Source organism: Paroedura picta, chromosome 16 (assembly GCF_049243985.1).
Source record: "Paroedura picta isolate Pp20150507F chromosome 16, Ppicta_v3.0, whole genome shotgun sequence".
NCBI classification, from domain to species: domain Eukaryota; kingdom Metazoa; phylum Chordata; class Lepidosauria; order Squamata; family Gekkonidae; genus Paroedura; species Paroedura picta.
In genome coordinates this window covers 2,426,646-2,553,026 of record NC_135384.1, presented here as the reverse complement: position 1 = coordinate 2,553,026, position 126,381 = coordinate 2,426,646, and the positions used below count along the sequence as shown (strand labels likewise).

The 126,381-nt window shown below is 54.3% G+C and overlaps 9 protein-coding genes across 13 annotated transcripts; 5 read left to right on the top strand and 4 right to left on the bottom strand.

Annotated features, from left to right (window-relative positions):
• The first annotated feature begins 5,615 nt into the window (after nucleotides 1-5,615).
• PABPN1 (poly(A) binding protein nuclear 1) lies at nucleotides 5,616-11,611 on the top strand. Of its 2 annotated transcripts, none has more exons than XM_077314057.1 (7): nucleotides 5,616-5,782; nucleotides 6,931-7,045; nucleotides 8,491-8,558; nucleotides 8,687-8,793; nucleotides 9,104-9,191; nucleotides 9,392-9,546; nucleotides 10,432-11,611. In XM_077314057.1, exons 1-7 carry the CDS (start codon nucleotides 5,681-5,683, stop codon nucleotides 10,469-10,471), a joined length of 675 nt encoding a protein of 224 aa, XP_077170172.1. In that variant the 5' UTR covers nucleotides 5,616-5,680; the 3' UTR covers nucleotides 10,472-11,611. The 2 variants fall into 2 exon arrangements, with proteins under 2 accessions (XP_077170172.1, XP_077170171.1); XM_077314056.1 differs by lacking the exon at nucleotides 5,616-5,782 and adding an exon at nucleotides 5,826-6,351.
• Nucleotides 11,612-12,975: 1,364 nt separating this feature from the next.
• SLC22A17 (solute carrier family 22 member 17) lies at nucleotides 12,976-20,563 on the bottom strand. Its single transcript, XM_077314262.1, has 9 exons — nucleotides 19,568-20,563; nucleotides 18,691-18,794; nucleotides 17,806-17,960; nucleotides 17,350-17,515; nucleotides 16,954-17,087; nucleotides 16,418-16,523; nucleotides 15,607-15,833; nucleotides 15,321-15,432; nucleotides 12,976-14,716 (listed from the first exon to the last, which is right to left on the bottom strand). The coding sequence occupies exons 1-9, from the start codon at nucleotides 19,916-19,918 to the stop codon at nucleotides 14,401-14,403; spliced, it is 1,671 nt and encodes a 556-aa protein (XP_077170377.1). The 5' UTR covers nucleotides 19,919-20,563; the 3' UTR covers nucleotides 12,976-14,400.
• A 1,544-nt stretch (nucleotides 20,564-22,107) lies between these two features.
• EFS (embryonal Fyn-associated substrate) lies at nucleotides 22,108-32,859 on the bottom strand. The gene is made up of 6 exons (XM_077315214.1): nucleotides 32,399-32,859; nucleotides 28,554-28,889; nucleotides 27,862-27,960; nucleotides 25,004-25,699; nucleotides 24,572-24,661; nucleotides 22,108-23,908 (listed from the first exon to the last, which is right to left on the bottom strand). The coding sequence occupies exons 1-6, from the start codon at nucleotides 32,402-32,404 to the stop codon at nucleotides 23,495-23,497; spliced, it is 1,641 nt and encodes a 546-aa protein (XP_077171329.1). The 5' UTR covers nucleotides 32,405-32,859; the 3' UTR covers nucleotides 22,108-23,494.
• Nucleotides 32,860-32,919: 60 nt separating this feature from the next.
• IL25 (interleukin 25) lies at nucleotides 32,920-40,367 on the top strand. 4 transcript variants are annotated; one of them, XM_077315217.1, is made up of 4 exons: nucleotides 32,920-33,048; nucleotides 37,302-37,512; nucleotides 38,488-38,696; nucleotides 39,351-40,367. In XM_077315217.1, exons 2-4 carry the CDS (start codon nucleotides 37,495-37,497, stop codon nucleotides 39,607-39,609), a joined length of 486 nt encoding a protein of 161 aa, XP_077171332.1. In that variant the 5' UTR covers nucleotides 32,920-33,048; nucleotides 37,302-37,494; the 3' UTR covers nucleotides 39,610-40,367. The 4 variants fall into 4 exon arrangements, with proteins under 4 accessions (XP_077171332.1, XP_077171331.1, XP_077171330.1 ...); XM_077315216.1 differs by lacking the exon at nucleotides 32,920-33,048 and adding an exon at nucleotides 33,165-33,302; XM_077315215.1 differs by lacking the exon at nucleotides 32,920-33,048 and adding an exon at nucleotides 33,890-34,470.
• A 158-nt stretch (nucleotides 40,368-40,525) lies between these two features.
• CMTM5 (CKLF like MARVEL transmembrane domain containing 5) lies at nucleotides 40,526-44,581 on the top strand. The gene is made up of 5 exons (XM_077315213.1): nucleotides 40,526-40,925; nucleotides 42,762-42,914; nucleotides 43,336-43,431; nucleotides 43,744-43,822; nucleotides 44,250-44,581. The coding sequence occupies exons 1-5, from the start codon at nucleotides 40,827-40,829 to the stop codon at nucleotides 44,264-44,266; spliced, it is 444 nt and encodes a 147-aa protein (XP_077171328.1). The 5' UTR covers nucleotides 40,526-40,826; the 3' UTR covers nucleotides 44,267-44,581.
• A 913-nt stretch (nucleotides 44,582-45,494) lies between these two features.
• LOC143826421 (uncharacterized) lies at nucleotides 45,495-49,742 on the top strand. Its single transcript, XM_077315212.1, has 2 exons — nucleotides 45,495-45,586; nucleotides 46,858-49,742. The coding sequence occupies exon 2, from the start codon at nucleotides 46,909-46,911 to the stop codon at nucleotides 47,833-47,835; it is 927 nt and encodes a 308-aa protein (XP_077171327.1). The 5' UTR covers nucleotides 45,495-45,586; nucleotides 46,858-46,908; the 3' UTR covers nucleotides 47,836-49,742.
• A 133-nt stretch (nucleotides 49,743-49,875) lies between these two features.
• On the bottom strand, nucleotides 49,876-77,594 carry LOC143826420 (myosin-6). Its single transcript, XM_077315211.1, has 41 exons — nucleotides 77,550-77,594; nucleotides 76,255-76,294; nucleotides 75,832-76,033; nucleotides 75,242-75,385; nucleotides 74,182-74,338; nucleotides 74,017-74,044; nucleotides 73,165-73,273; nucleotides 71,758-71,850; nucleotides 71,108-71,171; nucleotides 70,329-70,427; nucleotides 69,774-69,877; nucleotides 68,746-68,884; nucleotides 68,285-68,403; nucleotides 67,235-67,384; nucleotides 66,625-66,795; nucleotides 65,611-65,920; nucleotides 65,250-65,323; nucleotides 64,530-64,617; nucleotides 63,787-63,904; nucleotides 63,237-63,360; nucleotides 62,515-62,651; nucleotides 61,588-61,714; nucleotides 60,998-61,126; nucleotides 60,170-60,412; nucleotides 59,508-59,684; nucleotides 59,189-59,334; nucleotides 58,835-58,925; nucleotides 58,103-58,492; nucleotides 57,267-57,393; nucleotides 57,053-57,171; nucleotides 56,740-56,936; nucleotides 55,680-55,863; nucleotides 55,395-55,560; nucleotides 55,162-55,286; nucleotides 54,697-55,005; nucleotides 54,356-54,559; nucleotides 53,578-53,703; nucleotides 52,408-52,683; nucleotides 51,373-51,468; nucleotides 50,702-50,836; nucleotides 49,876-49,998 (listed from the first exon to the last, which is right to left on the bottom strand). The coding sequence occupies exons 3-41, from the start codon at nucleotides 76,030-76,032 to the stop codon at nucleotides 49,978-49,980; spliced, it is 5,817 nt and encodes a 1,938-aa protein (XP_077171326.1). The 5' UTR covers nucleotide 76,033; nucleotides 76,255-76,294; nucleotides 77,550-77,594; the 3' UTR covers nucleotides 49,876-49,977.
• A 9,747-nt stretch (nucleotides 77,595-87,341) lies between these two features.
• Nucleotides 87,342-116,969, bottom strand: LOC143826419 (myosin-7). Its single transcript, XM_077315210.1, has 41 exons — nucleotides 116,824-116,969; nucleotides 115,331-115,435; nucleotides 108,682-108,739; nucleotides 107,784-107,999; nucleotides 107,291-107,434; nucleotides 106,887-107,043; nucleotides 106,399-106,426; nucleotides 105,666-105,777; nucleotides 105,378-105,470; nucleotides 105,202-105,265; nucleotides 104,981-105,079; nucleotides 103,890-103,993; nucleotides 103,125-103,263; nucleotides 102,352-102,470; nucleotides 102,024-102,173; nucleotides 101,113-101,283; nucleotides 100,398-100,707; nucleotides 99,937-100,010; nucleotides 99,383-99,470; nucleotides 99,124-99,241; nucleotides 98,075-98,198; nucleotides 97,566-97,702; nucleotides 96,754-97,009; nucleotides 96,337-96,579; nucleotides 95,815-95,991; nucleotides 95,548-95,693; nucleotides 95,349-95,439; nucleotides 94,238-94,627; nucleotides 94,022-94,148; nucleotides 93,186-93,304; nucleotides 92,738-92,934; nucleotides 91,962-92,145; nucleotides 91,528-91,693; nucleotides 91,261-91,385; nucleotides 90,463-90,771; nucleotides 90,107-90,310; nucleotides 89,855-89,980; nucleotides 89,155-89,430; nucleotides 88,900-88,995; nucleotides 87,972-88,106; nucleotides 87,342-87,506 (listed from the first exon to the last, which is right to left on the bottom strand). The coding sequence occupies exons 4-41, from the start codon at nucleotides 107,982-107,984 to the stop codon at nucleotides 87,486-87,488; spliced, it is 5,820 nt and encodes a 1,939-aa protein (XP_077171325.1). The 5' UTR covers nucleotides 107,985-107,999; nucleotides 108,682-108,739; nucleotides 115,331-115,435; nucleotides 116,824-116,969; the 3' UTR covers nucleotides 87,342-87,485.
• Nucleotides 116,970-117,361: 392 nt separating this feature from the next.
• NGDN (neuroguidin) lies at nucleotides 117,362-123,035 on the top strand. The gene is made up of 11 exons (XM_077315062.1): nucleotides 117,362-117,505; nucleotides 118,066-118,125; nucleotides 118,209-118,280; nucleotides 118,814-118,951; nucleotides 119,547-119,631; nucleotides 119,720-119,772; nucleotides 120,247-120,364; nucleotides 120,495-120,663; nucleotides 120,851-121,007; nucleotides 122,292-122,355; nucleotides 122,885-123,035. Exons 1-11 carry the CDS (start codon nucleotides 117,458-117,460, stop codon nucleotides 122,902-122,904), a joined length of 984 nt encoding a protein of 327 aa, XP_077171177.1. The 5' UTR covers nucleotides 117,362-117,457; the 3' UTR covers nucleotides 122,905-123,035.
• Nucleotides 123,036-126,381: the final 3,346 nt, after the last annotated feature.

Here is a 126,381-nt window from a genome sequence, read left to right as displayed (position 1 = left end):
GCGGGCGTGCAGCGTGTAAAGGGTTAAGTGAGGGCTTGCCACGCTGTTCTGAACGGAAGTGCATCCCACCCACCCCTATTCCTCTGCAGGTGCAGGGGCCTGCCTGATTCACCAAGCCTCACACACCTCAAGCAGGGGTCTCCACTGGGGAATGGAGGGGTACGGTTGCTAGATTTGGAGATTTGGGGATGGGGCATGGGGAAGACAGGGACCTCAGTGGGCTGCAAGGTCATAGCATCCACCCTCCAAGGTATTTTCTCTGGAGGAATTGTTCCCTGCAGTCCGGAGATGATTGGTCATTCCAGGGGAAGCTCCCCCTCCCCAGGTCCCACCTGGAGGCTAGCATCTCTAGGCAGAGCTTGCCACACGACCCAAAGATCTTTCTTGGGTGGCTCACGGTAAGCTACAGCAGTCATTTTGTGGCGGGCTCCGCCTCTTTCGGCAGCCATTTTGTGTCAGAATGCTGCGCCAGTTCAAACAGGTCGGGGAGTCCTGATCTAAAACATCTCAGCTCCACGAAGCCCCAAACGAAGACTGTCGGAAGCCCCACCCTGAAATCCTCTTGCCCCTAAAAAGATCTGTAGATGAATCTTTAGCGTTCTCGTCTTCTCACAAGCCTACAAAGTTCCTGGAAATGTGTGGAGTCCATGAAAATTCTCTGTGTCAAGTGATTTTGGCCTATACCTAAAGGAGGGACTTGGAGCAGAGGGAGACAACACTGAAGTTTTAATAAAACATAAAGCATCAAGAGGAAATGGAGCCTGGGGGGGTGGGTCAGGGTTTGGGGAAGAACCTCAGTGGGGCAGAAGACCGTATAGTCTGTCTTTCCAAGCAGCCATTTTGTACAGGGATGGATTGCTGAAGCTCGGAGATCAATTGTGGTCCTGGGAGATCTCCCCAGCAACCACGAAACGATGGGATCTTGTCCAGGGGCACAGGCATTGAACAGCACATAAAAACAAGGAGGATGCGTGCAGGAGAAGCGTATTCAAGTGAAAAAGAGGCAGGCTGCTTGTGGAGTGGGAATTCTGTGCCAGACGTGTCCGGAGGAGATCTGCAGACGGGAATGGTTCTAGGAGAAAAGGCATTAAGAGGAGCACATGGTCCATTCTAGTGATTCAGAGATCCTCCAGTAAAAACTTCCAGAGCTCCCAGGAAATAATCAGCAGGTAGAATGAAGGAGAAGAGGCCAGTTTCAGGATCTGATACACTAACATACAAAGCCAAAGAAATTCTCGATGCAAGGAGTTCTGCTGGGTGAATGCAGGATGGATCTCTCTGGATTTCCTGCCACTGATTGAATTAAGGGTGGGAGGATTGTCTCTGGGTGGGGTGGGGGGGGACTCTTGAGTGGACAAGAGAGAGCTTGTGTGTTGGGGGGGGGGGCGGGGGGAGTTTGAAGCAAGCTAGTAAATTTTCCATTCTGGAAAGTCCATCAATTAATCAAGCCCACCTGCCAGCTGGGTGGTAATTAGATTTCACACTCAGGGGGATTTGCATTTGCCGGCAGAATGGGGTGGACGGTGACTCAGCGGCATGCGGCCCCAAATTTTGGCTGCTCATTAGCATAGCCGAAGGGGGGCCATGACTTCACCTTTTCCGAAGTGAGCTCCTGAAAGGGCTGCCAAGACAAATTTAAGATGGAGGAGTCTAAGCGGAGGGGGGGGAAAGTGGGTGGGGGGAGGACATGGGACCACTGCAACCAGACAGAGTTTGAGGCGGGGACCTGGAGATCCGAAATCTAAGACCCAAGATGCCCCCATTTCTTTCAAGCTCCTTCTCCCTGTTCCTTTTTAGTGCCCCCCCCACTCATTACTTTTTAGGATTCTTGTTGTGTCCCTCCCCCACACCATTGGATTATTAAGGTGCTAAGAAAACGAATGCTCTTGACAGGATTCTGTGCCAGACGCCTGCCCGTTTTTAACAACCACCCTGCAAGCATCAAAGTTCAACTGAGTGGAAAAAAAGAAAATGCACAAAAATCAAGGGAGGGAATGCTCCATCTCTTCCTTTATGCAGTTCTGAAAAGACATGGGGGCCACACCCAAAACAAGAAGAAGGTGGCAGCCCTGAGAAATCACTACGGTAGCTGCAGCCGGGCTCTTATCCCGAGCGAGATGGAGCATACATCTTACGTCCATCTTGTGGCCACTTTGCCGGCTGCTCATCAATTACTGGCTCAATTTAAGGTATTAGCTATCACATACATTTCTGCAAGGCCATTTCTCCCCCAACGCTCTACGAAGGCAGCTTAACTCATGAGAGCGCGGTTTTCTTCCACAGGTGCCGCCCTGCAAATGGGCAAAATTAACTGCCCGGACGTGTTCCTTCTCTGTTGTGACCCACACCTTCCTGCCCGCGGAGGCCAGCAAGCCTCCAAATCTCCAGGCTTTCTGCAAAGGGTACCAAACCGAATTGTTGAAGAAGAGCTTTCCATACAGGTAATAGAAGAAGAGCTGGGCTTTATACCCCACTTTTCCCTGGCTGAAGAAGTAGCTTACAGTCGCCTTCCCTTCCTCTCCCTGCAATAGACAACCTGTGAGGTACGTGGGGCTGGGAGAGCTCTGACAGAAGTGTCTCAGTGAGAACATCTCTATCATGACTGTGACAAGCCCAAGGTCACCCAGCTGGTTGCCTGTGGAGGAGCGGGGAATGAGACACAGCTTGCCAGATTAGAAGCCACTGCTCTTAACCACGACACCACGCCAGCTCCAATAGTCGCACCATACGAAACAATTCCTAAATGTTCTTACATCCATGATTAGGGCCTGTGGTTTACACTACAGTGTATAGCTTGCTGAAACAATGAAATGTGTTATTTTAGGTTTGCTTCAGTTGTTTTTTAGGCCTCTTGTTAGTTCTATGACCCAGGTCTTATTTCACTGTTTATCGAATGTTTCATCTTGTTGCTTGTTTCCACTCACTCCAAGCAAGAAAGGTACTACAGATAACATCAAACAAAAATACAAATAGTGATTTTGACATGATCAGCTGTTGCGTTTTGGGATGGTGCAGGAAATGCCAGGACACATTTTGTGTGGTGTCACACCGTTAAGAGAAGCTTGGATCATGGGTAAAGTGCAGAATAAGGATCCAATGTCCTCGTATAGTTTTGACTATGGAGCATGAGATAGATTATTATGTATGTTTCTCTCCCTTCTCTCAGCCTTGCCCAAAATATTAACTAACATCCCTGAACGGAAGGGAACTGATTTCATGGCCACGGTGTGGCGACTCTTTTATCTCTCTTCTAAACTGTAGGATTGATTTCGGTTGATGCCCTTCCCAGGAATTTGAAATGTTCTGTCAACAGGCAGTAGAGCAAATTATGTCTAGGTCCCATATCCAGCCTGTGCTGCGTCATCGGCACTGGTTACCGATCTGTTTCCGGATCAAGTTCAAGGTTTTGGTTTTAACCTTTAAGGCTATACGCGGCCTGGGTCCTGCCTATCTGAGGGACCGCTATGCCCCTGCAGGGAGCTCCACTCTGCAGATATGAATCTCCTGGTTGCTCAGGCCCCTGGGATGTCCACCTGGGCTTGACCACGGACAGGGCCTTTTTGGTCCTGGCCCTCGCCTGGTGGAACGAGCTCCCGGAAGAGCTGAGGGCCCTGCTGGAGCTATCAATGTTCTGCAGGGCCTGCAAGACGGAGCTCTTCCGCCAGGCTTCCGCCCTATGACATCTGACTGCCTGTTCTTCCATCATATGCCGTTAATGGCATGATGTGATTGGCAGCATGGGAACTGGGGAGTGGGTTTTGGGGTTTTCTCCGCCATCTGCCTTGCTTGTTCATGGGGTTTGATTGCTATGTTTTAATTGGGGGGGGGAAGGGTGTTTTAGTGTTTTTATTATATTTATTATTGTAAAGGCCGTTTGCCTTATTTGTAAGCGGCCCCCCGAGCCGACTTGTCGAGAGGGGCGGGGTATAAGTTTAATAATAAATAAATTAAATTAACAGGGGATGGGACTATTTAATTGCTGTAGCTTGTCCTTTTGCATTTTCCTATGAAGGATAAACTCCACGTCCGTTCAGGATGTCAGTTTGTTGTGGAACGGACGGGTGTTGGCCAATGCAGCAGGGGCTCATGGTCATTATAGTCCATGGATGTCTGGGGAGCTACAGTTTGGCCGTCCCTGGCGCTTTCGAGACAAGAGGCAGACAGCACTAAAGCACAACCGTTCCTCGCCTATGTCGGCCCTCCTTTGCAAAACTAGGCCTTGAAAAGCGCACAGACCAATTAACTGTTCTTAGAAGCAGCCCAGGGCTGCTCCCCAGCCAATTCCCTTCCACAAATGGAGCCTGGCCTGCAGGGCCCTTGGCAGTTAAACCGTCTCCTCCTCCGCCCCTTGGGATTGGTTCCTGGAAATGGAACCCAGCCATCCGTCAAGCATTTGAAAGGCCCAATCAGGAGAAAGGAGCCCAGCCTGGGCCAAAGAGATATAAACAAAGGAAAATGATACACACTCCAGGCACCGTTCACTCGTGGATCTTATTTGGAGATGCAGGGTGGGATGCATGCGGGGTGGAAATGGATGAGAATGAATGTGGAAATGCAAGAGGAGGGGACTCAAGGCCCCTTCCCAGGGCCCTTTTGGGAAGAATTCGGCTCTCTGGTGCAAAGCTGTTACTATTATTATTAATTATTATAATTAATAATTTGATTTGGCCCTTGTGGCACTTGGTCCTGGCACCCTTTTGGGAATTATTACTATTGCTGTTATTGCTATTATTGTTATAACCACAACATAAATAATTTCATGTGGCCCTTCTGGATAAGCCCTGGCACTTTTTTTGGGGGTGGTGGGGGTCATGAAAATTAAGGCGCACTAGGCTGCTGGTGGAACTGAATTGGCGCCTTGTGCCAACTTATTGTGCTCTGCTGAGTCAGGTGCACCAGTTGAACTGCTGCCTGTCTCTGTCTTTTGGCGGCATCCCAGCCTGCTGCCACTTGTGGTTTGCCTTCTGCTTCGGGGGAGTAAAGGGGAGGTGGTGCTTCCAATGCAGTGGGAGGCTCTGGTTCTGCAGGGTGGACCATGATAGATGCATCCACTCCTGTTGCCCCGCACATGGAGGATGCTCCGGACTGCGACTGGGAACCGGACGTGTGTGGCCGTTACCCTCCTTTGGCCTGCCGCGCGGTTGCAGCTGCGGAACAAGTCAGGAATCGGGGCTTGAGTTCAAACGTTTCCAAAAAAGAGGGCAAAACCGGGTCCCGCCAAGTTCGCGCCCTGCAGGGGGCGTTGAAGGAGGGCAGCCAATCAAATGGCAGGAATCTACAAGACTGGCATCCACCTGCGTGACGTCACGCCCTGACCCTCTTCGGCCCAAGAAAACCCCTGCCGGCCTCCTTTGAAAGAACGTCCTTGCCAGCCAATCACCTCCCTCCTCCTGTTTGACTGACGGGTGCAGATGCAAGGGAAAGGCGGGCCAAACGTCAATCTGACCAATAGCCGCCTTCCCTCCCGCCTCTCCCCGCGACGGCCAACCCGCTCCAAGATCCCCCCCCCTAATCGAATCACAGGCGGCCTATTTAGTTCCGCTCCGCGGCGCCTCCCAGGCCGCACATCCTCCGCGCCGCCCAATCAGCCCGCAGCTCCCGCCTCCCCGCCATGGTCAAGCAGCTCGCCCGGCGACCAACCGCCGCGGTGCCCCCTTTGAGCGACGGGAAGCCTCCGCCAATGGCCGTGGTGGGGCGGGCGCGGCGAGGAGAGGCAGCCAATGCGGCGCGCGGGAGCGCCGTCGGAACGTGGCGGGAGCCAATGGGAGCGCAGAGCCCGGAGGTAGCCAGTGGGAGCGCGGGAGCGGCCGCCTAGTGCGGCGGGCGGCGGCGGCGGCGACGGAGGGGTCGATGGCGTCTCTGCGCGGCTCGGGCGGCGTGGGCCTGGGCCTGGGCCTGGGGCGCGGGGCGGCCGCGGCCTTGGGCGGCGACGGGGAGGCGGGCGGCCTCGGGGCGGGCGCGCTCGGGGCGGGCGGCGGCGGCCTGGCGGCCTCCCAGTACGGGAACGGGCTGGGCGGCGGCGCGGGCGGCGAGGCGGGCGGGGGGCTGCGCGAGGAGGACGAGGAGGACGAGGAGGAGGAAGGCGAGCTCCTGCTGGACGCCGCCGGGGGGCCGGGGGGCGGCGGCGGGGCCGGGGCGGCGGGGGGCCGCGGGGGAGGAGCAGGAGCAGGACCGCCCGGGCCCAGGGGCGCCCTCTCCGCCTCCTCCGCTGCCGCCGCCGCCGCCTCCCACCAGCCCCGCCAGGCCGGCGCGGGGGTCGGGGCCGCACACCACCACCCGCACTCCGAGGAGCTGGAAGAGGAGGCCGGCCTGGTCGAGAGTGACCCCGGGGACTCCGCCATCGAGGACCCTGTGAGTAGTCCCGGAACGAGCGGGAGGGTTTCCAGGCCGCGCCGGGAGCTCTCCCGGGATGGCCTCCCGCCCCCGCTGATCCGTTCTCCTTTGCTTGGGTGGGCTCCAGGGCGTCGTGACACGCTGGGCTTGGCTCAGGGATGCCGGCTGCAATTACAGCTGATCTCCAGGCTGCAGAGGAAATGGGGTCTTTTCTATACCTCGCTCTGAGTTGGCTAGTGGAGGAAGGGTGGGCGGGGGGGGGAGTGAGACTGGTATTAAACTGTGTGATTTGTATGTTTTATTGTTGGGAACTGCCCTGAGCCCACTTGTGGGGAGGGGTGATGTAAAACAGCATATTCAGCAGGTACAAATATTGAATGGGGTCAGGAGCTGTGGCCGTGTGCTTGAAAGGAGAGGTTTTTGGTGGGTGGGTATGAGATTATTATAATTCTTACCTAAAGGGCCTGTCGATGCATTTGTGCGGTAGATAAAACTGGAGTAAAGGTGAGACTGGCAAGAGAATGGTATCGTAATATCAAAAACATTTGAGAGTTTGCATTTCTTCTCTCCCCTCTCCCCCCCATCTCTCCCTGCCAGGAGCTGGAAGCCATTAAAGCCCGTGTCCGCGAGATGGAGGAAGAAGCAGAGAAGCTGAAAGAATTGCAGAATGAAGTTGAGAAACAAATGAACATGAGCCCTCCACCGGGCAACGGTGAGCATCCTTTTTAAAACAAAACCAAACCTCTCCTCTAGATCAGTGTGGCTGTTGTTGACAGCTGTTCAGTCCAGTCGATCCCATGGCACAGTACAGATCAGTACACACGTGTGTAAATTCAAGGCCTTGGGTGGGTAGCTGTGGTCAGGGAATGTGTGATGAACTCGGGATGCACCTCTCTCTGGCCCCGATTGAATTAAGGGTGGGGGAGTATCCAGAGGAGTGCTTGCCCATTAAAACTTTTAATAAAACTTCATAGGTCTTAAAGGTGCCACTGGACTCACACTTTTTCCTTACCCTTTTTTCGGAATGCAGTTCTGTTTCTTGTGTGGGCATCTTTTAGCATGTTGAGGTTTCTGGCCTTTGAACTCTGTGTTGGAATACCCAAACATTTGCCATTTATTTATTTTAAAAAGGGAGGATTAATTGCAGGTGAGGGTTTGAGAATATAGTAAGGAAATGTGCAAGCAGTTTTTTACCCCAAATATCTGGCAGCTTTGTGAGTACGGGGTGTTTGTAGGTTTTTTCGGAAGCGGTATAGCCCTTTTAAAATTGCCTCTTTGAAATAATGCCCTAGGAGGTTGGCGTTCACATTCAATTTTGAGATCAAATGGTGACTATGAATCAGCTTTACAATGAACTGAATGTTAGCTGGTGATGGGGGGGGGGGGGGGGAGTTGTCCTGAATTTTCTGTCCTGTGTAGGGGATTAAACTAGATAAGGATTGAGGTTTCCTCCCAGCTCTAGATCTCTATTTTTGTGCTCCCTTTCACATTAACAGCTGATAGCAACTGATAACTGCTTCCGTTCCTCTTTAGAGATGCTTGCAGTTATATCACAGGGCCAGAAAGAGTTAGGCTTTGAACATGGTCATGTTAATAGATGACCGGTTGACAATATTTCTGCCGCTCAGTTCACCTGCATGCCAACCCTACTGTGATGTGCTTTAGAAATCCTTAAAATTATCTGCAAAATAAACTATAGAATTCCAGAAGTATAATAACTGTAACTGTACAGAAGGCTAGTTGTGGCAGTGGAACAGAAGAGGTTTTAAACAACCATCTACGGCGATTAGAATAACCAGCGGCGACACACAGAGCTTTCTCAGATTTTCTGTTCTTAAAATATTTTCTTATCTCTGGACATTAAAATATGGGAATTTTCACATGGTTGCCCACCTCACTGCTTAAGATAAAACTGGGAGCAGCCCTGATCTCTCAGCACCTTCAGAAACATGTCCTTGGGAACGGTACCCGGGCCTGTTTTCCATTCTTGAAACACAGAGGTGTTAACAAACTTCAGTAGTAATTGGCAACAAAGAATTCCTCACTGATGCTTTAGAGGGATGGCTGGACAATAGTCTCAGTTAGATGCTGCTTCCTTGGCATCAGGAAGAATTCTTGGGATTATTACAGCGGATACTCGTGCTTTCCCCCCCACAGCTGGCCCGGTCATTATGTCTTTAGAAGAAAAGATGGAAGCCGATGCCCGGTCCATATACGTAGGCAATGTAAGTTCCCTTCACCCCCTGCATTGGGGACAGCAAAAGAGGCTAGTCTCTTTCTTTCCTCTGCATTCGAGAGGACAAAAGAGGCTAGTTTCCCCCCCCCCCCCCCACTTCCCCTCCCTTTGTTTCAGGTGGATTACGGAGCAACAGCAGAAGAGCTGGAAGCCCACTTTCACGGTTGCGGCTCTGTCAATCGCGTGACCATCCTTTGTGACAAGTACACTGGTCACCCCAAAGGGTGAGCGAATCTAGAAGAAAGGACAGAAGCTAAATTCCCAGAAATTCTGAACCCTTGGCGGGAAATTTGGGTGGATGGGGATTGCTGATGAGGTTAGCATTTTCACTCCTGCCAAGAGGATTATTTCATAGGATTTCTTTAGTGCTCTCCCAAGTCCCCCCTGGGAAAATTGAGTCATAGGGTGACACCAGCCTCCCACAGAATGCTGTCCTGTTTGCCCCCCCCCAACTTTCATGTCTCCAGATAGGAGAAATTAGCACTTTATTTTTCCCATGTGGGTGCGTAATCATTACCATTCTGTTCCGTGCAGGTTTGCGTACATTGAGTTTTCGGACAAGGTGTCAGTGCGGACTTCCTTAGCGCTAGACGAGTCCCTCTTCCGGGGAAGACAGATAAAGGTATGCAGGCTGGCCTCCCTCCCAACTCCTGTCCCCTGTTGGGCATGCAGAAGGTCCCCAGCACCTTCAGCTAAAAGCAAGGATCAGGAAGTAGGGGAGCCACTGCTGCTGAAGTGTGTATGCACACAAAGCTTATACCGTGAAAACAACATCGTCAGACTTAAAAGATGCCATTGTACTTGAAACCTTTTCTGCCGCAGGTGACCCCCAAACGGACCAACCGCCCCGGGATCAGCACCACAGACCGGGGGTTCCCCCGGACCCGGTACCGAGGGAGAGGATCCGGCTACAGCAGCTCCCGGGCCCGATTCTACAGTGGCTTCAGTAGCAGGCCGCCCCGAGGGCGCGCATACAGGTCTGTCGAAGCCACGGTGGTGGGGTGGAGGGTGGGCAGATCTAGTGCAGTGGGTGAGGCTCAAACCAGGGAGCGGGGGGGGGGGGGGCTTGGGAGACTAGGAAGTGCAGTAGGACCTAGGAGATGGTTGCTCCCAGTTTTGGTAAGGAGCAGTGCCATCTGTTAGAGCTGAAATCACGTGTTTTGACAGGGGGAGACTGACCAACTGAGAGCTTCAAGTGGGTAGCCGTGTTGGTCTGAAATAGCACAAAAAATTTTTGAGTCCAGCGGCACCTTTATGACCAACAAAGATTTATTCAAGGCGTGAGCTTTCGTGTGCAGGCATACATACTCAAGACAAGTTTGCATGCCTGAGGAAAGCTCCCGCCTTGAATAAATCTTTGTTGGTCTTAAAGGGGCCATTGGACTCAAATTTTGTTGGCCCAGCTGATAGTCATTCAGATATTCCCAGTTGGATTTTTTAGCTCTTCGGTTTTAGAGAAGCAAACGAGTGTGCCCAATTTAATGCTGCTGTTGCCGGAACTCCACCTCAAAGCTGCTTTGAAATCGGATGAAAAAGATGACGCTTAAAATGGATGATAATTGCAGGGCTTTGAATTTCGGCTTCAGAGTGCCACCGGGTTCTTAATTTTCTTTCAACACCTGGTTTTGTGCAGGAGGCCAAAAGTGTCTGCAGATGTCACGGGTGGGTTGTCATATATCCTGGTTAGGCCTGCTTTACCCCTAAAACAAATTTCCAGGCTCCGTCCTACTGCTCTTGAGAGGGCCCAGGCCTTCCCCCACCTCTCCCTTTGGGTATTCCTCGCTTTAGGGGGCAATGTCTTTTTATTCGTGGTGCCTCCTTCAATCGCTTTCCATTTACACCTTCCCTTTTTCTCTTCACAGGGGCCGGGCCAGATCGACCTCATGGTATTCCCCTTACTAAAAACAAAAAAAAGTGGTTGTTTTAGGAAGGAGGAAAAAAAAAAAGAAAAAAAATGAAGATTGTTACCATGATGGAAAAAAAAATACTGTGGGGGGAGGATAAAGCTGTGCAGCGAATGGGGGACACTTTCCTTGGGTGGGCGGGAGACCTAAGGGGGGGAGGCATGCTGTTAATCGGCTTTCACCTACTAGTCTTGGTGGTCCACACGGCCACGCCCTGCCGTCCCTCTGCCCCGCTTCCTCCTTTTCTGCCTGCAGCTCTTGTCAAGCGTTAACAGAACCACATTTTCATTCTGCCATAGCCTGGCATTTCTGGGCTGGGGGGGCAGTTATGAGAAGGGCTGCCGGTTCCACCCCCCTCCCCAAACAAAACAACAATTCTTGTTCTCTTTTTTTTGTTGCAGCCGTTGTGGTTCTTTTTGCTCTCTGTATTTTACTTTTGTTTTCCTCCCTCCTTATTGGGTTCTTGTGTGTCTGTGTGCATGCCTGTGCGTTCCAGCTCCCGATTGGTTTTGTGTGGGTTGTGAGGAAGGGTCATGTGGGTGCCTCCCACAATCATGTTGCTCCCCACACTACCCCCACCACAAGAGTTCACCTTAATGCTTCAGTTGCTTGTTTTGGCAGGAGTTTGACAAGCTCTGCCTTTGGCATTCCCGAGTGTGTGTTTGTGCGTATGAGAGAGAAAAACACGGAGTTACTACGTTACCTCTTTCCCCGTGTGGCCTCTTGTCTGTACCATTGAATTCGGGTTTTGCACCCTGACCCTTTGTTCTAAAACGAGGTAGGGTGCTGCTTCCTGCAGAAAAAGGTAATCCTGCTAAACTGCAGGATATGCTCCTTTCTCTTCCGATCACCTCTTTTCTTCTCTCCCCCTCGCTGCTTCCCTGTCGTGTTTCCCCCCACCCTCCCCTGGGGTATGTTATATTGCCTTGTTTGAGTGTCTTTATCTTTACAGGTTCCTTTATTTTTTTAGCCTGAAGAAAATATCACCGAAACCTGAAGTTCTAGAGACCCAGGGGCAGGGAGAAGATTCCCCTTGGGGGCTCGGGGGTGGGTGGGGAAGGACCCTGAGGCCCGTATTTCTTTGTAGGAGAGCATGACTTTGAAAAAAAAAAGAGAGAGAGAGAGAGAAAAAGTGAGAGACAGAGAGAACATTCAGGTTGGGGGGGGTGGGGGTTTTAATGAGGAAGAAATAGATAAACTGTTATGCGGGTGGAAAAAAAATAAAGATGTTTTTGGAAGAAAGAAAAGCGTATGTAGTTTTCTTGGGAAGATCGTTGGGATTCTTTCCACGAGCCAAAGGAGCTGCGTGTTTTATTTTTAACATGAACGGCTGTCCTGGGTTTTACAGGTCTGTATTGATTTACTCAATTCCTCACCCAGCTCCCCACCTCCTTAGGCAGCCTATTCCACTGCTGAACTACTCTGACTGTGAAAAACTTTTTCCTGATATCTAGCCTATATCGTTGTACTTGAAGTTTAAACCCATTACTGCGTGTCCTCTCCTCTGCAGCCAGCAGAAACAGCATCCTGCCCTCCTCCAAGTGACAACCTTTCAAATACTTAAAGAGGGCTATCATGTCCCCTCTCAACCTCCTTTTCTCCAGGCTGAACATTCCCAAGTCCCTCAACCTATCTTCATCTCAAGAGCTAACATTTATTCTAGCGTATAAGTAATTCTAGTGTATATCCTAGCATTTATTCTAGTGTATAACAAGCATTGTTCCCTCCCACACCCCCTTTTCTGAACCTTCACATTGGTCCAGCCTGTTTATCCCTGGGGTTGGGGGAGGTACCTTCATGCCACAATCCAGGGATGTAGGCCTGGTTGAATGTTGGCCAGTGAGAAAGTCAACAAGGAGCCTTTGTTGGAGCAGGCTTGGCTGTGAACAAAGACAGCGGAGGTATCCAAGCCAGCTGCATCCTTCTGGAACTTGCCAGTGAGCTCTGGTCTTCAGGGAGCGCTCCGTGGCCGACCTGAGCGCTTTCCCCGGCAGGAAGCTGCCGCCTTCAAAGGAATCAATAAGTCCCGGCCCTGTGGGTGACGAATTGCTGATTGTGCCTGAATTTATCAGCACCCATTGCATCTGTGGCGAACAAACTGACCTTGGCAGCATGGCTTCTGCATTTCCAAGAAAAAGGACGCAACAGGTTTTTACAGCCAATGTTCACCTTGCCTTACATCTGAGCAAACTCCAGCTGCAGGAGCTTGGCCACCAAAATGCAGCTAAAGTTAACCCTGGAATTTGCTGCTTACCTTCAGAGTCTGCGCCAACGGAGTGGTTTCCACAGAGGCAGGAAATGCAGGATATATATATATATATATATATATATATACATATATAGTGGTGTTTCTCTTGTGTGTGCAAACTTTGGCTTTATGGAATGCTTCTGCAGGCATAAATGGCATCTTGGGTGCAGCCTCCGCCCCAGACAAAATTGCGTCTTGGCCTGGCGTGGGAGGGCTGTGCGCCTTTCTAAAAAATACCGTCAGGAGAAACAACATCTTGAGAAGGTTTCCTTTTAATCTATATTTAGCTTGTAACAGTCTGTAGTACAATTCCCTTTGAAGTCAAAAGCAGCCAAAAGTCTGAATTTTGGGAGGGTCAGGGGTTACATTTTGAAGTCCTTCGGGATGCAGAGGAGTCCTTAACCACACTTCCGGTCATGTCCCCACCCTCCTGGGTGGTGGGGAAGCCTCCGTTTGGTGACCTAAAAGGTGCAGAAGTTCCTGACAAAATTGGGGAAGGATTTAACCAGGTGCGACTGGCCTGTTAACCATGCCGCCAGGAAGGGTGCTGTGTAACACTTAACATGCTGTTAATACTGGATGCCTGCTAAAAATGGACCTCCCTTTCTCCCCTCTCTTGGTCCCTGTGGTGCATGAAGGCAGAAATTCAACAGGAATGGCTTTTTTTGGGGCTGAGGAAATTCATACTTGCGTAATTTCTGCCTGCTGCACAGCTGAGAGGGGAATGGGCTCATTTTATCTAGTGGCTGGGGGGAACAACAGAGCAATAAGACTGAAGTCAACGGTTTGGGGGGTGTCCCATAACTAACAGATGCAAACTTCTGTGGGCTACAGAGAAAGACAGTACTTTGAGGCAGCCTAGAGTCCTCTGCCTGAGCCCAGCTTCAGCTCTGGCTAGAAAAGAGACCCTTAATAACGGGCACAAAATGCAGAGGTTGATGGCTTGACCCTGGGTCGAGCTGGCTGGCAGAAAGCCACCTCTCTCTCTCAGCCTCAGTTTCCTGCTCTATAAAACGGGAAGAAATGCAATTGGTCCAACTTCTTGGTTATCCACCCCTCAGGTGTGAGGTGCAGGATGTCTCCTGCAGGGGGGAGAACAAGCTAAAGTAGGCGAACGGAACGTCAAGCCGCTTTAGGAAAATTAAAAGGTGGTCTGATTACTCCAGAGAGGATACAACATATCCCCCCCCCCCCAAAATGGGGTGCCTTTGCCTTTCGGTTTTTTACTAGGCAAAAATGCAGAGAGTGAAGCAAGGCCTTGGTTTCTGCCTCTCCTAAATGGAAAGCCAGGTGTGAGGAATTGGGAGAAAACACTAAGCAGAAACTGGGGGGGGGGGCTGCCTTCCTGATCTCCACCTTTAGCCAGAATGGTCCCCTAGTTTCAGGCTGAGCTTTCTGCAGCAAATGGAAAAGTGTGCCGTTAAATCTCTGGCACTCGAGCTGAGTAGGGCAGGGAAAGCTCCTTCGTGTATTTCCCTCCTGGTTTCTGCCTCTGGCGGGATGCAAAAAATGGCTTCTGCAGCGGGAGATCTCCCCGGAGGAAGAGCAGCGGACGGGCATTCCGCCTGCAACACCAGAACCCGAAAAGGGAAGCGGGGCTCCCACAAGCCTCGTCCACCGGGCCACAAGCCTGGCTCGGGCAGGCCCGGCCGAAATCGGTCCCGGAGGGTGGGGAGGTGTCAACTGGCAGGGTTTGGCGTAGAGAGCAACGGCACGTCGTCACGGCGGGCGGCCTCCTCGGTCCCCCGGCCCTCGCCTCCCCCGGCCCGACGGAGCAGCGAGGGTCTCCGGTAAAGTTCTCCGTCCCGCAAGCTTTCGGGCAAGGCCTTGCGTTTGCTCTCCGGCAGCAGCATCAGGCAAAGGAGGGCCAAGATGTTCAGGGACGCCAACACGATGTGCTGGAGGAAGGAGCCGTGCTGTTCGCGCAGCCAGAGCAGAGGTGCGCTCAGGCCCCCCAGGGAAGCCAGCGAGAGGATGACGCCGAGGCCCTTCCCTCTGGGGAGAAAGGAGAGTCTTCGTGTCACAATCCAGAATGAGGTTTTTTTCCTTAATGCGCACCAAAGTTCTCACAATGTTATGATCAGTTCCTGAACCCAGACTGGAATGCCAGGAAAAACCACGTGTGTGTTTGTGGTTTTCCCCTCACACTCCCTCGGTCCATTTTACTCCTCAAGAGTGTGGCCTTGAGTCAACTGGAGCGAGGAAGTGCGAGGAAAGACCAAAAAGTGAGAGAGCACACTAGCGGGAGAAGGATGACCACGAGGGAGTCAATAGTCGGGGAGCTTTGTGGCCAACAAGGGAGTTTATTTATTTACTCCGTTGTGCCCTGCCCTTCTCCCCCACGGGGACCCAAAACAGCTCAACTCCGTTCTCTTCTCCTCCGTTTTATTCTCTCACAACAACCCTGTGAGGTAGGCTAGAAAGCAAAATGGAAAGGCATTCTCAGCAGACGAGCTTTTTGCCGAGTGTCAAGAAAAAGGGCTGCACGGGAAAGGGAGGGAGAACGTGAGCTAGAGAATTTGAGGGGGTGTTGCTGATTCCTTCGACTTTTTACCTAGGTGTGGGAGAGCAGATCCCCCTCCCCTTTCCCCCACCTTACCTGATAATGGTGGGGATGACTTCAGAGGCAAAGAAGATGCTGAGGGACCCAGCGGCGTGAGAGGAGAACAGGCCGAGGATGGAGAACGTGACCGTGGCGGCGTGGTTGAGGTCTGAAACGCAGAGGGAGTTCAGGTAAATTTGCCGAGCGGTTTCACGCGTGAGGCGGCTGGCCCCTCCGCCCCAAACCTTTCCCAGCTTGAAGCAGAAAAGGCATCTCTTCCAGCTAAATGCACACCGCCCTCCTGAGAAACCACAATGCCCGTGCAACAAACACGCTCTCTTACACTCTTCCAAGCCCAGCAAGATGAGGGAAGCGATGCCCGTCAGCGTGGTGGTGAGCAGCAGGATCCCACGACGGCCGTACCGGTCCACGCTTAGGCATAGGAAGAGGCAGGCCAGCCCCGCACTGCCGGTCGACAGCAGGTACGAGAGGTAGAACTCGGTGCGAGGCCCCTGCTGCGAGGAGCCCCAGGCCACTTGGTAACAGTGGCGGATGGCGTGGGCGATAAATCTGCAGGGACACCACATCCCATCAGGGCTCTGTGCTTTCCAGCAGGCTTCCTGCAACGTGCTCAGATCCTCTGGGCCTGGGACTACTTTACGAGCCTGGATTGTCAGCGTGTGCAGAAGCCCTCTGCGCATAACTACAACTCTGAGATAGGCCCAAGGTCCTCCAGTGAATTCCTGAGCTAGAAGTGGAAATTCAAATGCGGGTCACCCCAAGGACCAAGTCTGTCGCCCCAGCCACTAGGCCACACTGTCTCTCTCCCTGACTCAAAAACGAAAAAATCCACATTTATGGACAGACTCGAATTTAGGAAAGGAGGAGAGGAGAGAAGGAGAAACGATCCGTTTAATATGTTTTAACTCAGGGGTAGTCAAACTGCGGCCCTCCAGATGTCCATGGACTAAAATTCCCAGGAGCCCCTGCCAGCGTTTGCTGGCAGGGGCTCCTGGGAATTGTAGTCCATGGACATCTGGAGGGCCCCAGTTTGACTACCCCTGTACTCTTGGATTATCCTTATTGGCCTTCCCTCTCTCTGGTGTCCCGCAGTTCTCGTACGGGGTGGGGGGATAAGCAGGGGGTGGACTTACGTGGTGAATCCGAGAATGAGGATATTTTTCCAGATGTTTCTGCAGCCCAGCAGGGCACGGAGCGAAATCTGGGCCACGGCAGGGAGGTGGCAGGCGTTGTCAAGTTCTGAAGAAGCAGACGGAAGAATTGGCAAAGTCGAAACAGCAGGAAATTGTGGGAGCAGGAGAGAAAGGGAGTTTCTGCCCGTAAGGGGCAGCTATTAGCTGCCAAATTCTTGACACAGAACGAGTGAAGAATAAAAAACGACAGCCGCATCGGCTTTACTTTTCAACCAGAAGTTGTTTTGAGTCTGTAAAGTTTCCCAGTTGAATACTGTAGACCAGGGGTAGTCAGCCTGTGGTCCTCCAGATGTCCACGGACTACAATTCCCACTTGCTGGCAGGGGCTCATGGGAATTGTAGTCCGTGGACATCTGGAGGACCACAGGCTGACTACCCCTGCTGTAGACCAGAGGTCTCCCAAAGTTTTGAGCCTGCGGTCACCTTTGGCACAGGGCAGGGGGTGCAATCAGATCTCCAGGGAGGGGGAGACTCACCATCTAGGGCCTCCTGGGTCTCAGATTCCGGGGTGCTGCTGTCCTGGGCAAGGGTGACCAAAATCTCCCGGGCTTGAGTCGTTCGGCGAGTGGCCAAGAGCCAACGGGGCGAATCAGGAAACACTCCGGGGCACCTAAACCGGAATGGCGAACGGATTATCGGGCGGTGCCCCGTGGACTCCGTGATGAATAAACAGAACCTCCATGTTTGGAGGCAGTTCGACTTCTAATCCCACCGGTGTGTGGGGACACACACAACACAACACAACACAAGTGGCATTCTTGGTCTCAGGCTTCTATGTCACCACCGGTTTTCCACTGGCGATGCCAAGGATTGAACCGGGGACTTTCTGAATGCACAGCAGAAAGTGGTTGTGGGTTGACCCTTCACCTTACCCGTAGAGCAGGCAGAGGCCCATTCCCGCCGACATCACCCCCTGCAGGACTCGCCAGCTCCCACAGGCTAAAGCCAGCCCCAGGAGTAAGAAATGGCCTCCGACCAAGAGCAGGTCCCCTGCCATGGCTACAGGCAGCCGCTGGGGAGGGCAGCAGAGCTCCAGGCCTAAGAAAATGGGGGGCGGGGTGGGGGTGGGGGGAGAGCAGGACAGGAGCAGTGATCAGAATGAGAATAGCAGTTCCCTCAAAATTGGCAATCAGGTGTGTCTGTTTGTTTATATAAAGCCTTGAAAACACACAAATATATTATTTAATAATAAAAACATGCAAACACAGCACAGTGATAAACTAGGGACAACAGTTATTTGGGAGTAACCACGCATGGGGTCATCGCTGGAATGGCTCCCAGGCCCCCACGGATCCCGCCCCGATCAAACGAAAGATCAGGTTACTCACGGATAAGGTAGAGGGCGAGGTGCATGCCCCCCAGCAACGCCCCCCAGAGGCACCGGCCCAGCATGAAGACCGAAGGCGAAGAAGCAAAGGCAGCCAAGATCCCTGCTGGGCAACCCAAAGCCAGGGCTAAGAGAAGAGTTCCACGCCGTCCCACGCTGGAAAAGAAAGGGCGATTATTCCAGACCCACTTCCGGCCTCCACAGCCCTCCCGAGCCTGAGAGCTTGTGGGCTTCTGTTCAGGCAGCCTTGCCCAAGCAGGAAGGAGTTAAGAGCATCAGGAGAGCCCTGCTGGGTCAGACCAGTGAAGGTCCCTCCAGTCCAGCCTCCCGTCTCACCCAGGGGCCAGCCAGTTCCTCTGCAGGGCCAGCAACAGGGCAGAGAGGCTGAGGCCTTCCTAACGACATCAGAAGAGTCCTGCTGGATCAGACCAGGGGTCCGTCTAGTTTATACATGACTATCCCCTTCATTATCCCCAACAAGATTTAGGATTGAACTCTTTCCCCCTTCCTCCTCTTTTAAGGAGTCACATTCCACATGAAATCCAGAGGTGTGCAAAGCTCAAAAAGCGTTTGAAGAAAGATGTAAGCCTTGCGAAAAATATGTCCCTCAGTAACATTTTAAAAATGCAAGCAAGATTTAGGATTCTCAGCCAAGGTCACAAAGAGAACATGAAGCCACTCGGAACCCGAACACAGCAGCTCCAGGTGACCAGAGTGTTTACCTCCTGCCATTTTAAGAGGCACAAAGAATTCATATTGCAGCAAATTATTGCACAATCAGTCTCCAGGAAAGTTAAAATGAAGTTTGCATGTCTCTCCTCCAGCGTTTCGACATCTCCTCCGTGCTGCTGCCCTCTCTTGGCAAGTGCCCCGCCCTCCAACTCACCTGTCGGCCAGGTAGCCAAGTACGAGGGCCCCGGCCACAAAGCCCAGGAGAAGGCAAAGCTGTTCCAAAGGGACGGCCCAGCCTCGGCTACACACCAGGGACCACTGCGGAGACAGAAAGGACAGGACGGTAGAAGGTTATGGCATTTTTACTACATTCCTACCTTGTCTGAGATGGCTCATGTCCTCTCTTCTCCATTCTGTCCTCACAAGAACCTTGTAAGGTAGGTATCTGGCCCTGGGACAGCCAGCCGGCTTCCATGGCATGAGTCAGAATTCGAACCTGGCTCTCCCAGATCCCAGTCTGACATTGTACCAATAACTTAGCATTTAAGGTTGAGTGCTGAAGGACAGGGAGATGCCCTGGAATGGTGGGGTGCAAGGGGTCACTAGCTGGGAGGTTGGCATGAATTGTAAAGTTGGAGAGGGGAAGGTGGAACACCCCTCTCCCCATCGAGATGCCAGTTACTGCATTACAGGTGAACGTTCTCTGCACACACCCAGAGGCACTCTTCCCAGCATTACTATTCATAGGTTTCAAAGCTATAAAATCAAGCCCTGGGTCACAAATCCCATTAAGCCAGACGTCAAAGGGGAGAGTGGTTTTGGCAAAGGCGTAGAAACAAACGTCAGATAACAGGGGAGGGGCGGAGGTAGAGTTCAGATCCGTCAGCAAGCCACAGATGACCACGTCAGAGCCTGTTCCGCACACGGCACACTCTGTACATGCTCAGAAGACGGTGGCCTCTGGCGGTGCACTGCTTGTTCAAGGACCTGGCGGGGAAGACGTGTTTGAGCTTGGAACAGAACGTCCCTTTGTGTTGCGATGCCAAGGTGGACGTTCACGGGAGGGAAGGGCGGCGGGGAGAGCGGCTCACCTCGGTCACGGGGTTGCTGGCGAGGGCCGGGAGAGGCCCGTAGTCCCACCCTTGGCACCGCGGGTCCCGGCACACGTCGGCGCTGTCGTTGGCGGCCAGGCGGCTCCCGTTGGCCTCTCGGCAGCGCAGGGGGGGCGTGAGGGTGAGCAGGGCCTCCGAGCCCAGGCCCAGCCCCAGCAGCAGGCACGGCAGGCAGCCCAGGGCCAGCAGGAGCCTCTGCCGCCGCCCGCCCGCCCCCAGCCGCCCCAGCAGCCAGTCGAACGCGGGCGGCCCCGACGCCTCCGGGCCCGACGCCGACAAGTCCCTGCACACGCCCCCCGGGTCCGGCGGCGGCGGCGGGCTGCTCGCCATGCGCGGCCTCTGCGGACACCAGACCAGACGGGAGGAGGGGAGGGGAGAGGGAGAGAGGGCGAGCAGCGCAGCCCAAAGTTTGGGGCGCCACCGGGGCGGGGGAGGGATGCGCGGGGAGGGAGGGAGGGAGGGGGGAGTCCCGGGGGGGGGGCGCTGCGGGCGGCCAGGAACAAAAGAGGGGCGGGGAGGCGTCCCGGGCAGGCGCACCCTGCGGCCTCGGGGGCTCACCAGGCGGCGGCGCCGGCGCCGGCGGCGGTCTCGGGGCGCGCCATGGGCGAGGGCGAGGGCGAGGGCGAGGGCCGGCCGGGCAGCTCCTCCGTGGGCAGGGAAGGCAGCCGGGGCGAGTCCGGCGGCTGGAGACGCAGGCCGGGGCGGAGCGCAGCTGTCTCCGCCCCGCGGCCGCCGCCTCCTCCTCCTTCGCCACCGCCGCCGCCGTCCGATGCGCACTGGCCGGGGAGCGCTGCCTTGGGCGCACGGCGGTTGCCAACAACCCGGGGGGGAGGGCTCGTCCCCTCGGCCGGGACCCACCCTGGGGCTCCTTCCAGCCGCCCCCCGGCCCCGCTGCACCCCCCACCCCCCACCCGGGTTTTGATTTTGGCGTAACGGCGGCTGCAGCCCTGAGCCCGCTGACGGTGATGGAGAAGAGCTGGCTCAGGCGATCCCGCTTTTCAGGCTCGTGGGGTTGCAGAGGTCATCCAGTCCGGCCCCCTGCGCCAGCCCCGCCCCCCGCAGGGACCCCGCTTTCAGGCCCAGGTGAGGCCCGCCCCGCCCAAGAGAGCCCCCAAGAGAGCGACTTAGAAACGCCTTTGCTTTCCTCTCCCCAGAACAAGCACCCTGGGAAGGGGGTGGGGCTGAGAGTTCCGAGAGAGCTGCCCTGCAAGAATAGCTGTGTGCCTGGCCCAAGGTCACCCAACCGGCTGCCTGTGGAGGAGGGGTGGGGAATCAAACCTGGTTCTCCAGATTCGAGGCCGCCACTCCTAACCGCTCTCCGTGGGATTTTTCTGAGTTTGCATGCCTGGGATGAACCATAACGTAGCAGTTAGAATGCTGGCTCTGGGAGACCTGCGTTCGAATCCAGCTTGCCAAATGTGCCCGAATGACCAAAAATTAGCCAAAGCTGGAGGCCAGTTAATACTGTATGTCACTGTGGAGCGACTGGTCTTTGTTGGGGGGGGGGGAGAAAGTCATTCTTAAATGTCCTGCTGGTTGCATTGCTGAGCCAAAGAATAAAGACTCTGACCCTCTGACCTCTGATCTTGTGGTTTATACTTTGTATATTTGCCACTGGCTCTGGATTGTTTGATTCAATTTGCATCACGCCGTACCTTCCTACTCTCTTGGCAGTATCAATCTTGGGCCACACATAGATTCGGACTAACCTACCTTACAAGGTTGTTGTGAGGTGGTATCTATCACAGGGGCTCAGGCAGAGGAATGTTTCAGCCACAATAAATGTGCTTATAGGACATGACTGTTCCATGTGGCCACATTAACAGTGTGGCCTTGGGCACATGACTGGCTTTATTTCATTTCCCCTAGTTTATTTCTGTTGCTCCAAGGTTATTTTAACGTTCCACACACGTTTCTCTCCCTCTAGTGGTCAATTCGGTATTGCATTTTATGTCTATTTAAATCTGGAGAGAGCTGATGGGCATACAGGTGATGTGATATCAAATTGAAGGGCAGACCAAGCAAAATGTGAGTGTAACAGGAACCACAACAACAACAAAAAACACAGAGAAGGAATGCAGAAAAGCGCAGTCTCTCACTCAGATGCTTCTAGAGTCTTCAAGCTTCTAGACCTCATGGTGGTTGGACTAAAATGCATTAAGCATCATGATACCATGAAACAGATACCAAATTTTGCCATTTCAAAACCCAGTCCATGATCTATCTCCTTTGAATTCGGACACTGAAATTATGTTTCCCCAAAAATGTGCTTCCCAAACCTTCCACCCCCATCAAGGCATTCTGTGGGGCAGGCTATTTAATCAATTTTAAAACCTAGGAAGTCTAATTAATGTTGATGGTTATATCTGTTATACTGACTGTTTCCAATTTTGGTTGTTACCCACCCTGAGCTTACCAGGGAAGGGCGCGTTGTAATAAAATGATTTTGGCATTAAATTAGGGGAGAGGGCGAAGGGGAAACGTATTAGGATCCGAGAGGAAGTTCAACACACACGCCGTTTGTTTTTCTTACCAATTTTATTGTGACCAGACTGAGAAAATAACTTGGCAACTATTTCCTGAGAGAGATGCTTTGACCCCCGTTGGTTTCCTGCAGCGGAAATGAGATGAGGAGGGTCCCCGGGGGGGCGGGGGTTTGTATGGAGCTGTGAATCAAGGTTGGCCACCATCCAAGACAAATGCTAAACCAGAGGGGGGCTGTTCAGTGGGAAAGAGCCAAGGGATCCACCGGCCAGGCTGAAGGACTTTGTGTCATGTTTTCCTGACCCTAGCAATCCTCGTGATCTTTGACCTGGCCATTCCCTACTCCCCCCCCCCATGCCACTGGTGCCCCTGGCCCATGCTTCTGGTACTTTTTCTGCAAAGGTGAACCTGGGTGCGCTGTCCTCATCTTGCTTGGTATAAAATCCACGCTGGCCATTTCCTCTCTCTCATCCCTGTTTTGCAGTTTCCTCCTCACCTGTACTTCTTCCCTCCTATCCCAGAATTCTTTGCTTCCTTGGACCTTTGGCCATTTCCCCTCCCCTCATCCATTTGTTTCCTTTCACCCCCTTTGAAATGATTCCTTCCCCTCCTCTTCTCTTCTGTGGCAGAGTCTACCCCTCTCCTATCTGTGCATCTTCCAGACACCCTAGAATCCCTCCCTGGTGGAAAAAGGGCTGTTTCTCAGCAATTCTCTTCTGGTGCATTCCCTTCAGGGTTGGGGTGGGTGGGCGTGTCGAGCCCCTGACCACCACAACCCTGTCTACAGGGAGGCTGTCGACCCATCTCCTAGTCCCATTCAAGTCTTTGGTCTACAACTCCTTGCCGTAACCGTAACTGGGATTTTGGGGAACGCAGCGTAGAAATACTAACACGGCAACTTGGATGATCAGTAGGTGTTTGCCACTCTAGCAGAAGCCAACCTGGAAGAGGAGTGAACCCAGCCCTTGATGTGTGACACCGAGGCAGAGGTGGAGGGGCTCTTTGGTTAGGAGAACGCTTGAAAGTTAAGGATGCAAAGCTCAGCTGAAAACCTTGAGGACTAGCCAAGGCAGAAGTGACACGGATGGTTGTAAGGTAGCGTGGCTGAGGTTCAGACCGGATGATGTATTTCAGCTGGGAAAGAGGTCGAGAACAGGCTAAAAGCCAGGGCAAGGTCACCTCCGCTTGACCGTCCCAAGAGTCAGCTCCACCGAATGCTGCCTCACGGTGCAGGTGCTGGGTTGTCGGCCCCAGCTTTGAAGGAGACATGTAACCGGAGAGACCTCGTTACTGACACAAGGGCCAGCATCGATCATGAGCACCACCGGCGCCACTGTGTTCAGAAGTCCGGCGCATCAGGGGAGTTATTGCTGAAGTGTGTAGTCTTTATCACAGCTCAGGGGACTGACTGGGGACGCATCGTCAAGACGGTGCCAAGGTGGCCAGCAAAGAGGTGAAGGCCAGCGCCTGCCGGGAGAGCTCTGCCACGCATTCGTGCATCTCGCGGGCGGCGGGAAGGGACGGGTAGCGTAGGGCGGCCCCCTTAACGGAGAGCACGGTTTCTTTTAGGGCCTGGCAGAGGGCACCGCTGGCCGCCCCTACTCTGGCTCGCACGGTGGCGGAGGACGCTAGCCGGGACACCGTGTCCCCCACGAACACCAGTTTGTGCGCTGTGACGATGACGAACTTGCCGTGGGGCACGAAGACCCGAGGGGGCTGGTTAGCGCCGGCGCTGGCCAGGAGGGCCTCGATGGCCGACAGCAAGGTGGAGTAGTGGGTCTGGCACTGCCCCGTGTAGAACTGCAGCAGCTGGCTGTCCTCCGGGGACGGTGGCGTCTGGGAAGGAGAGGGAGAGGAGAGGAAGAGGCTGATGGGATTTTGCATTTCATGGAATCATAGACTCACAGAGCTCGAAGGGGCCTCCAGGGTCATCTAGTCCAACCCGCTGTAGAATGCAGGAAATTTACAAGTTCTGAGAGAGCTGCCACAAACAAAATGTTTGGCTTGGAAGAAATTGACCTCCTGACCCCAAAGTGGCATTTGGCACTTTCCTGGGCATGCAAGGAAGGGTCACGAGAGCCAAGCACCGACACAGCCCCTTCTGCCCACCCACTCACCCTCCGCCTAAGTTCACAGGATCAGTATTTCGGCTAGAGGGCTAGCTAGCCTCTGCTTCAAAACTTCCAGAGAAGGTGAACCCGCCACCTCGGTCCCGGACGTTTTGTGGTTGGCTCCACCTCCGGTGACTGCACCCCCTTGCCCCAGGCCCAAATCCCAAAAGCACCCCAGGCTCAAAAGGTTGGGGACTCTGAATGGGTGAATCCATCTTCGATATCCCGAGAGAGCCCTGGCGTGATTCAGTACGGAACGGGGGAAGCCTGGGCCTAAACCCTGCCTCCTTCCCAAACCCTACTCTCCGTTTTGAACCGGAGGAGCCTGCCCCGGGGGGAGGGGGGTTCCCGCCCACAACGAGGGGTGTATAGAAGTCAAAACGGACACCTGTTCTTCGGTCTGAGCGGGGTCAGCAGGGAGCACCGGTCCGGGGGTCCCTTCCGGCGTTGAGGGCTTGGCCTGGCTTTTATCGGCCCCCTAGGAAGGCAACAGCATACAGGGGATCAGTGGTTTGGCGCCAGGTAAATCCCACAGGACAAGGAAAAGGTGCAAAGTGAGCGTGAAGGTTTAGCAGATACAGGGAAAGAAGATCTTCTTATGCAGCTCCAGAACAGGCACGAGTCATGCAAATTATTTGCAGATGGCCCTGGCTTAAACAGGATATAGAAACTGAGTTGTTTTTCTTTAAGTATAGTACAGGGGTGGCCAAGCCGTAGCTCTCCAGGCCTCCGTGGACTACAATGACCATGAGCCCCTGCCATCTTGATTCCCGAGCGAAGGCCTGGAGCGCCAATTTCGGCACGAGGCCGCGTCCCCTACCTTGAGATGAACGTAGTCGTATTCTTCCGCCAGGCGGATCCCCTCGTACTCGTTGTACCCCTCGTCCCGGACGGGCTCCAGCGGCTCCCCTGCCCCGAGGCCCCCCAGCCGGGGTGGGGGTGGGGGCAGCGGGCGGTCCTGGATGCTCCCCTTCCGGACGATGCTTGGCGACGGTTGTGGTGGCTCTCCGGAGAGCCGCTCTTCGCTAGGCAGGGCAGGCAGCGGCCGACGCGAGAGACTCTCGGCGGAAGGCAGACGTGGGCGGGAAGGGGGGCCGGGTTCCCGCAAGCTGAGTTCTTGGAGTGCCCCCTCGAGGGGCGGCGAGCCGGGGGGCAGCAGCGGGACGTCGTAGATGCCCCCGTCTTCCTCCTCCTCCTCCTCTTGCTGCTCTTCCTGGCCGCCTCCCAGCACTTCCTCGGGTGACTCGTACAAATTGAGCAGTGCTGAGGCTCTCCGTAAGTTGGACGGGGTGGCGTAGACCAGGGGCCGCTCTGGGGAGCCCTCCTCCTCCTCCCCCTCCTCCTCCTCCTGTCCCGAGGACTTCTTGAAGGCCAGCGGCACGTCGTAGGGGTCATCCACGGGTGGGGGCAGCATGGGCTGCGGGGCCACGCGGGCCACTTTCTTGGGGCACGGAGAGGGCGAGTCGTAGGTGTCTGCCGGAGGGTCCCGGAGCAGGGATGAGGGGACGTCGTACACCTGCGAGTGGGCCAAAACAACGAATGGAGTCAGAAGGCTGTCAGAGGGAAGTCTGTGGAGGTTGGCACCAAGCTACATAGCTAATTTCATATTACACGTAAATTGTCCGATTGTTCTGACCACGCATGCAGAAAGCTAACTAATTGGGGTTCTTCCTGCTGTGCTAGATTTCTGCATGCGGGCTGTGTTTTCTTTTTAGCACGCAAGTCTGATGAAAGCTTCTAACCCCCATTTTTAGTCTGAAACGGTGCAATGCCGTGAGGTTTATTTGCCGGTTGTCTCAAAGAGAAAGCATCGCAAACAAAGAAACTATATCCAGCAGACAAGGAGGGAATGAAAGGATCGTTTCAACCCAATGCCCTGAGGTTGATTTATAAACCAAAAGACTTTTCCAGCTGAAAGGCCGTTCATCTCTGTTTTGTGTGCACACAATTCTTTGTCGTTATTACTGGTTCATGCAGAGTGTGTGGCATCCTACAGGAAGCAATGTGGCTCCAAGCAGGTTACGGATTTGGAAAAGATACTGCAGCCAAGGAAAGGGAGGACCAGAGTAAGCCAAGTGACATGTACTAAAGCTCTGAATGCATTTGGGAGCGAGGATGTAAACAAAGGGCTGGTTCATGCATGCACATCCCTTGATGTCTCCCAGATTAATTTAAACGAATGGTCCTGGGGGGACAAACGGTCTGTCTGAAGTAACACAGAAATCCTTGCTAGGACAGAATCTCCCCAGGAATTGCTTATCTACCCCTACAAGTCAGTCCTGCAGCCACGCATGCGTGAATCAGCCCAAAATAGAGTTGGGATATTCCCCACCGCCTCCTTTCCCTTCAATATGATTGGCTTCCAGCATTCTCGTGCAGGCCTCTCTTCAAGAACCAAAGATGCAGGAGTCTGTGTAGACGTTAAATAAAATGTTCGGATCCAGCCTTCCTTGTGCCGCGAGCCTCAAGGAGACCCAGAGATTCCGCATGCGGCTAGTTCCCCGGAGCTGCCGCTCTCTGAGCCCCATAGATCAGACATCCCAAACTTCCCAGAATCCCTCGGTTTAAATCCTAGCCTGACAGCTGGCCTGCCCCACCCACTCCCCATCCAGCTGTCACCCGTCTAGGGCAGGACTTTTGTCTCAGCTGCAGAATCGAGCAAAGATCTGGTCCGGAGCCGGCTGTCTCCCCATTTGGGGTTGGATCCAGTTTCCCTCGGAGACCAGGGTGGCCCCAGCTGTTTCCCACGACAGACAGCCCCAGCTGTCTGCTCCCTAGGAGGGGCGCCCCAGGAAGGAGCTGCCTCGCTGCGATCTGAACCTCACGTCTCCTGTTTGGCTGGGGACCCGCACGCAGGGCTCATACGAAACAGGGCTGCGATTTTAAAGCGGCGCTGAAGCAAGCAGGTTGAGCAGCACTGGCAGTTCTGGCAGAGCCTTGCCGATGGGCCGGGGGGCAGCCATTAGGGTTGCTGATGGCCCCGCCCTGAGGTGGGCACCCCAGGGCATCCAGTTGACTCAGGTGGCTCTTCAGCAGCCCTTAAGCGCACTGGGATACCTGGGATCTTTCTCAGCAACAGAAAGGTCCAGCCCACCCTTGCAGGGACACCCAGGAGACAGAACTGAACCGATCTGGAAGGCTACACTGCATGCCCGTCAGGATGGGGCCCGTCAGGATGGGGCCCTTGGCATGCACACGGCCCCAGATTCAAATCCCTCGCCTCTCCAGTTTTAAAAGAAGCAGCGGGCAGCGAGTGGCGTGAAAGACCTTCCTTGCCTGGAGACGGACCCAGCGTCTGACTCGGTAGAAGCAGCTTCACCGGGGAGGGGCCACGGCTCAGCGGCAGAACACCTGCCTGGCCCGCAGAAAGCCCCAGGTTCAATCCCCGGCATCTCCAGTTGAGAGGACCAGGTAGCCAGTTATGGGGAAGACAGAGCGGACAGATCAGCTGTCTGATTCAGGAGAAGGCAGCTTCTAGAGTCCGGTGGACACCATCACCAGGGATAAAGGGGGGTGACTCTGCAGAAATTCCCTTGACCCACCCCCAAACATCAAATTTTGAAGCCTTTCTTTCCGGCTCCCTTTGACCATTTCCCCACGGTTCCAGCCTCTGCCGTGACAAGGAATGGCCTGTTGCCACCTGAAGTTTGACCCCACAATCTCGAAATAAGCACTAACCTCGGTAGGGTCTCCATCTCTCCTGACGCCACGGGGGACCCTGTAGATCCCCTCCGGGGGCAGGGGGCAAGGCCGAGCGGGTGGGGGCACCTCATAGACCTGTGCAAGGGAGAAGAGAGGCATCAAGGCCAGGGTGGAGGCATCCCCCCCCACCCCCGAGGAAGTGGTACAGGCAAGACGATAAGGTGTTTTTAGCAGCGGTACAGGCAGGGCGTCAAAAGCAACCATTAGTAAGTTTAACAGATTAGGGGGCTGTTTTCAAAATTCTCTCAATGTTTTGCTTTTCCCCCTATGCTGTGGTTCAGTTATGATTGCCTGTCCCAGGCGGGGAAATTCGCGGAGATTTAGGGATAAAGTCTAGGGAGGGTGGGATTTGGGGAGGGGAGGGATCTCAGGGAGGCTTACAGCCACAAGAGTCTGCTTGGGGTCATGAATCAATTTGTGCATTTTCATACTATATAATATGTGTTTCTTTAAAGGATGGGCGTTCCCAAGTATGGGAGGGCTGGTCCAAAAGGGGTGTGGCTAAAGCAAGTAGGGCGGGGCTAGAAGACCAGAGTTGAATGCTAGAGATTCTTTGCAGCCAGTCGAAATTTGTTAGCAAGCTCCAAAGTTCTCAATGTGGTATTTGGGAATCCCGGGCAGGGAACCGGGCCGGGAGGGGGATGCACAGTCAGAAGTCTTTTCCTCACTTCCTGCTCATCTTGCCGCAGTCCCCTTCTTCGGAGCTCGTCCTGGGGCGCTTCGTACGCCTTTCCTCCTAGAGCCGCAACCTCCTTCCTCGGAATTTGGTAGACGTCGGCAGGAGTGGGCTTCTTCCGAGGGGCTGGCCCCGGGGATCCTGGCTCGGGCAGGACTTTGACCCGGTTGGCCGGCACGATCCCCTGCTGGCCGTGCAGGGAACAGAGGTGCCACCCCTCCAAGCCCGGAGCCTCTGGCTGCAGCAGAACCATCAGGTCCCCTTTGCGGAAGGACAGTTCGTCCAGGCATTCGGCGGTGTTGTCGTAAAGCGCCCTGCACAGCTGAGCCTGAGGGAGAAGAGGCAGGCGGGAGGTTAGGAAGCTGGTCCTCCAGGTCAGGGGTCCCCAAACCTTTGGGCCCTTTTGGACACAGGCTGGTGGGGCCCCACCGCAACATGGCTGCAACAGGAGATGGCGAAAGCCACAAAATGGCTGCCAAGAGAGGCAGCACCGACTGCAAATTCACAAGCTAGGCCGAAAGGCAATGAATGACCTTTCCAGAAATTTGTTTTTTTTCTCCAGCATCTGGCACTCCAAAGTACGCTACCTCTGAAGTGTAGGAGCCCCAGCGCAGCCATCCCACTGAATAACCACCTCTCTGGATGCCAAGGGGCCCCCACAGGTAACACAAGTGACTTCCCACAATTCCTGACCACAAGTGAGCATCAAGATGAGGCAGAAGGTGCCCAAGTAGCAATCAACCCACCACAGGAAGTGAAAACCACCGTCTGCTTAGACTGTCCCCCCCCCCCCAAACACACACACTCAAGAGTGGAGACAGGATAATGTCCTGATTGTTCCAGATATTGTTCCTGCCGGATCAGACCTGTCCGGTCCATTATCCTGTCTCGTACAGTTGCTCTCGACCCCCAACAACAGGGCATAGGGGCTGGGGGCTTTATTGAAAAGAGGATCAGAAGAGCCCAGCTGGTTCAGACGAGTGGTCCATCTAGTCCAGCCTCCTGTCTCCAACAGAGGCCAACCAATTCCTCTGAATGGCCAACATCAAGGCAGAGAGGCCGAGGCCTTCCTAAGAACATCAGAAGAGCCCAGCTGGATCAGACCAGGGGTCCATCTAGTCTGAAATCCTGTCTCAGACTGTGGCCAAGCGATTGCTTTGGATCGCCACAGCAGGGCATAGAGGCTGATGTTCATAAGAACATAAGAGAGGATGTTAATAAGAGCATCAGAAGAGCCCTGCTGGATCAGACCAGGGGTCCATCCAGTGCAGCCTCCTGCCTCACACAGGGGCCAGCCAGTTCCTTACTATGTCCTCTGGCAGCAAATTTCACATTTTGGCCCCTCGCTGTGGAAAGAAATATTTCCTTTTGCCCATCCTAAATCTACTGTCCACCAGCCTCATTGGATGTCCTCAATGGATACCCCTCCACATGCAGCCAGCTGGCTGGCCTCCGGCTAGTCACGGTTCTCTTGCAGCTGTTCTCACAGAGCTCTCTCAGCCCCACTTCTACCTCACGGGGTGTCTGCTGCAGGGAGAGGAAGGGAAAGGGGTTTGTAAGCCACTCTGGGGAGTGAAAAGCAGGGTGTAAAAAAACAGCTCTTCTTCAAATTTTAGAATTTTGGGAGAGGGGGGGGGGAAAGTCGTGATTCTCTACTTCCCCCTCCTGTGCCTAACCTCCTCAGGCGTGCTCATGTTGCCACGTTAACCTCGGATACAGAGAGCACCAACCCTTGGAGAAGGTGCCATGCAGAGGGCATCCCCCCACGTGGCACCCCACCCCACTCAGCCTCTGCCCGTCTCTTCGCCAGCTGTCTCCCCTGCTTTTCACTTCTCAGCATCTGTTTGTGGCCTCCCCAACTCTCTCTTTCCACAACCAAATCCGCTAAGCCTCACACCACCATCTGTTTCCCTCCAAGTTGTAGCATTTAATGCACCCCACCCAGCCCCCTATTTCACCGCCAGGCAAAATGACACACATTAACAGGGAGTCTGGGAGGAGGATATTTCTAGCTTCTGACCACTCTGGCTTTTTATTTTCCAGTCTTTTCTCTTTGGGAGGATCTAAACTCCACGAGAGGGGCGGAGACGCCCTTCCTGAGCCTCACTGCTTCTTATTTTAGAACTTCAGGCCGTTTGAGATATTCAGGAAAAGCTATTTTCATCCTTCTTGGGTAGGACTGTACCATCTCAAGATGCAGGGCTGTTTGGGAAGGGTTTTTACACCTGACTGCTTCCTCACGTGAAAGCCTCCCTGCCCACAGAATGCGACGTGTCAGGGAGAGAGGCTGGCTCCATCACTTCTCCCTTACAGGTTACATTTCTGCAAGCAGGGAATTATCCAGTCCTTAATTGCTAACCCTACCTGCATTCTGAAGTGATACCCCTCGCTACTATATTTTGTTGTCTTGCTGGCCAGAGTTTCTCATGAAACGCTGTGTGTTTGAGGAACGGTCACCATAACGAGGGACAACCAAATTCCATGGTATTTGGAGAATGGAGTGCCTCTCCCTCGCAAAAAATCATTATATTTTGCTGCCCCCTGTCCTGTGGATGGAAATATACTTTTGTGGCCTCCCAAGTAGAAATTCTTAGCAATTAAGGCCTTTGGAATTAGGGAGTCATAGCACTACAAAGAACATTGGCACATCATTCAAGCAAAATCCTAAAGGCAGCTGTAGGGTTAACATTTGCAGATCTAAAAAAAATGTTCTTTCTTATGAGCGGCCTTTAAATTTAAAATCTGGTGTAACTGCCAGGGGACTAGACAAACTGGTCCTCGGGGCTGGATCAGAGCCATAGACTGTTAACTAAGCCATCACAGATATCTTCCATTGTTAGTTTCACTCCAAGTAGCCCAGGATGGTAAAACAGCCTCCCCCAAATATGCTGGCTTTTCTGAAAAATGAGCTGACCTTTGCAATCCATTACCAAACGCCAAAAAAACCTGCCTTCAGGACTCTGAAATATCAAGCAGTCAAAAAAGGAGGAGAAAAATAACCAGTTTGGGTGTTCACAAATATTTATCTGCCAGGAATGATCTCATTTGGGATTTTGGCGCGTGACCCCAGATGAAAAGAAGCGAACAAGTGGTTTTTTTTGTTTTCCCAATTGGGGGGGGGGGGTTAGATCCATGGTTTGGTCTACAGCTGTGCAAGGCCTTTGTCTTCCATAAAACACTGCATTATAAACATCTAAACACAGTTTGTTTTAGCCCCTGGTCTTAAACCTACAGGCGACCAGATTCTCTAGTGAGGAAAACTGCCTTGGTCCCTGAATGTACTTTCCTAAACTGTGGCCATTTTAAAAAGATATTGTTATTTTTGACATTCAAATATGTCCCAGGGCTCAGTTCCTGACTCTTCTTAAACTCAGGATTCCAATTTTAACCCTGTTTAGAGTTTCCACCAATTTCCCTGAAACAAAACTGGGGAGATTTCTTAAGATGAAACTTTTGTTGGGATTTTGAGGGAAATTAAAATGATTCCAGTAACCTCAGGGACGTTTCTCAGGTTCCTCCGTCCCAAATTGCCAGCCAAACAGGGTCGTGCTGGGAAATCTGCAGGAATGGCTGCTGTAGTTAAAAAGAATTTCGATAAGGGTAACATCGTTTCTCTGTTCTTTTCGGTTTTTGCCAATCTGAAATCAGCTTCCCCTGTGGTGACCCCCCCTCCCCTTCCATAAAAATGCCCGCTTTGCCTTAAGCACATCCGGAAAAACGTGTGTCCCAGTAACCCCGAAACACAAATCTTTTGTCCAAGGTCAGAAACTCTCAATTCCTGCCTCACCTCTGGACTCCCGCCAGGCCTAACTTCACTTTTCTTTCTTTGATACTTACCGACATTTTCGTTCCTCGCCCAGTGCTCGGAAGGAGTGAAAAAGGAGACCCCCGACTGAGAAAACGGTGAACCCAAATTATGCTTTCTCCATTCCTCTCCTCTTTTAAGGCTTCTAGAAAAATATCCCTGTTTTGAGCGGCATTCCCTCTCCCTTTGTGCCGCTTAGGAGGAGGCAATTCCTGAGAAATCCCACGTCAGCTTTTATCTCAGTAAAAAAAAAAATAACATCATCCAGTTCTTTTGGACTATAAGAAGCTAAAGAAGATTTTGTTAAAAAAAATTAGAGAGAATTCCTTAAAATAATTTTTTTTGGGAAAAAACCCTCTTTCCTTGCAAAATAATACTTCGGTACTTTCCCCGGCCGTTCTGTAAAAAGGCAATTTTCCAAAGCTTCAGACCGCCCCTGCCCTCCCTTCGATTCAGGGCGCTGCGGTTTCTCGAAACGCGGCCAGTTCCAACGTTGCCCGCAGAAGTTGTTGGCGTCTTCTTCCCAAACCTCCTGGTCAGCAGAAGCCTTCCCAGAAGAGCCGCGGGGGGAGGCCGGGCCGCTCGCGGGCCGCATGGACGAGACGGGCAGGGCGGCCCTTCCGCAAGTCGGGACACGGTCTGGTGGGGCAACCGCCGGGCGCAATCGCGCTCCACGAGCCAGGCAGGCGCAGCCAGGAAACTTCTCCCCGGAGCGGAGCTGAAGGGCAAAAAGCTCCCCCGATTCGGCCCACGGACAATGGCCATAGATCTCGCGGCCGCCGGGGAGCCTCGAAGGCCGGGCAGCTCGTAGACGCGCCGGGGAGCCCCACGCCCAGACGAGGCCGACGGGGGTCGGGCGTGCTTCTCTTGGGTCCGCTCCGCGTTGCCTCCGTCGGCGCGCCGGGTCCACCTGCCAAGGCCACAGAGCGGGGAGAGGTCAGCGGCCCTCCCCGCCCTCCATCTTGAGCGCGGCCCTCGCGGGGAGGGGAGGGGAGAGCCGGCCCCAGCACCCCCCCCCGCCCGCCCTGCGCCCCCGCCCCTCGCCCCGCAGCCTCCGCCAGGCCGCCCCCTCCCCTCCCTCCCCGCGCGCAAGCCCAGCCCGCCCCGGATCCCAGCCGCCCGCCCGCCCTCCCTCCCTCCCTCCCTCCCCCCGGGGGCGGCGGGGCTGGCCGGCGGGCTGGATCCCCAGAGTCGCCATTACCCGGCCGCGGCGGGAGGAGCGCAGCGAAGCGCAGCGCAGCGGGCGGCCCAGATGCGCGCCGAGGGCGACCCGGGGAGGGGACTGCCGCCTCGCCCCCTCCCCGCCCCCCCCAGGCCGTGCGCTCCGCTCTGCGCCCCCGGCCCTCCCCGCCCGGCAGACTGGCAGCCCCCCCACTCCACCCCCGTGCAGCCCCCCCCTCCGGCCCCGCTGGGTCCTAGAGCCCCCCACCCCTCCTCCATCTCTCCGCGCCACGTGGACGGCAGGCCGGGCAGGGCCCCCCGCAGGGAGGGAGGGAGGGAGGGGGGGAGAGCCTTCGCCGCGCCACGCAGGGCAGGGGGATCCTCAGCGGAGGGGGAGAGGCGGCCGGGGGCGGCCGGGCTGCTGCAGAGCCGCCCTTTGGGGCCCCTGCTTGGCGGCCCCCTGGGTCCTCTCGGGCCTCCCTGCCTGGCTTGTCCTAGACAGCGCCCCTCGTGCTGACAACGGAGGGCCGGGGCGCGATCCCTGCAGGGCGCTGGGAGGGACGCCCCTTCCCGCTGTGCCCCCCTCCCCCCGCGCCCCCCACATCAGCGCAGCCGATCCGGCCAAGGGCCGTGGGAGAGCCTCATCCGGAGGAGAGCCTCAGGTGGGGCTTCCCTTTCAGCGTGGCTGAGCTTCTGACGTGCACCCTGGGGGCCGACCACATCGCTGCAGACCCCACGGCCACCCTGGCTCCCTCCATAGACTGCTTTCCCCGCAGGGTCCGCTCTCTCTGTGCATGCTCAGAGGCATCTCACCTGTATCATTCCTGGACCTGTTGCCCTACTTCCATTGTGACAATGATCAGATAATAGTGTTAATGTTATGGTGACCTATACAAAGTCCGAGTCCAGCGGCCCCTTGAAGACCAACCAACATTAATCCAAGGTGTGACGGTGGGAATACAAAGCAAAAATCCATTCTGTTAAATTAGAAAACTGTGTGGCAGCATCCAAATAGGTTACGGACTCTTTCTTGTCTTGTTTTCTACTTTTTATGTAAACCGCCCTGAGCCCCCGGGGAGGGCGGTATATAATAAAATAAATAACAAACAAATTCCTGCACCTATTCCAGGGTCACTTTGAAATGAGACCGAGGGAGTCCAGACCACTCTCTGTGTCCATCTGGCCAGTGTGTCCCCCCTCCCCCCAGGGCCTGTGATTGGCCTCTCTCAGTCCCCATGTGCTCCCCCCCCCCAGCTGTTCCGGGCATAGCAATTGTTAGGATTCCCTCTCTGTTGACTTTGCTATGGCGACCGGTCTTGTTGTCAAGACACTTCCCAGGTATTTTCCTGCCCGACCAAACCGCAGGGTAAAGCCTGCGGAATCCAATGCAAATCACCCCACAGGGCTGGAAACCCGGCTGGGATTTCTCTCCCAAACAGAAAAGAGTTCCAAGGAGACAGAGCATCCCTCCAGGCCCCAAACGGAGGGCTTGTGGGAAAAGACGGGTGTTTCTCCCCCACCCCCACGTCCTTTACGGGAATCGCCTCCCCGACACCTCCCGAAACAGATAAAATTTGACCTCTGATCAGGGCATTATTTGAATGAGGGAGCCGTGTGGATTTCTCAGAGCTCCTCCGAACAAGGGCGAGAGAACAAATATTTACAAGATAAATCATCCGCAGTGACTAAACCCTAGGTGAGGTTCTCAGCATCGGGTTACCAACCTCCAGGTTGCAGCTGGAGGTCTCCTGCTGCCACAACAAGCAACACCCGGAGAAAAGGGCCACTTTGGGACATGGAGTCTCCAACCCCAGACCTGGAAACCCCGACTCCTGTTGATCCCAAACTGCGGGGAGACACAGAGAGCTGCATTCCCACATTTCTGGGTCAGCTTGTGGATTTTGTCCAAGGGCCTCTTCACAGGATGTCCCACACCTGAGAAGCATCAGTCAGTTACATGCTTTGCTCATTTCCCCGCATAGATGAGTTGCTTGAGAATAAAATGCATGCTGGCCTGGTCAAAGGGGGAGAAGAACGTTACCTTAATTCTTGACCCGGTGGGAAATCTTTAGCGCAAGCCCATCTCCATCTTCACGTGGTGAAACAGGCAGTCCATCACTAAACAGGAGTGTGGTGCGGTGGTCAGAGAGCAGGACAAAACGTGGGGAGACCCCCGTCCAGTTTTCTCCCAGGCAGGAAGCTTGTTTGGAGATGTCGGACCCGTCACTCTTTTGCTGAGCCGAACTGGGCACGGAGGACATGGAGGAAGGGAGATGTGTCTTGCGGATAAATTTGATGGGGAGGCAAGATTAAAAAAAACAGCTGGGTTTAGGACCATAGAATCCACCCTCCGAAGCTGCCATTTCCCGCAGAATAGCTAATCTTGATCATCTTCATCCTCAAGAGATATCCCGGAGCCCCTGGATGACGGCAACTGGAAAATCTGTGTATTATACAGAATGTTTTGCCCTCACCTGAATAGCCCAGGCTAGTCAGCTCCTGCCAGTTCTCAAAGCTACGCAGGTTCAACCATGACTAGTATTTGGAGGGGAGACCAAATGATGTATTTATTGCATGGTGTGAGTGTTGTGTAGCTGAGAAATCTGAGGATTGTCTGATAGCCATGCAAGGGTTGTTCAGAGGTGGTTTGCATTGCCTGCCTCCACGTCCTGGCCCCTATGGTCCCTTGGAGGAACAAACACCCAAATCCTTGGAGGTCTCCCATGCAAAGACCAGCCTTGCTTAGCTTCTGAGATCTGGCAGGATCAGGCTGGCCTGACTGGGGGGTCCGGGCCAGGGCCAAGGTGGTGATGCAGAGGCCAGCCACCTCTGGATGCTTCTTGCCTTGAAAGCCCAACAGCAGGGGTAGTCAGCCTGTGGTCCTCCAGATGCCCATAGACTACAATTCCCAGCTGGCATTTGCTGGCAGGGGCTCATGGGAATTGTAGTCCATGGACATCTGGAGGACCACAGGTTGACTATAGGATCACTATAAGTCAGCTCCCCCACCAAGGCTTGGCCAAGAGACCTCCAAAGAGTGGCCCAAGATGGCAGAGATGCTCGGTGTGGCCTGGCTTTCACGCATCGTCCCTGGTCAATGATTAGAGGCTTTCCTAGGCCTTGCAGGTGCTTTGGCAGAAGGGGTGACTCAGCGGGGTCAAGGATCCACTTTCAAAAATGCATCCCATTGTCTGCGCTGCTCATTTAACTGCATGACTCAGGGGGAAGCCGCTGCTTTCTCCAGAAGGGACCCGGCGGGGACGGAGAACCGGGCGGGAGAGACCTTGGGCAGGGGAAAGCCCGGAAAAACCACTTTAGAGTGGCACCTGGCTTTTCATAACCACAAGGGAAGCCGTCCAGATATCAACACTGTGTACGCAACGTCAACACAGTGGTGGCACCAGGGAAGTCTCCCATCCCGCTGACGGCACTTTCTGGGCCGGGTGCCAGGACTTCTGGGGGCAGGGGTGGAGTTGGCGGGACAGAAGAGGCAGGCTGAGAGACTCTCTGCACTCAGGGTTTCAGGGTGTCGATCATAGACTCCTAGAGTGGGAAGGGTCCATGCAGGGCATCTAGTCCACCCCCCTGCTCAGGGCAGGATCAGCGTCAAGCATCCAGGATGAGGATCTGTCCAGCCGCTGCTTGAGGACCCCCAGTGAGGGGGAGCTCCCCACCCTCTTAGGCAGCCCCTCAGCCTCGAATCCCAGCCCCCTTCCCAAACCAAGCTCCAAATGCCTTACCGTATCTCGAAATGAATCTCTGGTTTATCGACAGGCCATTTAATATGAGTAAGTGGAAAGGAATAACAATTAGCCGGTGTACAGCGGTGGTTACGCTGCCGCCGATTTGCATGGATGATGAGTGGAAACCTTTCCTCTTGGCCATAAAACCAGCATCCCCAGGCCTGGCCGGGGAGGAAGTCACCGGAGCTGTCTAGAGACGAGGCGGGTGCCGAGGGAATCCCGACATGGCCAGCGTCCAACTGGTAAGTTCCAAGACTCACTAGAGAATCTTCGGAGGACTGAGCGGGCAGGTAGGACTGGGCTTTCTTACCTGGCCTCTCACAATCCCATTTCTGGGTTTTTTAGTGGAAGGATGTTTCAGTAGACGTTTCGTGTTCAGACGCAGGATATGCGCAATGGCATAGTGGTGGCCACCCCTGGGGTACGTGGACGTTGTTTTAACCAGGGAACTGCCCTCTGACCTTACTTTGTCCTCTCCCTCTCTCCACATGGCCTTCCAGGGAGATGCATGTCTCTGCCGGTTTCTCCTGCAGAGACAACGCCTTTGTACCCTCATGCACAGGGTGCTGGACAGGTTGGCCACTTGTGGGAGGGAAAGGACTTTTTAGATTAGGCGCCTCTCTTCTTTTGAACTGAAATGCCATGGAGGTGCTCTTGGGGGTGCCAGCCTCCAGGGGGGGACCTGGGGATGCCCTGGAATTAGAGCTCATCTCCAGATTAAAGAGATCAGTTCAAATGGCTGCTTGGGCGGCGGGGGGGGGGGGGGACTCCGTAGCATTAGACTCCACTGTGGTCACCTCCCCTCCAAATCCCACCGACTCCTAGAGGCTCCACGCCCAAAGTCTCCAGGTACAGCAGGATGTACGGAGCTGTACTGGGGCTGGGGGAGGCAGTGAGGAAAGAAAGGCACCTGGGGTCACATGAAGGGCTGTTTTGCACAAAATTGTGACAAAACCCCTCCAGCGCCCCTTTCTCTCTCTCTCTCTCTCTTTACGTGATATGCTTGGACAATTCCCGATAAAGGAATGAAAACCTCCTGATCTCTGTAGTTTGGGGATACGCTGCCATTCCAGGAGATCCCCCAATAGCCCTGGGTCCTCCAGCAATGATCCAGTTGACAAACTGGGAAGAGGGGGCAATCAGACTGCTTTGAACAATGAATGTTTACTTTGGGGTTGTGGCCATCCATCTCCCTCCCCCTCTTTTCCCTCTTGCAGGTAGCTTTGTGTGTTGCGCTCTGGGCCTTCCTGCCCTGCCGAAGCCGAGACTGCCTGTCGCATTGCTGCAATGAGAACGAAATAATGGAAGCTGGGCATCAACTCACCTCTAGACTTCAGGTCCCCAAGCACCTGTCCTCCCCCATGGAGTGCAAGGCATCCTCCGAGGGGCACGTGAGCGAAAGGTCCATCTCGCCCTGGAGATACGAGTAAGGAAGGAGAACCGCATGGCCCACTGGTGACCCTGCCCCCCCCCTGCTCCCAAATTTTGGGGAATGGGGTCCTTCAGGTCCCCTGGTTCAAAGGCCAAACCCAGCCTTCTAAATTCAGCTCAGCTGTGGAATTATTATTATTATTATTATTATTATTATTATTATTATTATTATTATTATTATTATTATTATCCTTTAATTCATATCCCGCCTCCCCCCGGAGAACACTGACCCGCTCCTCCTCCACATGCTACAAGCTGGGTGGCCTCGGGCCAGTCACAGTCCTGATAGTGCTGTTCTCACAGAGCAGTCCTGACAGAGCTCTCTCAGCCTCCCCTCCCTCCCAGGGTGCCTGTGGTGGGGAGCGGAAGGGAAGGTGAATGGAAGCCGCTTTGAGACTCCTTCGGGCAGTCAGAAGCGGGGTGCAAAAACCCAGCTCTCCTGCCGCTGCCCGGCTACATCTTTTAAATTATTATACGCCTCCTGTACGTACGATGAATGATAAACCCATTTTGTCCTTTGGGCCTGGGCGGGACCGGGGTGTGGGAGTCCCTCTTTCCCAAGTGGGAAACTTTGGCCAAAGTTTTGGTGAAGGGCCTTCTGAACCTGGGAGGACTGGGTCACAGCTGCCATACCTGCTGCCTCCCGCAGGAAGGACGAAGACAGCTCCCGCTACCCCTTCCGGCTCTGGCAGGCCCGCTGCAACTGCCCCCGATGCCTCGCCCTGAAGCCCGCCCTGAAGCCGGGCACGCACACAGAGGACGTCAGCCATCATGGCAACTCGGTCCCCGTCAATTACACCACCATCGTCTTCTTCCGGACCAAGTGCGGGACAGACCCCGGCCGCTTCAACCTGGTGCCCCAGACATACACGGTGAATGTATCCTGCACCTGCGTGTTCCACAAATAGGCCGGCTGCGGAGGCTGGCGAGGAAGGGTGCCTTCCGGTTGGCTGCCCAGGGCATCGCCTGTTTTGGACAAACCTCGCTTTAACACGAGCTAGGGGAGCCACGTGGCCAAATCTGAGGGATGGCGTCGGCCTCGGTGAGCAAAACCGTGGGCGAGAGCAGCCGTAGGTCCAGAGGGAAAGAGGACCCCTGGGCACGTGCAAAGTGTCTTCACCACCCAGCAGTGCCTGAAGTGCTCTGAGGTCATGCTTAGCCACGCCAACCGGGAATTCTGGGGTGCCCTTTTTAGCTGGACTGAATCTCTGTAACTAAGGTAAAGGCCAGGGGTCCCCAGCATGGAGCCCGTGAGCACCTGGGGCCTCCCGACACCTTTCCTGGTGTCCCTGATGCCCGCCTGAGATAGAAAACCCAAAATAGTCAGAAACCTCTTGTGCTGTTACAGAAAACACAATTTCCAGGGCTCCCTGGAGGCGGGGGGGGGGGGGGGGGGCTTTAGCCGCTTAGCAGAACAGCAGAAAAAGAAACGGCGAAGAACGGGTGGCGGCAGGCTCTTCCTCTCCTGCCTCGACTGTTACAGAAGCAATGCCTCCTGATTCCACCTTCCGGAGGGGTTGCCAACCTAAAGGGAGGGCCTGGAGATTGTCCGGAACTAGAGTCCCTGCTTGGTCCCCGTGTCGTTCGCCACGTCGAGGATTCCCTTTCGCCTTTTGTCTTCTCCCCCAATAAAACCTGTCTCCGAAACGCAAAGAGGCGTGAGGCTCCTTCTCTGCGCGCCCCCTGCCGGGCGGGGGCGGGAAGCGCTCCGGTCCGCTTCGGTCCCGGTCCCGCTCTCGTCTCGAGCGCCTCCTGCCGGCCGCCTCGGGCCGGCGCTCTGCCTCCCCCGCCGCCGGGAGAATGCGGCCATTCAGTGGGGCCGGCGCCGGACAATCGGACGCTTGTTCCGCAGGGCCGGCCGCTCCTGGCCCTGCTGGACAAGCCCTGCATTGTCCGCGCCTGGGATGCGGCGCAGGAGGGTCGGGGAGGGAGGGAGGGGGGACCCCACGAGAGCAGCCAGCGGCCCCCTGCCTCCCCCCCCCCTTCCCCGCCCCAGCCCAGACCGGGCGTGGAAATCCGGCCGAGTGCCAGACCGCGGGGGCGGGGGGGGGGCTTGGAAAAGACTCCCCCCACTTCTGCCCTGGGCAGGCAGGAAGGCAGGCAGGCGAGGTCCGAGGAGCGCGCCATGGGGGAGCAGGAGGAGGCGGCCGGGGGGCTGCCGGGCTTCGCCCTGGACAAGGACTTCCTGCGCTCCCCCAAGGGGGTGCTGATGGAGGCCGAGCTGGTAACCGAGCGGGACCCCCCCCCCTTCTCCGCTTCCCCTCCAGGCATCCCTCCTTTGCCCCCCCCCCTCGCCCCCAAGAGCTGCCACTTTCCCCGGTTCCCTTTCTCTGCTAGATCCCCCTCCCGACGACCCCCCTGCTCCTTTCTCCTCCAGGCTCTCTCTTGCCTTCCCCCTTCCCGGAGTTGGGATCTGGCCCGGGTGGGGTCCAGGGCTTGGGGGCTTGGGGCGGCAGCAGAGAGCCAGTGTTGGGTCAAGGAGAAGAGCAGCCTCCCGAACCTGGAGAACTGGGTTTAGTTCCTCACTCCCCCACCTGCAGCTAAAGGGGTGACCTTGGACCAATCACAGTTCTTGTTGAGCTGTTTTCGCAGAGCAGATCTCTCAGAGCCCCAAGCGACCTCGCAGGGTGTCTGTTGTGGGGAGAGGAAGGGAACGGGGTTGCTGAGCCTCTTTGGGACTCCTTTGGGTAGCACAAAGTGGGCTACAAAACCCCAGCTATTCTCCCTTTTCATCCACTTGGGGTGCCAGCCTCCAGGCAGGACCTGAAGTTCCTCTGGAGAAAATGGCTGCTTGGGAGGGGGACTATGGGGCAGCGTGTCCCCCTGCGGTCCCTCCCTCCCGAATTGCACTTACTCCAGGCTGGAGCACCAGGAAGGTCCGAAGACAAAGCTGGCAACTGGGAGATGGTTGGGAAGAGACTTTGAACTTTCTTTCAAAGGCGAGGAAATGGGGGGCGGAGGGGGAGTGTTGTGGGCCACCGTTCAAAACTCTTCTGAGAACAGACCAATTTGGGGTCCCTTGTCCTGCAAAGGAATGAGATTCTGCATCAGCCACCTCGAGGGGTTCGTCTGAATTCGCTTTCTAGATGGAAGGTGTCATTTCTGGGCAGGTGGACTCAGGGACCGTCCCTATTTTATGTATTTTTCTGCGCCGGCTTCCCATGCCTCCTGAAGTTCTCTGTCGGTAGAGAGGCAGCTAACGGATGCCTTGAATGCCCTTATTCGGCCGTCGGGAGTGGAGGCCAGAGAAGAGGTGTGGGCGTGTATCTGTACCTGCCAGCCAGCCAGGCAGGAAAGATTTCTGCACCTGTGACCCGAAAACATCCATTTGGGAAAGGCCTGATCAGCTGGGAACGTCGGTCTTAGGAAGCGCTGCTGAGACAGTTCAGAAAAAAGGGGCAACCCAGAAATAACAGGCTAGGATTTTCCAAGTTACACCGTGATATGAGGGGTGGGGAGGAGAACAAACCCCAAAAATTCTGTCTCCTGGGATGCAGAACATGGGGCCACCTGTGCCGCTGGCGGGTGACAGATTCAAGGCACTACATGAAGCTGACTTGCGGAACTCCCTGCCGCTGGATGTGGGCACGGCCGCTGGCTCAGATGGATTTCAAAAGAGGCGGGATCTATTTGTTGCCGGAAGTCGGGGCAGGGGCAGTATGGCTCTGATCATCACACCCTGGGGGGCGGGGCAGACAGCGTGGGACAGGAGTGTAGTCTTTGCTAGGGTGCTTCTCTGGGGCCAGTGACTGGCCACTGTTGGGAGCATGATGCTGGACTGAACGGGCTGTTGGTCACATCCTGCTATTGTGTGTGACGGAAGGAAAGCCGCAGCAGCCATTTTGCATCTGGCCCCGCCTCCTGTGGCAGCCATTTTGTGGCAATGCCCACTGTGGTGACAGGGAAATTCAGTTCTCGGGCCTTTCTCATCGGAGTCCCTGGACTATTGCTCTCTAAAGAAGGACCCTGAGCTCGCTGGGGCCGAAGCTTTGTATGTTCACCCCCCACCCCATAACTGTTCCACTCACTCCTCCTCCATTGCCTCCCCCCCCTGCCCCAGGGCCTCTGTTTCCTGGTATTCCTGCTTCTGACTGCATCCGTCTCGGCATACATGGGGGCTGCGCTGCTGGAAGTGTTGGTGACGCTGGCGTTTCTGGGGCTGCGAGCGACACACTACTATGAGCGCCTGACCCGCGTCAACTGGCCCTGCCTGGTGGGTAATGCTTCCCTTCCCCTTCCCAGCCTGCTTTGCAGTTGCCCACTGCCCTTCTCGGAAAAGAGGTGGAGTTGGCTGAACAACACTAAAGTGCATTCAAGTGCGTTCAGCAGAAACAAATCTGTTTCCAGGGCTGAAGCATAGTCAGATCCTTGCTTTGCCATGCAAGCTGGGTGGTCTTGGGGTACTCCCATAATCTGGGCCTAGTCTACCTTACAAGGTTGTTGTTGGGAGGATGGGGACTGACGTTAGCCACTGGGGAGAAAGGTGTGTGTAAATGAGTCAGTAAATAAATAATAAAGGAAGTCCTGAATTTTGGAATTCCGAGAACTGGGGCATCAAGAAGATGGTGGCGTTTTGGGGGTGGCCCCGTTTTCCACACGTCAGACATCCGTGACTGTTCTTTCCCCCGACCCAGGACTTCCTCCGCTCCATCAGTGCCGCGATCGTCTTCATCGTGGTGGCCTTTGCGGTCATTGCCGCCAGTCACGAGGGGTCTGCCGTCTCTGCCTTTGTGAGTGACTCCGCCTCTCCCGATATACGTCCCCTTCCTGGCCCCACCCCCTTGGGAAGCTCCTCCCCCTTTGGGAATCAGAGAGTCCAGAAGGGAAGCCGGAACCAAAAGCAGAGATTTGCCATTTGGTGGTTCGTAGCTCTGTCACGATCGCTCTGGACATGGCGGAAAAATGGGGCCGATCTTTTGAAACGAATGCGCACCCCCCTTTTCTTGGGACTCAACACCCAGGAAAGATTTGGCCCAAAGGTGAGATGTTGGGGAGATACACTCTCTTCTTGCTTTGTCCCTCCCGCATTCTCCTTCCTGCAGGTCTTCAGCCTGATTCTCGTGGCTGTTTTCTGCTTCGATGCCTACAAAACCTACCGGGCAGAAATGGGGTCGGAGCCAGGTGAGTCCTGCGGGGACGTGGGTGATATCCTGGTAGCTCCCTCCCGGCATGGTCTGGAGGCACACAGGCCTGCTTCTCTGTTGGTGGGGTGGAAAGCTGACTTAGGAAGACCCTGTAGGGTTCTTGAGGCTGGAGATGTTCAAGGATGGTTGCCATTGGCAGCCTTTGCGTAGCAACCCCCGGACTCTTTGTGGTCTCCCTTCCAAGTACCAACCAGGGTCGACCCTGCTTAGCTTCCCAAATCTAATGAGATGAGACTAGCCTGGGCCATCCAGATCTAGGCAAGAGATGAAGAAAGGCAGTTTCCCCTTTGTCTCCTCTGTGTGGCAACCCTGGTCCTCCCTGGTGTGTGGGCCGCCTAAGCCGGATGTCTCCCTGGGTGGCAGCAGAAGCGATAAATTCTAGTGGTGCTTTTTTGCTCTTCCAGACCCAGAACGCGGCTGAGAACAGCCCCCTCCCCTTGCCAAGGACAGCTACACACCCGCAGCCGCTGCCGTGCCCTACGGACAACTCCTGACCCACAGCCACCGGAGACCGTGGCCTTCCTCCCCTGCCGTTTCTCCTCCTTCTTGATTTCAGAGCTCTGCGGCATTTCTGGTCGGACCCCGGGGACTTTGAGCTCCCCTCTGGGCTGCAAGCCTCCGAAAAGACCGTCTTTACACCCCTCCCCTGGGGAAGAAGTCCAGACCCAGGGGTTGGCCCCGAGAGGGGTCTTGCTCACCTCGGTGGGGAGTCAGGATTAAAATTGCCTTCAGCGTGGTTTCGTGGCCTCCGTTTTGTGCAGGTCAGCGGTTAGATGCACCCTCCTGTGCTTGTGTGTGTGGGCCGTACAGTTGCCAACGGGATTGGGAGATTCCTGGAGATTGGGAGGAGGAGGCTGGCTCGGACGGTGTTTGGGGAAGGGAGGGGCTCCTGTTGGGATCCACACCCTAAGGCCCTCCCTCCGGAGACACCACTTTCTCCAGGGGAACTGAACTCGGTCGCCTGGAGAATCCGCTGGCTCTCTGAGGGACAAGCAAGCCTTTTGCATCGTATTCCATGTTCGCTTGTCGGATTAGTCTGAGTCCAGCGGCCCCTGCAAGGTCAGTGTGTGAGACGGGCCACTGGACTGAGTGGTCTGACCCATCAGGGCTCTCCTGATACTCTCCTGAAGGCCTTGGCCTCTGTGCCGTCTTATTGGCCCTCCAGAGGAGGTGGCTGGCCCCTGTGTGAGGCAGGAGGCTGGACTAGATGGACTCTCACTGGTCTGATCCAACAGGGCTCTTGGGAGGTTCTTAATGTGTGTGCACCTTTATTCATGTGTGTGCACCCTTTGCATGGAGGGTGCTGCAAAAACAAAGGGTGGGGTGGGGTGGGGTGGGGTGGGGGGAGGGATGCGAGCCAGCAGGGGCCTGACTCACGACGTGCATAGCAAAATGACAGGACGGTCGGGTTGCCAGCTCAGGGTCGGGAAAGACCTGGAGATCTGGGAGGGGGGGCTTGGAGAGGTTGGCCTTCTGCAGGGTCCAGTGCCGGCAACCCTCGTTCCGGAGGCGCCCCGTCTTCCAGGGGAGCGCTGCCAGGCTGCCTGCGAGCTGATTGTAGCTCTCCGGGAGTCCCCGGGCGGTTGGCATCCCTGCAGGGAGGCGTGGCTGGGGAGGGCTGGGGGCGGGGCTCCGCCCAGTGACGCAGAAGGCGGGGCGGGGCGTGACGGGAGCCACCCGGCTCCTCTGCAGCAGCGACCCCCGCCCAGCTCGACCGCCGGGAGCCGCGAGCCGGCCGCAGGTAAGGCGTGGTTGAAAGGGGGGGGGGGGGGGATGGCAGCGACCCCCTCCCCGGGGGCAGCCCCGGCCGCCCCTCGCCCCCTTTGCAGGCGCCCAGCCCGGGCTGCCTCTCGCCCTTCCCGCTAAGCAGAAGCCCGCATCTCTGCACGCCCGCCAGCCCCGAGCACCCCTTGCCCCCATCCTTTGGGGACCGCCCCCTACAAGCCCCCTCCCCCGCAGATGTTCGCCCCCGCTCGGTCCTCCCCACCTGGAAGCGCCCCCAGATGCCCCCTTCCTCCCCCTGCAAAGATTTCCCCCTCTTGCTTGCCTCGGGGTTCCGCGACGCACCTTGCCCCCCCTCCAGGGAAATCCCCCACCCCATATTAATGGCTCCACTGAGCAGCTGGCGGCGGGGGGGGGGTGGCTTTAGACGTCAGTCTCTCTCTTGCTCCAAGAGTGGGGGTGTATCGGTATCTCCCCTCCCCCAGGCTGCAGAAAAGAGGGGTGCCCGGTTTGCCCCTCACAAACCTGGAGATTTGGCCAGGACTCCAGAATAAGTGTCAAAGCCCCACCGACACACCCTCCCATGGGTGCCAGAGATGCTAAGGAAAGGTGGGGCCCTGGCAGGTGTCCTGGGCTGGCTTGGGCTGTAGGCAACGGAATATCCACAATCACTCAAGCTTCTGAAAGGCTGGGGAGGCTGGTTAGGGCCTGCTGGAAACCAGGGAAGCCAAGGGTGGGCTTCAGTTGTATGGGGGGGGGGAGAATAAATGCGGGGGCTGTCCACTGCAGAGGGACAGAGCGGGGCACAGTGAAGCAGAAAGGAGGGCTGAATTGTCCCTCGGAGCCCTTGAAACTCATGTCATCAGGCACTGTTGAGAAGGAGAAGCGCCAGAAAAGAGAGGCGGGCAGGGGGTCGCAGATTATCCCTAATAACAACAGTGTGTCAGCCCCTCTGTGTCCTGAAGGGGAGCAATTAAGCGTGCCAAGGCTGTGGTCTTCACAACGCTCCTGCAGGGCAGGTCTGTATCAGTGTGTTGCTGGGATAGGAGGCTAAAAGCCTTAGAGGCCCAGCAGAGGTGAGATTTGAATCCGAGTCTTCCGGCCTTTCTGTTCCTGAGCGGTTCTGTCTATCGGTTGAGGAACCGGGCGCCTTTAAGCCGCAGGATGTGGATGAACCCAGGCCGGCTCTGTGCCACTTAGGCCGTGGTGCCGGAAAGATGCCACACAAGATGGCCGCCGTCACGTTCCTGGGGGTCCCCTCTTAACCTTTCCCTCCCTCCTCCTTTGCAGGCTTGGCCATGGGCTGAACGCTCCCGGGGAAGCCCCCCTCACCCCTCGGGGATGTCCGCCAGCGCCCCCCAATGCCCCCTGTCCCACCTCTGCAAGTACTGCGGGGCAGAGTTCCCCCGCTCCTGGGACCTCCGCTACCACATGCGCTCGCACCCCGAGGGGCGTGGCTTCGGCTGCAAGCTGTGCGGAAAGTCCTTCTTCCGCTCCTCGGCCTTGCTGCGCCACGAGGTCACCCACAGCGGGGAGAAGCCCTTCAAGTGCCGGGAGTGCGGGAAGGGCTTCGCCCAGGCCGTGCAGCTGGAGAACCACACCCGGTCCCACACGGGCGAGCGCCCCTTCGCCTGCGGCCAGTGCGGGAAGGCCTTCATGTCCTCGTCCCACCTGGCCCAGCACCGGCGCACCCACTGGGCCGAGCGGAAGCACCGCTGCCCGCTCTGCGGAAAGACCTTCCTACGGCCCTGGGACGTCGTGCAGCACCAGCGCTTCCACACCGGCGAGCGCAACTTCCGCTGCGAGGACTGCGGGAAGAACTTCTTCCGCTCCTCGGACCTCCTCCGGCACCAGCGCATCCACACCGGCGAGCGGCCCTTCCGCTGCCAGCCCTGCGGAAAAACCTTCTCGCGCTCTTCCGTCCTGGCCAAGCACATGCTGACCCACACGGGCGAGAAGCCCTACAAGTGCGAGACCTGCCAGAAGGCCTACATCACCGCCTCCCAGCTTACCGAACACCGGCGGGTGCACACGGGGGAGAAGCCCTTCCTCTGCGCCGACTGCGGCAAGACCTTCGCCTACTCCTTCCTCCTCCGCCGGCACGTCAAGATCCACACCGGGGAGCGCCCGCACCTCTGCCCCGAGTGCCCCAAGGCCTTCAAGACGTCGGGGCATCTGCACAAGCACCGGCAGATCCATGCCAGAGAGGGGGCGGGGAAGGGGTGGCCGAGGCGCAGTGCCGAGGTGGGCTGCGGTGGCGAGTGGTGAGCCGAGCCGGAGGGGTGTCCGGGCCGTGTCTTTGGGGAGAGGGGACACAATAAAGAAGGGCTCCCCCTGTAGGGTGGTGAAGGCGCTGCGTCTCTGTGTTCCAATCCCCTTGTGAGGCTGAGTGCGGGCTCTCCAGCGGCGTTGCTTGGCTCAGTCGTCTCCTGTCTGGTTTGGAAAGGGACTGGCTGTGTCGGTGGCATTCGGCAGAGGTGACCGGGCCGACATGGGGGACGCGCTTGTCCTCCACTGTTGTGGGTGGAAAGGTCTGTCAAGTCACAGCCAATTTAGGGTGGCCCCACAAGTATTTTCGCGGCCAAGAGATGACAAGCAGAGGTGGTTTTCCTTCGCCTGCCTCTGCGCAGGGACCTGGGCTCCCTTGGTGGGTCTCCCACCCAACTCTGACATTCTGTGATTCAGCGAATTGCAAGCACAACGCAGCTACTCTGCATGTACTTCCTTCTTGCAGCCTCTCTTTTTGCTTCAGTTTTTTGGTACGAGCATCTATTTCAAAACAGTGGTCCCTGTTTAGCAATCAGTAGCATGTATTTGAACACAGATACTGATACGTTGGTATAATATCACAAGCCCCCGGTAAAGGCTGAGTTTCAAAATGTTCTTCATCAGCAACAGTGATTTCCACATTCAAAATCTTCGTCGGGAGAAACCAAAATGCATGCACTCGAAAGCTCACGCCTTGAATAAATCTTTGTTGGTCTTAAGTTGTTGCTATTGGACTCTATTTTCGTTGTGTGTATCACTATTTATGTTCAAATACATGTTACTGATTGCTGAACTGGCGCCACTGTTTTGAAATATCTGTTTATACAAAAAAATGTAGAGTTGGTAACGTCGTTTTAGGAAGCGTTTGCACAGTAGCTGAATTTGGCTTGAAATTGACTTTATTCATCACTGCTGTGGCTCTGTTGACTTCCTTGACGGCCTCTGAGATCCGGGAAGGCCGGGCTAGCCTGGTCAGGTTACATGCTCCGCAGCAGAGCCTTAAAGGAGAGACATGCATTTTTTAAACGGTCGGAGCTGGCTGCAGTTGCCAACATCCGCCACCAGGTTGCACTGCGACACAAGCATTTAGCCCCGCCCACATTGCCAGGGTAAACCCGCCATGTTGATTTTCAGTGTGACCACTGGAGGGCGCCGTGACAACATCGTCCACCTCCAGTTTAGGAAATGCATCATCAAAAGTTCAACATTTGCTAACGGAATGAGGTTTCTTTTTAAGCTGCAGAGAAGCAAAAAGCTGTCTCTGTAGACGCCCCTCTGAGCATGATTGCCACGGCCAAAATGAAGTCTGGGTCCAGCGGCACCTTGACGACCGACAGAATTTTATTCACGGTGTAAGCCCTTGCGGGTCTGAGGAATTGTGATTACACCTTGAATGAAGCCAGCGTGGTGCGGTGGTTAACAGTGGCGGCTTCTAATCTGGCAAGCCAGGTTTAATTCCATGCTCCTCCACAAGCAGCCGTGACCTTGGGCTAGTCACAGTCCTGTTAGAGCAGTTCTTCTCTGAGCTCTCTCAGCCCTACCCTATCTCACAGTGTGTCTGTTGTGGGGAGAGGGAGGGAAGGCGATCGTAAGCCGCTTTGAGACTCCTTCACACAGTGAAAAGCGGGGTATTAAAGCCAACTCTTCTTCTTCTAGAACTCAGTTGGTCGGAAAGGTGCCCCAGGACTCAGACTTGGTTCTACTCCTTCAGGCAACATAGTGACCCACCTGAATCCACCCCCAAACAAACAGGGTAGTATTAAAAGCCATGGAGTGATGCCCCTGGTCTGGCATAAAGCGTCCACTTTTCAGGTACGCTCTGGATATCGCCCGGAAGTGACAAGCGATCTGTTCCCCAGGAGAGCATGGCTGCTTGGGAGTGCGTGTGTGTGTGTGTGTGGGGGGGTTTCTATGGCCTCATGCCAGGCTACAGCCCCTCTTTCCCCAGATCTTGGCCACCCTCAGGCTTCAGCCCCCCAGATCTCCTGGAATTTCCCCTCTCAGACTTGGAACTCAAGCCTCTGGTGAAGACGGGCACCGTGATGATAAAATATGCCGTTCGGCTTTATTCATTCCACCATGTTCATGCAAATTCCTCGGAGGAGGAGAAGGGGAAGACGCTGCTTCAGTTCAGCCCCCTCCTCACTCTTCCTCATGAAGTTTCTGGAAGAGGGGAGAAAAAAGAGCAGGGGTAACGGAGGAAGGAAAAGAGCGTTAAAAGGGAGGCAGACGGCGAAGGGACAGGCCAACGGAAGGCCTTCAAAATTGGGCAGAGGTGGTTGCTTTTACTGTCATAAAAAACACAGGAACCTGGTTCTGCTCCAGAGTGGTTTTTGGGATTGGGATGCAGGTTTCAGGGGAAAACTAGCAGGGGAGTATAGTGGGAAACATCCTATGACCAGCAGATACGTCCCAGCCTACCCATGACCTGCCTAGGAGTCCGTATTGGACTTTTCTTCCTCAGTTGGTTAAATTCTGTTTCTGGGTTTTGTTTGGTTTGTTAAGCTGTTTTGAGTCGGTGGAAGAGAAAAGTGAAGTATCACTATCTCCATAAAGCCAGCTACCTCAGGTTGACCCCTATTGGCCAGGGATACCAACAGCGTTCTTCCACTTCCCCCCAGTCCTGGAGCAGATGTACCTCTGCCTCCCCCCAAATGCAAGTATGATAGAGCTTACTGTCCTGGCCTCCTGGAGAACAGTGAAAAGGCAAACCAGGGAAGTGGGGAGGGTAGATGAGATCCTGAAGCAGAAAGGGATTTGGCCACAAAAGGCACGGTGCCTCTGCTCTGTTCCGGGGCCTTTCCAAGAGGGGATCCCCACACTTGCCCCACTACCTCCCCAGTTCCTGCGTAGCTGCAGCCCTCACCTTCCCTCCCACGTCACGGCTCTTGGCCTTCAGCTTGTTGATCTGAGACTCAGCGATGTCGGCTCGTTCGTTGGCCTCGTCCAGGTCGTGCTGAACCTTCCGGAACTTGGCCAGGTTGGTGTTCGCCTGCTCCTCCTGGGGGAGAGGGAACGGAAAAGCAAAGGGGTGGTCTGTGTTAGACGGGTGGGACTTCCCAGTTGTAGCTGGGGAGGGGGCTCAGGGATGCCATAATAGTGGCAGGAAGAGGGGAGTCCTCGTTCTGTGTTGAGTATAAACACAATCTGCTGCTACTGTGATTTCAGCAAAGAACAGGTAGACGGTGTGGCGGGTCTAGGAATATTTTGCAGCTCAGGTTCAGCAAAGCTGTTTCCTATTAGGTAGCTTAAGGACTTGGAACAGTCGGCTGCTGAGGTTTAGAAAAGCAGCTGATGGGCTGCAAGACCAAGCTCTGAGCTAGGAAGAGAAAGAGACAAAGGGAGCTCCTAATTGTCCTTGTCGCAGAAGCCTGCCAAACGTTTCATAATCTAAAATATAACTACAAGTCGATCAGGTTCAGCAGAGCAGCTCTCGATTTGCCAAGGAGATGAGATTCAGGCTGGAAGCTGGAATCTCTGCCACGATTCCTCTCGACCGGGTCAAGAAAACAATCGCGACGGAGAAGGGGAACTCACCGCTTCTTCCGCCTGCCTCTTGTAAGCTTTGACCTTCAGCTGCAGCTTGTCCACCAGATCTTGGAGCCTCAGCAAGTTTTTCTTGTCTTCCTCGGTCTGCAGAGGAAGGAAAGCGGGACAGGTGAGGGAATGGGGAACCGTCCCGTTGTGCGGCAGGAGGAGCCGAATTTCAGTGGCAGATCCCCTGTTTGGCGGGCAGAAGGTGGTGGAGAAGACTTCCTCCCTGCACGGTCCTCAATATAGCAGCCACCAGTCAGCAGAAAGCAAACAGAGCAAGGCAGACTAATGCAGGGGTGGCCAAGACTGTGACTCTCCAGATGTGCATGGACTACAATTACCATGAGCCCCTGACATGCCAGCAGGGGCTCATGGTACTTGTAATCCATGGACATCTGGAGAGCCACAGTCCGGCCACCCTTGGACTAATGGGGTTGTCTTGGTACAAAACAGCTGACTACTTTCTTCATTATTCCCCACAACTAAAATTGTTTTCGGTTTGGGGTGGGGCTTCGAGCGCTTTCAGATATCGTGAGTGGGAAGCCTCCCAATACGGCTTCCCCGTTCAGCATTCCCATTTCCAAGGACGCAGCTCAGTTTAGGGCTTTGAGTACAAATGGGGTGTCAAAAGGATTCGAACCGGGCGTGTCAACGTTGACCTCTTGAAACTTGTAGGCCGGACGCCAGAGCTTCAGGTGTGTTCAAAGCCTTTCCGGCAGCCGGCTTTCATAAATGAAAAATCTAACAACGGGGTTCAAAACATCGATTCAAAATTGTGAATGCTGAAGTTTCGAATTTGGGCGAAATTTCGCTCCCCGGTCTTTCGACAGCCGTGCTGACCAATGGAAGGCCCCAGACTGACTAGCTCCTCCTCTGACCGTCGTACTCCCCCCCCCTCTCTCTGCTCCTCACCACATTTCTCCTGGGAAAAGTCCTGGTGGGTTGCTGACCAGAGGAGAGTCCCCAGCAGCCGGCAGCAAGTGGAACCAAGCGGCTTTTCTTGGTCTGTGGCACCAATTATTAACGGTATAGGCTCACCTGGTAGGTGAGCTCCTTGATGCGCCGTTCACACTTGCGCATCCCCTTGACGCTCTCCGCGTTGCGCTTCTGCTCCAGCTCCAGCTCGTTCTCCAGCTCTCTCACGCGGGCCTCCAGCTTCTGCAGCTGCTTCTTGCCGCCCTTGAGGGCCAGCTGCTCGGCCTCGTCCAGGCGCATCTGCAGGTCCTTGATGGTCTGCTCCATGTTCTTCTTCATCCGCTCCAGGTGCGCGCTGGTGTCCTGCTCCTTCTTCAGCTCCTCCGCCATCATGGCCGCCTGGCGACCGGAAAGGAGGGGGACGTTCACTTAGGACGAGGGGAATAAACACTCAGGTTTCCGAGGCGGGAGAATCCGCTTGGGAATTCTTCCAACTCTTCCTTGGTCAATTGAGGAAGAGCAAGGAAACGGGGAAAGACGGTTGGCTCAAAGACTCTAGGACAGTGCAGGGGTAGTCAAACTGCGGCCCTCCAGATGTCCATGCATCCAGCATTCGCTGGCAAGGGCTCCTGGGAATTGTAGTCCATGGACATCTGGAGGGCCGCAGTTTGACTACCCCTGGTTCAGGGTGAGGAACAGTGGCTGCTGTCCCCTTCCCTGTTTGTGTTTGGTTTTTAATGGTTTTTAAGATGTGTTTTTAATGGTGTGGACTGCCTGAGTGGCTCTGACAGGGGCTGAAAGGTGGGGTAGAAATTTTAGAACCTATAAAGGTCAACATCAGGGAAACGAACATAAGCCTAAACTGGGTGGAACACAATGATAGAAATATAATACCAGTATTTATTAATCAAGATAAAAACTGCAGGTTTTTAGCATGGCCTCAGTCAAATCAGTACATACAGGCATACTAATGCCTCCACTGACTACATGCATTTTGGCATTACCGCCTTTATCAATGGCCAGGCATCAAATCAAACCAGCGTACGTAAAACGTACCATAAATGCAATAATTATCATAGCAAGTTGGCTCCTGCACGTAAAAAGATCTATTCAGGACACAGTTCTGCGGACCATAAGGCCACGTGAAACTCTAATGTTTCAAAAACAGGCCCTGGTCAAAACAAACACTTCCAATGTCCAGTTAGGGTCTTGTAATCAGGACCCACCCTTCATCCAGAGGATACGGCAGGTCGGAATTTAGTATATGCATAAATGAGCCTCCTTTCCACTCACATCGGTTATGGCCTTCTTGGCCTTCTCCTCGGCGTTCCGGCATTCCTGGACAGCCTCCTCCACCTCGGACTGGAGCTGGCAAAGGTCGCTCTCCGTCTTCTTCTTCTGGTTGATGAGGCTGGTGTTCTGCAGAGAGGGAGGAAGGGGACGGGGCCTCCGTGAATCGTAGCTGCGGCAGCAAGGAGAGGAACGGGGCTAGGCGATGTGGGTGTGGCCTGCTGCCCCCTACCTGGCACGTTCTAATCCTGTCTGCAGTTCAAAGACATTGTAACAGCATCGGTGGCTCTCCCACCCACTCTGTAAACTAACAACCGCCTTGTGAGGTAGACTGGGCTAAGAATGTGATTAGCCCAAGGTCATGTACAGGGATTAAAAGACATTGCAGGAGGTGATATGAAAGACCTTGGCCTGTGACCTTGGAGAGCCACTGCCAATCTGAATGTACACAATACTGACTTTGAAACCAGAGTCCAGTCGCACCTTTAAGACCAACAAAGATGTATTCAGGGCGTGAGCTTTCGAGTGCAAGCACTCGAAAGCTCACGCCTTGAATACATCTTTGTTGGTCTTAGAGATGCTACTGGACTCTGGTTTTATTGTGCTACTTCATACCAACACGGCGACCCACTGGAATCTATCCTCTTAGAGTCCTCCGGTTCCTCTGCAGATTGCATAAATCTTTCACCTTTTGCAGCACTGGCTTCGGGCCGGATTTCAACCAACGGACCTGCCTAAATGAGAACCTGGTTGGAAGAGGCAAGGGGAGGGCTGTTCTCACCTGGGAGTGGAGGAGCTGGACCCTCTCGCTGGCCTCGATCAGTTCCTGCTCAGCCAGTTTCCGCGCTCTTTCCGTCTGCTCCACCACGCTGCGGAGCTCTTCCAGCTCAGCCTGCAGCAGGGAGTTCCGCCGCTCCACGATGGCGATGTTCTCCTTCAGGTCCTCGTTGGCTCGCAAGGCGTCGTCCAGCTGGATTTGGCTGTCCTGGACAATAAAAAACATTCAAGGGCTTTTAGGCCTAGTTTTCAGAGGCCCCCCCAGGCCCCTCCTCTAAATGGCTCTGTGCCCCTTCCCACGATCTCCCGCTGCCACGGCTGGGCCGAGGCCTCGAGCTGCCTTACTTTGAGCTGAGCCTGGGAGATCTTGAGGTGCTTCTGGACCTCGGCCGCCACCCGATTCGCTTGGCTGAGCTGGATCTCCATCTCGTTGAGGTCGCCCTCCATCTTCTTCTTCACCCGCAGCGCCTCGTTTCGGCTGCGGGTCTCGGCGTCCAGGGAAGCCTGGAGGGACTCCACGACCCGCAGGTGGTTCCGCTTGGCCTGCTCCATCTCCTCGTCCTTCTCGGCCAGCTTGCGCTCGATGTCGGCCTTGATTTGGTTGAACTCCAGCTGGGCCCGGAGGATCTTGCCCTCCTCGTGCTCCAGAGAGGCCTGCGGAGTTAGGGTGCGAGGGGAGAGCGGCAGACGGGGGAGATGGGGAGGGGGACGACAGTTTAAGGCCCGAGAAGGAGAGAACCAGGGAAGAAAGGGAGAGAGAGAGAGAGGCTGAGCAGGGGGGCTGGGTGCAGGGATCCGTGCCGCGCTCACCTCTGCCTCTTCCAAGGCGGCCTGCAGCTCCATCTTCTCGGCATCCAGCTGCTTCCGCACCTTCTCCAGCTCGTGCATGCTCTTCCCGCCTTCGCTCAGCTGTTCGGTGAGGTCAGAGATCTCCTCTGTGCGGAGGGAGGAAGCAGGAAGCGTGGCTCGCATCCAGCCGCGGAAGAAGTGCCCAAATGGGGACAAGTGGGGTCAGGGACCCTGGAGGCCCTTCCCCGACTCACCTTGCAAGTTCTTGTTCTCCCTTCTTAAGGCCTCCAGATGCTCCAGGGCCTCCTCGTAGGCGTTCTTCAGCTTGAAGAGCTCAGTGCTGAGCGCTCGGGACTCCTTCTGCGAGGCCTCCAGCTCCAGCTGGGACTCTTCGAACTTCTGCTTCCATTCAGCGAGGATCTGAATGGCGTGGAGGGGGCCAAAAAGGACAGGAGAAGCTGACATGGGTGATCTTTCCTTCCTCCGGACTCCGGTGCTGGCCAGTCTTTTTGGACGATGCCCCCCATCTTCTTCCTCACCTTATCAAAGTTCCTCTGCTTCTTGTCCAGGGCAGCCGCAGCTGCATTCGAGCGCTCGACGTCCACCATGAGGTCTTCGATCTCATTCTGCAGGCGGTGCTTGGTCTTCTCCAGCGAGGAGCACTTGGCGTTCACGGCCTCCACGGCCTCCTCGGCCTCCTGCAGCCGCTGCGCCAGCTTCTTCCTGGGACACGAGGGACCCCCGCAGTTTGTTAAATATCCCAGGAGCACACCTGATTACCCCCAGCCAATAGGATAACCACCCTCCTTGGATAAAAGACAGGAAGGGGCTGGCAGTGATGTCATCCAATGGTGATGATGTCATCAGATGGCTTCCAAAAGCTGTCACTCCCGCTAATCGGCTGGTGTGGGGGTCACTGTGTGCTGTCAGCATGGGGCTTTGGGGCTGGTGTGCCACAGACCCCCTGCTCTTCCCTATAGAGAAGCTGCTTCCCTATAGATAAGCCCCATGCAATGGGGAAACCGTTCCCCAGATGGCTTTCCCTACGCACCTACCTGAGTGCCTTTTTAGTGGGGATTTCCCCTCCAACCAACAAGCTTTTCGCTCGTCTTATACGCTGCCATTTGAAAATATAACCCGAGCCAAAAGCTTCGCCGTTAGAGGAAACGCCTGGGAGCTGTGATGTCCGTGGGAGAAGGGGCGTGGGGCATGGGAGGCAGGAATATGACAACCAAGCAGGCAGGGGGAGGATGAGAGGAAATAACATAGGGGGGTCAAGACTTAAACCTGCACGCGACCCCAGACCTGGATTTCGATACAGCCAGGGGGCCCCCGCACTGGATAAGGAAGGGGATCACAAGAAGTTGAGAAACTATCACCTAAGATTCCCAAACTCCAGGTAGGCCAGAGGAAGTGGTGTGACAAATTCTGCCTTGTCCCGGGTAGGCCCGGTTCTTTCCGCTATCCTTGCCTTGACCTGTTGGGCTTTGCCTCAATCCTCAGGCCTCTAATCAAGGCCAGGCTTTGACATTCGGGTCATGTCGGGAATGGGAAAAGTCAGGATCCAGGAAGTTTTTGCCTCAAAGCTCCCTCACGTACTTGGCCTCCTCTAATTCTTCGGTCCTCTGGATGGCGTCCGTCTCGTACTTGGTCCTCCACTGGGCCACCTCGGAGTTGGCCTTGGAGAGCGACCGCTGGAGCTCCGCTTTGGCCTCCGTCTCCTCCTCGTACTGCTCCCGCAGCAGGTCACAGTCGTGGCGGGCCGACTGGAGGGCATGGGCCAGGGCGTTCTTGGCCTGCGTGGAGGAGATTTGTGTGCAAATTCAGCCGCTTTCCCTCAGCTGACCCATTTGCGGCATCTATTTTCTCAATTTCCTGGTCCTGACACACAAATCCCCGTGGAGACCGTTACCTTGGCCTCCTCTTCTAGCTGCCTCTTTAAGTCTTCCATTTGCTGGGTGTACGACTGCTTCCCTCGGGTGAGCTGGGAGATGAGAGACTCCTTTTCTTCTAGCTGACGGGCCAGTTCTCCTGAGGGGCATGGGCGAGGAAAGAGTTTAGTTCCCTAAGCGGAGGACGACCGGAGAGAAGTGAACGGGAGGTTGAGTTCAAGAGACGGGAGGTACCGTTCTCTGTCTGGAGCTTGGCCCGTTGGGTGTTGGTGTCATTGAGGGTCCGTTGGGTCTCCTCAAACTTGGTTCGGTAATCTGCAGATTGGTCCTCCATGGTCCGGCACATCTTCTCCAAGTTGACCTGCCGCCAAAGACAGGAAGAGAGGGGAGGATAGAATTGATGCCCCTTCCTTGATACGCCCCAATTGTTGTCAGAAATTGGGCAGCCCCAGGTGGGGCTTTTCCATAGCCGGCTTCTGTTTCGCTGTCGGGGACTTGATTGATTGAACGTTTTAAAAAATTGCTTAGGCAGTTGTGCCCTCCGAGCACAAGGATCTCCCTTGTGTGACTGAAAGCAAACCGTGGCAGCCGTGTGGTGGCTGGCCCCGCCTCCTGGGACGGCCATTTTGAGGCAGCCATTTTGTGGCTGCATCCACCATGCTGTGTCAGGATCCCAAAGGGGTGGAAGCCCTGAGCTAAGACGATTCAGTTCAAGAAATGGAGACGCAGCATTTGTATTCCAGCCCTATGATTGCCTGTTTGCCTCACTGTCTCACAGACTGGTTGGGGGAGAGGGCCTCTTCTGACCCTTGCTATATCAAGTGACCCATTAATGGCCTCTAGTTTTGGCCTCTCTGCTCAAAGTCCCTACCCAGCCCAGGAGAGATTTCTCAACGAATGCCTCAGCTCAGCTCGGCCTTTAACCTGATCCCTCCCCATTCAAACCTTCCTCAACAGGAAAGAGCCCCAGTGAAACTCTTTTGGTTCTGAGCACGTGCAGAGACGTGGGATGATTGGCCCCGCCCCTTCCACCCAGCTTGGCTCTTCCCCTTCCTCCACCAATGGGGCACCTTGGTTTTCAGCAGCTGCTCCGTGTTGGAGGTGACGTCGTCCAGCTCTAGCTTGAGCTCGCTCTTCTCCTTCTCCAGCTTCTGCTTCACCCGCTGCAGGTTGTCGATCTGCTCCCCCAGCTCCGCCACCGAGTCGGCGTGCTTCTTGCGCAGGGCTGCCGCCGTGGCCTCGTGGTGGAGCGTGGCCTCCTCCAGGTCGCGCCGCATCTTCTGGAACTCCGCTTCCCGCTTCTTGTTCATCTCGATCTGCACCGTGGTGGCCCCGCCCGCCTCCTCCAGCCGCTCGCTGATCTCCTCCAACTCCCGGGAGAGGTCGGAGCGCTGCTTCTCCACCTTGGCCCGGGCCGTGCGCTCCGACTCCAGCTCTTCCTCCAGCTCCTCGATTCTGGCCTGTTCGCCACATGGAGAAAGACATTTAACCAGTTAACGTTTTCTAGGCGTGGATTTTCTACTCCTGTGCTTAGGTGGCTTGCTGGTGGCTGGAGCGTTGGTGGCCACGTGGCTGCTCCTTTAGGGAGTAGGAGCCCTCCGTGGCCCACAGTTGGGAAGGAACATCTAGACTGGAGGATGAGTCCCCAACAGGGATTTTCTAGAACTATTTTGTGCTGTAGATGAAAGGTCTAGAGCTGGGAGGAACCAGGAGCCAAGGGCATGGACGTTCTAGAACCCCAACCTGATCTAGAAAGGAGCGTTTAAGATGTAGAGGTTCCAGAGAAGTCCCCTTGCACCCACCTGCAGCTCCTTCAGTTTCTTCTGCAGCTGCAAACCCAGCGCCTGCTCGTCTTCAATTTTGCTGCTCTGCTGGTTGATGTCGAACTCCTTCCTGCCAAGGAAATTTCGGGGAATAACAAATCTCCTTTTCCTCTGCTCCGCCATCAGAGAACGAGAAGGCAAACTCCTAAGCACTCAAGAGCTCTCGAATCAAGAACACAAGTTCAAGAATCAAGAGTCAAGTTTGGGGTCCCCTGATTTAAATGAAGAAGCAAGAATCTTCCGTCTGCCCACTCCCCTTGCAGGTTGTCTCGGCTGCCAAACCTGGCCACTTTTCCCGTTGGTTCTTACTGTGCTCTACAAAGGGACACCTACTTTTTCAACTTGTCTTCCAGCTGCTGCTTGTCATTCTCGAGGTCCATAATGTTCTCCTGAGCCAGCTTGAAGTCCCCTTCGAGCTTCCTCTTGACCCGTTCCAGGTCCATGCGGATCTTTCGTTCTTGCTCCAAGGAACCTTCCAGCTGCAGCAGAACAAAATAAGGGAGCATTACTCACAAACTCCTTCTCTTAAGCTGGGACCTGCAGAACGTGCCACTAAAGTGGGGTGTTGAGGATGTCAACCAGATCCCTGCAGATCACTGGCAGGCCTCATCCCTAACATGTGGAAGACCATGGCCTTTGCTTATGTACTCACATCGTCTGCCTGCTGCTCCAGTTTCAGCTTGGCTTTCGAGAGCGTGCTGACTTTGTCCTCTTCCACTTGGAGGTCATCCAAGGCCTGCTGGTGGGCTTCTTGCAGGGACTTCTTCTCCTTGGTCAGCTTGGCAATGATCTCATCTAAGCCCGCCATTTCCTCGGTGAGATTTTTCACCTGAACGAGACGTGAGGAGTTTTGGGGTGGGAAAAGTAGGAATACCCATGCGGGAGTTCTACGTGGAAGGTTGAACCAAAGTCCTTTGATCACAGAGGTGGCCCAACTGGGGCTCTCCAGATGTCCATGGACTACAGTTCCCATGAGCCCCTGCCATATAGCATTTTTCTCTTCAATTCCAAATGTATCCCTTCCCAATGACCAGCCCAGCCCAGCCCGTTCTGGAGCTACACAAGTCTGCTCAAATTGGTCTTGCCTTGGCTACACATACATGACCAGACCAAATCAGCCAACCTTACAAAGATCCTTGTGTAGCTCAGAGAAGTCTGAAATTCGGACCCAATCCAGCCACCCTTGACCTCGCCTAACACTCCCTACAAGACAAAGCCTGCCTGAAGAAAACTCATCTATTGACCCTTGGTCCATTCCAACCAGCCCCTTAACATTTCTGGCCTCGCCATCTTTCATGCCAGTCCTGTGCCCACCTTGTTCTCCGTCGCGTGCTTCTCCTTCTCCACCTTGGCCAGGGTCAACTCCAAGTCGTCGATGTCCTTCTTCAGCTCCGAACACTCGTCCTCCAGCTTCCTCTTCTTGGCCGTCAGCTCGGCGTTCATCTCCTCCTCGTCCTCCAGACGCTCGGTCAGCTCTTTCACCTTGGCCTCCAGCTGGATCTTGTTCTTGATCAGCTGGTCGCACCGCTCCTCTGCGTCGTTGAGGTTGTCTTGTTCCTGGAGGGGGCGAAGGGACAACGCTAAGAGAGGCTGCGGACGAAATGGGGAGGGCCTGGTGGGAATCTGGTATGGGCCATCACAGTTTCGAAGGGAGGCCAGGGGTAGTCAACCTGTGGTCCTCCAGATGTCCATGGACTACAATTCCCATGAGCCCCTGCCAGCAAATGCTGGCAGGGGCTCTTGGGAATTGTCCATGGACATCTGGAGGACCACAGGTTGACTACCCCTGACTTAGGCCACTGGGCTTTAGGAGAACAGCTCTTGTGTGCACAAGGACTCAGGGTAGGGATCCTGGCCACCTGAGACCTGCTTCAGGGCACAATGGACTTAGCCCAGGGATTCCCAACCAGGGTTCTGTGAGAGCTTCCCAGGGCTTTCGTGGCTTTTTCCGGAAGTTCGGATGGTTACTGGCAATTTCCCTGGAGCCCCCTTCCCCTGTTGCATTACAGGCGTAGTCTCTCTCTCCACAATGGAAACGGTAAACAGTCGGTGAACAGTGGCCTCCCCACACTTTCTGGAAAGCTCAGCAAGGGCCAAGGGCACCCACAGGCACCAGGTTGGGGCAATCCGAGAGGCACTCACCGCCTGCACTTGTAACTGGAGGTCGTTCTTCTCCTGCAGCAGAGAGACCATCTTCTCCTCCAGTTCTTTCCTCCGGGTCTCTGACTTTTCCAGAGCTTCCTTAAGCCTTGCGAATTCCTCCTTCATTGTCTGTTCCGGAGCAAAGAGAGCGTCAGATCTCAGTGTCAAAGGAGGTCAATTCAAGCGCAGAATTAAGCTGCAGAGCTTTTCGCTGGGCTGTTCTCAGCCACAGGTGTGGGGACTGCGTATTTGGGTCATTTTGTAGGTAGAAAACTAAGATGTCAAGGAGAAAGGTTCGGCATGGATAAGCCCCTTTGCCATAAGCAGAGAGTTTATATGTGCTGAATGTGCCACATCACCTTAAGTAACTACATGAAGAATTCAGCGCTAGCCCTTGTCCGACCTGTAGCCCAGGTGAACCTGAGCCTGCCAGATTTTGGAAGCTAAGCAGAGTCAGCCTCCAAGGAGCACTAGAGGACACACAGCAGACCACCTCCAAACACCTCCAGTTCAGTAGAAGGCAACTTCACGGGTTCATTCACACATGTGTGTTCTCGGTCTCTGCCTTCCCTCCTCGCGAGGAGTCTCACCTGCATCTCCTTCTCGGTCTCCGCACTCTTCAGCAGTGGCTTGATCTTGAAATACAGTTTCATCCACGGCCAGTTCTTCACTCCCATGAAGGCTCGAATGTTCCACTGAATCACGAGGAGGGCGTCCCTGCGGAGACGGGCAGGAGGCAGAGGGAGGGAGTTACACTACAGGTGCGTCTGACCTTGCTTGGTGCTGTGGACAGTGGAAACCCAGCCACGCACGCCAAGGGTTTTGGGGGGGGGGCTCTGAGAGATGCCACAGGAGGCCACAGGACGTGGCTACCACAGAGGAAAGCAGGCAGACCATGGGCGGCAGTGATCCGCTGCCACGGGCCGCCACCATGGATGGCCAGGAAAGGAATGGCCTACAGAGGTATTGGCCAAAGGAGTCAAAAGGATAAAAATCATTTGGAGGGAATTAAACAAGAGATAGAAGTCAAGCAATGGTCCTGTGAAATAGTTAATGATGATGATGATGATAAATCCATTTATTTGTACCCCAGCCTTCCCTGGTCAGCTCAGGGCAGCTGACAACAAACTTAAAAACCATCCTATAAATTAACATTAACACATAGGACCAAGACTTCCAGGCCTTACGGTCAAATCTTCCAGCACGGAAGAGTGCCAGCGTGGCGCAGTGGTGAAGAGTGGCAGGTTTGATTCCCTGCTCCTCCTCCGCATGCAGCCAGCTGGGTGACCTTGGGCTCGTCACAGTCCTGATAGTGCTGTTCTCACAGAGCAGCCCTGTCAGAGCTCTCTCGGCCCCACCTGCCTCACAGGGTGTCTGTTGCGGGGAGAGGAAGGGAAGGCGATTGTAAGCCGCTTGGAGACTCCTTCGGGCAGTGAAAAGCCGGGTATAAAAACCAACTCTTCTTCTTCTTCCTGTTTGCGCAGCCAGTGAAAATCTGAAATGCTTCCTGCACTCACCGGCGCTCCATGATCTTCTTGAACTCGATGCGCATAAGCTGGCCCCGGGCCCGCGCCTGGATGCGGGTGATGATGCGGGAAAGCCGTTCGTCCCTCATCTCTTCCAGTTGGCCCAGCAGCCCAGCCTTAAAGAAAACCTGCAGGGAGGGGCGAGGAGGGTAGATTTGTCAGTGTGAGGAGGACATCTGGTTACGTTTAAGAAGACAGCTGGGTGAATTTATTGACCCGCCCTGTTCGCATCTGTATAAACGAGGGTTGCCCAAACCCAGTAACCTATGAAAAGCCAGACCAGTTGAATTCCTGCCTGTGACACCGCTGTCGGAAGGACAAGGAAAGGAAAAAAATCGGGCCCTTGGTCTGCCTCAGTCCCCCATCCAGTGCAGAAAACAGAGGCTGTTATCAGGGTGGGGCAAGCAGCATCTGTGGAACGTCAACCTGTTTCTATGTATTTTATTTAAAATGCTTGTAGGCTGCCTTTTCATAGAATGCTGGTTCCTCAAAACGCGGAACAATCCGAACCATGTTAAATAAATAAATAAACAGAACCAAGCTGGAGTCCAGGGGGCACCTTGAAGACCAACAAGATTTTGTTCACGGGATAACCTTCGTATACAAGGACAGGTCTTCCGAAAGAAAAATGCTGCCTCAGGCTCACACACAAGCAGCCACTGGTCCCCGTTCTTCACACGCCCTCCTGACCCACAAGGGCTCTGCCCCCTCACCTTGGTGTGCCCAAATTTGTACTGGTTATGGTCGATGTCCAGGCAGCCCAGCAGCTTCTCCGCACCCTTCCGGCTGTCGATGAACTGACCCTCGGGGATAGCGGCCGGATTCAGGATGCGATACCTGGTGGGAGGGAACCGTTCGTTCGTCCATTCATTCATTCATTCATTCATTCATTCATTCATTCATTCATTCATTCATTCATTCATTCATTCATTCATTCATTCATATTTATACACCGCCCTCCCCGAAGGGTCAGGGCAGTTTAAATGGAACTGAAAAATTATACAGGAAACATTACATACAACATATAACTAACTATAACTATGTGGAGTTTGGTGAGAACTCTTCTGCCAAGGAAGTGGACATTCACAGACGGCATGTCCGAAAGCTGTTTCATGCAGGGATTTTAGTTTCCGGAGCAGAGGGGGCCTGGGCCTGCCTACAGCTGTAAGAAGCCCAGGCGCGAAAGGAGAGGTTCCCTTAGCTTGGGGTGTGGAAGGGGATCGATGGGAGAACCACCTCCCTCCCACTGACTTGTGGACCTACCGCTGCCTGAAGTCCCCGTAGAGGACCCGGTTGGGGAACCCCTTCCGGCAAATCCTGATCCCCTCCAGAACGCCGTTGCAACGCAGCTGGTGCATGACCAACGGGTTATCCATCACGCCTGGGAGCGGACCGTGGACGGAAGAGAGGGCGGGAGGGAGACAAGAGAGGGGAATTGTTGTCGTCTTTTCCCATTTACTTCTCCCATTCGCCCGACAAATCTGTGCCCTTCTTCTCCAGGGCAGAAATTTGTTTTCTCATTCGTTATTCTGGACTATCTCGCTCGGCCTCACCAACTCTCAAAAGTTAAGAAGAGTCGGCCCTGGTTGGCACTTGGAGGTTTGTATGCCAACTCAGCCCAGTCTGCCGCTCTTAACCACTACACCCTGCTGGCTCTCCGTGTCTGTACATGTCGAGACATTTATATGCCACTTTTCTCCTCAACTGGCATGCAAAGTGGCTTACAGCAGCATTTCCCCCCTCCTCCATTTTATCCTTACAGCAACAACCTTACGAGGTAGGCAAGGCTCAGAGACAGCCACTGGCCCAAGGTCACCCAGCAAGTATTGTTGGCAGAGTAGGCATTCGAACCTGGATCTCCCAGACCCTAGTCTGGCACGCTAACCTCCACAGATTGGTCGGAGCCAAATTTGGGTTATGTTGAGACAGAACTGAGAACCCGCCCTAGTTTGTGAGTGATGCCCCCAACGGAAAGGCCCTTCTCCCGTCCCACCCTGCTCACTAACCGGATGCCTTCTTTTCATTGGGGATTAGACACCGAACAAAATGAGGGTGTGTCGTTTTCAGATTTGCCATCAGCTTGTTCAGGTTCTCCTGCAGAAGGTATAAGATCCAGAGAGGTGAAGAGAGAGGAAGAGATTGGGGGCATCTATCAGCAGTTCGGCCTTCCTCTCCAGTGGGGACTTGAAGTGGATGACAATGTTCTCCTCTCTGTTGCGTCTTCACAACAGCCCTGTGAGGAAGGTTAGGCCAAGAGTATGGGACTGGCCCAAGATCACCCAGCCGGGTAGAGATTCAAGCCTAGCTTTCCAATCCCCTCATTGGACATGTTAACCGCTGTGCCATCAGTGGTCTGGGTGCCCAGCCGTGCAAAATAACCAGTCCTGACAACATGAGGAAAGGATCCGGGGCCAGAAAATACCATTCCAGGTAGGGTGGAGGCCTGGGACAACATAATCTTTGGTCGGAAGAAATGGCAGGGGGAGAACGGGGCACCCTGCAAGAACGGGCTCTTCTCCTCTTGGCGTTTCCGCTTCCCAAGCCTTCTAACTATTGCAACAAATCTTGCCCCCTTGGGTACCACCACGGAGACATTTCCCCTCCACTTCCTGCCTTCTCAGGGCCCCCCTCTCCTCCGGCAAAGGCCTTCCTGGGTGTGGGATCCCCCCTTCCTTTAGTAAAGACGTCTCCTCCTCCTCCCTCTCCCCCAAGCTCTGGTCTCCTACCCGGTGAAGCGCAGAGACGGTCTGGAAAGACGAGCCTTTCTTCTTGGAGCCTTTCCCCTTGCCGCCGTCTCCACCTGAGGGGAGGGCAGAGATGCAGGGGCCCATTTCACACCTGAATTGTGCACCCCCAGCTGGGCAGGACGGCCCCAAATCTTCCCAACTGTTCAACTTGCAACTGCCTTAACCTTGAAAGACTCACTGGTGCGGCCTTGGCCGCTCTAATGATCTGGAGGGACCTAGGACCATGTCCAGTCCAAAAATCTGAACACCTCTCCTGCCCATCCATCCTCCCAACATCCCCTGTCTTTTGGCCACTGCCTCCTTTTCCCTGCCCGCTTGGTCCACCGTGCCCCCGTCTCACCTGCATCGGTGCCAGTATAGCTGGAAAAGAGGGTGGCCAAGAGTTTGAGGGCGGACTTCTGGTAGAGCCCCACCACTGTCTCGTTGAGGGGGTCCTTGTTCTTCTGCAGCCAGCCTATGATGTTGTAGTCAACGGTGCCGGCGTAGTGGACGAGGGAAAAGTGAGCCTCCGTTTTGCCCTTGATGTTCCGGGGCTTCCCGAAGTTGGCCGACTTCCCCAGGTGGTTGTCGTACAGTTTGGCCTTGAAGGTCATGTCCGTGGCTTTGGGGAACATGCACTCCTCCTCCAGGATGGACATGATGCCCAGCGGCTGGACGGGAAGGGGGAAAGGGAATGGAAACGAGAACAGTTGGAAGGACAGCAAAAGAGGCCGAATGGACAAGCTGCCGTGATGCTTGGGAAAAACCCCGAAAAGGGAAGAGGCTGCATGGAGGTGAGCGATTTGTGGGATCAATTATTAACGGATCAAAAAAAATGTGCCCTTGGTTCATTGGGCGGCAGATATTTAAATAACTCGTAAGATGTCGGCAGCGTTTAAATATACCAAGAGGTTTGCAGTACCAAGTTGCTTAGAAGAATAAAATAGCTTTATTTAGAGGAGAAACAAACTTTGTGGAGAAAGAGGAGAGAGAGAGAGAGAGAGAGAGAGAGAGAGAGAGAGTTAACCGTCTAACTGTTCTGTTGTCTTCATTCTGTCTGTTCCGGAGGCAAGCAGGGAGGAACAGGAAGACTCCAAAGAACCAATCAGGACACTCTTTGAAAAATATCAGGAAGCTCCTAATCCAACTCCTCCAATGCCCCCTGCAGGGTATTCCTTGTATCCTTTCGAATCAGACACAGATCTTTCTAATTCGAACCTAAGACGTGTCCTTGCAGATGGCGGGCCACATCTTTGGATTTTGAGGGTCACACCTCTTTGAAACCCATCCTTGAGAGGCGGGGCTCAGCGGTAGATCCCTGCTCTTTGTCTCTGCACCCTGCGGACCCCGACCACCTGCACCCCCTGAGCCACACCTTCTCGATGAGGTCGATGCAGGCCTGGAGGTCCATGCCGAAGTCGATGAACTCCCACTCGATGCCCTCCTTCTTGTACTCCTCCTGCTCCAGCACGAACATGTGGTGGTTGAAGAACTGCTGCAGCTTCTCGTTGGTGAAGTTGATGCAGAGCTGCTCAAAGCTGTTATACTAGAGGGAGAGGGAGGAAGCCCAAGGCCAGAGTTGAGGCAGGGAGTCTTGGCAGCGCTCCCAGGGAGCATTTCTTACAGGGCCCTGGCGTGGATGGCCCAGACCACACAGGAAATATGCAGAGGCCCACCTCTGAACATCTCTTGCCTTGAAAATTGTATTGTAAGTCAGTGGCATAAGTTGACGACATTTGTCCCTGGAGAATATCCCTGCTTTGGAGGGTAGACTTTATGGTTTTGCCTCCTGTTGAGGTCTCTTCCCAAATCCTACGGGCTCCTGGCTCCGTCCCCAAATCTCCAGGAATCTCTAAAGCTCTCTGCCGTCCCCACGCTCCATCCCGCAATCCCCGGGAATTTCTCAATCAACCCTGTGGCTGCCGGAGCTCTCCAAGGTGACGCTCCTGTTTGGCTCTTCCCAGCCACTGCGGGGATTCTCTTACATCGAAGATCTCGAATCCGGCGATATCCAGCACCCCGATGAAGTACTGCCGCGGCTGCTTGGTCTCCAGGGAGTTGTTGATCCTCACGACCATCCAGCTGAACATTTTCTCGTACACGGATTTGGCCAAGGCCCCGATGGAGTAGTACACCTGGGCAGGTGACAGGGAGGCAGTCCGGCCGCCGACAAGGGAGGAGGGAAGAAAGAGCGAGCGAGGAGACGCTGGAGCAAGGAAGGGAAGCCCCAGAAGGCAGGAATATAAACCCGGCCCTGTCAGATCTCAGATCCCAGAAGCTAAGCAGGGCGGATCCTGGCTGGTATTTGGACAGGACTAGGCTTCCAGAGATTTGAGGGGCAGTTCCTCCAAGGAACACCAAGGAACACCATGGAGGCACAGAATGGCAAAGGTTGTGGGCACCGTTTTATTCTGACACAGGGTGGTAGGTGCAACTCCAAAATGGCTGCCGCAGGAGGCCGAACCAGCCACAACATGGCTGCCACAGGGGGTGGAGCCACACCCACAGGAAGCAACGGGAAAAGGGCAGTGATTTCAACAAATACAAAGCAGAGGGTGCTGGAGGAGAGAGAGACAGAAAGCTAAAACCAACACTGTGGTGGAAGCTGCTGCCGAAAAAAATGTCATTTTAATTTGAAGAGAAGAAAAGAGCTGGGTTTTTTTATATCCCGCTTTTCACTACCCAGGGGAGTCCCAAAGCGGTTGACGTTTACCTTCCTCTCCTCACAACAGACACCTTGTGAGATAGGTGGGGCTGAGAGAGCTCAGGTAGAACTGCTCTAAGGGCACAGCTCTGAAAGAACTTTGACTAGCCCAAGGTCACCTAGCTGGCTGCAAACCTAGCTCTCCAGAATAGAGCCTCCTGCTCTTTAGGCACTCTACCACACGGCTCTCTGCACAGTGGCCAATCAGAAGCCCTGCTGGTCAAGAGTCCCACGCGGCCCCAGGCATTTCCTAAAAAGGTTTTGCAGGTCCCAGGAAAGGTGTGAGAGGGGATTCGGTCTCCCTGGTCCCTTGAGACAGCTCCCTTCTCACCTGCTGGACATTTTGCCCCTTGGTGACGTACTCGTTCCCAACTTTCACCCGCGGATGGCAGAGGCCCTTCAAGAGGTCAGCGGAGTTCAGCCCCATCAGATAGGCGGATTTATCTGCGTCTGGGAGGGGAAAGTGTTTGGAAATACTTTCGCTGGATTATTTACATTTGACTGTTGTATAAAACATGTTGTCGCCTGCCCTGAGCTGTACACAAAGGACAGGATATAAGAATAAAGATTTGTTTATTTAATTTAGAATGAAATTACATTTTGGTTCCTAAAGCTTGGCACCAAATGAAGTGAGGTGCCACAACCAAAAAGGCCCTGCCTCTGTTGGCTACTGCCCTGGAGAGATTTTGGCCAGAGGACCAGCCCTCCACCCTTAGCCCTTCAGACCTCTTCCTCAAAGCATCCCCCAGTCTCCCTCTTGCCTCCTCCCTGGCCCCGTGCCCCTCTTCTCACCCTCGGTCCCATCAGGCTCTGCCTGTTCCTCCCTCTGCTTCTGCTTGAACTTCATGTTGCCGTAGTGCATGATGGCCCCCGTCAGCTTGTACACGCCCACCTTCTCCTCTGGGGTGAAGCCCAGGACGTCAAAGGCGCTCTGCACAGACATTGGGCGTGAAATAAGAAATATTATATAGGTCAGAGCTTACACTGGACATCTCTGTTATCTCCTGGTAGCGGCTGCTTATCCTAGTCTGCCGTTCCAGTACCTGTCCGCAGGTGGCTCTGCTCATCCTTTAGAAGATAGCTCCGCCCCTCAGAGCTATTTGGACAGCAAGGGCCCTGGCCTGGTATAAATACCTCCAGGGTACGTTTCTGGCTTTATTCGATCCCAGCTTGGCTTGTGGTGCTGCCCTAAGTACCTGGTTGGGACCTTTGATAGGTGACCCCACACGATTTTCTTTAAGTTTCATCACAATTGCCAGCCTCCAGGAATAAGATTGCCAGATTGGGGGGAAATATGGGTCATTTAAACATCCAGTATTTCTAAAAAAATGTTCCTCTGACTGTTGGGAAAATGCTGGACTGCCCAGGTCAATATCGGACACCTTAGTGTGGAGATCTCCTGGCATTACGACTGGTATCCAGACCACAACGATCAGTTCCCCTGGAGGACATAGCTACCTTGCAGGTGGACTGTGTACCCCCACTGAAGCCTCTCCCCTCTGCAAAAGATTCCCTCCCCACCTTAGCTGCTGTATGAACTTTTTATTGAACCATTGTGTGTGTCCATAACCTCTGAAGAAGACCAAATTTGGCCTAAAGTTTACTAAGATATAGTGCGAATTGTGTTTTTCTAAGGATAACCTATGGGCTTTGTGTATGTTTTTAATTTCATAGTTTTATGAGTTGTGCACAATAAATGTTTGCACAGTTTAATGATTCAGACCGCACAGACATCCTAACCGTTTTCCAGTTAGGTTGTCCTGTTCTCGTCCACCCCCGGATCTCCCAAGAACTTCCCCACCCAACTCAAGATCACGCACGTCTGTAGCCAGCAGTTCCTCGGAGTCATCGATGGAGGCCACGGTCACCTCTCCTTGGGAGACGTAGTTGTAGTCGTAGGGGTTGTTGGTAACCAAGAGCAGGTCTGCAGGGGGAAGAAGATGAAACAGTTGGAAAGCTCTGTGGCTCCTGGGATTTTGTGTCCCAGACTTCCCCCCTTCTGGGTGCCTCAAAATGTACGGGAGGGAAGTTTGTCCTGTGATGGGTTAATCCTGGTCTTCCCAGATCTCCCCTGGCTGCTGGTGGGGGGGACGGTGGTAGGGTTGCCAGCTCCAGGTTGGGAGACTCCTGGACATTTGGGGCAGAGCCTGGGGAGGAAAGGGATTTCAGTGGGGCACCATGCCCTAGACCCCTTCCTCCCTCCAAAGCTTCAGTGTTCTCCAGGGACTGATCTCTGTAGCCTGGAGAAGAACTGTAATTCCAGGGGATCCACAGGTCTCACCTGGAGGCTGGCAAACCTAGTTAATCTCCCAGTTGAGGACCCCTCAGGACCTCAAGTTCTCCCATCCACACATCCACCCACAATGAAGGCTCACCTAGAAGTTCCGGCTTCTTGTTGGACAAGATCTGGTAGAAGATGTGGTAATTCCGCTCCGATTTGAGCTGGAAGATGACTCGAGACTTCTCCAGGAGGTCTAAGGGAGCGAATGGGAAAATTAATGGCTAGATGTCTCAGGGGGAAGGAGGGACATGAAGAAAGCAGTGTGAAATGGGGGAAAGATCAGCTGCAGCGGGGCCAGATGGAAGGAGAAGAGTTTTTAGGGGTTTTAACGGGAGGAGAAAAGTTGTTATGTCAACAAAAAGCAAGAAGTGGTGAAGGGCTGATAAAAATGGTAGAATCGCACTGGTCAGTGTGGAGATGGGAGGAAAAGGAGGTGGGGATGGAGTCGCCAATGCCATAAATTGAATTAATAATAATAATAATAGTAATAATAGTAATAATAGTAGTAACAACAACAACAACAATAATAATAAAGTCATTTCTGACCAAACCCCCAAGTGATGCCACAGGCTACCGAGACACTCTAGGAATTCCATTATTCTAGATGGTTTTTACCACAGAAATTGGTGGTATTCCTAGAGCTGCCAGGTCCATCTTGAGAAATATCTGGCGATTTTGGAGATGGAGCCTGAGAATGGCAGGATTTGGGAAGGGGAAGGAAGGGGTAAAATGCCACAGTATCTACTTGGAAGTAAATTAGTTTTACAAAAGAAGGGGGCTACTCCCAAAAAAGTGTTCTTAGGATTGCAGGCATAGGATTGCAGACACATGGATAAGACAGACAGACAATCGTCCATTCGCCGCCTCACTCACAGGTCTCTATGTCGGCAGACGCCAACTTTCCCGTCGCCCCGAAATGGATCCGGATAAATTTACCCTAGACGGAGACACAAAGGCATGAAGGCGTGGGGTGAGGGGAGACCCCCGACCGAGGAGACTGGGGTTCCGATCGCCCACGGGATGTCAAGTTCAGCGCCTGCGTGGGTATGACATTTTATGCAAGAGATCCGTAATCGGATCCCCGGAAGTGTTTTCCCGCCCTAAAAAGCAACCGAGCAGAGGTACTTCGGGATCAGAGGTGCCAAAGCAAAGGGGACGGGGGTGTTCAGTCTTCTCCGCCGTGCAATTTCCCTGGCCGAACTGCCCAAGCTGTGATTCCAGGGGGGAAAGAGACCCGAACTATCCCTGGGCTTCCTTGGTGTGGTTTGGGGCCTTCTCGGTCATTGGGCTGGTTTTACAGGGTAGAGATGTAATACATCCCTAATTCCAAGACTGGCCAAGCCAACCTCCAAGGGTTGTCGTGATGCTACTAGGAGCTCCTGGGAGGGAGGACAGAGGCACAGTAACACATTTAAAAAATAATAAAATCCCAAGAAGGCAAATGCTGGTCCCCCTGCTCCCAATCCTTGGTGTAACAGTCCAGAGGGACCTTCCCTCTGTGCCGGATTGTCAGGAGGACTCACAAATCGGGAGGAGTTGTCGTTCCGCACCGTCTTGGCGTTGCCAAAGGCCTCTAAAGCAGGGTTGGCCTGGATGATTTGATCTTCCAGCGTCCCCTGCAGGCGGAGAAGGAGAGAAGCGCTGTCAGGTAACCCCAGCAGTTAGACTCCTGTGCATATCCCGGTCTCTCTCTGCTCTGTTCACGGCTGGGAGAACAGAGCTGCCGGGTCCAGGTCGGGAAAAACCTGGAGAATTTGGGTGTGGAGCCTACAGAGAGTGAGGTTTGGGGCGGCATAAGGCTATACAGTCCTCCTTCCAAGCAGGAATTTTCTCCAGGGGAACTGATCTCCGTGGCCCGAAAATGAGCTGTAATTCCAGGAGATGCCCAAGTCCCACCTGGAGGCTGGCATCAAGTTAATTTTCTGTACGTTGGGAGGAACGTTCATCTCTCTATAGTTTTAATTGGGGGGGGGGAGCCTGGGGAGGGGTCTCGGCAGGATAGAATGACATACCCTCCCCATTTTCTCCTGGGATCTCCATATTCTGGAGATCCGTTCTGATTCTAGGAACTCTCCAGGCCCCACCCGGGGGTTGACACCCCCAGCAGCAAGGTCCCAAGAGAGCTAAGCCCATGGGGGGCTTGACTGCTCCCAGCTGCCGTTACCCCCCCAGCCATCAAAGAAGTTGCAACTGTGCATGCCAATTCGACGTTTCTCCCTACAGTGGGTCTTGGCAGCTGCTGGGGAACAAATGGCTACAAGCCGAAAAGAAGGGAAGTCCTGCAGGGAAGGAGGAAGGGAAGGAGGAGAGCCCAGTCTCTTCAGGGGAGCCCGTCCAACCATCACCGGTTAGGAGGGAACGTGGGACCCCAGCAGTGGCTCTCTCTGATATCTGCCTCTGACATTGGCCTACCTTGAAGGGCTACTGTTGGGATTATTGAATTAGGTAATGGAGGAAGTTAGCTGATTCAAGTGTCTGCAGACTTATAGAGAGGGAGAGCCGAAGGATGCTGGGTGTTTCAGACTGTTCCCTCTTTCCACAACGCCTGCTTATTTATTTTTGCCTCCGTGTCACAACCCCTTCATGCTCCTTGGAGGAACTACCACCCAGATCTTCAGAGGTCTCCCATCCAAATACGAACCAGGCTCGGATCAGGTCGGGGCTTGATCCGTAATGAAAGCAAAATAAAACAGCCGATACTAGATGCCCAGCCTTTGATCCTAATTTTGTTTTGCTTTTCTGCGCAGCATCCCCGTCCTATCCAAACAGTCTACGAGAGCCCCCCAAGAGCTTCTGTGGGACCCCGCTTCTCTAGCTCCAGGGGCCCGGCAAAGAAGGCTGATCCTCTGCAGCCCACTCCTGGGCCCAGAGGAGAACAGAACGGGAGCGGGGCCGCGCTTCAGGGATCACGATCGATATTTGGCAGGAACCTTTGCGCTGCTCGCTGCGTCCTTCTTGCGGTCGCCAATAGCCGCAATGCTGGCAAAATACTGGATCACCCGCTTGGTGTTCACCGTCTTTCCGGCACCGGATTCTCCGCTGGAAGAAAGGAGGCGGAAGATAAGGGCCGCTGGAAACAACCTCCCTGCAGTAGATCTTCAGGGTCTTAGGTGGAGACGGGTCATGCCTACACATCAGCGCCTACCACCGAACCAGGTATCTTCTACTTGCAAAGCAGGTAGGGGGTCAACTTGGGAAATTCCTGCAGGTCTAGGCATGGGGAGGTGGGGAGAACGGGATTTGGGGGAGAATCTCAGTGGGGTATAATGTCGCAGATCCCATCCTGCAAAGTAGCCATTTCTCCAGGGAAGCTGACCTCAGGAGTCTGGTGGTCAGTTGTAATTTAGGAAAAGCTCCAGGCCTGACAAGAAAGTTGGCATCCCAAAACGCAGGGGGGCATGCTACCTCCCATGCAGTATGAGAGCCAGTGTGGTGTAGTGGTTAAAGAGCGGCAGAAATAGGTTTGATTCCCTATGCTTCTGCCACATGCAGTCAGCTGGGGGACTTTGGCCCAGTCACAGTTAGCTCAGAGCTGTTCTTGCAGAGCTGTTCTCTCTGAGCTCTCTCAGCCTCATCTACCTCTCAAGGTGTCTGTTGTGGGGAGAGGAAGGGAATGGTGTTTATAAACCCCTCTGGGACTCCTTCGGGTAGAGAAAAGCGGGATATAAAAAAAACAGCTCCTCTTCTTCTAGAGCTGCTAAGGATTTGGCTTCCGCTTTTCGTTTTTACACCTAGGACTTTATAAAAACAAAGGAAAACAGAAAATGCATTTGGGCACTCACGTGATGAGGACAGACTGGTTTTCTCGGTCTGGAAGGAAACAGATAGCATTAGGATAGCCCAGCTGATTCAGGTAGAAATGTGATTGCAGGATTTGTGCAGCTCTTATGGCCGGCTGCCGCCGGGTCGTTAGGGGAGAAGCACGCCAGAAGGCAAAGGGTTCCTACCCGTCAGCATGTATTGGTACGCGTTGTCGGAGATGGAGAAGATGTGGGGAGGGGCTTCGCTCCGCTTCTTGCCCCGGTAGGCGGCCACCACCTCTGCGTTGTACACCGGCAGCCACTTGTAGGGGTTGATGGTCACGCAGAACAGCCCGGAGTAGGTCTGGGGGAAGGAAGAAGAAGTCAAAAGATCTCCAAACAGGAGAAAATATTCGGTCGCAATGGCAGAAATGCAAAGGTACCATTTGAGGGCATCTGTGATAAAAGGGGTTTAGATCTGTGCATGGGAGGTGAGAATATCCAAGGAGAGATCATTTTTAAAAGGGGGTTTACTTCTGCCCGGAAAACCCTACAAAATAGCCCTTGATCACTTGATAGCCTTTTGCATCACCATCTTTCCCTCTACCTCAGAAGAGGATAGGTGAGCGAGCCCCTTCAAATTTTAACACATTCAAAAACTAGCTGTGGTCATGGTGTGAATTCAGGGGAATTCTAATCTAGCTGGGGTGGCAGAACGAGGATGGTACAGATGAATTGCCAGGAGGAAGCCAAGAGAAGAAGAGCTGGGGTTTGTTTTATCTCGCTTTTTTCTCCCCTTCCTATCTCCACAATAGAAACCCTGTGAGGCAGGTGGAGCTGAGAGAGCTCTAAGAGAACTGATCTACGAGAAGAACTCTGAGAGAACTGTGACTGACCCAAGGTCACACAGCTGGCTGCATGTGGGGCAATCAAACCACGGCTCTTAACCACTAGACCAAGCTGGCTCTCCTTGATAGTTTAGGAAACGCAGCTGGACCACACTTTTCTTTCTAATCTGGAAGGGAGCAGATGGGGGGGCATTTCTCTAGTTCTGCAAAGAGGAAGATGATTCAGGGTTTGCCTGTCTCACATTCGAGATGCTCCCTATGGAGAACTGAGCTGGCAGTTGGACGGGAGGCCTGCCATAGTGAGAAAATTCAAGGGTTAGATCCTTTCCACCTCTGCTGAGCTCTGGGGGGGGGGGGGTGGGAGGGGGAAGGGCAGGAATGGGACAGTTCTAGTTGGCTGGAAGGGTCCCCAGACTTACGTAGATCATCCATGCCGCATAACGTTCCTTGAGGTTGTAGAGGACGGCCGGTTCGTGCAAGAACGTGAGCATGGCCATGTCCTCGATCTTGTCGAACTTGGGCGGGTTCTGCTGGTGGACGTTGGCCTCTTTGACCGTCACCGTCTGCAGGAGAGGAGGACGGAAGGAGCACAGTGAGGCACCTCGACTCCTAGGCCCATTCTGTACTTGTTGGATAAGGCACTTTCAATGCACTTTAGAAGTAGATTTTCCTGTTCCGCACAGGAAAATCCAGCCACAAAAGAACCGTGAATTATCTAACGTGTGCAGAATGGTCCCTAAGGTGGTCTAGTCTGAATCCTCGGACACCCAACGTGTACAACTTGGCTTCGATCTTTCTGGACCTTCCTCGCAACTCACCACCTGCCTCCCTCCCTTTTGTGTTCTCGGGCAGCCGTGGCGTCCCCGCCGCTTTCCTTTTGAACCTTGACCTTTCACCCTTACGGCTTCTGCTCCGTGACACCATGCCCACCCGTTTCCAAGCATGACCCTTGACCCAAAGTGATCTTTGACCTTCTCCCCCTACCCCCTGCCCCTCCGCCATGCCGTACTTTGCCGCCCTCAGTTTGGACGGTGACGTTTCCGCCCTCTTTGCTGATGATCTTTCCCTTGACGAACTCTTCTTTCTCGTCCGGCACGAAGCACTCCGTCCGGATGTCGAAGGCCCGCGTCTGCGCCTCCAGGCGCTCCTTGTCCGACTTGCGGAGGTAGGGAGCTGCGGCTCCGAATTCGGCCATCTGGGCGTCTGTCATTCTGGGCAACAGAGGGCAGGCAGGACGTGAGAAGGACCCCGCTGACCCACACCACTGGCCGGACACCGGTCATCCCTCCCATCCTGTGTGTACCAGTCTCCATGCATGCCAAGAAGCACGCCCTCCCCCAAATCCACACTCCTCCTCCACCGTGAGACCTCTGCTAGTTCCACCGAACGAATCTTGACCCCCAAACTGTGCATTTGGGAGGGTGGCACCTACCTGAGAGCTTTGCTGGGGAAAACGGTGAAAGAGCAGGAAACTGGAAAAGAGAAATGCAAAGAGCAATTATTTCACAGATCAAGGAGGTGGGCAAGACTCGCCATTGGTAGTTCACATCTCCTGGGGGGGGGGCAAAAGCTACCAGCTGCCCCTTAAGGTAGTTCAGGCTCAACTGGGGGCGAGGCGTCAGACGCAGGGAAAACGCGACCCTTCACAAATTTGGGGGTGTGCATCCACATCCTCATCCCCCACCGAACCCTTTTCTCCTTTCCAAGACCACTACATCGACCTCTGTATCCTGTCTTCCGCCCAATCTTAGCTCCATTAACTCCTCTCCGACAGCCTCTCCCTGCCAAATCGGTGACCTCTGCCCCTTCCCTGGTTCTGCCTGCTCTTATGTGCCTTGCTATCATTTCCGCTAAACAAGTCGTCCACGGAAAATTTTTACTCTCCCTAGGATCACGACCTCTCTATTACGACCATGTTTAAGATTCTAGTCCTGGGCATTTTAAAGTTCTCGGCTTCTTACTCTCCTTCCTTCTGTGCTAACCTTTTGCAGCCTTTACTTGTGCGGCTGGAGAGGACCCAGCTAAACTGGATTATTATTCGGTCCATCTCATCACAGCTGTGAGTGACAAGATGATCAGGGGGGGCCAATGACCCCCCCCCAGTATCTGACCAGGAATGGATCCTCTTCTGTTCCTTCTGTGGGACCCTGGTTCATCAGCAGTGCTCTTCCTTACCCACCCACCCTCGTGAACATCTTTCAAAACTTCCCCTTGTTGGAAGGAGAAAGTGTTCTGTCATTCTCAGAAGCTTGCCTGTTGGTCTAACAAAGGATGCGCCTTTTTAAAAATCTATTAAGAACTCCATCTTTCTTCCAGAGAATTAGGAAAGTAAGAGGTTTTTTAAAACAAACAAACCAAATAGTCTCATCAGTTCTAAGTTTCTGTCCTCTCCTTTCATATCATCTGGCCTCTCCCACGTTCTCCTTGGGGCACTGAACCACCTAAGGAAAACTCTGCACAGGAAAGTCTGTAGGTGTCTTGATCGCAACAGCAAATTTGTGCCTACTTTGCAAGGGTGGCTATACAACGGTTAACCATCCCTGAACGTCTCGTGCCTCAAAACCCCCAAACTGACACCACTTTCTGCTGCCAGGCCAAAGGACCTGTTCCGTACCCCTCCCCAGCCCCTGATTTCAAACCCACAATGCCTCCCCTCCTAGACCCCCCACCTCACCCCACCCCCCTGGATTTCCTCCCCTCCCACGATAAATCTGCCCCATCTCTCACGGCAGGAAGGAAACTCGGTCCCTGTCGGGGCGATCTGAGCTCTGCCTGGTCCCCCTCGCCTTATATCTCCCCATCCAAAATAGCACCCTCCACCCCCCCTCCTGCCCTTCCCTCCCTTCCTCCGTCCTTCTCATCACAGCTGTGAGTGACACGATGACAAGGGAGGACAGCGATGCCCCCCGACCGGTCCAGCGTCTGACCATGAATGGATCCTCTTCCATCCCTTCATCTGTCCACCCCACCCCCCAGCTCTTGCTTCCCGGAGGAAAGGCACATTCCTTCGGGACACACATGCTCCCCTCTCCCTTGCACGCACATTTGGGAGGGCCGGTGGCTGTGAAGCACGAGGGGGAGGGAGTTGGGAGGGGAACGTGTTTTGTTGGGGGGGGGACAGATCCTAGGCTGCAGGGCGGGGGGACGGACAAGGGTCATCCGAAGGGAAAAGAGAGGGAGGAGAATGAATGGGTGCGTGGATGGGGGTGGAAGGGACCCAGGGTAAACACAAATGCCAATTATCAGAATAACTATCCTGACAGAGTCACGTGTTTAACCCTGGACTTCCTCAGGGGTCTCCCATCCAAGTACAAAGCAGGGCTGACCCCGCTTAGCTTCTGAGATCTGATATCAGGCTAGCCTGGGCCAGCCCGGACAAGACTGGAGATGAAGATGCCGCTCTGTATTTTGAGATCCCCTGAGATCCGGCTAGGCTGGGCCATCCAGGTAAGTCAATATTATCCTAAAAATTGTCGGTAGGCCTGCCGGTCCAAAATCAAAAGCCCAACCAAACGGCGGTCCATGAGATCGTACAATCATAGAAACACAGAGTTGGAAGGGGCCTCCTGGGTCATCTAGTCCAACCCCCTGCACTATGCAGGACACTCACAACCCTGTCGCTCATCTACCTTAACCTGCCACCCCCTTGAGCCTTCACAGCTCCCCGTCATTAAGGCCAGCTGCAGTGACACAAATCAGTTCTCCATCTTTCGGTTTTGCCAGATCTCATCCTGAGGCTGGAGGTTACACATTTAATTCATGAAGAAGTGGCAAGAGGAAAAAATATTCCAAGCCGCAGTTTTAAAGTTTTTCTCGGCTTCTCTGCTCTCAGTGTCAGCAGTCAAAGGTGATATATATTGGTATTTTTGATGCTGGGTTACCCTTTAGTTCCTCTGAGCAAACGAGGGACAGGGGCGGGCGGCGGGACCCACCAAATGGTGCCTCTCCATCGGAATTACAAAGTCTAGCAGTCTGGGTTTAATCTTTCGGACAGCGAGCGAAGATTACACGTTATCATCTGCCCGTTGCTAAATCGGGGGGATGAATTCGGAGTGTCTGAGATCTGACCATTTCTCTGCTCACCCTCTTAGAGCCTGTTCCAGCCCAATTCCAAAACTCAGGATGCGCCTCGAACTCACGACTGCCAGCTTGGCTTTGACAGGAAGTGGGTTCATATCTAACCAACTCCGTGACAAGGTAAAGGAGATAGGAGCCTTGGCTGCATGACATACATGATTGAAGCCCGTGGACAGCGGGAGAGCCACAGTGGTAGTCAACCTGTGGTCCTCCAGATGTCCATGGACGTTTGCTGGCAGGGGCTCATGGGAATTGTAGTCCATGGACATCTGGAGGACCCCTGCTCTATACTATCAGATCTCACTGAGCTCCCTTCCCTCTCTGAACCTGTTCAGCTGCAGATAGGGAAAATCTGAGAGATTTTGGGTGCCAGGGCCTGAACTGGGCAGAGTTTGGGGGAGAGGAGGGACTGCAGGGGGGGGTATAACACCACAGAGGCCCCCTTCCAACACAGGCCTTTTCTCCAAGGGCACGGATCGCTGCGGTCTGAAAATCACTTATCCTCCGTTATAATTCCAGGAGATCTCCAGGTCCTGCCTGGAGATTGGCAGCCTGAGTTTCATTGAACTCCCCCCCCCACCCCATATGGCAAAGGCAAAATTCAATGAACATTCCTGGGAGGGGGGGGGAGAATGTGCATGAATTTGCTCTCTGTTCTCACCTTCCTTGACCTTGGGCAGGCTGAGGGGTCATTTAAGGGGACCGGGCCCTGCAAGGCCGGCCAAGGATGAAAGAGAAGGATGGGATCCCTAGGCCTTTGAGACCTGTGCTTATTTTCAGCTGCTATTGTTGCCTGGCTGTGGGAGGGACCGAGTATGCGGACAGGTGCGCAGAGCCAGGATAAGCTGTGGGGTAAGAGCGGGCAGTGAGACCTTGGAGATTAACACCGGGCTTTGTTTGCGTTGCTAGGGAGGCGTTTGGTTGATTTCCTGGGCTGCCCCCTTTGTTATAGGGCAGGGTGGGGAAAGATCCGGGAAGGTGGGAGGACGAGGGAACTGGCGTGACCAAGAGTGGGGCAGTATATTTGGGAAGATGCCTTAAGTCGGGACGGTGGGCTGGGGGAAATACCAGCTCAGAACAGGGAGGCCAGGCTAGGGTGGGGTGGTCAGAGCTTCTTCATTTCCAAAATAGAGGTATTGGGGATTCAGCCCTCATGATGTGGTTGGCAGAGTGTAAATACACAATAGTATCAAGCACCAGCAGCTTAAAGAAGAGAAACAAGTTTGTGACAGAGAAAGGAGAGAGAGAGAGAGTCCTAACTGTCTAACTGTTTATCTTCTGGAATCAATCATGGAGGAAGTGTGCTTGAAGGATCAGGACATCTCCAACTGAGCCAGTCAGGAGGAGATAATCTGAAAAATACACTTCTCCTCCAATGCCCACAGTAGGATATTTTTCACATGCTATTGGATCATGCACACGACTCATCATGCATGTTTCATGGGATGTGGGGAGTCTCTACTTTCAGGACCCAGTAGGTCAAGTTGAATTCTGACCTCTCTCAGCTTCCCCTACATGATAGGACTGCTGCCAAGGAACATGGTGTGGTGCGCAGAGCCACAAAATGGCTGTCACAAAATGGCTGCCATAGGAGTCAAAGCCACCCCCAAAATGGCTGCCACAACGAAACAGTGACGTCTGTTTTCTAGTGGCGGCAGCCGTTGCAAAAGCAACTTTTTAGAAAATCCGCACAGCCAATCACAACTCCAGTCAGCAAAGCTCCACCTGGCTCCACTTGGTGGGTGTCAGCGGGTGCCACAGTGGCTGGGCAGAGGTTTCTGGAAAGCCCACGAGGTGGAGACGAAGGCATGGTCCCCTGCTTCCAGCCGTCTGCCAACCAACTGTTAGTGTCAAGGCAACACTGCCTTTGAACATGGAGGCTCGATTTAGCAAAACGAGCTAAGGGTTGCCGAAAGACCTCTCCATGAGACAACGGGGATGGTTTTTCGAACTGCTGGGCTTGGAAGCTGCAGGGGCGTGGCTCGGCCAGCACCACAAAGGGCTCCGGGGATATATCCAGATCAGGGAGGGCTTAAAACATTTGTTGAATCTTAGAGCTATTCCTGGCCATCAAGGGTTTGTTTGGGATACGGTCCGTCCGTGGCTTACACAGCAATTCTGGGCAGATTCATTGCAGTCTAAAGCTTTGAAAATGGCTACTTTGGAGGGTGGACGCCATAGCATTTCACTGCCTCAAATCTCACCTGGCTCCACCACCAAGGTCCCCAGATATTTCAGAACGGAGAGCTAGGACCCCTAGCCTCATACCCCGCTAAACTCCGTTCCCTTTCCCAGTCTCCCCCTCCAAATCTCCAGGAATCCCCCTACCCAGAGTTGGCAACGCAAGGTGATGTGGAGAGGAGGGGGGGTCCCAGTCCATCTCTCCGAGCGCATAGCATTCTCTGGGAAATGTCTGGCTTCACACCCAGCTGCTGTTGACAGCTCCCAACCTTGGCCGGGCTTCTGGAATCCCGAGCTTCTATATCGAGACAAAGCAGGGAATAGTTTGGGGGTGGGAGAGGAGGGCGGGCGGGCAGGCGGGGGGGGGGATTCATTATCCGGTGGCCTCGTCTCCTCCGCCGGGCAGAAAGGAGAAGCAAGACACAGAGGCGGGATTAAATCTGGCTTTGTTCCTTGGACATTATGTCCACTTAGTCCGCGTAAAGTGGAAACCCAAAGCAAGAAGACAACTGTTAGCTGGGAGAGGTGATGCATTCCAGGCTTCTGGAGGTGGTGATGGGGTGGGGTGGGGGGCAGGTAATGTCATCTGCAAAGTAATCTGGGTTGTGTCGATTCCCTGCCTCCTGCCCCTATCAGAACTGTGACCCTGTCTCCCTTTCTGGGGGACTCCATCATTCTCTGCTCCAAGTCCCCCTGATTTAGAAGAAGAAGAAGAAGAAGAAGAAGAAGAAGAGTTGGTTCTTAGATGCCACTTTTCTCTACCCGAAGGAGTCTCAAAGTGGCTTACAGTCACCTTCCCTTTCCTCTCCCCACAACAGACCCCCTGTGAGGTAGGTGAGGATGACAGAGCCCTGACAGGACTGCTCTGTGAGAACAGCACTATCAGGGCCCTGACTAGCCCAGCTGGCTGCACGCGAATGAGCACAGAATCGAACCCGGCTCGCCAGATTAGAAGTCCGCACTCCTTACTACTACACCAAACTGGCTTTGAGCAGCGCCTGGGTACTCCCCCACCCCAATAAATTCCTACCCCACGCTTGGCTACCCCCTACCCCCAGTGCTGCCCCTTCACCTCCCTCAGAGACAGTGCAGTCGAGTCATTAGAGGGCCAGCCTCAGCGTTAGGGGACTAGGTTCAAATCCTCACTGCTGTGGAAGCTCCTTGGGTGACCTCGGGCCACTCGCACACCTGCCTCGCAGGTAGAATGAGTCAAGCAGCCCCTTAGAGACCTGAGCTTCTCAGAGCTGAAGTTCCCTTAGTCAGAGTCCTCGACTCTTGAAAACTCATTGCCCATAAATCCGGGTCGTCTCACCGGCCTCGAATCTAGCTGTTCTTCCACAGGCTAAGGCGTCTGCCTTCTGGGACTACCTTGCAGGGCTTTGAGAACTGGGACAATCCTCCTCAGGTTGGACCTCAGTCTCCCATCACTGCAGCCACTTCTGCTGGGAAATTTGGGCCCCGGCTCCCTCCCGAACCCAAACCTGCCCCCCAGGCCCACGGATGCCTCGTGAGCCTGTCCCATGGTCCCTGGGAGGGTGGCGAAGGTGGGCTAGCAACAACTGTCTTTCTGGGTGGAGCAAAAGGCTTTTTCGGGGGCCCAGAGATTTGGGGCACCTGCCAGGCTCAAAGCCCCCGGTGACATCACTAGCCCGGTTTTGCGACTGAGGGTGTGGACGGGTGACAGGTGGGCCTGGGGGAGACAGCAGTGAGATTTATGGGCCCCCGGGGGGGGGCGTGATTCACCCTGCCTTGGGAACCCAACCAGCCCTACATATATGAGCCTCATCCTGCCCCTTAGACGGCTTGGAGCAGGTCATAAGCCGTCCGTTCCCCCAATCGTCCTCAACTTGAGGGGCAGGGGGCTACAGGGAGGGCTATTAGCATGGAGATAGGTGAAGCAGGAGGGGGCCAGAACGAGGGGTGCCAACCTCCAGATGGGGCCTGGGGATTCCCTGGAATTACAGCTCCTCTCCAGGCGACAGAGATCAGGTCCCCTGGAGGAAATGGATGCTTGGGGGTGGGGGGCTGTCCCCCCCCCGGTTCTCTCCCCACATCTTTACCAGTTTCCCAGCCTAGGTCTGAAAATCAGAGAAACCCGGCAACCTTTAGCCAGAATTTATAGGAGAGGGAGACCACAAGTGGGTTTAGGCTCAGATTTTGGATTTTTTTGGGGTGGGGCAGTCGACTGTTTGTTTCTATTAATCCTTGAGTTATGCTCTGCTTGCAAGAAATTGAATAGCCCCTCTTCTCTGGGACAATTGCAGCCTAGGCTAATCCACGAGGGATGGAAAAGGGCAAAATTTCCCTCCCAACTTCTTTCTTCCCCGTTGATGTCTCTTGCCCCCCAAAATGATGGTCCAGAAGACTCCCCTCACACAGACACCCCATGGCAGATTAATCTCAAGTGAGAAGAGGCACAGACAGACCATCGGGGTAATGTACCCCCCTCTAGCAGGTAATCTTGGAGATTTATGGGAGGGGCGGGAACGTGTGGAGTAGAAAGAGATATTGAAAGCGGAGAACAACTGGAGCACCTTTGAGATCAAAAAGATCTTTGAGGTCAAAGCTTTTGAGAGTCTAAGCAAATACACGGTGGAATGAAGATTCCCCCAGTCCTTATATCCTATGCTTAAAGTGGGTGTTGTGAGGAAAGTAGCATGCAAATCTATGTATTTTATTGTTAAAAATTTTATGCACCTTGTTCTTTACCACCCCAAGTCTGAGAGGGGCGGTACATAAATTATAAACAAATAAATCTACAATGCAAAATGTAATCGTTCTGACCAGAAATGCTTTGTAAAAACCATCATTTTAAAGGGATAGAACAGCTTCCAAGTCAGCAAATCTGTACCCCGATAGAGTTATTTAATTAGCCCTGGATGAAATGAGTTACAACTGACTTCTCGGGTGGGAAAGGGTGCAAGCTTTTGAGCGATGCAGAAGCCTTCCTCGGGGGAGGAAAGGAGTGCACAATCTTGGCTGCAGAGACGCTTTTAAGGGGCAGAGAGCTGAGCTTTCCCAAGGTGGGGCGTGAGCATGAGAGGGCATTATCTGCTCGATGTCCATCCATGTTTTAATGGGCCCTAAGTGGAAAACAAATGCGGAGCAATTAGGCTGTGATGCACTCATGGGTTTTGCATTTTCAGCCATCTTGGCTTCCTGCAAGATCTGCTTCGACTTTTCTTCCTAGCAGATCTCTCTCGGGGACCGAGTCGTAGAAGGGAGAGGAGAGGGTTGAGATCAACTAGACCCTGCGGCACAATCTGCCGCGATCGACAAGATCTAGTCACCGTGAAGCTCCTCTGGTGACTTCCTGGAGTGAGGTGTATACCAGGTTGCCAACCTACAGGCCTGGAGATGTTCTGGAATGACAGCTGGAATGTCCCGAGTACAGAGATCAGCTCACTTGGGGGAAAAATAGTTATTTTGGACCTTGGACTGTACCCCACGGAGGTCCATCCTCTCCCCCAAATCTCCAGGATTTTCCCCGCCTGGAGTTGGCATCACTAGCAGGCCGAAATGTCTCTGCGAACGCTTCTTGGCTTGCCCTGGAAGTCAGACGACTTGCTTGTGAATCATCTCCTTTTGGGTTTTATTGTTAAAAAAACCTACCCACAGCCCCACCCCACCCCACACCCCCACCCCAGCCTCTAATCCTCCCAAGTCTATTTTAATGGTGCCGCCCTGTTTTAATCAGTTTAATCAACGGATTTCGCAGAAACCGGCCTGATCTGTACATCTGCGTGCTTTCATCTCCTCTAATCTCCTTGCAGATTGGATTTAATGCATCTGATCCCTTTTAGCTGTCCTCCGGCCCACCTAATCTCATTTGCACATATGCATATTTTAATCTGTCTTTTGTTCCTCAGGGCGAAGACAGACGCTGCGTTTGCATTCGCCGCAGATTCAGCCGGCATCCAGACCCCGGCGTTCCAGGCTAGGCATAAAAGAAGACTGTGGGTCTGATTCACTTTCCGGAAAGGGGAGGGGGGAAATCCCCCCAGTCCCCTCTCCTGAGACTCCCAACAAAGGTTTTTTCCCAGGCAAATCGATTTAAAGGAAGCGTCAATCTTTACTCTGCTCAGCTAAACTAACGGATTAAGTGAGTCCAACAACCCCCTTGGGCTGGCTAAGAGGATGGGGATGGGATGCTTTAAGAAGGCGAGTTTTAAATGACACTGACGGCCGTTTTGGGGGAGCAGACAGATCCACGAGCTAGGCCCTTTGGTGACCGGAGTTTGGGTGTCCCACTGTTCTGTGGAAGCTCACCGGGTGACCTTGGCCTCCTCATAAACTCAGCATGGCCTTCCTCACAATGTTGTGATGGAAGGAGGAGGGGAGACCATAAGAACGTAAGGGAAGCCTTGCTGGATCAGGCCAGGGGCCCATCCAGTCCAACGCTGTGTGTTGCACAAAACCTAAGGGCCACCAGGAGGTCCACCTGTGGGGCCAGAACTCCAGAAGCTCCCCAACCCCCAAGGATAGGGAGCATCGCTACGACGGTGTGTCTCATCTAGGCCTTGTGGCTAAGGACCACGGATGGATCTCTGCTTCTCCGATGTTTGCAGCAGGTGTCCGCAATTCTTTGGGTGAAGAACCTCCTTTTTACCTGCTCTCAGCCTGCTGTTCATCCATTTCCTTGGGCCCCCGCCAGCTCTTATGTTACGAGAAAGGAAAAATACTTCTTTCCTCACCTTTTCTATCCTGTGCCTAATTTTGTAAACCACTAAGACGTGATCCTAAGAGCCTCTTGTGGCGCAGGGTGGTAAGGCAGCCGACATGCTGTATGAAGCTCTGACCATGAGGCTGGGAGTTCGATCCCAGCAGCCGGCTCAAGGTGGACTCAGCCTTCCATCCTTCCGAGGTCGGTAAAATGAGGACCCAGCTTGCTTTGCTGGGGGGTAAACGGTAATGACTGGGGAAGGCACTGGCAAACCACCCCGTATTGAGTCTGCCATGAAAACGCTGGAGGGCGTCACCCCAAGGGTCAGACATGACTCAGTGCTTGCACAGGGGATACCTTTACCTTTACCTTTAAGACGTGATCCTTCAGTTGTCATTTCTCCAAGCTAGACAGCCCTAACCTCTTTACCCTCTCTTCACTGGGAAAGTGTTGTCCCCTTAATTATCTTAGTTGCCCCCTTTTTGCACCTTTCCCAGTGCTGTAATATCTTTTTTGAGGTGCTGTGGCCAGATCTGTACACAGTATTCAAAATGAGGCAGCGCCATAGACTTATAAAGGGGCACTGGGATACAGGCTGATTTCTTTTCAGTGCTTTTCAGTTCCTAATTATCCGCAGCATAACATTTGTGATTTTTTTTTAATTGCAGTTGCAAATAGAACAATGTGCTAAAGCTGTTCTGAGTCGCAAAGGGGAGGGAAGCAGGGTAGAAATAAATGAACGTGTTCCAAGTTTTGTAGGCAGATTTCGTGGTCGGGAGGGGTGTGTGTGCTTAAAATGGCAACTTTTCAAAGTTTAAAGGTATTAAAATTTTGCAGATAGTTTTTGTTGATGTCAGAAAGCCTAAAGAATCAGCGTATCTAATTCAACGTGTCGACATCTCTCCCCCCTTTCAAATATGTTGTAACCAAAGAATGACGTGAATTCTGGCCGGCAAAAACTTCTTGCCACAATGTGTGTGTTAGTGCTTCGGGTCCTAAAATTATCTTTATTTTCTTTTAATGTAATAACACCCGTAACGAGCCATGGTGGAGCGATAGAATGTAATCTTGCATATTTTCATGCAAATTCAAGACTGGAGATTTCCCCCACTTGCCAGTTGCGTTTTGTATCCATTTCTAACCATAACAGGAAGATTTTCAGAATATTTCTATGCCGAATTGACTCGAAGGTATTCTCCATAAAAGATTACGCCTAGCAAGGCAGTACATGGCAGTAACCACAAGGTGACAGTGGTGGATCGGTAAGCAGAATGGCCGCTAGCCAAGTTACACTCAAAAAAGTGGGACAAAATGCTAATTTTGGACCGAACGGGATTTTTGCCAGTGTTCCCTTCAAGTTGGCACTTTGGGGGAAGAAATGCTGAGTCATGTGGAGAGAAAGTCCCAAAGGAAGAAGAGCTGCAAACTATCCAAATGTGAACCTCGTTGCTGGATCCAATCCAGTGTCTGTCCGTGGCACAAAAGCCTCTGGACCCTACTCTAAACACAGGGGTTGTACTGCACAATCATGTCCCTAGCTAATGACAGGGGTATGTCCACACTGGCCCATCTACACACAAACACGCAAAGGGACCAGCTTGCTGCAGGACGGTCTTTATTCTACGTTTTGGGAGCAGTGCTGATATACAGAGCGAGGGAAGTCACGGGGGCAGGTCTCTCCAGCGCCTTTGACGAATGGAGAGGGGGGGGCAGGGGACCAGGGCGGGTGGTCTTCCAAAGAGCTATTCCTCGTTCAGACCTTTCTGCAAGGGAACAGAGAGAGGGAAGGATGGAGAGAGCTGGGGAAAGCGAGAATGGGGGTCCCCACCCTTTGCGAGGCTGGGGACCCCTTTGGAATTTGGAGAGGGGGTGGCGAGCGCCACCTCAAAAACGGCTTCTCCGGGAAGGGGAGCACAACCCAGAATGGCTGTCTCAGGAAGCAGAGCCAGGCAGCACCCCCTCCTGGGACGAATGAAATCCTCAGGGGAGAACAAATGAGGCGATTCCAGGTGCTTATCAATCCTCTTAATCCTCCAGCGGAAAACCCATTTGAAGAAGGAGAAGAACCAGTAACAAGGCCTGCCATGCCACGCCCCCTGCCGCTTTCTGAAATGTTCAGCGGGCACCAAGAGAAGTACTGGCGGTCGTCACGGTGCCCCAGGGCACCGGGGATGGGAAGGACCAGAGTGCGTCTGGCCTTACAGAACAGCCCCGCACCCTTTTCTCACCTTTGCCCCGATATCACGGCTCTTGGCCCTCAGCTTGTTGACCTGGGACTCTGCGATGTCGGCCCTCTCCTCGGCCTCATCCAGCTCATGCTGAACCTTCCGGAACTTGGCCAGGTTGGAGTTGGCCTGCTCCTCCTGGGGGAGAGGGAACGGAAAGCAAGGGGGTGGGGGGATGTTCAACCCAACGGGACGGGGAGGAGGGCTGGGAGAGGTACTGCTGCCGTAGGTCTTTGGGGCAGGGTGAAAGACTGCCGTCATCTTCGTAATTTTAGATGTGTGCAAGGTGAGGGAAATTCCAGGTGGATAAAATATTAGCTGGGTAATGGCAACCAACATCAGTTTGGGAAATTCCTGAGAATAGAACCTGGGAAGGCTTGGGGAAGGAAAGGACCCTCCAAACCAGAGTCCACCCTCCGAAATGGCCATCTGCTTGTAAGATCAGCTGTAATTCTGGGAGGTCACCTTATTGCCCAAAGGTGCTTCTCTGCCTTTTGTTGGGTTACCTGAACAGGATAGGATGGACATTGAGGAGAGGCCTGATCCTGGCCCTCCTTGTATCTATGGGCCAGGTTATTACATAACAAGGAGGCAGGGGAAGTGGCGGTGGTGGGACCTCTAAAGAGTAGTAGTCAAGGGGCTGGACTTGGCACATGGAAGCCTGGGTTCAGATTCAAAACCAAAGAAGTTCTTCAGATCCCACTAACTTTCTCAGGCTGGCTGAGAAAAGTGTTCTGAATGCCTTGAAAAGTGGGGCACGAACACATTTATTTCATTTATTTATATCTGATTTATTTCCCGCCCTCTCTCTGGCAACTCATAGGATGGACCCAACCGGCTTTTCCATGAATTTGGAGAAGAACTGGATACGGCTGAACTAAAATCACTAGGATCCCGCCCAGAATTAAGAAGGGGGCACGCGGCCACTCACCGCCTCCTCCGCCTGTCTCTTGTACGCCTTCACCTTCAGCTGGAGTTTATCCACCAGGTCCTGAAGGCGGACGAGGTTCTTCCGGTCTTCCTCAGTCTACAACGCGAGAGAAAGAGAACCACGAGGTGTTCAGCTGAGTTGGGCTTAAACGCCGGCTCCCAGAACGGGTTCGGCAGATGCGTCTCCCGCTGTCCTGGCTGTGAGCCCCGCCTTCGGAAGGAGAGGAGGAGAACGAGGGCCTCCAAGCTGGCCTACCTGGTAGGTGAGCTCCTTGATGCGCCGCTCACACTTGCGCATCCCCTTGACGCTCTCCGCGTTGCGCTTCTGCTCCAGCTCCAGCTCGTTCTCCAGCTCTCTCACGCGGGCCTCCAGCTTCTGCAGCTGCTTCTTGCCGCCCTTGAGGGCCAGTTGCTCGGCCTCGTCCAGGCGCATCTGCAGGTCCTTGATGGTCTGCTCCATGTTCTTCTTCATCCGCTCCAGGTGCGCGCTGGTGTCCTGCTCCTTCTTCAGCTCCTCCGCCATCATGGCCGCCTGGCGACACAGAGACACGGGGCAAGGTTCTCTCGGGGAGGGATCTCTCACCCTGAGGACAGTTGGGTTTTTTTTTTATAGAAGAAGAAGAGTTGGTCCTCATATGCCACTTTTCACTAGCTGAAGGAGCCCCGAAGCAGCTGACACCTTTCCCTTCCTTTCTCCACAACAGGCACCCTGTGAGGTGGGTGGGGCTGAGAGCTCTGAGAGAACTGCTCTGCAAGAAAGGCCCCAAGAGAACTGGCACCCTCCCAAGGTCACCCAGCTGGCTGCACGTGGAAGAGGAGTGGGGAATCAAACCCGGTACTCCAGATGAGAGGCTGCTACTCTCTTAAACACTAGACCAAGCTGTCTCTCGTGGACTTCCTTTCCTAGAGGTGGACCTCCCTGATGAAGAAGCAAACCAGTCTCTTGCCCCACTCACATCTGTGATGGCTTTCTTGGCCTTTTCTTCAGCGTTCCTGCACTCCTGGACGGCTTCCTCCACCTCCGTCTGCAACTGGGAAAGGTCGGACTCCATCTTCTTCTTCTGGCTGATGAGGCTGGTGTTCTGGATTGGGCCAAGGAGAAAGGGCCAGCATGAGCAGATAGCTCCACAAAGGCATATCCGAGGCTGTGACGCAATCCACAAAGTCTGGGACCGTTGTCCATTGCTACGGAGCCCCCCCCCCCTTACCTGAGAGTGGAGGAGCTGGACCCTTTCGCTGGCTTCAATCAACTCCTGTTCCGCCAGCTTCCGCGCCCTTTCCGTCTGCTCCACCACGGCGCGCAGCTCCTCCAGTTCTGACTGCAAGAGGTTGTTCCTCCGTTCCACAATGGCGATGTTTTCTTTCAGGTCCTCGTTGGCTCGGACGACGTCGTCCAGTTGTATCTGGGTGTCCTGGAAAGGAAGGAGGGCGCCACGGTGAAAGGGACGGATGAGGTGAGGACGGGCCGTGCTCGCTTGAGGAAGGGAGAGGAGGAGAGGGATCTGAGATCTCCTCTGCCGGGAGAGTAAGCAAGGCTTCCCAGAGCAAACTCCCTGGGCGGTACCTTGAGGTATCCCTGGAGAGTCTTGACTTGCTTCTGGGCCTCGGCAGCGATGCGGTTGGCGTGGCTGAGCTGGATCTCCATCTCGTTGAGGTCGCCCTCCATCTTCTTCTTCACCCGCAGCGCCTCGTTTCGGCTGCGGGTCTCGGCGTCCAGCGAGGTCTGGAGCGAGTCCACCATCCGCAGGTGGTTCCGCTTGGCCTGCTCCATCTCCTCGTCCTTCTCGGCCAGCTTGCGCTCGATGTCGGCCTTGATCTGGTTGAACTCCAGCTGGGCCCGGAGGATCTTGCCTTCCTCGTGCTCCAGGGAGGCCTAGAGAGAGTGAGTGGATGTGGGGGGGGGGGGGGAGAGAGTATTGGGTACAGGGAGAGAAGAAATGGGCTGTGTGAGACAACAGTTCTATGAAGGAAGACGGAAAGCAGGGCTGTCGTTTACGTCATGTGGCCAAATGGTGGCTCTCCAGATGTCTGTGGACTACGATTACCATGAGCCCCTGTCAGCTAGTACCTGTGAATACCACAATGTCCACCTGTTCTGGTGCCTGCCAAGTGTTTTTAGAAAAGTGGGGGCTGTCTGCTGGAGATTTGGCAAGGATCAGACTGAAGGTAAGACGGGGCAGCCATTTTGTGGCTGGCTCCACTTCCCACGGCAGCCATTTTGTGGGTGGCTTTGTCTTTGGCGGCAGCCATTTTGTGGCTGTGCTCCCCACTTTTCCTGCAGACCTCCAACAGGACCCAGAGGCTCAGAAAGGTTGGGAACGCCCAAATTGAGGGTTGCCGGGGGAGCTTCCTGTCTCCTCACCTCGGCCTCCTCGAGGGCCGCCTGCAGCTCCAACTTCTCAGCCTCCAGCTGTTTCCGAATCTTCTCCAGCTCATGAATGTTCTTGCCGCTGGCTCCAAGCTGCTCGGTAAGATCGGAGATCTCCTCTGCCGGGAGGAACGGGAAAAGCGAATCAACTTCCATCCACCAGAGACGGAAAGAGCACAAGGGCCCCACCGGTCTTTGCCCTCGCCCGTTCACCAGGATGGGTCGCAGCTGGGGCCCAGACAGGCGAGGGGAGTGGCTCACCTTGCAAGTTCTTGTTCTCCCTCTTGAAGGTTTCCAGATGCTCCAGCGACTCCTCGTAGGCGTTCTTCAGCTTGAAGAGCTCGGTGCTGAGCGAACGGGCCTCCTTCTGCGACGACTCAAGCTCCGTCTGGGACTCCTCAAACTTCTGCTTCCACTCGGACAGGAGCTGGGAGTGGTCAATGAACAAGTCGCTACAAAGTCCAGAGTAAAGCAGCCAGGTCCCTCCTGTCCTTGCAACTGGCTTCCCCCGCCCATCATGCCCACTTCCAGGGGGTGAAGGAGGCTCTGGGAACTCTCTGCCCAGGACCCCCCTCCCAGAAACCTGGAATCAGCCCTGCCTAGTCCCTTCTTCCCTTCCTTCCTTTGTCAAAATTCCTCTGCTTCTTGCCCCAAGAAACCTGCAACCATCCCTGCCCGGTTCCATCCTTCCTTACTTTGTCAAAGTTCCTCTGCTTCTTGTCCAGGGCAGCCGCGGCCGCATTCGAGCGCTCGACATCCACCATGAGGTCTTCAATCTCATTCTGCAGGCGGTGCTTGGTCTTCTCCAGCGAGGAGCACTTGGCGTTCACGGCCTCCACGGCCTCCTCAGCATCCTGCAGCCGCTGCGCCAGCTTCTTCCTGAGACACAAGGGGGCGACAAAGAGTTAGTCACCAAGGCCCATGTCCATGATGAGCTTGTGGGGGTTGAACAGGGCTGAAAAGCAGTCCTCCGGTGCTTTTCCTTCTGGAGATAGAAGGGGAAAGCTGTCCCACGGCTTGTTTGGTAAGAGGCAAAGATGCCCCCTGCCTTTCACTTTTCTGCCCAGGGAATGCAAAGTCACTGGGATAACGAACAACTTTTTATTGTTAAAACATATAAAAATTCGATTTGTGGAAGCTGGGAGCCCACAAAGGATTATGGGAGCAATGCTGCCCACGTTTAAACTGCTCCCCCCCCCTCTCTTATGTCAACCTTGTAGGGTTTTCAAGGCTGGAGAAATGAGAATGAATTACTGGGTGACTGGGGAAAGAAGTGAGAAGGAGAAGGTAGGTCAAAGGATGGATGAACGTGCGAGGAAAGGAAAGGAAAGGCAGGGACCCTACCAAATGGGGGAGTGGAAAAGTGAGGAAGCAACCCGGTCAGTGAACAGAGGTCTGGGGAGAAACAGGTGAATCTAGATGGGAGGAGGGACTAAGGAAGGGTCTGTCCAGCCGCTGCTTGAAGACTTACTTGGCCTCCTCTAATTCTTCGGTCCTCTGGATGGCGTCCGTCTCGTACTTGGTCCTCCACTGGGCCACCTCGGAGTTGGCCTTGGAGAGCGACCGCTGGAGCTCCGCTTTGGCCTCCGTCTCCTCCTCGTACTGCTCCCGCAGCAGGTCACAGTCGTGGCGGGCCGACTGGAGGGCATGGGCCAGGGCGTTCTTGGCCTGGGGGGAGAGAGGGAAACGTTGTCTCTCAGGGGCTTCCCTTCACCGCCTGATTCGTTTTCATCCTCTTCTCTGAACTCTGTCGATTCACCCATCCTGACCCACAGCCTCTATGTCAGCAGGTGGCCAAACTGTGGCTCTCCAGATGTCCATGGACTACAATCCCCATGAGCCCTTGGGGCTGGAGAGCCACCGTTTGGCTACATCTGGAGAGCCACCGTTTGGCTACTCCCGTTCTACATGTCCCTTGCCTTGGCTTCTTCCTCCAGTTGCCTCTTTAGATCTTCTAGTTGTTGGGTGTAAGTCAGCTTCCCTCGTGTGAGTTGGTTTATCAACGCGTCCTTTTCATCCAGCTGGCGGGACAGTTCCCCTAAGAAGAAGGACAATAATTGTCTTTGATTTGAAGTGGACAAGTCCATTTTCTTAGGGAGGGGGGAGTACCACTCCCTCTGAGACAGAGTTGTCCATGGAGTTCTTCTATGTTGGCCGCCATCTTGGAAAGGCCCTGAGAGGATTCAACTGTCTGACCTAACAGTTTAAATTCCAAGATGGCGGCACCAAAGACCTACAGATGATTTTCCAGATCATGCTGCAAAGCGGTGGCTGACAGATTTTAATTCTCAGAAGGGTTGCCGTGTTGGTCTGAAGCAGCAGAACAGAATTTGAGTCCAGTCATCCTTTTAAGACCTCAAAAAAATCTTTGTTGGTCATAAAGATACCACTGGGCTCATATTTTGTTTTTATTTATAATTTTATTTATAATTAAATGTTCACACCACCGCTCCCAGCAAGCGGGCTCGTGGCCGTCCACAATAAAATATTTTAATCTTGAATCACAAAGAAGGGCTTGGGCCACGCATCTATCTAGTTTTTGGGAAAGGTCACAGTATTAATCCATTTTTGAACTAACTGAATTCAATCGTTTTGGAAAATTAAAAAGGAGAGGCAAATGGAGGGATGGACAGACATCGGTGTGGGTGAATGAAGGTCACCAGAAGGAGGGGAAAACTGACAAGCTGGAAGAATAAAAGGACGAGTGGTTAGGGGAAAGTGGCGTCATTTCCCCGCCTGTCCCTCTGGAACGGACCATTCTCAGTTTGGAGCTTGGCCCGCTGTGTGGTGAGGTCATTGACCATCCGCTGCATCTCTTCGGACTTGGCCCGGTGCTCATTCATTTGGTCTTCAAACGTCCGGCACATCTTTTCCAGGTTGGCCTGAAATCCGACAAAGAGAAAGACTTGGTGAAAAAAAAAATTAAAATTAAAATTCCTACGGCCCCTCCCCTTCCTCCTCCAGCCTCAACCTTGGCTTTTATGAGTTGCTCCATATTGGAGGTGATGTCGTCCACTTCTAGCTTGAGCTCGCTCTTCTCCTTCTCCAGCTTCTGCTTCACCCGCTGCAGGTTGTCGATCTGCTCCCCCAGCTCCGCCACCGAGTCGGCGTGCTTCTTGCGCAGGGCCGCCGCCGTGGCCTCGTGCTGCAGCGTGGCCTCCTCCAGGTCGCGCCGCATCTTCTGGAACTCCGCTTCCCGCTTCTTGTTCATCTCGATCTGCACCGAGGTGGCCCCGCCCGCCTCCTCCAGCCGCTCGCTGATCTCCTCCAACTCCCGGGAGAGGTCCGAGCGCTGCTTCTCCACCTTGGCCCGCGCCGTGCGCTCCGCCTCCAGCTCTTCCTCCAGCTCCTCAATCCGCGCCTGCACCAAGGGGAAAGGAGCCATGCATTTAGGAAGATCTAGATCAACGTGGTGCCGATGGGCACTGTGGCAACTGCTGAGGCTTTTCCTGGCATCTGCCTAAGGATGCCAGCCTCCAGGTGGGACCTGGAGACCTCCCCCACCCCACCCGAATTACAGCTCATCTCCAGGCAACACAGATAAGTTATCTTGGAGGAAAAGGAGGCCTTATGCCCCATTGAACTCCCTCCCCTCCCTCTGCAGACTCTACCCCCAAAGTATCCAGGATTTTCCCAACCCGGAGCGGGCATCCCTACACCTGTCAGGTGTTGGCTGTGCTGTTTTTTAGAAATGTGGCTTTGGCCGCCACATTTTGTGCAGCGCTAATACTCTTGTGCAGCAAGAAAATATTTTAAAACAATGTGCTCATTTTTAAGAGTCATCCTGCTTCTGCCTGAAATGCTGATGAGTCACTGTTAGAGTTATGTGTGACCTTGCTCCCTGTCAATGGACGAGTGAGTCCACCTCCTGCGGCAGCCATTTCGTGGCAGGCTCCGCCTTCTGTGGCGGCCATTTTGTGCTTGCTCCTCGCCACCTTGGGTCAGAGTTCCAAAGGGCTCGCAGGCTGAAAAGGGTTGGGGACCCCTGCCCTAAGGCACTGAAAGAGTTTTATTCCAGAGTTTGAAAGAGGAGACCGCTGACGTCAGACTCAAAGCCCACAGGCCTCCTACCCATCTTTTACCTGTAGCTCTTTGAGCTTCTTCTGCAGCTGGATGGCCAAGGCTTGCTCATCTTCGATTCTTGCGTTCAGTGCGTTGAGTTCAAAATCTTTCCTGAGAAAGAGAAGGACCAAGGCTTTGAACCAGCGAAAGAGAGGCAGGTTGGCACCACTCATATCCTGTGTCTTGCCGGGGGAGTGGAGCATGGCCCTGACCCCTTACTTTTTCAGCTTCTCGTCCAGCTGCTGTTTGTCGTTCTCCAAGTCCATGATGCTCTCTTGCGTCAGCTTCAAGTCGCCTTCCAGCTTCCTCTTTGCCCGTTCCAGGTCCATCCGTATCTTCTTCTCTTGCTCCAGGGAGCCCTCCAGCTGCGGAGCCAAGAACGGTGGTCAAGAACTGGTTGCTCCCAAGAGCAACTAGGGTCTTCCACCTCCAGAGACAAGATTCTTCTTCCTCCTCCAATCCCATTGCTAAGATGGCTGCACTCACATCATCGACCTGTTGCTCCAGCTTGACCTTGGCTTTCGTCAAGGTGTTGACCTTGTCCTCCTCTGCCTGAAGGTCATCCAGGGCCTGTTGGTGGGCCTCCTGAAGGGCCTTCTTTTCCTTGGTGAGCTTGACAATGATCTCATCCAGGCCGGCCATTTCCTCTGTGAGGTTCTTAACCTGCGGGCATATTAGAATTTTGCAGGATTAGCTAGCTGAAGCAAGCAAAAGTCAGGGTGGGCAATATGTATTTGCTTATTTTTATTTTAGGGGGATCTGGGGATCTGTCAGAATTCCAGCTCATCTTTAAACTACAGAGATCAATTCCCCTGGATAAAACAGATGTTTTGGAAGGTGAACTCTTGGAGGTTCTCCCCAAACATTCATTTCTGGAATTCCAAGGGCAATCTACCAACCAAGCCCCCCCCCCCCAATCCAATTCATGTCAACAAAGCCCCTTGGGTGACACAGAGGAGACAATTTGGGGCTCAACACCAAATGGCCCCTTCCTTCCTCCAGCCTCACCTTGTTCTCCGTCGCGTGCTTCTCTTTCTCCACCTTGGCAAGGGTCAATTCCAAGTCATCAATGTCCTTCTTCAGCTCTGAACACTCGTCCTCCAGCTTCCGCTTCTTGGCTGTAAGCTCGGCGTTCATCTCCTCCTCGTCCTCCAGACGCTCGGTCTGTTCCTTCACCTTGGCCTCCAGCTGGATCTTGTTCTTGATCAGCTGGTCGCAGCGTTCTTCGGCATCTGCAAGATTGTCTTGCTCCTACAGAACCAAGAGGAAAGAGAGATTCTTGTGCAAGAGTCTCTTGTCAACCAAGAATGACTCGCTTTTGGTTTCTTATTTCTCACATTTTTGGGGGTGCCCACAAGGGAGCTCTGTATGAGCTAACTATGATAGTTTGCATGCATGGAGCTCTAAGAACGCTCCATAACTCACCGCCTGGACTTGCAGCTGAAGGTCGTTCTTCTCCTGCAGCAGAGAGACCATCTTCTCCTCCAGCTCCTTGCGACGGCCCTCCGTCTTCTCCAGAGCTTCTTTCAGCCTCGCCAATTCTTCCTTGAGGGCCAACAACTCCTTCTCGGTCTCCGCACTTTTCAGCAGCGGCTTGATCTTGAAGAACAGCCTCATCCACGGCCAGTTCTTCACGACCATGAAAGCCCGGATGTTGTACTGGATCACCAGCAGGGATTCCCTGGACAGGGGGAGGGGAGGAGGGAGTTTGGAATCAAAAGTGATCCTGCAAGAACTCCAAAATGCCACCCAAAGGAGTGGAAGACGACATGTCCTTGAGCCGGCATTGCATTTTGCAAGGAAGTAGCTTGCTCACAGAAGTCGGTAAACGCAAGGCCAAGAACATATGATTACTATGGGAAGCTGCCTCAATGTAAGTCAGGCTATTGGTCCATCAGGGTCTCTGTTGTCTACACAGCAGTGATTCTCCAGGAATTCAGGTTTTTCATCTCACTTTTTACCTGATACTTTAACTGGAAATGTCGGGGATCGAACCTGGGACCTTCTGCCTGCCAAAAAAATACTCTGCCTCTGAGCCACAGCCCCTCCCTCCCCATGTTTCTGCTCAGTTGCTCAAGCAAAGAAGTCCAAGTGGGATGCAAAGTTCAGCACCATGACCATCTCGGTTTCCAACTCTTAAACCGGACTACACATGAGCATCCCCTGACGTCTGTCTCCTCCTCCCCTCCCGTCATTATACCTGCGAAGAGCCGTGAACCTTCCCAGAGAGCACTTACTTCCGTTCCATGATCTTCCTGAACTCTATCCTAGAGAGGACACCGCGGGACTGGGCTTGGATGCGGGTGATGATGCGGGACAGACGTTCGTCCCTCATTTCTTCTAGCAGGCCCAGAAGACCAGCCTTGAAGAAAACCTGGAGAGAAAGAGAGGCGAGGAGATTCAGGATTACATTATCATCATGGGACAAGAGCCAAGGGGTAAGGCAAACCTCGCCAACCTTTTTCCAGCCTGCGAGAACCTTTGCGATTCTGACCCAGGGAGATTGGAACAAAAATAACTATTACAAAATGGCTGCTGGAGGAGGAGGAGCCAGCTACAAAATGGCCGCTGCAGCTTACCTTTAGTCACACAGTGAAGATTGCGGCCATTGCTGCTAATCACATGTATGATGGCCAATCAGAAGCCCAGCTGGGCAAAAGTGCCCCCTTTCGAGTAAGGGGACCCCTGAGATACGGGATAAGAGGCAAGCCAGGAGAGCACTTTTCCTGCACAGCACCCCCCTCACCTTGGTGTGCCCAAATTTGTACTGATTGTGATCGATGTCCAAGGAGCCCAACAGCTTCTCCGCTCCCTTCCGGCTGTCGATGAACTGACCCTCTGGGATGGCGGCCGGATTCAGGATGCGATATCTGGGGGAAAGGTAGGTGAAAAGACCTCTGTAAGCTCCCCCTTTCTGCTTCCAACAAAACCCGGAGTCCTCCAAAATCGCACTGCCCAAGAAGTGAATTTTAGGGAAAACGGAGAGTCTTGACCATCTCAGCTCACTTCCGTTCTTTAGAGAAAAGAACACCCCAAAGCAGGGGTAGTCAACCTGTGGTCCTCCAGATGTCCATGGACTACAATTCCCATGAGCCCCTGCCAGCAAACGCTGGCAGGGGCTCATGGGAATTGTAGTCCATGGACATCTGGAGGACCACAGGTTGACTATCCCTGCCCCAAAGCATCTAGACTTCATGGAAGTGAAAATAAGTCTGGGAAAACGTGTGGGCCAGTCTTAGAAATCTGAGCATGAACGGCTAGACGGATGGGCTGCATGGACAAACGAATCCAAAGCAAATCTATGCCTATCTAGGGCGCAACCGAATTGATTTAATTTTGAGCAGAGTAAATGTCAAAATCAGAAGCATACAGAGCCGGAAGAGAGCACCGAGGGCCATCCGGTCCAGCTCTGCTACCTTCTCGGGGACTTAAAAACCACACCCTCCTGACAGGCGCTCAGCCAATCTCCTCCTAAAATCTTCCAGCGAAGGAGACCCCACCACCCTCCGAGGCAGCATATTCCGTCTACGAACAGCCCTCACCACCCGAAAATGCTTTCTAATGTGAATGAATAAATAAATAATATTTAAGTGGAAACTTCTTTCTCATGATTGCTCCTGGACCTCGTCTCTGAAGCTGCAGAAAACAAGTTGGCCCCCTCTTCAGCATGTCCGCCTTTAACAGAATGCTTTGCAGTTGGGGCCGGCTTCCTTCCAGATGTTGCCCCGTAATAAGTGCTGTTCAGACATCTTCAGACCCCTCCTCACGACATCTCCCTTTGAAGGATGAGCCCACCTTTGCCTGAAGTCCCCGTAGAGGATCCGGTTGGGGAACCCCTTCCGGCAAATCCTGATCCCCTCCAAGACGCCGTTACAGCGCAGCTGGTGCATGACCAGAGAATTGTCTATCACCCCTGAGAGAGAAGGAGAAGCAGAAGAAGAGGGTGTGAAAGGAAGAGACAGGCTGTTATCGCACAGGTGTTCCCTGGGAAGAATCTGCTATAAGCAAGGGCAATCCTGCCTAAGGCAGTAACAGGTGTGTGTGGTTCTCTCACCTGGAGACTTTGTCTCATTGGGGATGATGCACCTCACAAAGTGGGGGTGGGTGGAGCGCAGGTTGGTCATCAGCTTGTTGAGGTTCTCCTGGAGGGAGGAAAGAAAAGCGGGCAGGAATAAGGACAGATGGAGTGGACGGAGAGCGTCCAGGGAGAACGGCGTACGTGGACAGGAGAAGGGTGGAGCGGTGGATCGAACTGACAGTCCGGAAAGGAGGAAGAAAGAGAGAAAGAATGTTTGAGGGCACGAGAAAGGGAAAGGCCATGGAGATAGGCCAGGGGACCTTCAGGGTCATCTAAGTCCAACCCCTTGCGGAATGCAGGAAATTCACAACTACGAAATGCAAGAAATTCACAAATTGCAGAATGCAGGAATTTCACAAATTTTGTGTACCTTCTCAGAAGGCCAAAAGTGCTCAGGATCTCAGGAAGAGGTTTTTTTCTCAGCCTTCCTTCCGGAGTGCCTTCAAGCTGGCAAAGGGAGAGACGGACCCCACTCCCACCCTCTTCAGCATCAACTGTGGCCCCTGCTGGTATCTCCCTTGGGCCCTTACCCTGTGCAAAGCGGAGACCGTCTGGAACGAGGACCCTTTCTTCTTCGTCCCCTTGCCCTTGCCGCTCTCCATGGCTAGAGAGAAAGAGAGAGAAAAGAGAAAAGTGAGAGGAGGTGATTGCATGGCATGTCCCTCCCAAGATCTCTGGCGGGCCCTAAACAGTTCCCTCACCCCCCATTTGCCTTCGCAGAATGCCCAGTGAAAGAAAGTTAAGCTGCAAGAGAATGACTGTCCAAGATCAACAAGGGGCCCAGTGGAGATTGGAACTCAGAGCTGCCAGGATCTAGATGTCCCAGGAGAGCTTGATTGGACGCTTAGCAGGGTCAGCCCCGGCTAGTACACGGAAGGGAGACCACAGCAATTTGCCCAGTTCGTATGTTCCTCTCCCCTGCTCATGGACAGGACAGGGCAAGTTTCAAGGCTAGGATGCCATGCACGAAGCCCGCCCCTTCCTCTCTTACGCGCATCAGCTCCCGCGTAGTTGGCAAAAAGGGCTGCCAAGAGTTTGAGGGCGGACTTCTGGTAGAGCCCCACCACCGTCTCGTTGAGGGGGTCCTTGTTCTTCTGCAGCCAGCCTATGATGTTGTAGTCAACGGTGCCGGCGTAGTGGCCGAGGGCGAAGTGAGCTTCCGGTTTGCCCTTGATGTTCCGGGGCTTCCCGAAGTTGGCCGACTTCCCCAGGTGGTTGTCGTACAGTTTGGCCTTGAAGGTCATGTCCGTGGCTTTGGGGAACATGCACTCCTCCTCCAGGATGGACATGATGCCCATTGGCTGTGAAAGAGGCGGAAACGTCACTGACCGTCGGTGAAGATTTGTCAAATTTGTTGTTGGCGGAGGCCGTCCTGGGCAGGTTGAGGGAGAGGCAGGCTGACAAGTCATGGTTACAGTTCGTGCAGGGGTCTCCAAAATTTTTGACTCCTGATTTGGTGGTGGCCTCAACCACAAAATAGCCACCACAGGAAGTAAAGCCAACCATAAAATGGCTACCGCAAGAGGCATGTCAATTACAAAATGGCTGCCAGAGTAGGTGGAGCTAACCACAAAATAGCGCACAGAGGAGGCAGGTTAACCACTAACAAAGAGGATGCTCAAGCGCAGGGGACATTAGGCATACTTTTCACCAAAACAAAAGAGAAATGAGCTGCTCATGACTTGGGGAGAGGGGAGGTCAGGTACCTTCTCGATGAGGTCGATGCAGGCCTGGAGGTCCATGCCGAAGTCGATGAACTCCCACTCGATGCCCTCCTTCTTGTACTCCTCCTGCTCCAGCACGAACATGTGGTGGTTGAAGAACTGCTGCAGCTTCTCGTTGGTGAAGTTGATGCAGAGCTGCTCAAAGCTGTTATACTAGAGGGAGAGGAAGGAAGCCCAAGGCCAGAGTTGAGGCAGGGAGTCTTGGCAGCGCTCCCAGGGAGCATTTCTTACAGGGCCCAGACTAGCCTGATCTCATCAGATCTCGGAAAGAAAGTCCGGGGCTGCTACGCAGAGGCAGGGTGTGCCAACTGTTTTCCCAGCAAGGAGCCTAGACCAGAAGCCAGCCTCCTCCCAACGGGTTCCCTTTCTGACACAGACCCTCTTCCAGAGGTCAGCGTTCCAGGCAACAGAACCCCATCCTAAGGGTCTAGCTCAGGGGTCTCCAGCCTTATGAACCTGGGGGGCAATTTGGGTATTCTGACACATTTCTGGGTGCAGCCACAAAATGGCTGCCTGCCGCAGGAGATGAGGCCAGCCACAAAATGGCTGCCACAGGAGATGAAACCAGCCACAAAATGGCTGCCGTAGAAGATGTATCCAGCCACAAAATGGCTGCCACAGCTTACCTTCAGTCAAACTGTGAAGATATTTGTACTGTGTTGGCAGCGATACTTTTAAAAAAATCTGCACTGTTGATCAAATCTCCGGTAGCCAGTTAGAAACCTTGCTACCGGATTCTGCCCTCTTTCTAAAAACCGTGGGCAGGTGCCAGGAATGATGCTGATGGAAACCGTTAGAGACCCCTGCTCAAGGTCATCCTAACTTTCAAGGAGAAAGCCAATACTCCCTTTACAAAGCTGTTGTTTCAGAAGGGGGAGGGGGTGGTGGCTCACATCGAAGATCTCGAAACCAGCGATGTCGAGCACCCCGATAAAATACTGCCGAGGCAGCTTGGTTTCCAGGGTGGAGTTGATCCTGACAACCATCCAAGCGAACATTTTCTCATACACGGACTTGGCCAGAGCGCCAGTAGCGTAGGACACCTGTTTGGAGAAGGGAAGAGTTGGAGATGAGCCGAAGGGGGAAAAGGTGTCCTTAAAATCGGAAGAATCAGATTTCGGGCTTGAATATGAACATCTGTGAATCTCAGCATTCAGCTGAAGCTCGAATCCCCTAAACCCGAGGAGAAGACGAAGGACCCTGTCCCCCTAGAGAGCTCACCTGTTGGACATTTTGCCCTTTGGTGACGTACTCGTTGCCCACTTTGACCCTTGGGTGACAGAGGCCCTTGAGCAAGTCTGCGGAGTTTAGCCCCATCAGGTACGCTGACTTGTCCGCTTCTGTAAACACAGAGAAGAGTGGCAAAGTGAAACCAGGCCTGGGCCGGGGAGACAAGGAGAACAAGCAGGGAAGGATCCAGAGAAGAGGCATCAAGGCAATCAGGATTCAAAAGGCAGATTCTGAAAAAGGATGCCAGAGATACCTGGCCACCATGCCTAAAATTACCACTTCTAGTGTATTTCTGCACTTCTTGTAGATACTTTGGGTTACACAAGCGACTACCCAGAGAATTTTAGACACCGGGCAGATGTATATTATAAACAGACACACAGGCCTTGGGAAGAGGCTCGGACGTCTCTTTTTGGCTGTGTGCATGGCCTCTAATCTGGAGAACTGGGTTCGATTCTCCACTTCTCCACATGCAGCCAAGCAGGGTGACCTTGGGCTAGTCACAGCTCTCTCAGGGCTCTCTCATCCTGGCCTCCCTCACAGGCTGTCTGTGGTGGGGAGAGGAAGGGGAGGCAATTATAAGCCGCTTTGAGACACCTTTGGGTAGGGAAAAGCGGGGGACAAAATAACAGCTGTTCTTCTTCCGCCTCTCCTCTAAAAGTCGCCTTCCCCACCCCAGGATCCTTCATTTCTCCACCCAGTGCTCAAAAAGCTGCAGAGAGATCACAGCTCCTGGGGAGCCTCCCAATGCTCCATGTTTGCACCTTCGGTGCCGTCGGGCTCCGCCTGCTCTTCGCGCTGCTTCTGTTTGAATTTCATATTCCCGTAGTGCATGATGGCCCCCGTCAACTTGTAGATGGAGTTTTTCTCCTCCTGCGTGAAGCCCAAGACGTCGAAGGCACTCTGCGCTCGAAGAAAAGAAAGGGAAACATTCAGCGCTTTCTTCGCGGTCCAAACAGCAATGAAATGTTGGTGCCTCTTGAGGGGCATGATCCTGCAGTCGAATCCCCCTAATTTCACCCAGGGGAGACCCTGTCAGATCTCAGCGGCCAAGCAGGGCCAACCCCGTCAAGTATTTGGATGGGAGACCTCCAAGGAGTTGGGTGCCAGTCCCTCCAAGGGGCATTAGAGGTCATGCTGTGGAGGCAGGCCACGGAAGAACACCTCCAAATATCCCTGGCCTGGTTGCCAGATAATCGGATCTGCTGGCCACACGCTGCACACGTCACGCGATAAATAAATAACTAGCAACAGAGTCGGATTCCTCTCGTGACTGTGCTGGGCAGTCTAATCTCATGATTCCACAGGGGCCGTCCCTGCAGATGCACAAAATCCTGCTTCAGCCTCCTAAGAGACCGGAGGGAGTAACTGCCCAGGGCCCATTCTGCACACGTGAGATAATGCACTTTCAATGCACTTTCCAAGTGGATTTTCCTGTTCTGCACAGAAAAAATCCAGCCGCAAAAGCATGCTGAAAGTGCATTATCCAGCCTGTGCGGAACGGGCCCAGGACTTCACCCGCTACTCACGTCAGTTGCTAACAGTTCCTCGGCGTCGTCGATAGAGGGCACGGTGGTCTCTCCTTGGGAGATGAAGGAGTAGTCGTACGGGTTGTTGGTCACCAGCATCATGTCTAGAGAGAGGAAGTGAGATGGGTTAGCCAGGCGGGAGCTAAGCCCAAAACAAGAGCATCCTTTCCAAAGGACTATGCAGATCACAAGAGCCAGCAGTTGCCCGGCAGGTCTTATGGGCTGTGAAATCAGCCCCAATCCTGTTGGAAGGAAGGCCCTGCCACCTATAAGACTGGGGAAGGAAAACCCGAGTGGGCCAAGATGGGAATCTCTCCATGCCAAAGTGCAGAGATCCCCATCTCTCTGCGTCCTACGGCTGAAGAGGCCAGCCACGGTTAACAGCAAAACGGCACGGAATAAAACTACCAGGCCACGGCCACACAGAAAAGAAAACCCACAACAACCAGTTGGCTCCAGCCGTGAAAACCTCCGAAAATTCCTCAGTGCTAAAGTCAACTCCACAGACCAGAAAGAGGCCAGCCTGGAGGAACAAGTCTTCCCAGGAGCCCAGCTGCCCAAAATGGGATCTTGAAAAATGAAAAGAACTTTATGTGCTTTGCCTTGTCCAGACAGCTGATCCATTCAGCACACCTGGAGTTTCCTTGAGGGACCATCTCAAGGGAGCAACTGTGGTCTGTCAGGTGGACTAGTCCTCAGATTCTTGGGGAGATGTGGCTGTTCCGACATGGGGATCCTTCTCCTCAACCCTCAAGGGCAGGGGTAGTCAAACTGCGGCCCTCCAGATGTCCATGGACTACAATTCCCAGGAGCCCCCTGCCAGCATTTGCTGGCAGGGGGCTCCTGGGAATTGTAGTCCATGGACATCTGGAGGGCCGCAGTTTGACTACCCCTGCTCAAGGGAATGGCTCGTGGGCCAACTGGGGTAACCCCTCCTTGTGCAGAGGCCCTCATGAGAAGCCCTCTGACCAGCCAAGAGGTAATCTCCTTAGGATATCAAGAGGGGAGGGCTGTAGCTGCTCAGCCAACTAGGGCGGATTTCTCTTAGCTCAAAGCCCGTCAATGGAAGATCTCCCACCAGAAACGCTCACCTAGAAGTTCCGGCTTCTTGTTGGACAAGATCTGGTAGAAGATGTGGTAATTCCGCTCCGATTTGAGCTGGAAGATGACTCGAGACTTCTCAAGAAGGTCTAAAAAAACGGAAGGGATGGGAGAAGTGTGAGGGAACGAGCACAATCAACCCCAGAGGGTTTTTCTTAAAAAGCACAAGGAAGGTCAAAGCTAAGAAAGCAACATCTCATCGGACACGTACAAGTTTCTATGTCTGCCGAAGCCAGTTTTCCCGTGGCCCCGAAATGGATGCGGATGAATTTACCCTGAGAGGGAAAGGAGAAGGGGGGGGGGGAGAAAAATGCATATCAGAATCCAGAAAAGGACACAGATAATCAGGTACTGTGATACCAGCACTCCCTACAAAATGACACTCACAAATCGGGAGGAGTTGTCATTCCGCAAGGTCTTGGCGTTGCCGAAGGCCTCCAGCGCAGGGTTGGCCTGGATGATTTGATCTTCCAGCGTCCCCTGAGGGTGGGACGAAAGAGTTGGCTCAGAGGAGGTGAACAACGGGGGAAGGATCCCCCATGGCAGTTATTCCCTTCCCTTTAAGCAAGACTCAATGTTTCCCCTGCCCAGAGGGAGCTTTCCAAGTCCTGAACAGCCACAGTGGGGACGAGTACTGTACAACGTGTTGCCTGACACTCCGGTCGATGCACTTACCTTGCCAGTCGGGGCCTGCTCTTTTTTGCTCCGGTCGCCGATGGCGGCAATCACCGCAAAATACTGGATGACCCGCTTGGTGTTCACCGTCTTCCCGGCACCGGATTCTCCGCTGTGGAGAGAAGAGGCTGGCGGTGGTACCACGAAGTCTGCCTCACGGACTCCGTTAAATTCAGGAAGGGATGTGGGAGGAAGAGTTGTGTGGTTTCTGCCCGGCAAACAACTGCGCAAACTTTACTGGCCCATGAGATCTCTTGACCTGCTTGCAAATTCAGACCTCTCACTGTCAAGTCACAGATGGATTACGGTGAGACTTGAAAGCAAGTCTTTCAAGCAAGGGCCAAGGAGAGGAGGATGACCCTACACTCCCTTGGGGGTCTCCCATTCAAATGCTAACCAGAGCTGACCCTGCTAAGTTTCCAAGACCCGATGAGACCAGGCTCCTGTGGGCCGTTCAGGGCAAGTGACCCAGACCAGAGAAACAACCCTCCTGGTTGCCTGGCATTGGCCCTCACTCGCCATAGGTGACCAGGTAACTGGCTGATGAGGGGCCTGCATGGATTCTGGCCACCCGTCAGAAGGCGGAAGCAAGAGAAGCATAGAATGGAAAGGAGGAAAGATGGAGTGGTGGACCGGGATGGGGGTGGATCATCACAGAAACAAGGTCTGGATTCCCTAGGCTGGTGGAGTGACAGGGAAGAGACAGGCTTTCGGTAGGGGGGATGGCACTTACGTGATCAGGATGGACTGGTTCTCCCGATCTGAAGAGAGAAGGAGAAACGGGTCAGAGGAATAAGAACATGAGAGAGACAGCACTGAAGGGAGGGATGAGGGAAGGAAGGATCAGGGAGAGGGAAGGAAGAAAGGATCTGGGAGAGAAGGAAGGAAGGCTCAAGGAGAGAAGGAAGGAAGGCTCAAGGAGGGAAGGAAGGAAGGCTCAAGGAGGGAAGGAAAGAAGGACCAGGGAGAGAGGGAAGGAAGAAAGGATCCGGGAGAGAAGGAAGGAAGGCTCAAGGAGAGAAGGAAGGAAGGCTCAAGGAGGGAAGGAAAGAAGGACCAGGGAGAGAGGGAAGGAAGAAAGGATCCGGGAGGGAAGGAAGGAAAGCTCAAGGAGGGAAGGAAAGAAGGACCAGGGAGAGAGGGATGGAAGGAAGGAACGGGGAGAGACAGAAAGATGAATGAAAACGTGGGGCTGTCCTGTTCTTCTCCTGTGCCATTTACCCGTCAACATGTATTGGTACGCGTTGTCGGAGATGGAGAAGATGTGGGGAGGGGCTTCGCTCCGCTTCTTGCCCCGGTAGGCGGCCACCACCTCTGCGTTGTACACCGGCAGCCACTTGTAGGGGTTGACGGTCACGCAGAACAGCCCGGAGTAGGTCTGGGGGAGAGAGGCAGCAGGATGAGGGGCGGAGAGGCGAGAAAGAAGCCGTCAGATGATATTCCGGACCGCCACTGACACCTTTGAAGAACATTTCCCAACCTCGCAGCCTTAAAGGCTAGGAACTTGGTAGGGGAAGTTCACAAAGGAAAGGTGAAATCATCCAAGCCCTGCATCGGTATTTTATTAGACCCATCTTGTGCACGCTTGGAGGAGTCACCTGCTTGCCCAGGGTCCCCAGACTTACGTAGATCATCCATGCCGCGTAACGTTCCTTGAGGTTGTAGAGCACAGCTGGTTCGTGCAGAAAGGTGAGCATGGCCATGTCCTCGATCTTGTCGAATTTCGGCGGGTTCTGCTGCATTATCTGGTCTTCTTTCACCGTCACCGTCTGCCAAAAGCCAACAAGTTCATGTCTCCAATGGGACACGATTGGCCCAAGAGTAGGGCTCTCTTAGCTTCCAAAACCATTTCCCCTTGCTCCTCAAATTGAATCCCTGAATGTGGGGTGGGAAGGATGGGAAAACTCCCTGTTGAAAGATTTGAACTAGGCATCCCAGCTGGGCCTTTGCCATATATGGCAGAGGGTAACAAATATGGTGACCCATCTTGTGAGGCAGTCTGAGATGACTTCAAGAACATTGGGACATGCCAAGGGGCAGTGGATTCAGGGACGGAGGTCCCTAGGATGCCTGAAGTGGGTCATGTTGGAAGGAGGTGCTGGGTGGGAGGAGGTGTACCTTGCCATGCTCCGTCTCCACGGTGACGTTGCCACCTTCCCTGGAAACGACCTTGGCCTTGACAAATTCCACCTTGTCGTCCAGCACAAAGACATCTTTCTTCATGTCGAAAGGCCGGTTTTGGGCTTCGATCCTTTGCTTCTCCGTCTGCCTCAAGAAGGGCGCGGCAGGCCCAAACTCTGACATTTCAACGTTTGACATGGCCGCGGCAGAAGTCTGGGGGGAAACGCAGACATGCGTGTGAACATGATCGCAAGGCAGGGATGGAACCTGCGACGGTTCGGAAAGGTGGCGTTCACCAAGTGTCCACTAGAGGGAAGCATCGGGCGTGAGATGGGACTCGGAACGGTGTAGTTTGCAAAGTGCCCACTAGGGGGCAGCTGCATGCTGTGGAACCCAAACAAATCAATGCAGCAAAAATAAACGGGAAGAGAGAAAAGGCTCTTGAAAGACGCCCACAAAAGTTTTTATTGAAATAAAATGGCATGCCTGTTTCAATTGCTGCTTTTTAGAGTTCCCTCAGCCCCCCAGAAACACCTGGCAAGGGGAATATTGCTCCTGCCCCCAGGTGGACAGTGGGGGAACTGCCCTGCTTGAAATTGTGCTCTCTGCCTGTTGGCACTGGAGAAATCGCCCCTCCCTCAAAGGTCTCCTGGGAGAGGAGGCACCTGGAGGCCAGGTAAAGGTGTGGGGTGAAAACAGCTGCCCCTGCCCCGGAGCCATCTGATTCTTAGACAAAACCCAGCCGATCTGGCTACCCCGATCTCGAGTGAAACGAAGCCGGGTCTGCCCTGGGGAGGTTTTGGATGGAAGACCAGTGCGGAGTACAGGGGTCCATACACAGAGGCCGCCAAGGGCCCACCACCTCTGAGGGGAGGAGGACAAAATCCAAGATTACCTTTTCTTTTCCTCAAAGGCTCTTCCTGCAAATGCGGGACGGGGGAAGTGCCGGACTCCTATCCGGAAAACAGGCTCAATTAGTGCTGACTCCACAGGTAGATGTATACCTGTGGATCCCCCTCTCCAGACTACAGAGGTCACCTTCCCTGGAGAACATGGCTGCTTGGGAGGGTGACCTTGAGGGCTGGGTTCCCTCCCCTCCCCTCCCGTTTGGGCTTCACCCCCAGCAAAAGTCTCCAGGCGATGACTCTACCAATGTCATTTTGGTCCTTTATGAACCCAGTTTTCAATTCTTAATGTCCTCTACTACGGAGTGGAAAGATATGGCGGGCCATAGACACACCCATCCCCAAAACCAGACCTTCTTCTGCAGTCAAGAATAGCTCCCTGCAGGCATAGGAAGCCAGACTCATGACTGGTCTAATTTAGTATTGCCTGCTCTGACAGGCAGCTACTCTCCAGGGTCTCTGGCCAAGGCAAGAGGGGAACGGAATGGTAAAAACCACCCAGGAGAAGGTCGAGTCGGGAGGTTCTTATGGAACACTCTGGGTGGACTTGGCCTTTAACAAGGACACAGACGGGTGCTGGGCTGACTACCAGTTCTCGGGTGCATCTGCCCGCTGAGTCTGACCTGAGCAGCCAGAAGGAGACACACAGAGTGCCAGGAACACATTAGGTAAAGAATATCGACTGGGGTTCTTTGGGCACGGGCCAGTTTGCAGGCAGCTTGGCTGGGTGGACACTTTGTCTCTGCAAAGCTTGCAGTTTTTCCACCCCTGCTCCTAAAGTGGGTTTTCCTGTTGAATCCCAGCCTGTGCTCGTGACAAAGTGTCCTGCAGAACCCCTTTCTCCCATGAGCACTGGCATTCCAAACTGGGAACAGAGTTTGTGAGCCTTGGAATTTCAGGAACTGGCCACCACAAGCTCCCTCCAGAATTCTCTCTCTGGCATCCCATCGGAATTCAGTCCTAAATCCGATCAGGAAGGGTAATTCTGGGGTTCAAACATCACCTCGGTTGCCTTTGGACAGCAGAAACATGACCTGGGGAGTTTGTGGCAGAGGAGAGACTGGACCCTGGAGCTTGGCCCTGGAGTTACGTGGTGCAAAAGCATAGCTTGGCTCCTTTGAACAATTCCCAGGCAGTACTTGGGTGTTCTGCTTCTTGGGCCCTTCTGATAAGGAGGTGAGGTAGTCAGTGATTTGATTCGGGGTGCCTACGTGTTTCAATATTCATCGTATCCAAATGCATTTTGGGAGGGAAATTCTGAGGACTCAGATTTGCAAAAGCATCTATTGAATGGACCGATTCCTACTCACAGGTATACACAGGTCATATCCCTACAAAGCAAGCCCTTGCCAGTCTGGGATTGCCAGCTTTGCTTTGGGGAAACCCTGGAGATTTGGGGATGAAAGACAGGGCTTGGGGAGGGGGGCAGCCTGCTGGGGTATAATGCCACAGAATTCACCTTCCGATGCAGCCACTTCCTCCGGGGAGCCGCTCTCTGTTGCTGTAATTCTGGGAGATCTCCAGGCTCATCCAGGAGATTGGCAACCCAGTTATACACCACACCTCACCTCCCATTCCACTTCACACTCCATGTGCGCGGAAACCTCCCACACCCTAGCACTCTTATGCCTAGATACCAGGACAAGCGTGCATTGCTGCGCGTTATTTATTTATTGAGGAAAATCAGTGGATCCTGATTCAAATCCAGAATTTCAAAGGGCAGCCCAGCATAATATAAAAACAGAGAGCGTCATCCATTCAAAAACCCCATCCCCTGTACTGTGGGCTTTCTTCCCCGAACTCCTGCTGCTGATTCCCTTTGCAAAGGTTCAAAATTTCATGCGCACGCAGCTGCATCAGCTCAGGTAGCTCATGCATGCGCCAAAATTCTATGCGCCTGGACAGAAAACCCTGATTTTTCATATGAACCAAATGTTCAGCTCTGACAGCTCAGCAGCCGGGAGACCCTTCCGGAGACCCCACCCCAAATCAGCCACACGGAGGCCTCTTTTCATTTTGCATCCCAGCCTGAGATGCTGGCCCGCGGGAGGGGCGGATGAGTCCGGAGAGGGGCATGCTCGGCCTTACCTGATGCCAGCTCCGATGGGGGGGTTCTAAGCAGGGAGCTTAGCCTGAATCCCTCGTTATAAACCTCCGGTCCCCCCGCCCCCTCCCTCGGGCCAGCCTCATATGGCCACACGGACCCTTCTCCCCCTCCCCACCCTCGCCCTGGGAACAATTGGGATCCCGCGTCATTGTTGTGGCATGAAGAAATACGAACAGGTTCGGGGAGAGGCCGGGAGGGGGGGGGGCATCAAAATATCTTGGAACAACAGGGCTGAGATTCCGGCGGGTGGGGCAGGGGGAGGAAGAGGGGTCCCAGGGGAGAAGGAGGGGATCAGGGCACATTTCATGGAAGGGAGGAATGTCTCCCAGGCCCCTCCTCACAAAGCCCCTGATATACCCTTCTGCGACCCCGTACAGCTCCCCCCCCTTGCCCCGGGCACTGTTAGAACTGTGCAAATAGCTATCTGGGCTCTCTGCCCCCCAGCTAACTAAGAGCCAGTTTGGTGCCGTGGAATCTGGAGAACCGGATTTGATTCTTCGCTCCTCCATATGCAGGGCCAGTCCCAGTTCTCTCAGAGCTCTCTCAGCCCCACCACTCCCTCAGGGCGTCTGTTGTGGGAAGGGGAGGCGATCGTATGCGTCTCCTTCAGGGAGTGAAAAGCGGGGGGGGGGGGGCAGACTCCCTAACTCTTCACCTCTTCTTCTAACCCACACTCCCAGTTTGTTGGGGGTGAGGTTGCCATCCTCCAGGTGGCAGCTGGAGATTTCCTGGGATCTCGGCAGGCAACAGAGATCAGTCCCCCTGGAAAAGAGGGCTGCTTTGGACGGTGGCATTTCCCCCTGCTCCCCGACACCCTCCCTCCCAGGCCCCGAAATCGGGCTTTCCAGGCTGAGACCTCTGGGTCGCAACCAGAAAGAAGCTGGCATTCAGCCGGGGGTCTTTCCTCGTGAGTGAAACACAATCGGCTCAGCGGGTGGCCGTTCCTGCCGGGCTGGAAGGTGAGGGCCCTGCATTCTTAGCATAGGGCAGCCCTCACAAGGCCCAGAGACTATAGGGCAGCCATCCCACAACTGACCTGCCAACATCTGAGAGGAAAGGGCAGCTCTGGGGGTTGGACAGCGTCGTATGGGAGGGGGGGCTGGAGCCTGCCCAGAATGACCACTGAGCTCCGGACGACATAAATTACTTATTTAATTATTCAAGAAGCATGAATTTTTATATTTATCTGTCTGTCTGTCTGTTGTCTGCATTTATTTTCCACCACTACTGGAAACCGTCTCGCGGCGGGTTAGCATCATAAAAACACAAAACCCCACATAGAAGGCTGACCTCCCCCAATTTTCACTACCCAGATGAGTCTCCAACCGTCCCAGACACCCCGTGAGGTTGGTGGGACTGAGAGAGCTCTGAAAGAACTTCTAGAGGACAGCCCTAAGAGAACTGGGACTGGGCAAGGTCACCCAGCGGGCTGCACGTGGAGGAGTGGAGAATCCAACCCAGTTCTCCGGATTAGAAGCCACCGCTCCTGAACCCCCTCACCACACTGGCCCCCTTCCACTTGTCTTCGGCTGCTTGGGAAGGGGTTGGCCACCTGAATTGTAGGGCAGTGGCTCATGGTAATTGTAGTCTGTGGACATCTGGAGAGCCACACTTGGGCTACTTCCTTCTCCTCCTCAGCCTTTACTCCAGGTATTTCCCAACCCCGAGCTTCCGTCCCCGTGTGGTCATAGCTGTGCCACACGGAGACCGCCAAAATATCCAGGGGGGTCTTCTCCAACACCCGCCCTTGACCCCGTCCGCCCACCGGGAAACGGAGGCATTTAAGAAAGCAGGTGGGGTGGGGGTCACCTGAGGATAACCCCCTTAATTGCCGTCTCTCTTCTGCCGGTTAATTAAGACTCACGCCAGTCTCTGCCTGCGGAAACAAGACGAGGTTGTCGATACAGATTAGCAGCCGCAGAAACCATCTCCGCTAATCGGGGACAGGCGAGAGGACAGCCCCCCCCCCAGCCCTGGGATTGCGTACCTTGCAAGGAGGAAGATGGGGCTCAGGTGATTCAAACAAAGGTGGATTTGGCGTGGGGGGGGGCATTGAGTTGTCCCCCCTCCTTAGCTTCAGATGCCGGAGATCGGTTCCCCTGAAGAAGACGGATGCCTTGGGTCGGGCCAAACCCAGGGGGTCACCAGGGGGTCCCCAAAGCAGGGTCAGCACTTCAGAAACCCTCCCTCTTTTGCCCCTCCAAGCAACAAGAAGCCAGAATATCCCAGCCCCAGATATTGCTAAAAAACCCCTCCAGAAGCTGATTATATTTGTAGCTGCCACTGTTCCCTGCAGCGGGGAATCTCACGTCCTCATGACTCTTTGGGTGGCTAAATGCATCCCGGGGTTCTCCAGACTGGAACGGGCAACCCGAAAGAGATGGGAAGCCCCCCCCTAAAAGATGGGTCTGGGGGGGGCTGAATGCTCTCAGAACTAGTTTTGGGGTGTGTGATATTTACGCCCTGCCTTGGCTTACAGACACCGTTCCCTTCCTCTCCCCACCACGGACACCCTGCTGAGGTTGGTGGGGCTGGAGAGAGAGCTCTGGGAGATCTGCAACCGGCCCAAGGTCACGCACCTGGCTGCATGGGGAAGAGGAGCGGGGAATCGAGCCCGGCTCTCCAGATCGGAGGCCAGCGCTCTTCACCACGGCACTGCTCCCCCTCGCCAGGGCAAGGCCCGTTGGAAGACCAGACTCCTGGCTTCTATTCCGGTCCTGGGGAGGCCGCAGCTATAATAAGGAGGCTTTGTGGCACTTGCTATATAAGGCCAAGAGCTGCCTGCGAAGGTCACGGTGCCTCAGCGCCGTCCTTGCCTTTGTTCTGGGCCAGGGGCTATTGTTCACGTCACCGCTGCCGGATCGAGTGACAGCCCAGCCTGGTTGCTGACGGGGGAGGCGAGGACTTGACATTTGGGGTGGGAATGCCGGCGGGGGGGGGGAACGAGGACGGGGACAGGCGGTGTCATGGAAGAGAAGGGGAGATGTCAGCCGGGGTGGGGGGCCGGGGGAGAAGGCAGCCTGTGTCAAAAGAAGGGCCGAGAGGGGTTAACGGCCCGGGAGGTGGCAGCCCCTGGCACCCTGCCCGGTGCTGGCTCTCCACCCCGGCCCGGATTAGGGGTTGGGCTCCAGCCTCCATTTGCACCTGCTGTTGGTTTCCTCTTTGTCTCCCGGCTGTCCATTGTCTGTCGAAATGCACGGAGCAAATATAGCCGTGTGGAAGAGAAGCTGCGTGCCCCCCCCCCATTACCCCTCCCCAGCTTCTTTTCCAGAACCGGCCCCTGCCTCCCGACCCATTTAGTGAAGGTTACAAAAAGGCACGGGAAGGGAGGCGGTGGAGAACGAAACATGCAGTGCAGGAGAACACACCGGAGACGGAGGGGAGGAAAATACAGACTCCCGGCCACAGAAACCACCTTGGCTAACCTCCGTCTTTAGCCACGAGCACTGCCAGCCACCCTGTCAACTGGCCCGTTTTTCTCCCCAAATGCCTTCAGCTTTGCTGCCAGGAGGCCCCATGCCAGGCTCCAGGCAGGCCCTGGAGATCCCCCAGGATGGCCACCCGTCTCCAGCCAACAGAAATCAGTTCCCCTGGAGTAAACCGCCGAGAGCCGTAGGGAAGGGCGCTATAAAAACCTAAATAAATAAACAAACTGTGTGCTACTCCCAAGCTGAGCTAGAATCAGACCCAGCAGGGATGCCAGCCTCCTGGTGGGACCTGGGATCATGTCCAGGAGAGATCATTTCCCCTGGAGAAAATGGCTGCTTTGGAGGGGGGTTTTCTGGACCTGCGGAGGACGCTCCTGCTTTCTTTCAGGCAGTCTCGGTTTGCAGCCTGACCTGTCCGGCCTCGATGGCTCTGCAGGACCCAGCGGTCCGTGGCCGCTCTGCCGGCCTGGGGGAGCCACTGACGCCTTCTCTCTGCCAGGCTTCCAGCTGGGAGAATAATGAGGAGGTGGTTTGGGAAGCCCAGCTGGGAATGTAATTGGCACCGAGGCCATCAACCAAGGAGAGAGCCAGCTTGGGGAGTCCCTGGCTCGGGGAAGGAGGGGCCGGCCCTGGCTCCGTGCCCCCCTTGCGAACAATAGGCAGGTGCAACCGAGTCCCCCGGAATGGGAGCCTGAGACAATGGGATGCCAGGCGCTCTCTGGCTCAGCCATCAGAATGCGCCTGGCTATTGTTCCACAATCCGGGTGGGGTGCTGGACCGCCGCACAGCCGGCTCACGCCTTCTGTTTATTTTCCCATTTTATGCCGCTCCTCCAGAGGGCTCAGGGAGGCTCGCGACATATTTGTACGCAAGTTAAAACATTAAAAATCCGCTTGCATTAAAACCTGGGAGGCAGGGCTCCTTTGATTGCAGTAAAACGCATTCCCTCCCGCCTTCCAAATAGCAATGCCCTGAAATTTCCAGGAATTCCCCAGGTCAAAGTTGGCTCCTGAATCAGAACCGCAGATACAGGATAACGGAGGTTCCTTTCCCCAACACCGTCTTCCTTGGTTCACGCAGGCCGATTCCTTCAAGCCCACTTACATTTTAAATGGCTCTCTGTTGCACCGCGGGGTTGCCATCCTCCAGACGCGGCCTGGAGGCCTCCAGGCATCGCAGCTCATCTCCAGACGACAGAGACCAGGTCCCCTGAGAAAATGGCGGCGTTGAAGAGTGGACTCCACAGTATTCGGCTCTACTAAGGTCCCCCCTCACCCCAAATCTTGCCCACTCCTGGCTCCGCTCCCCCCAAACCTCCAGGTATTTCCCAACCCAGACTTGGCAACTTGGGAGGGAGTCTGGCAAGGAACAGGGCCTGTGAGGAGCAAGGCTCTTGGGATCAGGAAGAAATTCCTTGGAAGCACAGCGGTCCAGGTTCCTAGGTGGAGAGCCGGCTGAGCATCCCTCGGGCTGCCTTTCGCCTTTCCCTGGTTCCCAGTCTGGCCGGGGCTGACCTCACCGGCCTATTGTTCAAAGGGGGCAGCCTGCCCAGTGCATTCCCAGCTGGTCTCAAAGCCAACCTGTTTATTGTCTCCTCTGTCGGAGAGCTGGCACGGAGGACCAAGGGGATGCCACTCCACGCTGGCATTGTTTTGCGTGCCACAGATGCCGTGGATTAGACCCTGCAATGCTGCAGTGATGGGGGGGGGGGGAAATCCCGCATAAAGGCTCTTTGCTTGTTAAAAGGCAGCACACTCAGGGGTCCCCCCACATGGTTAGGGCACCCTGGAACTTGGGGTGGGCAAACTGTGGCCCTCCAGAGGTCCATGGACTACAATCCCCATTTGCTGGCAGGGGCTCATGGAAACTGTAGTCCATGGACATTTGGTGGGCCACAGTTTGCTCACCCCTGACTCACACAATGTGCAACCGTGAACAGAATCACACACTTCTAAGCCCAGACAAGAGCAATCCCCAAAGGACTGTGGAGCTAAGCACGGTTTGCTCTGGCTAGCATCTGGATGGGAGGCCTCCCAGGAACATGAGGGGCATGGCGCTGGGGAAGGCATCTTGTGCTTGGCAGCCAGCCGAGGTGAGGATCTCCCGGCTGCATCACACACACACACACACCCATGGCATAGGATGCACAAATAAATGAAATAACACACGTCTATATTCTTTGCAGCGAGCGTATAAAGATATATGTCTTAGGATGATGTCTCTAGGCTTGCCAACCTCCAGGTGCTCCCCGGAGATACCCCAAAATGACGTGCTTCTCCGATCCCTTGGTGAAAGTGGCTGCTTTGGAAGGAGGGGGGGTTCCAAATTGGGAAATCCCCGGGTGGCGTTTGGGAACGGGTTATAAGGCCATATGTAAGGTGACCAGATTGTCCCACTTCTGCGGATAACTGGCAAATTTTACTTATGTTGAAATTAAAATATATATATATTACAATACTATTTTTGCGTTCTATGCATTCTATGAAAATTTTTGTTGCTCCATATAGACCAAATTTTAAATCAAGAACCCCCCCACCCCACCCCACCCCACCCCCGGTCAATGGTGTCCCACTTTACCAATGTTAAAATCTGGTCACCATAGCCATATGGTCCACCCTCCAAAGCTGCCATTTTCTCCTGGGGATTCCGGGAGATCTCCAGGCTCCACCGGGAGTGCGGCAGCCACCACTTCTTACTGCAATAAGGGAGCCTGGAACCAGAAGGCTACATCTCTCTTTGAAGACTGCGCTGTCAATCATCACCCCGACGCCTGGAACAAACGCTCCGAAGGGCGTCTTCCGAACCTAATAGGAGGCAGCTGCGGCTAACGCGCACGCCTGATTGGGCCACGTTCTTCCCGCGTGCGCGAGTCGGAGCGCTGATTGGCTCCCGAACTCCGTAACTAACAAAGGTTCCATTCAGGTCCTCAAATCAGGAAGGAGCCTCGGTTACTAAGGTGATCGCCAAGAGAAACCCGCCTCCTGCAGGGAACGAGTAGCCAATGGGAACGGTAAGCCCTGGGCCGCCACGGCTGAAGCCTGGCCAATCAGACCCCGAGGCGGAAGTTGACGCGCTTCTGCCCCGCCTTCCTCAAAAGGCAAGCGACGCGGAAGTGCATCAATCATTGGTCAGAAGCTTCCGCCACCGAGGCGGAAGTGCGCTTCTGATTGGCTGGTCCAGGAGGCGGGTGTCCATGCCGCCGGTGTCCTTTTCCACGTGGGAGTGTCTGCAATGGCCATGGCGGAGGTGCCGCAGCCGGTCGCTGCCCAGGACTTGGAGGTGAGGGAAGGAGCCGCGGGGGAGCTCCGGAGCATGTGCAGAGCGCGTTTCTTTGCCCGGGGAGGAGCTGCAGCCAGCCCCATGGGTGCTCCTGAGCATGTGCAGAGCGCCTTCCTTGCACTGTGGGGGCCAGCCTCGCCGGGAGGGGCAGTCGAAGGAGGGTCGAGGGTGCACCCGAGCATGTACAGATTGCCTAGCGAGTAACCGGAACCAGTCCTACAATAGGAGGAGATAAGGGCGGGGGGGGGGCTGAGAATAGCATTGCCAACCTCAAGGCGGGACCTGGAGGTCTCCAGGGATGGGCGCTGATCTCCAGGTGTCAGTGGTCAATTGTCTAGAAGTTTCTCTCCGAGGTAGTACATCCCTTTAGTGCTCCCTCTTCAGGTGTTTGACCTCACCCACCTCAGTCCCCGGGAATTTCCCAATTTCATCTTTAGGGGTGTGTTGGAAGGGCAGGATGTAAGTGGTGGGATGGAGGAGGGGAAGGAAAGGGGAGCAGATGACAAAGAGGTGGCTTTGGAGGGGAATCAGCCATCAGCACCTGCCTTTTTCTTCCCCAGGAGAGGGTCCAAGCAGACCTGTCTGCTGCAATTCAGCTGCTGAAATCCCTCCAAGAACAGGTGAGATCCACCCTCCTGCTTCTCCCCCTTCTGTTGTCTCCCTGTCACCCCCTCATCTATCTTTTTTCTTCCCACGGGGCTAGGTGGTCGCCGTGACCCATCATGTGCAGAGCCTGGCGCAGAAAGTGCGGGCTGGAACCTACCCCACTGAGAAGGTAAGTGTGTGTGTGGGGGGATTCAAATCGTGAGTGAAGGATGATCAGGTTACTACTGTGATTAAGATGGATGGGGAAATATGTGTCTTTGCTGTTGTACATTGAAATTGGACTCCCGTTGTAGAATCCTAGAGTTGGAAGGGACCCCCTGGCTCATCTAGAGCAGCATTCTCTAATCATAAGAACTGAGTTTCCTTCCCCACTCCTCCACATGCAGCCAGATGGTTGACTGAGTCACAGTTCTATTAGAGCTCTCTCAGGCTCACCTGCCTCACAGGGTGCCTGTTATGGGGAGAGGAAGGGACGGTGATTGTAAGTTGCTTTGGGTAGTGAAAAGCAGGGTATTCCCCCCCCCCCCCAGCTTATCTTGGTTTTCCCCTGTTTTAATTTCATTTTAAGAAAGAGAAATTTCCCCTACCCGTCTTAACTCTTCCACTTGGGCCATCTGCTGCATTTGCTTTCTGGAGTCCTCCATCTTGGTGTGCCCATGGCTTCTTTTGCCTTTCTGTAAGAGCCACTCTTCTCCATCCCAGGGTCTCAGTTTCCTGGAGCTGAAAGACCACCTCCTGCTCCTTTACCTGCAAGACGTGTCTCACCTGATCCTGGAGAAAACAGCCGGGCGTTCCATGGCCGGCCATCCTGCCTTACTGCGTTTGGTGGAGACCCGCACGGTATGGATTTGGTGGGAACCTCACTGGTCTAGTTAGAGTTGTTGCATTTGTTACATGTAGCAAATAACACGCTTTCAATGCACGCTTTGCAGCGGTGAAATTTTAGTGAGTGAAGCGGCAAAAATCGACTTACAGTTGCTGGATAGTATCTGCATTATTTGGCATGTGTGAGGTTCCCTCAGTCTTGGGTAGAGGACCTTGGGGAACAGCTAGGCTGCCCAATGAAGCTGATGGGCCTATAGTTTAAGTTAAGATGGCAGGAAATACTTCTTGACATGAGAAGTGATTAAAATGTGTAGTTTGCTGCCAGAGGCTGTAGTAACAGACACAGGCATAGACAGATTCATGAAGGGGAGATCTCATCGGTCGCTACTAGCCCTGGGGACAGAGGAGAACTTCCATATTCAGGGGCACTCAACCTCTGAGCCTCAATGCCAAGAGGCAACATCAGGAGAAGGCCTCAGCCAAGTCTATGCCTTGTTGTGGGACCTCCAGCAGGGGTCTTGTGAAATCAGCGTGGGGGACCTGCTGCTGGCCCAAGCAGATGAGAACAGGCTAGCAAAACCAGGGCCTGATTCCCTCTGTGTTTTGGCAGGTTTTGGAGAAGATGCGGCCTATCGACCAGAAACTGAAGTACCAGGTGGACAAACTGGTAAAGGCAGCCGTCACCGGGGGTTTGGGTAAGATACCGGACATTGACATCTGCAAAGGTTAGGTCTTGGTGCACCTGCCAAGGGCTCTCTTCCAGAGTGGGCTCTCTCGTTGCAGGTGAAAACGACCCCCTGAGGTTCAAGCCGAATCCTGGCAACCTGCTGAGCAAGGTAAGGAGGGTGGTTCTGGAGCATTCTAGAGTGAGAGTGAGATGCTTTAAAATATGTAGCACTTATTGCTACTTCCAAAAACCCTGGAAATGCTTGTTCTCTATTGAATATTTTAATTTTATAGAGCAGAAATGCTTAGTGCAGGGGTGGACTACAAGTCCCATGAGCCCCTGCCAGCAACACGGTGCTACTTTGAGACTCCTTTGGGTATCTTATTATGCATAGTAGTCCCCCTTAATTAGCTCGCCTGCGCGTTGTTTGTGCCCCAAACTGAGGACTGCAAAGAGACCCAGCTCGGATGATGTTCTCCCCAGCTGGGGCTCATTTTTAGTACCCCAAAGTGATCTTGGTGGAAATGCCCCCTGCTGGGTGGGTTTGCCTTCTTGCAGAGCAGGCAGAGGTGGGGGTGGGAAAATTGGCACCTTAACGGGCAGGAGTAACATTTGGCGGCTTGGCTTCTGCCTCTCTCCTCAGCTCAGTGACTCAGAGGAGGAAGAAAGTGGAGAAGGTGGTGCAAAGGCTTCTGGGAAAGACGCCTCTAAAGGAGGGAGCCGGAAATACGTCCCACCCCGTTTGGTGCCTGTACATTATGGTATGTGAGATGGGGGGCCTGGAGCACCCAAGGGGAAATCGCCGTGCCAGAGGTGGCTGGGCCTTAGCATCGGGGGTGATGGTGGGGGGATCCCTTGACGACGCTGACGTCTCCCCGTGTGCTACTTCAGACGAAACCGAAGCCGAGAAAGAGAAGAAGATGCTGGAGCAGGCGAAGAAGCGGGCGCTCAGCAGCTCCATCATCCGGGAGCTGAAAGAGCAGTACTCGGATGCCCCCGAGGAAATCCGGGAGGGACGCTATGCTCACGCCACCAGGCAGAGTCGGGAGGACGAACACCGGTAGGTAACAGAGGCTCTGGCAGAGAGAGAAGCTGGAAGCCATGGGCCGGGAGTGGCCGAACCGTGGCTTTCCATCTGTCCGTGGACTACACTGACCATGAGCCAGTGTTTGCTAGATGACCTTCGGAGGGATCTTTGGGCCCCTGTGCCCTGCTTAACCATCACCCTCCGGCGCTTCCTTGCTCAGGACCAGCTACGAGGAGAGCATGATGATCCGTCTCAACGTCAGCCGGAAGGAGAAGGCCCGCCAGAGGCGTGCTGGGGCCCTGGCTTCCCAACTCACCTCTCTCACCCACTTTGGGGACATCAGCGCCTTGACCGGGGCAGCGCCCCCGCTGGACGAGGTGAGTCGGCCTGAGGGGAAGGCAGCAGAACGTCACGAGGTTGGTCGGGCGGTGAGGGTGCGTGGCACAATTGGTTACTGAGAGGTGTAAGCTGGGGGGTCTCTCAAGCTCCAAACTGAAATTGCAGCAGTTTTACCGTGTCTGCAAGTGATCTGGAGAATGAGGGACAAGCCGTCAAATGACCGTTTTTGTGCGCGGTGCAGAGAGTCTGAGTCCAGTGGTGTACTTTCACGCTCAGGGAAGCTAATCTCCAGAAATAAACTTGGTTGGCCATAATGTTGTCCCTGAACCCTAACTCTGTCATGTTTAAGGGCAGGACCCTCTAATCTGGAGAACTTGGTTTGATTCTGCACTCCTCCACATGGAGCCAGCTGGGCAATCTTGGGCCAGTCACTGTTCTCTTTAGAGCTCTCAGCCCCTCCTGTTTCACAGGATTTCTTTTGTGGAAAGAGGTTTTTGTAAGCCACTGAGAGACTTCTTCAGGTAGTGAAAAGCAGGGAATGAAAAGACAGCTCTTCTTGTTCTGTTGCTTCAGACCAGCACAGACCCCCACCTGAGTCTGTCTATGCAGTTATTCTCGGGTGGGTGAAGGTAAGTGTCAAGGGGGTGGCCCAGAGAAGGAAGCAGCCAAGTACCTTGGGGCAGCAGCGATGCCTAATCAGGAAAGATTTCTAGAGGTTGCAGCGGACAGGTCAATGAAAACAGGTGTTGGGTGTGTGGTGGCTGCATAAAAGTCAGATTTGTCTGCAGGAAAGAACAGGGATGAGGGTCATAAAAGGGCATCATCATTTAGAATAACAGGATAGAAAGTGGGTTCTTTCAATTTGACGCTGAAGCGCTCTGTCCCCGTTATGTCGATGGGCAGTAGAACTGGGAGCGACGGACACAGTCTATAATTAGCCATTTGCTTCTGAAAGATGGTTGTGACTTAACGGGGCTTTAAGTATTCATGGAGGATGGATCTGTCCACTGTTATTCCTGACAGCAGCTGAGTAAATGGGGATGTCCACGTACAGCTCTTGCGGTTGCTTTGAGTCTCGAAATATCGGGCTAGCCCTAGTTGAAAATGCCGTTCTGTTGGAAGGCGTCTTTGCTTCACCCACAGCGGCTCGTGGCTTGTGATGTCGAAGAGCTGACCAAAAGAACAATTGCAGAATAAATGGTGAAAAGAGAAAGGTCTAAAGCTAAAGGGGAAAAGTGGGATTCATTGCCTGTGACTGTAAAAAATTTCCCTTGTTTATCTACGAGGCCTTTCACGTCTCTTGCTGTTCGCCTTCCTTTCAGGACCTGAGCCCCCAGAAGAAGAAAAGGAAGAAGATCGGCCCGAAACGTGGCAAGAAGAAGAGGGGTGAGTAGGGCTGGGTATCTTCCCACACGTTGGCCTGGGTTTCTGGTGCAGGCAGAAGATGAAGGGGAGAGTTCTCCCTGGACCGTACCCCTTCTGGGTAGGAGCCGGGTGAGGGAGATCTCTCAGGGTTGAAGGCATTCCTGAAGAGGTGGAGGTCAAACAGAAATGACCTTTGCTGCGAGAAGGGGGCTCTCCCCGGCAGAATTAATTCAGGGAATGTGTGACCCTCCAGAGCACCCCTTCCCCTGCAATGGTACGCTCCAGAAACAGGTTCGCCCGTCTTTGTGTGGAGAGGGCAGGAATGTCTCCTCCACCCCTTTGGAAATGCTTGCCAGGAAAGCAGGGTGTCGCTATCTGCCGGGTTCTCCCCTCTCCCGCCACCCTCCTTTAGGCCCAGTTCCTCAAAGGCGTCCGGCTGGGCGGGAGGATAGCGTGGGCTCGTTCTCCTCCCGTCTCCTCCTCTGCCCTGGCTGATTTTCTCCTTTCTCTCTCTCTCTCTGTCTCTGTCTCTTTTCTCCTCCTCTTCCAGGTTTTCACAGGAGGCGATAACCCTTGTCCCTCTCCTCCTTCCCCCTTCCCGGCTCCAGACTGATCCCGTCTCTCGGTTCGACCCACAGACAGACACGTGCCGTTCACAGGGAGGAGTGTGTGGGGGGGGGGGGTGTGCGCGCGGATGAGACCGGCTCACAATAAAACTCAAGTCTTGCCTAAAACTGTCGAGGGCCTTTTTTTGTTAAGTGTGCGGCCTGCTCAGGTTGAAATGGGGTTCCCCTGGGGCCTTTCATTCGCTTTTCCAAGCCTCCCCGTTCCGGGCGGAAGGGATTTCCTAAGAGGTCAGCGCAAGATAACCTTCCCCCCCAGCTCCAATAGCTGCTAGAAACCTCCTAGTCCTCTGGCCGTAACCCCCCCCCCCCCCCCGCGGAGAGGCCCCACGCACTCAGCAGGGCCGTACCCCCTTTGAGGTCTCCATTGAGAGAGAGGGCCGAGGTTTCCATGTGCCTTCTTTTGTTGTTGTTTTTCCCCCTGAATGAGGAAAACCTCCTTTAATATGGGAATCCCTGTCTCTCTTCCTCCCCCCCCCCCCTCGTCTCTTTGAACGCCACTGGCAGAATCAATGCCATCGACCTGGTTGGGGGGGCCGCAAAGCAGGGGAGGGAATCCTCCACTGCTTTAAACCCTGATCGGGCTAAGTGGAATCCGATAAACACGAGGAGGAAATCAATTGTCCGACACGCTCGAGGAATTGGGGGGGGGGGGAGCTTTGCCAGCCGGCGGAATGGAGGATTCCGGAGCAGAGAAGTCGGCTCGTTCGGCTGCTGTGAACGGGTTCCCCCCCCCCCACACTCCACCCAGCCTGGGCAACACATCTTTGTCCTTTTGGCTCATAAGCCCCCTTTCTTCTCCCCCCCCCCAACGCTGGCTGTGGTTTCCTGAGTCAGCAGTCACAGTGGCCACCGCCTTTAGCAAACGCGAAAGGAGAAGGAGATGAATTCATCGGCACGTTGAGCAAAGGAGGGGGGGGAGGAAGGGGGGGCTGGAACAGTGAGGTGCAGCAGGTGTAAATTCAAGCGCCCTCTCACCTGGCGGGGGCTGGGCCTTGAGGATAAACAGGGGGCACAAGTGCGGACTGGAATTTGCAGCTTTGGAGGGGGCAGGAGTGAAATAACGTGGGGGGCTATAGAGGGGAGCCATGCTGGTCTGAGGTAGAACCCCGTGATTTGAACCCGGTAGCACCTTGGAGAGCAAGCAGAATTGGAGGGGGGGGGGGGGAAGCCGCTCCTGAGAGGCAAAGCCACCATGAGACACCAAGAGCACTTTGACTTACCTGCTCACACTTGCAAAAGTCACCTGCTGGTCTCTAGAGGGCTCCTGGACTTGAATCCGGGGCAGAGGGGGGAATCAGGGGCAGGGAGCAGAAAGGTGTTGGCAGACGATGGGGACGGAGTGGGGGTCAGCCTGCCAGCTCTGGGTTTAAGAGAGATTTGGGGGGCCCAAGCCCAGAGGAGGATGGCTTTTGGGGGGAAACGATTCAGTGGGCTACGCCACTGTAGGGTCCATTCTTTGAAGCAGCGGGGTTTTGGAGGAGGGGGCAGGATGCTGACGGGGCTGACCCCTGCCTTTGTGTGGCTTTTTTTCCCGAACGCCCCCCCCCCGGTAATCCTTGGCTCGGCCTCCAGGTGGCACTGCAGGGCGGGCCCCCTATCCCGGCTCCCTCCCGCCCCCCTCCCCCTCTCATTTTCATTCCAGCCACGCAGCTTCTCCGCTCCCGTCCTCAAATTAATTTGGAGTTGTGTATTGCTGCAGTGTCTCTCGCTAGCTCCCTTCCCGGCGCATGCACTCCCGCACACCCAGCGCCCTCCGTCTTTCCACCGGCTTCGCTCTGTCTGTCCGTTTGTTTCCCCTCCTCCTCCCCCCCCCCCCGATCTCTCTCTCTCCTTGCTGAATGCAAACCCCCCCCCCCTCAAATCATGTTAAATTCCCCAACTGAGAGTACAGTTGAGAAGGAAGGCTGGGGGGGGGGCGGAGGGGGAAGACGGCACGATCAAAAGTCATGTTGTAATTTATCAGCAGGGCAATGCCGTGCCCGTCAGGAGACCATTGTCTGCCGCGGGCCTTTGCCGATTTTCTGTGTTTTAAAATGCTTGCCGCAAGTAGGGCGGAATTCCTGCCGATCTCTGTTTTCCTCCTCTCCTTCTGGGGTTTGCCTTCTGGGGATTCTTCCGTCCATTTTGCAGGAGGGAATCTTCGCCCACCCACCAGAATTCCTCCTCCTTGGGGCCTTGGAGGATGGTCTCACCCATCCCTTGGGCAGGATGAGTTTGGCTTGCTTTGAGGCTAATATTTGTGGGTTAGAAGCCCCCCGCCTTGGGGAACTGGGGTTTCATCGGAGGCTTCTCTGAAAGACGGCTGCCTCGAAGCAGCTTACAGTCTCCTTCCCTTCCTCTCCCCACAACAGCTGGGAGAGCCCTGGCGTTACGGCTCTGTGAGAACAGCGCTATTAGGGCTGTGACAAGCCCGAAGTCACCCAGCTGGCTGCATGTGGAAGAGTGGGGAATCCAACCCGGCTAGAAGCCGCCGCTCTTAACCACGACACCAAGGGGAGGGATAATACTCCTTTAGTTGGTGGGTGAGAGACAGGGAGGCCAACTTGTTCCTCAGCCTGCTGGGCCAATAGACGCCATTCAGCTCTCTCCATCCTAGCCGCCAAGAAAGTCCTAGTTCAGCGTTGTCAACTGGAGGTGAAGAGAGACAGAACTGGATAAAATGGAGAGGATTAGCCTGACTCCCGCTGCTGCAACAATTTTGTTCTCTTTCGGTTGGTTTTTGCACCAGAGGTGCAGCTGCCCGGGGAAGCAAGCCACCCCCAAAATCACAAGTGGATTAAAACCCAAAAGACACACACATTCCCCAAATGATCTGGCTCCCCCGCTGCCTTTGGGCCGGTTTCCCCTTGCCCGCTGCAGTTGGAAGTGAGCAGGGCTTAGAGAAGAGGGCTCCCAGGGAGGTGGTTTCTGAGCAGTGCCCATGGGCGAAGGTGGGCATCGATTCAGAAGGTGCCAGGGTTCAAGCCCAGCATGTGCACCTGATCTTACAGATCTCATATCACCTCCTTTCAACTGGAGTTGCTGGGGATTGAACCGGGGACCTTCTGCATGCCAAGCGGAGGCTAACCCCTGTGCCGCAGGCTTGACTCTTGTTCTCTCCTGGCCAGCATGGTTAAGAGCAGTGGCCTCTAGTCTGGAGAACCAAGTTTGATTCTCCACACTTTCCCATGCAAGCAGCTAGGTGACTTCGGGCCAGTCAGAGCTCTCTCACCCCCACCTCCCTCACAAGGCGTCTGTTGTGGGGAGAGGAAGGGTCGGCGATTGTAAGCTGCTTTGAGACTCCTTCGGGTAGGATAAAACAGGGTACAAAGAGACCAGCTCTTCATTGACACCTACAGAAATGCCGTGATGTGCAGAATTTGCAACAAGGAGAGCTGGCTTCAGAATCTCACTGGGAGAAGAGAGCTTTTTCATAATGTCT

Excerpts from the sequence above, each read along its gene's own strand:
- LOC143826421 (XM_077315212.1), top strand. The coding sequence starts at position 46,909 with ATGTCCGCCAGCGCCCCCCAATGCCCCCTGTCCCACCTCTGCAAGTAC.
- EFS (XM_077315214.1), bottom strand. Across the intron at positions 27,961-28,553 it reads TGCGGCAAGATGAGCAGGAA|GTCTATGAGGTGCCCCCACC; the intron begins GTGAGGAAAAGA and ends TCCCTTGCACAG. Across the intron at positions 24,662-25,003 it reads ACGACTACGTTCATCTCAAG|GGGGCCGATAAAAGCCAGGC; the intron begins GTAGGGGACGCG and ends TTGCCTTCCTAG.
- PABPN1 (XM_077314056.1), top strand. The coding sequence starts at position 5,851 with ATGGCGTCTCTGCGCGGCTCGGGCGGCGTGGGCCTGGGCCTGGGCCTG. Across the intron at positions 8,559-8,686 it reads GGTCCATATACGTAGGCAAT|GTGGATTACGGAGCAACAGC; the intron begins GTAAGTTCCCTT and ends CCTTTGTTTCAG. Across the intron at positions 8,794-9,103 it reads TACACTGGTCACCCCAAAGG|GTTTGCGTACATTGAGTTTT; the intron begins GTGAGCGAATCT and ends TGTTCCGTGCAG.
- LOC143826420 (XM_077315211.1), bottom strand. The coding sequence starts at position 76,032 with ATGACAGACGCCCAGATGGCCGAATTCGGAGCCGCAGCTCCCTACCTC. Across the intron at positions 71,172-71,757 it reads ACGACAACTCCTCCCGATTT|GGTAAATTTATCCGGATCCA; the intron begins GTGAGTCCTCCT and ends GTCTCCGTCTAG. Across the intron at positions 55,006-55,161 it reads CCGCCTTGGAAGAGGCAGAG|GCCTCTCTGGAGCACGAGGA; the intron begins GTGAGCGCGGCA and ends CTAACTCCGCAG.
- SLC22A17 (XM_077314262.1), bottom strand. The coding sequence starts at position 19,918 with ATGGCGAGCAGCCCGCCGCCGCCGCCGGACCCGGGGGGCGTGTGCAGG. Across the intron at positions 17,516-17,805 it reads CCTCGCCCTCTACCTTATCC|GCCTGGAGCTCTGCTGCCCT; the intron begins GTGAGTAACCTG and ends CCATTTTCTTAG. Across the intron at positions 15,834-16,417 it reads CTCATTCTCGGATTCACCAC|ATTTATCGCCCACGCCATCC; the intron begins GTAAGTCCACCC and ends GTGTCCCTGCAG.
- CMTM5 (XM_077315213.1), top strand. The coding sequence starts at position 40,827 with ATGGGGGAGCAGGAGGAGGCGGCCGGGGGGCTGCCGGGCTTCGCCCTG. Across the intron at positions 40,926-42,761 it reads TGCTGATGGAGGCCGAGCTG|GGCCTCTGTTTCCTGGTATT; the intron begins GTAACCGAGCGG and ends CCCCTGCCCCAG. Across the intron at positions 43,432-43,743 it reads GGTCTGCCGTCTCTGCCTTT|GTCTTCAGCCTGATTCTCGT; the intron begins GTGAGTGACTCC and ends TCCTTCCTGCAG.
- IL25 (XM_077315217.1), top strand. Across the intron at positions 38,697-39,350 it reads ATCTCGCCCTGGAGATACGA|GAAGGACGAAGACAGCTCCC; the intron begins GTAAGGAAGGAG and ends TGCCTCCCGCAG.
- NGDN (XM_077315062.1), top strand. The coding sequence starts at position 117,458 with ATGGCCATGGCGGAGGTGCCGCAGCCGGTCGCTGCCCAGGACTTGGAG. Across the intron at positions 117,506-118,065 it reads TCGCTGCCCAGGACTTGGAG|GAGAGGGTCCAAGCAGACCT; the intron begins GTGAGGGAAGGA and ends TTTCTTCCCCAG. Across the intron at positions 119,632-119,719 it reads AGCCGTCACCGGGGGTTTGG|GTGAAAACGACCCCCTGAGG; the intron begins GTAAGATACCGG and ends CTCTCGTTGCAG.
- LOC143826419 (XM_077315210.1), bottom strand. The coding sequence starts at position 107,984 with ATGTCAAACGTTGAAATGTCAGAGTTTGGGCCTGCCGCGCCCTTCTTG. Across the intron at positions 106,427-106,886 it reads GTACCAATACATGTTGACGG|ATCGGGAGAACCAGTCCATC; the intron begins GTAAATGGCACA and ends TTCTCTCTTCAG. Across the intron at positions 97,010-97,565 it reads AGGAAGATCATGGAACGGAA|GGAATCCCTGCTGGTGATCC; the intron begins GTAAGTGCTCTC and ends CCCCCTGTCCAG.